Here is a 120,043-nt window from a genome sequence, read left to right as displayed (position 1 = left end):
ATGACACATATATACATTATATATGGGTTCCTCCCACAGATATATATAAACAGCAGGTTTATATATATATGTACAGCATAAAGCAAGTTACAGGTTGGGCCAGACACCATTCCTTTCAGCAGACTGCTGGTTTTGCAGAGTACAGTGACAGGCAGGACCTGTCAGGGTGAGGATGAGGAGGGCTCAGCTCCTGCCCAGCTGTGTTTGATGCTGCTGTGCAGTGCCCTTTCCCTTTCCTTGGGCTCTTTCCAGGCCCCAGGTGAGGGTCACGCTGTTGCTGCACTGATGCTGGAGGAGGGACATCCCAAACCAAGGTGTGCCCATCCCAACCACTGCCCTCCTTCCCCCACCAGGCAAGGACACTAGGAGGGTTCCGAACCTTAGCCAAGAATTCTGGAAAACTGCTGATGTGCTGAGTGAGACAAGCAGCAGGTGCTGGCTGGGTCATGGCACCTCTGCCTTGCACACAGAGACGAAGGTGAGGGTGAATTCAGAGCCCACCCCTGACTCTGGCCTCAGGGCCAGGCTACAGCTCCAGCTGAGATGCACCAGTTGTGAACTTGGGGTGTTATGAGAAGAGACAGGAGGGCAGAATGAGGCCAAACACTGGAAAATTCCTCCTGGTACCCTCAGGTAGAAAGCCATAGCACTGGCCTCTGCCTTGAACAAACCTGTGGAGGCCTCACGGCAACCACCAGAGCTTCTCCAGGGGAAATGAGCTAAACAGAAAAAAACAGCTTAGCAGAATTGTGGGGACTGTGTGCACAGGAAAGAATTCTAACACACAGGTACTACGAGCAGGGACTGCTGCAAGCAGGGACTTTCTGTGAATGAACAGGAAGGAGTGTGGGAACTCCTAAGAACTGGCACAATCACTCCACCTTATCCCCACATGATGCAGAAACTGAAAAACATGTCATAAAGGCACATGGCTTCCCAATGTGCCCCAGGGAAAATCTGGGATTATGACCTTCAAAGGAAAATCTGAGTTTTCTTGGTCTCAAGCAGGAGAACTACACCAAGCTGCTTCTCAGGGTGACTTCAGTCTGGGGCCATGGAGAGAACCCAGAGCCACGTTCTGCAGATGTCATAGGTGTCTTTATCAGCATCCAGAACATGACAGGCAGTTGGGATGATCCTGATCACCACCACTCCAGAGAGTGCTGTCATAGGAATGAACCAATGCACAGAGCTTCAAAGAGAAAATTTTATGGACGCTTTTATACACATACACAAATATTTTAATATAATGGTAACTGAAATGTTATCCATATCCTTAGTACTGTCATAATTAACTAAAAAGATATTTTTTAAAATTTTGTAAAAATGACATATTTTACACATCTTCTATTTACAATTGCAATATGCTTAAATGTTATAAAACATCCACTCTGACCTTTAAAATATATGTATACTAGGACTTAGTATTAGATATATTATAATTTATAGCAAACATAGGGTTTGCCGTGTACCTATCTATTCAATGGGAATTTTGTAATCAGCCTGGCTTAATAAAGGCTGCTCAAAACCAAAAATTGACAACAAAAAAGAATAAGAAAAAAAGAGAAGGAATGTGCAAATATTGGGGCAGGCAAAAAAAAAAAAAATTCACAAGCTGGCATTTTTAAAAATAACACCGTGAAAACTTCCAATAAATTAAAATCTTAACCCTCAAATCCTTTTCCTGGTATTGTCCATCAACTTAATTTTCAGTACTATTAATGTAAAAGGAAAAAACAGCCTCAACAACAAAGGAGAAACCCCACCCCAGGCAGCAGCTCTTCCCCAGGCTGCAGTCAGGCATCAGGGTTTGCTGGAGTGGCTGCTGCTGGCACCGAGGAGCTGCCTCTATGGACGACTCGGGAATACGTGCGCTCCATCCCTGGGTGCTTTGCTGACTCCTCCTTGTAGGCAATCTTTGCAGGAAAAAAAAAATAAAAGCAACAGTGAGAGAGATCTGAATGATTTGGTGTCTGAAGTGTTTGTTGTTTAACCAAGGGTTTCCCATTTTTTAATTGTTACACAATGATGCCAAGGATCTGACAGAGGAAAGGGACCTTTCCCTGGTAAATGGAGTCTGCAGGGATGGGGCTGGGCTGACTTCTGCCAAGCTCCAAGGGGTTCCCTGAACTGCACCACTCTCACACAAGTCCCCTAGACATTGCAAACTCCAGGACACCCACCTCAGCACCTCCTGACCGTGCACAGACAGGCCCAGCTCTGCCCACGCTGTCACTTGGGGGTACAGCAGCCCCACAGAGCTGCCCAGGCTGGGCAGCAGGGCTGGACCAAGTGCCAGGCTGAGCCTGGGGGCAGAACAGCAGTGGCAAAAGCTCTGCCCTGTCCTAAAGAATGAAGATCTTTCTCCTGAAGAAGCTCTTCTAGTCTTGGTAAAAGCTCTTTTTAAATCTGTCATCCTCCATGGGTGCTTTGTGGAAGCATTCAGAGCAGAGACGGGGGACCCCCACTGAACACACAGCACCAGCACTGAAAGAGAAGCCTTCCCCTTGCCAAAGCTCCAGGTGGAGCCCTACAGCATCACTGCCAGCTGTCCCTGGCCAGGGCTGCAGCCACCCCTCACCTGGGCAGACCTGAGCAGGGACAGCCTCAGCAGCTTGGCCAGGAGCTGCTCCCACATCATGGGCTGCAGGGAGGGCACTGGGACTTGGGCACGCTCTGGCAGCCACTTTTGCTGCTATTGGAACTTGCTTTTGCTGCCATTGGCACTTGCTTTTGCATCAGGGGGCTCTTGTCCAGCTGCCCCACTGGCCTCCCCAAAGTTCACAACCAGGATCCTAAAGAACAGGCCTCTCAAGACTGCTCAGGCACAACACATCACTCATACAGCTTAGATCTTTCTTTAAACTCCCTGGCAAGGGGGTCATTAGAGATGAAATGAAACAAACATACCCAGCAGAAAAACTGCAAGTGAGGGAAGTATATGACATTAAAAGAAAAAAAAAAATAGATGTAAGAAAAATGAACATACCACTTTTGGCTATAGTATTGAGGGAAATGTTAGACAGGGAAGAAGAGAAGCTGTATAAGCAAGGACCATGACAGAGCTGTCAGAAAAGAAAAACAAAAAAGAGAAAAACAAAAAAGAGAAAAAACATATGGTGATGAAAAAGTCACTGTCAGTAGGTGAGAAACAAAACTCTCTTGAATACAACAATGGGAAAGATGGCAAATTGTACTGGTGTAAAGCACACAGCACAGATGCAAGAGAGCCTCAAGCTTTCCAACTGTGAGATAAATATTTCAGCCACAGTTTATGGCATGTGATTTCTCTGAGGAAATGCTCTGCTCAGAAGCAGAGAGTTCATGAGTTCACGGCAAGAGGAGTAGAGTTTTCTCAAAACCCCCCACTGTCCAGAAAATGGGGCTGTCACGTTTTAGGCTTCCCCGAAGTATTGTAAGTGGGAGACTGTTTTCAGGGTGGACTTTAAAATTCAGATGATTTTGGTAAAAGAGATGACAATTTTGACTCTTGTTGGATGAACTCTTTACACTTAGCACTGATTTGTACACATAATTTTGTATTATTTAGTATGAAGAAAACTCAGAGCTCATGGATATAAATACAGGTATGAGCATTTAACAGAACTCTCCAAATGTTTTATGAATGCTGAATCTCAGGGGCTGCTCATGCCTCATTTGAGCTGACCATCCATTTTCCATTCTTGTGGGAAACAGTGGTTCACACAAGAGATATGGTGCTGCCTATGCACACTGACTGATGGCCAAAATAACTTCCACGTGAGATGTATAAATATTGATTAATAAAAAACATCCTTAACACTTACAGACTTAAAAATAACCAGTGATAAATACTGGTTAGAATCACTGGAAGGCTTGAGGTTCACAAATCTTTATACACCTGAAGAGGAGAGGGGCACAACCCCCAGACCTGCAGCCACCCCTGAGCTCGACCCCATCCAGCAGGCACCAGGCCCACAAGCAATTGGGAGCTTTACACCCAAGGAAAAACTCACTCAATGCCACACTAAGTACAACAATAGGCAAAAAATTCAGGTCAACCCTTATTCTACTCATATGTGAAGATGAATAATACAGCATGGGGTAATGAAGAGCCATGTAGGCACTGATACCAGTGGTTAAACCAAGTTACTCTGCACCAACAGGGCTTTTGGATGCTACAGGCACCTGGAAATGCAGCACAGCTGCTAGAGAGGAACTATTTATCACATGCAATCTAAGGTAGCCTGCCCATAAACATGCAGAGATATAATTAAACATGGTTTAATTAGCACTTCAGTATGCAAATTGCTCAATATTTAATTTAAACTGACAATATTAAAAAAAAAAATCTGCCTGGACACAGCAGTAGAATAGCTGAAAGTGTGCACTGGAGTCCAATTCAGAATTTTGGGATGCAATTCATATAATGTATATATGCATGCTCATCCTTCTGAAGCTGCTAAATACATGGCATCTATCCTGACAGTGTACTCAAGTATAAAGAAAAAAATTGAAAAATAACCTTCTCTGAAAGCTGACTATAAACAGACACAATAAAGATATCTCTTGTGGTTTGTAAGCTACATCTTAATAGCAATTTAGTGTTTTAATTAAATACAACACAGCTATAGGACAAAGCAAGAAAAGCATGAAGTTTAGACTAGTTTACACTATTTTTCTATGCCTCTAAATCCCAGCCAGCATTTTGCCTCACAAACATTCAGCTTTTCATTATGTAACAAGGCAGAAAACAGACCTTTGTTGATCAGATATAGAATATACTTCCATTAAAAAAAAAAGAGGGGAAGAAACAAAAGCCAAAACCACAAGAAAATAAACTGCAAGGTTTTACTTCTAGTATTTTTCTCTACAGCTTCATTTGTCACTAGAAGACACAATTAGCCCCCCTTATGGAGCCCACCCAGCACCCAAATGGATTTTCTCACCTGTTCATTCATAACTACAGAGAGCTCGCTGAGCATGTCCTTGTAGTGAGACTTCATCTCTCCCTGATACTCAAACTGGTCCTCCTTAATGAGGCGCTCGTTGACATCCAGGGCATGGCCACAGGCTTCAGCAAACTGCCTGCAAGCACCAAAACACAAAACCAGTGACACAGCTTTTGCAGGAATGAAAAAACCCACCTATACACACACAGTGCTGCATCTCCTCTCCCCCTTGCAAACTGTACCTTGTTGGGAGTGAATTTCAGAACTCATTCTCAGATCAAAAGGAATGTTTTCTGCTAGGGCAACCCAGAACTGCAGTAAATGTTTCTCAGGAGTGACTTGTCAGATAGGGTAAATGCAGATGTAAATGAGGCTGGTTCAAATCAGCCTGATTTCATGTCTTGTCTGCCTGTGCTGTGCAGAGTGTCCTATGTGTTATGCGGGGGGTGAAAACCTTAAAATTCATGTTTACCTGAAGATTTCCTTCAGAAGCTTAACTTGGTTATCAGGATATCTCTTAGCATTTGTCTCTTCAAGAAAAGCTCGAGCATAGGCCATTGGTCCAGCATTTACCTGGGTGAGAAATGCACAGCTCAGGAACAGAGAACAAGCCAATCATTGTTGTTTCTCTTGTGCTCCAGGGCTTGGAGACTGGCCTCAGGCAAGCCAGGCTGTGAGAAGAGCATCCCCTCACTCCTTCTGTCACCAGGATGGAAGCTGAGGGGTTTTATTTAGGATACAGGAGCTGCTCAACCTTGTACAGGCTGCGGACCTGTGCTGCCCTTTTCCAAGCCCCCAGCCAGCTGAGCATCCAGCCAATTACATGTTTGTTTGTACATATTACAATGAGAACACCAAGAATACACGTGCCTGTCACAATCCCAACTTTCCTAAATAGGGAATGACAAAGCAAATCCTAGCAAAACTCCCTTTAAAGAATCCACCTGCTTGTGATGGGTCATATTCTCAAGTGATACGGGACAGTTTTGTTAGAAAAGTCTTATTTGTTATCTAGAGTAGACTTGAATTGAAAGAGCAAAAAAAGTCTGGAATGATGAAAATCAGAATAAAAATTTAGGTACATGCATTGAAAAAAGAGAAAAAAGGCAGCAAATTTTCATTACCTTGACACTGACACTTCCTTGGAGCTTGAGCTGCAGTCGGATCATGTCCACTTCTTCCATTGTGCAAAGCTGATTGAGCTCTGAGACCTTTTTGGACATCTCATCAATGGCCACTTCGATGGGGTTCAGCTCTGTGCTGGTCTGGCTTATGACCTGAATCCTCTTCTTCACGTAGGGGAACAAGTGACTGGCTGCTCAAGAGAAAGAGAGAAATGAGTCAGAGAACCCGCCCAACAAGGGAGTGTTTAGGAAAGTAGAACAATTAAGTCAAAGTATTAACTTTTGACTTTATCAATCTCTTTATTAATCCATAAAAATTAAGTTTTAATCACTGAATGAGTAGAAGTGGCACAGCAGGTCCAAACTGAATTCTGATGTACCCGACACTGGAAGAGCATTTCCTTTTGAGCTCCTCAAGGGCTGCAGCCACACTGCACTTGCCCTGGGCCCAGCAGGCTCTGGAGCAGATGCAGTGCAGGTGCCACTCCAGCACAACTGACTTCACCACTCCTCCAGCCATAGCACAAGCCTTGCTTTCTTCTCAAACTGAAAGTGCTTCAGTTTACACAGGAAGCAAATGAAAACACATCACTTTATCAAACAGGAGGGGGGGGGGGAAAGAAAGAAAAAAAAGAGAAGAAAAGACCATTTCCTTTAGTGAAAAGCACTGAGGTGAGGTAGGTGCCAAAGGGAAAACCAGGGGAGAAGAGGAGTCATCAAATTCCCACCTAATGCCAAAGATGGAGCAGGACTAAGAGTGGTGGGAGCTGATGACAGCATGTAATAACCCAGAGAAAATATTCTGCCAGAAGAACAGCCCTCTGTTTTTGCCAGGCAGACCATAACAGACTTTCACTTTCAAGTCCATGAAACTACCTGCTTCAATGCAGATCTCAAAACACCTACTGCTGCTCAAGCACTTAAAAAAACCACACACAAGCTGTTCCTCCTTTCTTCTTCTTACAAGCAAAACTGTGTCATGTAACAAGACACCCTCAGACATCAGTGCCTCTGTCCCGGCTTGCCAGAACAAAACTTTTAGGTGACTATGCTTGCACTGTAAGCAGTTTTTTTCACGTTGTCCTTTGGGGGAAGGAGATGCACTGAAGTTGGCAAGGAACTGGATTTTCTGTCACTTGGGAGCCTTTGCTGTGAACATCAGCCTTTCTGCCCATGGCTGCCCATGAGAACAACGCCTCCATCTCAGACAGTTCCTCATACATCAGAATTCAGACATGTCAAGTTTCAGCAGTAGTCTCACAAAGGAGGCTTTTAAAAAGAGAGATTTTAATCATGATAAGAAGCAAAAAATTTCAGTTTAATATGACTCATTAAGAGAAGACATATCGAGTGCTCCTGACATTCCTGCCTTAAAACAGACTGAAATCTTATGTCTAGCTTAAAAAATATTCTCTATAATGTATCTTACTCCCATTTTGAATAAAATTTTCTGTCTGCAAGTTTTACTCTTAGCCGAACAGACATGCTACTAGGCTTTTTCTTTGAATTGTTTATTATTAAAAGAAAATGGTTCTGAGTGCTAAGCTGCCTTCAGCAGAACCACTCCCAAGTTACATCACTGCAAGAACAGTTAAGATGTCAATTATAGGGAAAAATAAAGCAGCTGAATGAAAATAACTATCCCTAAGCTGGTCAGCAGGTCTGTAAGGAAGACGTGGCCAAGACCCACAGTGAAAAGATGAGTCATCATCCTGCACAACACTCACCTGCAGATGAAACTACCACTAAAACATCATCCTTAAAGCAGTGAAGAGGTACTTTTAACATTCAACCCAAATACTGCCATGGGAGCTGGCAGAGAAATTATTCACCTTTAAAACCCTTTACTTCTAGTCAAGGCCTTTCATGGAACTCAAAGAGTTTGGCAAAGGCACTGTTATGATGCATTAAGTCTGATCTGAGCTAACACTTTTCTGATTGCCCTACATGCTTTGGAAGGTCTCCCAAACTCCATGCATGCCCTTCTCCTCTAAGCATCTGCTTCCAGTCAACTCAGACCTAAACAAGCTCCAGTTTACAGCGTGTCTGTCTCATTGGAGAGCAGGAAATCCAGGACATGCAGAGCTGGAAGCAGGAGTCAGGCATGGCAGAGAGCCAGTGATGGAGCCCTGGCCCTTGAGCTGCCCCTGTGGGCTGGGCAGGGCGGGGTGGAGCAGGGGAGCAGACGTACTGGTGAGGATGGTGCGCCTCTTGCACTGCTCCTCCACCCCGCCGTGCTTCTTGCCCGAGAGCGTGAAGGGCGTCTCGAACACGAAGCGGTTGATGTTGTGGTGCATCTCAAAGTCCGTCCGGCGCTCCTCGGCCTCCTTCTCCTCAAAGAAAGGGGTCACGTAGGTCACCTGGATGTAGGCGTATTTGGGGTCCAGGTCTTTGGGGTTCACCTGCAGGAAAACAATAAAATTATGCTAAGTGTGATGAGCTCCCAAGGCATCCATAACATTTTTGATGTGTTTATTTATTTATGGCCATACCGATGAAAACTGAGACTTCCAAATGTAACACTCAGATCATGGATGGATACAAGGGCATTTTACAAAGAGTTCCCTAAGAAGAGTGGCACCTTTGACAATAGCCATTGGCAAAAATGGATGACAGCTAAACGAGACAGGAAACAACCTGCTTCTGCACTGCAGCAAACATCTGCCTGCTCATCTTGCACCATGCACTCAGGTCTGTCCCTTGTGCAAAACCACATGTCTTTCATACCTTGTTGGAATCCTGGATGATCTTCACGTTATCTATTCCAAACTTGTCTGCATAAAGTTTCATCAGCCTTTGAGAGATCTCAGACAAGCCAGTTAATTTGGGCTCTTTATAGATATATTCTTTACCTTCCTCTTCTTCAAAAAAGCCCTGTTTAGAAAGGAACAAAAGGAAACAGTGAATATAACAGCCATGGCCAAACCTAAATGAGGTGCTTACATCAGGAATCAAAGTTGCCTGTATACCCACCAGAGCGTCCAGCAGGCCCCTTCCAGCACCTAAGTGAAAAGCTTACCTCTGTCCACTCCTAGCAGACATGTGCCCAGAGGTCACTGTTTATACTGGTCTGCAATCGCCAAAGTTACCCAGGAAAAGATCCTCAGACATTTTTTCACTTAAGAGACTGAGCAGCTTAAAGAGTTAAAGGCCTTTCTTGAAAATACTGATGTGTGTATGATGAAAAACCCTCATAGATTAAAAACTAGAATTATAAATTCTTTAAATCTTAATAATTTGGTTCAATTAACAGCTGTTTGCTAGACACTAAGCCAGCTGGGTTGTGTGCAGCATGTCACCTCCAGAGCATCCTCTGGGAGCCATGTGTGCAGGCACAGCTGGGCCCTGCTGCCCATGGCCTTGGCATTGGAGCACCTGGGAACCAGCCTGCATCTCCTCAGGGCAGCTGAAGAGAAACTCTGGTGGGCACCTTGAAAGGCCACATAGAACTGCAGCACTTGCAGAGACAATTAGCAAATTATTCACGTTTGAAAAGAGAAAGAAAAACAACAAATAGACGCACAGATTATGTTCCTTTGCAACAAGTCTTGTTAGGTCATTATTTAATACATTGGATGGACTTGGCAGAGCTTGAATAAAAGGGTCCACTAAGAGCTGAACATGAATCTGTCAGGCTTCAGAAGAAATGCACACCTCTGAAAGTTAACAGAGCATTGCATCACCTGCAGGTGAGACACAGCTGCCCCAAGATGAACATGTACATCAGCGCTGCAGGAGCACTCTCCCAGCTGGGCAGAAAGCAGCAGGTGCCCCTTTAACAAGGGCTGCATTTGTCCCAGTGCCATGGGCAGCACCAGCCCCTCCTGGGGTGTCATGGGCAGTTGGTGATGGGCACCACTGCAGCTACACTCACAGCCTCCTCCTTTCACCTTAGTGCACAGTGAGCCAGAGGAAAACACCTGAAGCTGCAGGGAGAGGGGGAAAGGCAGACAGCACTAGTGATGTCAGACCCAAGGCCCTTTGGACTTCACATGATGTGGCTTGGATTGCCAATTCTACAATAAGCCTAACCAAACTGCTATCTGCAGAAAAACAGAGAAGCAGAAATTAATGAAGGCAAGAGATATCTCCAAAATCTATTCAGAAGGTACTCATGCAAAATCCAGCTTTTTTATCTGGAAGCGTTTCAACTTTGCCCTCTAAAATTATTGATTAGGCAAATATTCACCAAAACCAAACAGAATTAAAATAAAATAAGCTATGAATTTCATTGCTTCTTTAGGACCCCCCAAGATTTATTTCAACGGGGATTAACAAATATGTGCATCTCTGGCTTCTCCTTCAGTGAGGACAAGGGGCAATAAAATTGTCTTTGAATTTGGCAAGTGTCAGGAGTGCTGTGTGCATTACTGGAAACCAATAACTAATAGCTGCAAGAGCAGCTCATCTGACAGCATCTTCTTCAGTCTCACAGGAACCTTCTAACATTACATGATTTTTAACAACATTACCAATTAAATTCCATAGGCATATGAAGACCTTCACAGGTAATTAGAGAAAAAAACTAAAGCTCCAAAGCTGCTATCCTACAAACATCTGTTGAGTTGGGCAGGCAATTGACTTCCTATTGATTACACTGAGAAAATATCTACAGGATCATAATCTGGTTTCTGATCTTGTTTCCATTGAATCAAAACTGCTTTATGTGGCAAAACTTCATCAGTTTGATGCAATCATACTTAAACATACTACTATGCACTGTGTCTGTCAAAAGATAACTGCTTTCTGTTACTATTCAGTGTTTTCAACAAAATCCCTCCTGTTTTCCAAAATGATCACATAACAAGCTAGAATGTAGTTTATGCTCTTAAACCCTGATTCTGTGTATGCTGGAACAGAGTGCTTACATGTAAGTGCCAAATCTCTGCTGACGCTGCATGGCACACTGAGGTGATATCTCTGTTAATTGTTTTACTTAAAAAAAAAAATACCTGAAAACAAAAAACTAACAGATTTAGTCTTATCTCTAATGCAAGAGACATCATTTAAGGACATATTCCCTACAGCTGACAAGTGACAAGCAGAAGTTAACTGTGAGCTATAAATAATCATGTCTGCCATATGCTATATGTCTGGCAAAGACTATTAAAAGTAAGATTAAATACTTTTCAGAAGCCAAATATCCTCCAATTTCAGGATTTTAAAATATTAAGCAGCCAAGGTTACATTATCGATGCATTTCCCTGGATTATTTCCATCCTGGCTGGTTTGGTCCTGCAAGGACAATGCAGCCTCACAGATGAAAATTGTGACAGGGAGCAGCTGATGGTGATGGAAGGCACATGAACCCTGAACAGCAGGTTACTGGTTTCCACTGAGCTCTGATGCTCTGAGAGACAAGTTTTGAGCCAGGCCTACCACTGTGGGAGCTCTGATAAGGCCCTTCCTCATCCTCACACCCCTCCAGACACAGCCTTGGAGCTCACAGACTTTTCTCTGCCCTTTGGTGAAAGGTGCTGAGGTAAAGCCTTCTGCTTGACCTGCCAGGAATTGGCATCTAATGGTTCTTTCCCTGTCTCACCCCACAGTAAGTGATTGTAATCACTGTGAAACTCTGCCCTCCAGCTTCTCCAGCTCCTTGTACACACAGCAGAACAAACCTCAGCTCTGCCTTTGCCTGACACTGCTCTGAAAAACAGCTCTTGAATGTCTTTGCTTATCAGCACAATATGAGTTCTCAGGTATTCAGTACATTTATCAGGATTTTTTTTGCTCTTAATTCAAGAAAAATACTGATTTCTCAAACACTCATCTGTGAGTAAACTCATATGCACTGGCTAGAGTGGTCACTTGGGGGTGCAATGAGACATTGTCACCAAAGGCCTTTAACAGAAAGTGCAGTCTAAACCAGCAGCTGCCCTGAGATCCAGCTCCCTGAGCTGGGAAATAATCTTGCTGGTGAAAACATATGACTGTGTCCCCCCTGAGGATCATATTAATTCAAACCATCCCTGCACAGGGTCCCTGCAGCAATGCAGTAACCAAATTCTGCCTTTGCATGAAGAACAGTTTTCAGGTGCAGCAGCAGATCTTCCTCCACTAAGAACCCCCAGTATTCTCCCTCCCAGTATTAATCTTTTGTTCTTTAATCTGCTTTCCCTGCAGCTTTTGTTTCAGTTAAGGAACAGCAGCCACATCTCATCTCTCCTGCAAAGGGCAAGGGGAAAGCAGTGTCTGTTGCCTTTAGAGCCCATGACTGGGGGGAACAGACAGAGGAAGACACAGCTGTGACACAGTCATACCCTTTAGAGCACTAAAGCTGTTTAAATGAAGTTGTCCTTGTGGCACTGGCACCTGGGAAGTCATTGCACTGTTACAGAGATGCTAACCCAGAAGTGCTGCAGCTAAATTACCCTGTGGGAGAGCCACTGGCTCTGGGAGAGCACTGCTGTCATTTTGAGGAAGGCCAGGCATAAGGAAAACTCTGCCCTTCCTCGGGTGCAGCTCCTTGCATTTGGCAAATTCAGCTTTGCTAATCTGTCCAGAGAGCCAAGACCTGCCATTCCCCCTGAATTTCATTTGCTTGCTCCTACAGGGACTGCCAGGACCTTGGCCATGGCCATGACCTGCCCAGAGTGCTCCAGTGGCCACTGCCATGAGCTCAGACTGACCCAGCAGGCCTGCCCTTGGGAGCTGCAGTGCAGGCCAGCAAAGCAGGCTTGCATTCAAACAGCATTAATGCTACCCCAGGAAACGCAACAGAGGAAGAGGGGCTCCAATCCCACTCCCAGTGGAACCGGGAGGAATTTCCACTGAGATGAGATGAAGCAGCATTGGGCCCCACAGTGCACACACAACATGATGACAGGTACAACTCAGTAGTTCAGGTAACTGAACAAACAAAAGTTAGTTTGCAGGATGCAACAATGAATGCAGCAATGTTATTTTATCTGCCATGAACCAAAGAATTGAGAGCACAGGAAAATTAATGTCAATTAACAGTAGAGGGAAGGATGAAGGATGTGTGAGGAGAATTAAACAAAACATGCAACAGAACTAGACTTACCACAGCCTTGAATAAGATCAAAAGGAGAAAAGAGCAAATTTCTGCATTAAAATCTAATTAGCAAACAGAATGATTCACATCAATCTGTTGTTTACACACTTTATATTTTAGAGCACAGGAAATTTTATGCTTGCCAAAACCAGGACTAAAAGGAACATGCTGGACTGCTACACTGGTTTGTGGTGGAAGAAAGCACAAAATAATGCTTCAAGGGTGCTGAAGCACAGCAGAGGGAATAATGCTACTCTACAGTACATTGCACAGAACCAGAGGTAGCCTGGAAGCAAAAGGCAGTCAGTGAAAAACACAACAAAGCATCTACTGCAAATACTGCTCTGCTTTGAGATCTGTTGGAGGAGAGTGCCATTTATCAAAGATGCCTTATCTGGTTCTACTTATATTGTAGCTTGAAAAACCTCCCTGCCCCAGTCTCAGCTTTGCTTTATGAAGTCAAGAACTAAAGCTGACACAGAAGTCTGGTCTCTAATACACCCTAAATCCACAGCAGTGGTTTGCACAGAGGCAATGGGGTGCTCTCTGCTGACTAGAATCCTGCTGGGAGTGTGACCCACGAGGCAGCTTTACCCTGGGATTCACCACCAAGTGCTTCCCTGAACTCTCTCAGGAACAGGTCTGAAATGTGACTGTGGGGACAGAAGAGCCCAGGCTCACTTACCTGCCCATAAAATGCCACCCTGTAGTATCTGCCAAAGAGGCGTTTCTCAGAGTTCACCACCTCTGCAACCTTCAGGTAGGAGCGGTGGATGTCGTAGTACAGGTCAGACAGTTTCTGCATGGACAGACAGACAGACAGAGGGAGGTGAGGGCATGCCAGCACCTTGGGAAATGCCACCACAGCTCTGCACAGCTGTGCTTGCCTTAGCTGGCTTCCCAAACCTTTGCAAAGACGGCTGGAAGTGCTAAGGGGACAGTATAACCTCGTTAGCAGTCATTAAAAATTCACTGCAACACTTCTGTCATCTTCTGGGGGTTTTGTGCCAGTGGAGCCTTTGTGTGCAGGCTCACAGAGAACCATCCCACCACCAGACAGTGCTGCTGACCTGCCAAGGGGGCAGAGAACACAAGTGCTGTTTGTGCAGGTGAGAACAAGGTGCCAACTACCCCAGTCAGCTCCCAGCCCCACACAAAGACGTGCTTTCCACAGTTACCACTGAACAGCACTTTCTTAGGATAGTGAACCAAAATTTCAGCTAACATCTGAATATCTGCTTCCTTAACATACAGCCTATTGCTACCTACCACTTTGTGTCTCTTTCAATTTAACCCCAGAAAAATCAGTAAATGCAATCATCATCTGGCTATCCATTATGTATTGAAATTGCCAAGTAAATAAGAAACTAAGAAACCCTGAAATTGTGAAGAAATCATGCAATTTGTCAGCATTTTCTGAACTTAAATACAATGCAAATGTGCTCTTGGTTTAAAACCCATGTAAAAAAATCATAGCCACTGGCTAAGAAAAGAGGTTTATTTGAAAGTTTTTTTACAGTTACTGCTGCATTGATGCTGAAAAGAGGCAGGAAAGACACCAATGTTTTTATTTTCTCACAGCACAAAACATTAACAGGAGGAATTACAGACAGGAAGAAAGAAAACATTCCTTTTAAAGAAAGCACATTTTTTCCCTAAAGGTTTTGATCTTTACTGTTGCCTTAGGATAATTGAAAAGTCCCAAACCAAACACCCACTTACTTTAAAGTCCCTCTGCTTTTCACAAACAGCAATGATGGGCTTGTTGACCTCAGCAATAAGCTCATATCTCTCAGATTTCCAGAGGTAGTCAACACACAACTCCAGCTGTTCCACAAGGATATTCTGCAATTTCACAAACGCAAATAGTTCAGTGACTTGACAGCTGGTGGCATTTAATTAATAGCAATGCAGCAAAAGCACATACACACTACTTCATTTTTATTCTGGAACTTTTATATTAAGGTTTATTGCAATTGCACAATGTTTAATCAAGTATTGGTGACATGGCTCTTCTTTAGTAAAAAAAACCTGAAATAACAGTAAAATGAAAATACTTGAATAGTTGACATCTCATGCAGAATAATGGGTTTGCTTCACGGCCTTCCCCTGCCCTGACGTTCAGCTCTTTTACTTTATGCTCTCCTTAGCTAAACATCACTGCAACAGCTGCGACGTTTCACTCAAAAGCTGTGTGCCTTTTAACACTGCCTGACTACACTCACTCTAATTTGCTGCAACATGCACAGGATTCCACCAGAAACAACATTCTGTTAATACAGAACAGGTATATAAATGTTAACATTGCTGACCTCATTATAGGGAGTATCTTGCATCCCAGAGTCTTCCTTCATAGCACCTTCTTCTTTAATGTTGGGGGTGATGCTCAGAAAAGCAGGCCATCCCATGGAAAACAAGCCTTGAAGTGCAAGTCACAAGAAAGGCTGTTAATGACTCAGTAACCAGATACTTCAAGAAGTTACTAGATGCCATTAAAACAGAGCTGATGAGTTAATTTCTTTTGCAGCCCAAGTAATGAGAAGCACAAATGGAGCTGATGGAATTTATAAGACTATTCCACATTTTCCTCATTGATATAAATTCACTTCTCCAGGCAAAGGGGAATGCCAGCATTCTCCTGATGCAGTGTTATTCCTCTTTGGCACTTTGGTTCCTGAGCTCTAAGTGCAGGCAGCCCTGGCAAAGCTGCATGTGCAACACTCCTTTGTGCACAGGAATGCCCCTGGCAGGCTGAGGTGACACAACTCACACTTGGGAACCTGCAGTGTCCCCCCTGTCAGTCCCCAGGACTGCTCAGCCCAGGAGAGGGGCTCCAGGACACTGGCAGTGGCTTTCCTGTCCTGCCTGGCTCAGCAGTCACAGCCAGGGGACTCCCCTGCAGAAAGCTATGGCTGGTGGCACCAGCTGTGGATGGAAAGGCTCATAAGGAATAAAACTGAGCTTAAATCAAGTATTTGCTAAGCCGAGGCCTTCAGTACCGTGGCTGCAGCAGAAACAACTTGCACAGGCATCACACTTTACAGATCAGCAAGGATCTGCCCTGCAAGGATTTTACCACTGCTCTGGAGTGGAGAAGGTAAAGCTGCCAGGGGAAGTGACAAACTCCTGACAAAGCCCATGCTTAATTTAACAGCAGGAAAATTCTACTATGGCTCAATTAAAAAAGCTAAGCCATAGTCACTGAGATGGGAGTCTCCATTCTCTCTCAAGTTTTGAAAACTGTTTAAGTACAGGTTGAAAATCATCCAAGTTCTTCACTCCAGCCACTATAATCTTTATTCAGAAAAATTCTTTTACCACTACTGAACTGCCCCACAACTATTGCTCTTCACAGAAAGCTTCCTTCTAACAGGATGCATTTTTTCATCTTGTCCACAGACACTTCCAAATGTACTGAAGGACTATAGTCTTTCCATGTTTTCTCTTCCCTAGATATTTGCCCTTGACCCTGGAAATTGCTCTTTGTGGAAATTACTAAAATATCTCATGCTGAGAATTACTATGAAATACAGATATTATAAACTAAATAACCATTGGCATAGAAGCATTAAAAAATATAAGCCTGCACTTTATTTTTAAATAAGCATCATAGATTTAAAAAAACCCCTTTATCTATACTAAGTTACATATGGACAACCAGATATTAATTCCACCCCCCTGCCCTCCCAGCTTTGGACAGCCAAGGAATTGGACATGGATTTGCATGCTAAACACCAATTGACCCAAGAGGGATTTTCCTGCTGCAAAAGCCCATAACCAGAGACATTCTGAGCAATCCATCAAACCAGCCAAAGAGCATCAGCAAAGGAACTCATGATGTTTCCAACATTGTTTTCTATAACAGCCTTCAACATGCACTAGAAACAAGTTTGATTTGGTTGATATTTTTCCAGATCAGTTGGAAACCAGCAGTTTGATCTCCTAATCATGTTATTTGACCCACAAACAGGCATGGTTAGAGCACTCACTTCCTCCATTGTGAGTTGTTAGTAACACATTACTATCAGAGACTTGAGCATCTTCCAGGAGCATACGTGAGGTACAAATCTTTTCCATTTTCCAGTAACCTATGATATTGTAAGATGGTATTAGTATACTGCTACTGGTATGTGTTAATACATGCATATTTAATAACAACAGACTGACAAGTGAAGCATTCTCATTAGCACTAGCTTGCTAAACATTTACTAAACCTCCTTACACAAAATACACTTTCACTGTTCCAGATTAAGACTAGGATTTATGATATATTTCAAAAATAAAACATTGGGAAGAATTCAAGCTGCTTTAAGAATACTTCATATATAAGGAAGGTAAGCAGGATAGCAAAAAATTATTTTGAGTAATAATATTTATGGATGTACAGTTGGTTTTGGATATGTTGATCTTACCTTTTCTCTTCAGGTACTCTGCAATGAGAGCAGCAATATGAATATAGCACATAGCAGCCTGTAATGAGAGACCAACATATATGGATATGTTAAAGTACCCAGAATTACAACATACATGTGATAAGGAGCATTTACTTTCAGCACTGCCAAATCATGAGGCAGAAAACGGAAGACAAAAGTAATCAAAGAAATCAAAGAAAATAAAGGATTAAATGATGAAATCCTCCTTAATTAAATTTCATAATAAATGCATGGATTTTCTCAAGAAACCATTAAGATGACTTAGTAAATAAGGTATTCCTGTGTTATGCAGTGGAATTTTGCATCACCCATTTAGTCTTTGATGAACATGACAACACCTTATAAGCAAAGCTCCTCTCCTGGGCCATCGTGGGAGAAGAAAATCCTTTCTATGGGTTACTCACTGCCCATGACCTCCTCTACACCACAGCTACCATGCCTGTTAGGGGTAGGCAGCAGAGTGACACTGCCCTCAGCTTCCCTGTCAGACAGTTTCAGGTCTTGCTCCAGCATGTATCAGGCACTCAAGGTCAGGCAAGCTGAGATAAGTAGATCACATCCCCAGGTGTTTTCGAACCTCTACTCCTCTGATTTCCAATATATGAGAGACACTGTATGATTCCTTTAACTCACTACTGCTGTCAGTGTTCCCAAGCTCTTTCTTCAGAACAGCTCAGCCTAAAGACAGATGGATTTCCTGTTAATTTATTCACATTACCTCTGACAAATCTCCATTTCTTGCATGAATCTTGGCCATGCTTTCTAGCCACGTCCTGCGTAGCTCAGGGGTGCTGGCATAGGAATTGGCCAGGCTGTACTGCAGGTCCACCAGCATCTCAGGGTCCTTCTCGTGCTCCTTCATCTGAGCTGTGGCCATCAGAACCGTCCTGATGCGCTTGGTCAGATCCTTCACCTCTGCTGGGAAATTAACGTTCTTTGGGAAAGATAAGCAATGCATCACTGAAACCATCCACAGAGCCCCATGCTGCACCCCCAAACAAGACAAAGTTCTGCTTACAGAGGGCCTCCATCCCCTCCCTAGCTGGGCAGGTTTTGGTGCAGTCACAGTCCCAGAGCAGGCACACATTGCACACAAACCCTGGGTGCTTTTTCCTGATGTCTCACAGCACTGTAAGATGGCCCAAGTCAGTCACCAGTTCCACTGCCATGTGCAATAGCCCTGCTGAAGTCAGGGAACTGGAACAGGTGCTCCTCAATTGCTTACTGGGCCCAGAACTGGATCCTTGCACACTTCCCTCTGAGCAACAGCACCGTGTGCTATAGATAGTCCTGCTTAACTACACTCCCAGCATGTTTCACCATGGGAATAAAGCACAAGTCTGGCTCCTGACCTTCTCACACTGTGCTAGATTAAAACAGAGTCCTTATATTACTCACACCAGCTGTTCTCTTAGCTCAGTGCTTCAGATTTTCTTTTTCAGACAAGCAGTGAAACACATTTGTTTTCAAACTTAATTCCATCCTTTGTTTTGTTTAAAAGCAAAACATTCAGAAAAAGTAAATGAAATTTAATACTCCCTCCTCTATGTCACACAGAGATAAGCAAGTCACTGAAGCAGTGTGACTGCAGTGCTGTGAAATCAAAGCTGGACTTCAAAAACAAATAGAATTGTAATGACCTCTTATCAGATAACACACTGAATTACTTCTGCTAACTATCTACCAATTTTCTTATGCTAACTTTATTATTAGTCTCAGTGGAAATACCCTAAAGTCACCTTCAGAGAAGAACAACACCCCCAAAGTATAAAACTGAAAATGCACATTGACATGTGTTTGGACAAGAATTGTAAAAATTAAAAACCAGAATAATTTTTCAACAATTTTTGTACAGACAATAACTATAATAGCAATGGTAACTTGTCTAAGAGCCAAGTATATCTTCAGTGAGCTAGCAAGGTCTTACAAAACCCAACTGTTGTGCTTGATTTTGCTAGACATTTACTGAACAGAGGAAAGGAAGGAATTGTAGACTAAAAGTGGTTTGTTAATACAATTTTCAAATAAAAATATTTTTGTTTAAATATAATTTTCAGTTATTCAGCTTCAGAGTCACAACAACACCTTCATGAACTTCAGATTGCCTGAGAAAGGCACACTATGAATGCATAAATCACTGGCTAATAGAGGCAACAATTTTATTTACTGAAACACTTGCTCCTGTGAAATTGTTGACCTTTTGCAAGAGGTAGTGATTGACAAAAAATGTTTCTTACTTTCATCTGCTTGTCTCCATTAGCAAAATTATTTATAATTGCGAGTGAATGCTGAAATCGAGATCCGCCAATCCCCGCATCCGCTATCAGCTGGCTCACTGCCTTGATGAGCTGCACAGGGAGCAAACACAGGATGCAATTAGCAAAGAAATCAAGAGTTTCACAAGAGTTTTTAACCCCTGTTTTAGTATGACTCGATGTACTTGTAATTTCATACAGTGTAATTTCATACCTGTCTTATGAAGGTAAAATGTGCAAAGGCAAGAACTGTGAGTATCTTTCAAAATTTTGTAGTTGCTCACATTTTGCAGGGTAAATATGTTATTACTTTACATGTCTGTTCCTGTACTGTCAGATTGTGTTTAGTTCCTTCATCAGCTGTGCTCCAACTGCTGCAAGCAACACGTGAGTCAAGAATAGCCATTAATCTGGCAATGCAGGTACACTCACAGCTGCTGTCTCTCCCTGGAGCAGAGCTGAGCAGCACAAGAACAGCAGAGAATCCAGTCCAACTTCAGACTTGGCAGGAAAATCAAGCTGCCACAGAGAATTGCCTGTCTGAGGACTGCAAAAGGATTGCCTTGCTTCAATGCATAAAAAAATAATAATGATAAATACTAATGCACATCAGTTAAATATTGATCTCACACTTCACTTACCTGTAGATGGGACCTGACTATTGATTTCTGCTTGTTAAATTCAAAGTTCTTCCTCATGAAAAAATAAAGAAGAGCAGATGCTTCTGTCTGAGTTGAACGTGACCTATGGTTGCAGCACTTCAGGATTTCATAGCAGAGGGAACCACAGAGATCTGCTTGTCCTTGAAAGAATGCTGATGGGAACTATTGAAAAAAATGTGTGAACATGTTTAGTACTACTCTCAGGTCTTGGTGAAATTATTCTGAGTTAACAATTTTTTTTTAACCTTTCAGTAACTCTGCCACAGTTATTCATACCAGGGTTTAAACCAAGCATAATTCCACACTCAAATGAAGATTAAGAGGTATACTCAGATTTTCCTACAAACACTGTATGCCATCAAACTGGCCTCTAGGAAGCCCAGAGAGCAGCTGGCACACAGCAAGCAGCAAGGAATCTGCCAGGAATGCACAACAGCTAACCAGGAAAAGCAGAGGGAGTTCTTCACAGGAATTAAAGCTGTTCAGCAGAAGGACAATACTTTGAGAGCAAGGTCAGTGAACTTCCAGAGGTCAAGGGTTTGGAGAGCAGGAGACAACAGAGAAGGGTTCTCCAAACCATACCCACTGTTGCCAGCAGGGTGAATGTAACAGAATGAGGGAGGAGAGGTGGAAATGCACACGTGGGCTACAGATCTTCATTACTGCCTGAGAGGTTCTGCTGCAGGAACCACAACAGATCCCTGCTCCCACAGAACCATGAAGGGAGAATTCAATCCCAAAAGCTACAGGATAAACGAGAAGGGCAATTCTGGATACTTATTCATTTTCCCCATTGCATAGAGTTCTTCTATTCCCAGCTGTCTGGGATGTCATTCAAAGCTGTCTGTGGATGGTTTACTTCATATTTCCCCCATGTCCTCCAGCTGCACTACTGGGAGAAGCATGATTTCCTCTTCTTTCCCCTGAGACAACAACCACAGGGAGGCCACATGCTGTAAACTCAGCTACACTCTTGTGTGTCATAGAAACACTTAGGAACCCAGGCCAGCCTTGCTTATTGTCACTTCCCCAGAGCAATTGTTATGTGACCCCTGCATTCTGGTTGGTTTCCAGAGGATCTCATCTAGCTCTGAGACTTGGAAATTGTGCAGCCTTGGCAGCTGCCACCAAGTGCCTAATTGACCATGCCAATTTACACAAATGCAAGGCAAGCAAAGAAACAGTTTGACACATATCCATACTCTTTCCTGTGTTTAAAACCAGGTATTTGTAGAACTGGATTAGTGTGGATGAACTTTTGGTGAAATGTATGGAATACTCTCCTGCTGGTTCCTCTGAGGACAGCAGTAACCATTCACTGGTGCATTCTGCAAACCAGGTATCTGCCACACAGACCACAGACCTCCAGGGTTTCAAGCTTTCTTCCATAGGTGGTAAAAGCAGGAAAGGCAATGGATAAACCACAGAGCTGGACATCACTCATCTACTTACATTAAAACTTTCACCCTCTTAACAAATTTTTCAATTTCAGAACAGAAGTGTTTTTTCAGACATTGTGAACTTCTTTTAATCAGCGATAAATCAGCCTGTCTTTGCCAGGAATAAGTATTAATAAAGTACGTTCAGAGCTCTTGCCAAGTGTCCAGTTGTCCCCAAGCTGTACTTGCTGTAACACATTGCCAGGCACGAATAAACCCAGAGTTACCTTGCCCACAAACAGCCGGAGAGCAGCAAAGACGTGTTTGAGAGCTGCTGCTGACTGGTTGATTTGCAAAAAGAGCATGTGTGTGTCAAAGACCTTCTTCATCAACACATTCTGGCAGTCAGATTGCTGGAGCTGCCTCTGAAAAGTTCACAGACAAGATAGGACATTGTGGTTATTGAAGTGAATAAACAGGAGAAGGATCTGCTGGACATTACCTGGGAGTGCCTTCTCAAGTGATGCTTTTTTCAAGGTAAAATTTCTGCAGGTGATGCTTTCCCAGCCTGCTGCAGACTCTGGCAGTTTTTCAAGAAAAGCACTTTGCTATGCCTGTGCTATTCATGTATTTGCTATGCCTGTACTAGTCACAGATTGTATACACTATATTTAAGGGTTAGGCTGACAGAGAGGGAACACTAAAATGTAAAAGGAGCTGTTTGCTGTATTGTGGCTGTCAGACCTTCATCAAGTTATCTGGGCTTGCTGAAGCAATCTGAATGATTTTTAAGGAGGCAGAGCATTCACCTGCTGACTTGCAGAGATAGAGATAATAAGGAGGTTGGAAATCTTGTTGAAAATCACTGAAATCTAGTGGGACAAGCATGGTTCAGAGAAGGTGATGTAATAGTAAATGCAAGACACTTCCAAGCAGAGCAGGGTTGTATATAGCCCTGAATATGTAGGATGTTCCTTCCACCCCTTTCTATTCAGAACAGTTTGGGTACTATGAACCAATGTCCTTCTAAAAGACCTTCACTGAGGACTGGCATGTGTTATTTCCCTATTCTGCTGTCTCAGACATTTCAGGTTTTCTGTGTGCCTGCTCCCCCAGGCCTTCCTTTCACCCCATATCCCACCAGTTCAAGCAGGAAAGAAAACCAGCAAACATACCTGGTGATTCAGAGTGTAAAGACACAACAGGTCAAGGATTATGAGGGAAACTTCTGTAGCAATGTTTGCCTCTGTGTCTACATACTGAACAATGTCTGTTTCATTGGAGGTGCCTGCAGCATAAAAAAAGGAAGATTAAAAACAATCTTCTGAGTGTCATTAAGGATGATTTAATTCTGAAATCTGGTCCTTAAGTCTCATCACAGCAGAGATGGGGTCCTAACTGCACTTTTAACCAAAGTGGTATTTTGAAGAAAACTGCTCATAGGAGATGAAAGGGGAGGAAATTTGAGTCAACTCTCACCAGCTGCACCAGTGATGTGAGTACATCCTCTCACTGTTTCTGTTCATCCTCAAAGGAGGGAAGAAACCTAATTGGGAAGTGGGATAGATGACTCCAATCCCATAATTTTAAGAGCCTCTGGTCAAGAAGAAGGTCTGTATAGAGCCTGATCTAAATCCCACACCATTCCAGAGGGAAGTAAATAATTTCTGTACTTACTTGCTGTGCTACTCTCTATCATCTGCAAGAGTTTGGGGTTAGAAAATGCATTTTTGCTCCGGATTATTGGTAATGTTTGAGATCTGTGGTGCTTGTGGCCATCATGACTTGAAGTAGAATGCATCCTGCAATTGAAAGGTATCATTAAGATCAGGAAAAAAGAATAAAACTACTGTGCCTATTCAGAATTTTCCATGTCAGTTCCATGCAATGCTTCTCAATGGCTAATAAACAAAATGAAGCAAAATTCTTCAGAGAAACAAAGATTAAGGAAGTCAGTGAGGTGGACAAAACAAACATGTGCTGTGATTTCTTGAAATCATAGGGGACAAAGCTTCCATTAAGCACTGAAAAAAAAAGCATCAGCTTTTTCATGCTGATGTTTAGAAAACTGTCTTTGGGTGAAGAAAAACTGAGGTAAGTTCTGTTAACTCAGAATATAAGAAAAATATATCCTGTTAAAGAAAGAAATAATACAGCTTCTTTGAGGTGAAAGAAATGATGATAAACTGACAATGACAGTAAAAAAGCACATGTGCATATTCATGTGTTCTTTTAATTCTCTTTGATGCTGACAAACACATCATTAATTTATAATGAGAAGTTTAGAACTAAAATACCAATGATTTTTATAAGTTTTGAAAGGATTTTTAAGGATAAAGGATATTTGTAACTAGTGTAGAATTCAGGAAGATTTAACATTCAGGTAACTTCTTGAAATACACTGCCTGTATACTTCTTTTAAAAATTTCATGAATTTACATGATTAAAATTATTCTAGGACAGGATTACTCCCTGAACATAACACTCTAACCAACAACTTGTAAGTCAAGCCAGAGAGACTCAGATTTTTTACAGGTTAAAGCTCTTGGGCCTCTGAAATTTGTTACATATTTTGTCAACCTCCTTTCAGTCAATGACAGAGTACAAGGGCTGAGGAATGAGGGCCCAGGCTGGGGGCTGACAGAGTCAGGAATTCCATGCACCATTACCATTGTGAGAGCAGCCCTGATGCCTGGCCAGAGGAGTTTGAACCTTTCAGAGTTCCATTATTCTGGGTGGCCTGGACAAACTTAAAAGCAGCTGCAATTTTCCTGTTAAGAGAAAGAGAAAATAAGTGTTTATCTGTTATCAAATGTGACATTGACTTTGCCATGTCCCTGAAGAGTGAACGCAGGCCTGACTAAACCTGATGTGGAGCAAGAACTGGCTCATCTGGTGACCTTTAATTTTGACACCGCATGACATACAGACAAATTCACAGCAGTGATATAAAATTAAAAATGAAACATCAGCTGAGACAAAGCGTGCATTCCACATTTCACAGCTGAACATGATGTCACATTTTTTCAGGGAGGCAGGAGATTTTTTTTTATTGCTGTGAAACAATTATCTATGCCCATTAAAACTAATCTTTCCATGACATGGATGGAAATACAGTGTTCAAAGTACCCTTGTTTGGCATATGCACAGAAATGTGGTCAAGAATGGTCCCAGTATTTTAGGTTATAAATGCAATAATGGTTATCACATCATGCAATTTATCTTTATAGAAGATATTTACTCAGATATGCAGAACATCACAACAATATCATTTGCATAAAAGTAAAAATGAAGCATACATTGGCTTCAGTTCCACAAAGACATTCTTGCAAGGGAAAATTGATGGATACACTGTTAATCTCATTTACATCTATTAAATGCTGCAATATTTAAACACTGCAACACAGAGTCTGTAATACAGAATTACCTGACAATATTGCGTTTTCCTAGATATCTGAAGTTTTGCAGACAAACCCTGAAAGATAAAACAACACATTTTATGCCTATTTAATGACTCTGTACTTACGAAAAAATGCCTCAGTGAGACCTGTGACATATGTATCTGCTAGTAAGCAAAAAGAACAGAATGCAGCAGCTCCCAGCCTAGGGACACACGAGCTGTGGCAGCACTTTGCACACCCCCGTTCTCTTTCTCTACAGCTGAAGATTTCTGCCTGGTGAGATGGCAAAGGCAAAAACCCAGCTGTAAAAGCATTGCTGCATCACCAGCTGAAGGTAAATAATGCACATTTCAACTACAAGATGGTGAGGAAATTCCAAAACCAGCTACCTGCTGGATTCTGCAGTCATGCATAGATTGGACTGAGCAAACCCCCCTGGGGATGTGAAAAGCAGGTCATCCTACATTACCTGACTTTCCTTATGGCTGGGTAGTTTTGAGGAGCTAAATACTTTTCTCGAAGGAAGAAGAGAATCTCAACACCAAAGGGGAAACTAATATGAAAATCTCTTTTAGGAGGAAGACCCAAAGCATTATGACCCTCATTCATGGTAATTACAACATATTGGAGGATATGTATCTTATTAATAACGTCTCATTATGACCCTTTTGCATGGAAATTAAAACATATTGGAGGATATGAATCTTATTAATAATGTCTCATTATGACTTTGGAAGACTATGGCAAAATAATTTAAGATACAAGAACTATCTCAGACCATTCCAAGAGGTGGACCAACCCAAAGAGGAATTGTTTGCAGCCAGCACTTTAGAATATTCAACACTAAAATCAAACAACCACAAAGTAAACTTACTCTAAAATGCTGAAAAAGTCTGTGATTTCTGAGAAGGGTGCTCGCAACCAGTAGGAAATCAGTGCATCTAAGGGGAGATATTAAAATATATTATGTATCCATTACAGGGAATTAAATTTAGCCCAAAGCCTGTAAAATACACTGCTAATTATTCTAATTTAATGTTCACTTGGATTCAGTATTCACAGTATTTTACAGCAGCATAAATTAAGTAGTGAGTGCACAGTTTTTACCTTCTGAAATGGTTTTCATGATGTGAAGGAAGCACATAAGAAGGCTTCTAGTTTCAGCTTGATCCAGCTTGTCAAAACGAAGAGTTGACCCAATCAAAGACAAAGGTCTCATGATCTGTTGAGGTGACAGCAAAGGGCCTCATTAAGCACAGGGATGGACTCCCACCTTGAGCAAACATTCCCAACATTTGCACATGTACCTTTTCACACGTGTCAGTTCTCTCACTGTTTTTTTCATTGGTACTTGGGTTAGATTCAAGACTTGCTAAGGAAGCTCTGGAGTCAGCATGGTTTGCTGCAGAGATAGCTATTGATGAAAAGGCTGTAAATGAAAGTCACAGCAAACATGCTAAACTAAAACATTTATGGATACAAAAACCAACAAAAAAAATGGAGAACTTAAAATGTGTCACATGCTGGATTGAGACAAGTGCTTTGAACTTCCAATAGCAAAGCTATTGATGGGTAAGTTTAGTACTGAAAACATGCAACAAGTTGAAGTACAATGATTCAGTTTGCCATTTTTCATGGCATTAAAATGGCCTGTTGCATTCTGTAAGAACTGACCTAAGGACACAAAAATCAGTGGAAAGATGCCTGAATTCATTTCCTTGAATTTTGAAATAGGGTTGGAGGTAGTGAATAAAATAAGTTGCCTTTCTACTCTTCTGTTAAACATGGATAAACTATGAATATTTGCCTCCATGAGACATCAGGAGTTTTCAGGAGAAACCTTGGAACTATTTTGAAGTCAGGCAGAGACTACAAGAATGAGCTCAGGCAAAGGGATTTCTTAGAGCCTGAATACTGGCATCATTCCAAAGCAGGGGAGTAAGTGAAGCAGTGGAAGTAGAACAGCTTCACAAGAGAAAGTCAATCCAAAGACACCCAAAGGGAAGAGAAACATTGCACACCATGTTTCCCTGGATATGGTATAACAGAAGTTAATGATATCCTCCATGAATTCTAAGCAGAAAGCACAATGGATTGAGATACAAACAAATCTGCCTATGTGCCTGTTCAAACTGCCATTTGTACCTGCAATAGAGTTCAGAACATCTTTGGAGAAGGAGGTGTCCACAGAGTTTGCATGTTTCATTGCTGTCTGGCTCTGAAACCCGCCAGTCGTGCTCAGGTCATCCCTGGATCCCTGCATGTGAAAGAAACAGAACCAGCTCCAGAACTCCATGTCATTATCCATAGCCTGGATAATGACAGCACACCCAGGAGGCTTTTCTAAGACTCTGAGTTTGAGACTACTGCCAGCTGTTTTGACATGACAGCCTTGAAGGATCAAGGCTTGCCATAATGTGCTGAGCAGTCTCCTGCAATATGAGGCTCTCTCACAGTGGAAGCTGTAAAGGACTGGTCAAGTCTAACTAGTGTTTGTTCCTGAAATATTAACACAGCACTGGGAAAGGGACATTAATTGCCATTAGCAATGCTCAAATGTAATGGAATTTCATTTGCTGGAAGGATTGAAAGACGCAACACCCCTGCAGAAATCTGCTTCTAGTTTTTGAAGTGTTATGGTTATAAAATCTATGAAACAAACATATCCCTTCAGATGTGCAATTTATACAGACATTTTCTGTGGCAGTAAAGCTGTTTTATGATGTTTCTGTATCCCTTCTATCCTTCAGTTACTTGTATGCATTCCCTCTGCCTCCTGGTACAGCTTATGGTCCCTTAGTTGTACCGCCTTTGGGTACACAAAGCAATCCTGCAAATACTCTGTGGGCAAGGGGAAGTTTTCTTTACAGTGCGTCCCAGCCTCCTGCCTGAGGACACATCCTCAGAGCCCAGCCTGTGGCAGAGGTACTGGGCACATTGTCTGGGGCTCCAAATCTCTAACCCTGAATTTCCAGCCCTGCGACAGCAGTGCTCTCTTCCAGACCCCATTCTGTTCCTTGATAGTACAGACTCCCAGGGCTCTCCAGTTGCTCTGCAAATTGAGATGTTCCAAATTTAATTTTGCAGATGCAAATATGTTAGCAATTTCAGAACTGTATTCTGCTACCTAACTGGCAACCAGCATAAAATTGGAGCTCTTCCCACTGGGTCAGACTGGCTCACTTTGATCATTTCAGTGCTCCAAGAAAACCACATGAATTACCTGATTGGAAGTATTGATATTGAAGAGGAACATATCTTTCATGTAAATCCTCGGCATATTGTCCAAAAGCATCCCATAGAGTGGCATATACAGGTTTGCTATTTGTGCTTGTTTTGCCTGAAAATAAAAGACACAGCACAATCCTCAAGAAGCCAATAAATACACAGCAGTGGCTGAGGAAGTTCCATGCATGTTTAGGTGCTGCATGAGCAAGCAGTGAGAAAGGACAGGCAGTTTCTTTACCGGCTCAGCGTATCGGTCATCGAACGAGTGCTTGGCCATCAGGTTTTTGAGCACAGCCAGGGCCAAGTGCCTGATGTCCTGGTCCTCTTGCAAGGCAAAGCCAACCTCCCTCAGCAGGACTCCAATCAGGAAATGCTTACGGCAGAATTCGTTGGTCAGCGTGTACTCTGGAATGTCTTGGGTAGAATGGACAAGAAGGTTTAAATTAATATATAGGTTACATACATCCTTCACCTCATCCTTCATTTCCACATGTTCCATTGTTAAACCTTGAGTTCCTGGCCTGACTGCCTCATTTTGCTCCTTCAATTCTCAGAATGAACTAACCTACCATAATCATCTCTTGAAATCATGCAGTTTTACTATTTAATAATAAAAGATGATTTATATACGTGAGATGATTCCCACATGAGAATCTCAACTGTTTGCTCATTAGACTATTGACTTCTTCCAGGCACAAAGTCCAAATTGTTGTTCCACATCCTACACTAGAAGAGTTCAAGAACACAGAGGTTGAGAGCAATTCCACTTCTGAAAATGAGAAATAACTTTTGCCCAAGATTTGCCAGAATGCAGTGGTCAAAGTAAAATTCTGCTCAGTCATATTGCTCATACCTGATGTTCGATATTCCTGTGCTGATTCTGAAGGCGTCACAGAGTCTTCATTTTTCATAAACATAAGAAAATGGGAAAAAAAAAGCATTTTTAAATTATTAGTAAAAAAAAATTGCTTGCTTTTAAAAAAATTGGACTCCAGTTTGAACTAAACAGCTTCTACTTTAAAAAAAAAAGCCCTGAGTGTCAAAACTGAACTCATTTTTTGCTGCTGAAAACTGAGGCAAAAAGGAGACAAGAGCCTATTTTTTGAGCTTCTCCCCCTTTGTGCTGTACCTGTTGAAATCCTCTCCTAGTCTACCACCTCCTGAGGCTATGGCAGTAGTTTAGTGATTTAGTAACTCAGTCATCACAAAAATTCCAGATAAAACTTCCAGTGAAAAGCTTCCACCTCCCACCCCCTGAGCTGCCAGAGGTTGCATTTATTTACAGGCATACTGAAATTTTATTTTTAACTGAAAATGTATTATTTTCGACTGAAATGTTGTTTTTGTCACACTGCTTAAGTACCACACCTGAAAAGCTGTTGGGGGCCTCTGATGTACAGACACAGCTCTGGGCAGAGTTATTTATTACCTGCTCTTTGAACCTCCCAACAATTCACTGTTGCACAGAAATCCTCCTGAGGGGGCCTTACCAGGAATGTTTGAAGACCTTATGGGCAGGCACAGAGGGATGAAGTGCTCATGGTGACAGACTTCTTGGAGAAAGTCAAATTTGAACTGGTGCAAAGTCTGAAAATCACAACAGGCAATGGTTCAGTTCACATTAAAACAGGGAAAATGCTGAGACAGAGCTTCACTACTTATCTCTACCTCAAACTTCACACTCACACCCAAAAATGAAACCTTAGAGCTTGCTATGCCAAGCTGCACAAACAGTAAACATGTGGTTTTCATCTCTGTTATCAAAAGAATTTGTCTCAGACAAAGAAGATTTTTTGATTTTTAAACTGATTTTTTACTGAAGATTATTAAAGCTACACTGGGTCTTTTGATGACATGTACCCTAGCATTGAATCATAGTGAAGTATCTTCTCCAGTCCACAGACATTTTTAACATCATAGCTGTTATGACTTCTTTTTTTTATAAAGTTTCAGCAACACAGGTCACACCAGAGCTTACTGACAGTAGCAAAAACTTCCTCTGTTTATGCCAATGAGTTCTACCTCCAAGGGATTTGGGTAATATATAGTTTTGGTATTATTTCTTTAATATCTCCCTTCAAAAACACCATCCAGATAATTTCTAGAGCCTTGCACCTACCTCGAGAATTCATCATTCTTTCTGTAATGATGTGACATTGAGATACAAAGATAAACAAACCATTTCCAGCAACACATTTTTATTTCCATCATCTCATCTCACTGTTCTCAGTGGCCAGGCTGTCATTCAGCATACTTTGAATGTCCTAACACTAGAAAGCACTTGTAAAAGTCTTTTAATTTGCACTAAAATTGAATTGTAGCATTTCTGCTGCCACCAACAGGCTGGGATACCCAGGAAATGCACTTTTCTGAGTCTACCAAGTAGGGGATGGTAGAGAATTTTCTCCTAAAATATTTTCTCCTAAAATATATTGTTTATTGCACTTTATCACCTCTTCAGGAATACAGCATGTTAGCTGGACTTGGCAATGGCAAATAAAGAAGGGAAGCATCTGAAATGTGTTCCCCAATAGGAACTGTGACATTTTGAGGGAGCACAGCAAATGAACTGATTTCTAATGAGGTATTTCAACTTTTGAATACATGTTTCTCAAAACAATATTTAAATGTCAAAATATGGAATACCATAAGGGCTATTTCTCTGGAACAGAAATTATGTTGCTTCATCCAGAATTACAATATATTGAAACTGCACAGCTACAGATTGATACACCCACAGAATATTCAGGCAACCATGTACACTGTTAAATTTTCTAAAAAGACAGGTGAGATTGCAGTATCTTTATCTGATAAATAAATAATCAATTAAAGAGGCAAAAACCACACAAATAGAAATCTTTCAGCTCATTGGGAAGACTGACTGTTGCTTAGGCATTTAACTGAAATGAAAATGATGCAAGGCCTCTCTCTCCTTGAAGTTAGAATCTCTGATTTTATTTTGTGACTATTGTTTCCAAGTGCCACAAAGCTGCTCCAGCTGCACATCTGTCACAGCTCCACACACAGTGAATCTGCTCCAGGGTGGCAGATGGGTCTGGAGGGATGCTGGCCATGTTCACACACTTACTGCCAAGAAGGTGCTAAGTACTGCCCTGCACACTGATTAATCTTAGGCTTTTCCACTGACCATTAATGGGCTTTTTTAATTAAACATCTGTTTCTGTGGTTGAATGTATTTAGGGAAGTTTGAAATGTGGAAACAGTTTTCAGATTGCATAATATTATTTACAGAATTATAGACTTCAGGCTATGACATTATTAACTGAGAGACTCCATTCTACAGCTGTTCCAGAGATTAAGGGAAAGACCTGAGTTCAGAATGAAGCTGATTTTGGAAAAAAGCAAAGCAGACCTGGAGTAATCTCATTCTTTAGCTACAAATGCTCATATTAGCAGTAAAGAATTATAAAAAGTTAATGGACAAAAGTTTTGTGAGCTTTCTGGGGAAAGATGAATCATTCAAAGTGTATATCTTGACTACACTGTGTTACTAAATATAAGCTCATAAACTCTGGCATGGAAGAGAAAACGTCTGTGACTCATCCTGATGGATGAAGAGCAAAGGAGTCACACTGAATAATTTGGGGACCTCCTGCTGCTTGAGATTTATTGTTCAAACTATATCAGTGACTAGTGCAGGTATTACAGAAGAAATTCAGGCTGCAGGGAATTTTACTCATAGCCAGCACAAACTAATTTGGAGCAGATTTACCTTCTTGCATCACCAATGAGGTAAGAGCATGGCACTCACACAAAGTAAAGATGTTACAGTCTCACTTGAGTTTACACAATGATAACTTTTTAATATGCTCTTACTTTATTCTCCTCAAAGAAAATTACTGCTGATGATATTCATAGACAAATGTACTTTCAAAAAATGAAAGCTTAAATTCAGTCCTTTGGATTTTTTGGTCTGAGCAGTCTGTGCAGAGTCTACTCTTGCAGACTGAGTAGCTGTTTGAACATGGCTATTTACTTCCAGAGAAGGGGGCACATGGATATTAAAACCAGGAGGTTGTAATCCATATTTACTCTAAATGTTTTCACTGACTTGAGTTCTGAGCATGGTGAAGTCATGGAATCATAAATATTTTCAATATAAAAAATATTCTACTAGTCGGTCACTCCAGAAAAACAGACACAAACAAATAAAGCAGAGCCATACCTTGCTATCTCCAGCTCCAAACATACTTATATAGTTGTTGACCATCCTGAACACAAATCCACGGTCCATAAATGTAAAACAGCGCTAGGAAATGGGAAAAAAAGAATCACTATTTTATAGAAAAAACCCCAATACATGGCCTCAGTTACCTGGCTGGTCACTTTGTGTCCCTTGTACACTGGAATCACGTGCACAGATGAAGTCAGTATTAGGCAGGTCAAGGAACATCAGGGACATGGTGAATCTCCCTTGATTTTTAGATTTGTTTTCAGTAACAATGAATTAATCAAACTTCCTTTTCACTGTGTCTGCAGCCTAAAGCAACCACCTCAGTGTACAGAGAACTGGAGAAAGCTTCTCTGGTGGCAGCCACTCCTGCATGGCAGCACTGCATCCCCACTGGAGCAGGCAGCTGAGCTGAGCATCCCCTCAGTGACAGGGCAGGGACTGGGGAGGGACCAACCCAGCCCCAATGCTCATTGTCTGAGCTGTGCCCTTCCTCTGGGACAAAGTGTGACACTACACTCCTTTATGGTGAGAACACAGCTCTTCTTGACTGCTGGGGCTGAATACTGTCAGCAGGTGTAAAGGTTTTGAGGGCCTTGGTTCTGCAGTTACTGACATGTTTTCCTTGCAGAGTCAGCCTACAGGCAGAGAATGCAATCTTGATTCCCTCCTTCTCTGCAGTTCCTGAACTCTGTAAAACTAGCAAAGCCTTCTGCTACACACATTCAAACATAGCTCCTTCATTAGGAACAGTTAATCTACCCACAGTCATTCAGAATTACAGCATTTAACAAGAGTATCAGCTCAAGTCTAACTAAAATCACATTCCCGATCAAATGTTTGACCCATTTGAATATAAGGTATTAATCTGCAAAACTTGAAAACTTTGACTCTTTTAGAGCATAGACAGAAATGAATTAAAGTTGCTTTAGAGCAGATTTACATGAAGCTTTTGGATCCTCAAAGACCAAAGGCCATAGAAACTGAACAGTCACCACTGAATTTGGAAATTCAGCCATCTCCACTCAGAATTGGTTTTACTCCCTTTGACTAGACTGGACTGGAGTTTGTATTAAATATGGGAAAGTGCATGCGCTGTAAAGCCAGAACACCTCACCTTGAGAAATCTGGCAGTGCTGTAGTTTGCATTCCTGGTTTCCTCAAGAGCATCTTTGTACTTCCAAACAACATGGTCTGCTAAAACCATCACAAGTGTGTCCAGCTCAGCTTGAAATGATTCTGGAAACCTCTGAGTTCGAGACACCTAAGCAGGAAATAGACCATCAACATAAGAGTGCGTGAGGTTGCACATCAAACATTCAGGTCAAGAATAAAGAGAATAAACCACAGGCCATTTTTCATAGAAGAAAAATATTCCTAGAGTTCCATGGATCTATTCTGAGCACAAACCCCAAACAGGAGCCTGGTCTATAGGAAAATGTGAAATACATCCTCAACTTACCATTGTACAATCAAGAACAGGTTTGAGCCTAGCAGATAAGATAATGTTTTAGTAGGTCAACCAAATATTTTACCAAGTATCACAGGATTTATTTTATTGGCCAGTAAAGTAGTAAATTCAAGTACATTCAAGTGTATTTGCCAGGATTCTGCATTTTATTTTTTCCCTGGGAGATTTTGTATATAAACTTACCTTTATTTTGTTTGTATCAACCAAGTGCTGTGCCATTGATTTTAAGATGACTGCAAAGAAGAACCAGGAATGCTGTTCAAAAGAAGGAAAAGAGTGAATGAATAATGGTTACCTGATAAACACCTTAAAATGCATCACCATTCCTTACAGATGGATTGCATGTCTTGGTAATGCACAGTGTTAAACACTATGTGACAAATGAATTTAAAAATCTAAGTGCCATGTATTTGAGGAACACTGGATCATGTCCTTACGAGAGGTGAAGCCATCTCAGGGATTTTGTCTGTGGGTTTTTGCAATAAGGAGCCTCCAAACAGCACTCCTACAAACTTCCCATTCCTACTGAGCACTGTCTTCATGGCTTGCTTGCAGGGAATGGCAGAAAGGTGTGATGCAGAGAACCTCAGAGAATAACCTGCCCTGTGAGTTCCAGCAGATATTTGGTAATTTGGCACAGAATAAGATGGTACTTGAACAGAGTGGTTCTTCAAATACCATTTGAAATGGTGACTAAGTGTGATACAGATTAATGTCTCAGGATATATGTGAAACAAATACACTCCAAAAGCTTATACATTGAAAAAGAAACCCAAACCTCCACACAATAAACCCACCCACAGGCAATTTTTTGTGGCCCAGCATTTCTGCAGGTTTTCTGCCTTCTCAGACTATTTTTTTGCTAATGGCTCAAATAAAGAAAATCAACTGGTTCATTTTAAACAGGTGAACACATTTTTGCCTCTGGGAAGTCCTGGGCTGGACTGGGCAGCCCTTGTACCATAACCCAGAGGCTCAGGGACAGACCTTACAGATGTATGAATTTCATACAGATCAGTATTTTCCTTGCATCTTCCAAGTTAAAAATTACAACAGAGTATCCTAGAAACAATTACCCACATCATACTGTGTAAGAATTAGGTCTCAGGTTCTGACTGAGCTGTAACAGACAGGAAGAGTTTTATTATGCAAACCACAGCATCCTGAGATATGTGTTATGCTGAGAACCTGCAGCAGCTCTGCTCAGTCTGACTGTGGAATCACTGCAGGACATGATTTGCACAAAGGTCATACAGGGAAAAGGAAAAGGAGAAAGAGAGAAGTGAGTTTCAGGCAGAAAACCAGTAGTAAAACTACAAATGTGCTAATTCAAGCTATCATTCACCTTTAAAACCTGTTTCACAGTTACTTGTTCATTTGACTTCAGCAGCCCAGACACATTCTTGGATAGCTCCTCATGGACAGTTCTTCCATCAAATGATTTGGTCCTGAAGACGTACTGAAGGAGAAAGAAAAAATGAAAAATTTCAAATCGTGCATTAAAACAAATACAAAAAAACCTCAGTAAGAGATGATAAATCATTTGTGTATCACTAACAGCTGGCAATCTTTGCTGCCAAAAGATCTTGACTGAACAATCCATTCGCATAACCTTTAATTCCCCTGGCAGTAATGGCACAACCTACTCCCCTACAGAACCTCAGTTTTAAACACAGCTTCCTGCTGATTTCAACCTAATGTGAATCAAGAGGAAATTCTGTTTAAAACCAGTGCTATGACTTACTATTCAATAGATTATAGGATCCTGATACCTCCAAACTGCCTTTCAAGCCATTCCACCCGGGAAGAAAAGGCAAGCAGAGGAAGTGTGGAGGGCTTTCCACCCACCTAGTCCAGGTCAGCTCTCACCTGCTCCTTCCTTCCAGTGGCAACAGCTACTCAGAGCTGGTAACAACTCCTCATCCTGAAAGGTGCAGAGCACCCACTGCAGCTGACTGATGGGCACAACTATAGCCCTTGTAGAAAAAGAGCCCTCAAGGGAGGAATTTACCTACCAAGTTGCTAGGAACTCATAAACCTACCATGACTACTCAACAATTTAAGCTAATAGTTTGGTACCACTGCACCTTCCCTAAAGCAAGAGCTCTGACAGGGAATCAGTTGGGACTAAAAATCTTTTCAATACAACCAGGTTGGCAAAAGAAACAAATATTTCTTGAAAACACATTATTAATATTCAGCTTTGTTTCCACAGCAGATGCCATAAGCTTCTCCCTGTGCAGTTTGGCACTTCTGGGTCCAATTATTTAAGTCAGTGTAATTTCATATTATTGCTGCATTGTGAGTCACAATTCTCGACTTACTTATTCCCAAAACAGCATTTGTAAGGTAGGTATTTGTTTCCTTACAGACGGAAAACAAAGAGATTACCAGTTATTGGGTTTTGACTACTGCTGGAAGTGAGAAAACAGACCAAGTGGATTTATGGTGTAACTTAATGATCACCTGTAATTTCAAACATTATTAGCTGGTCATGTAGTAGATATCTACTGCAATTTTGAGAAGTTATTGAGTAGAAGTTTTAATACCCATTTAATTAACTACATTTACATGTTACATAGTTTATTTATTTTGGAGCCTGAAGAGCTCTGCTGGACCTCAGCAGAATTCTTCTGTGTTTAAACTGGGGGTACTTGAGACTAAAATTGAACTACTGAGAGGCTGAGGTGCATGACCTGTGAACACATACATTCACACAGACTGCAAGCAGCATCAATGCCTCTCACTGGTACTTGAAGAGTTGAAGTTTCACAATCTTTCATGTTCTCTGCCCCTTGCCTTCTCTCAAATCCTGCACAGTGGGAAATTCTTGCTTTAACATCATTCCAAAGACTGACACCCTACACTCCTAAAAGCTCAGTGGTAGTACATCTGCACCAGGTTTTGGCTCTAAAATATAAATTCCAGTTATCAGCTGAAAGCACTGCAGCTTCTCCCTCCTGTGCTTGCTCAGTTTGGTGTTCTGTGGGGGAAAAAAAAGCAGCAGCAGAAACCTGAGCAGCTGCCTGTCCTCAACAGAAGAGTTTTAAAGTTTCTTAACCAGAGTCTCTCAGTGGCAGAAAGTTATGATGCAAATGCAGAAAAAGCTACAAACAAGTAGAACTAAGAGTAAACAGGAAAAAACCCACAAAACCACCAAACTCAACCCATCTCTGCACAAAAACATGAACATTTCAACACCGGCCGTACCGTCACGTAAGAATTGATGCAGTTGTCTAGCTGTTCTTCATGGCACTTGGCAACAATGTTGGTAAGGACTCTGCAAGACACAAGAAGAACAAAAATTGAGCTATTTTTTGTCATAAGGCAGAGAAAGTCTTGATACTCATATTGTACTTCTCTTGTAAGCTCATCTCAAACAGTGCATGAGGGATATGATCCAAATGATGAATAACATGTGCAAAATCTGGGAAAAGCCAGTCATTTCTTGGGCTTTCCACAGCTTGGACTGTGCTGTTATATATGCATTTGCTTAACATTGCTCCCAGTGTTAAGGATAATAACTGTACTGTCACCACAACAAGGGAAAACATTAACTAACTGAACTTTATGCAGGCCTTGGATACTTAGGGATACCAAAAATTAGAATATTTTAATGAAACAGAGAGGCAAGAGCCCCTTTCTCCAGGAATGCTACTTGCTAAGTTCTCTCAGCCCTTTGTAATTGCGCAAATCCCCTGATACTCTGCTCATGCTGGCACAGCTCCTCGAAGACAAGCCCAGGGCTGGGCTGCAGCCTGAGCAGGTCCCTCTGCAGCACTGTCTGCTCCTGTCCCTGCACTCAGACCAGCACTGTCTGCTCCTGTCCCTGCACCCAGACCAGCACTGCACCCTCAGTTCTGCTCAGCACTGTCTGCTCCTGTCCCTGCACCCAGACCAGCACTGCACCCTCAGCACAGACAAGCAAAGACACCACAGACAAGATTGGGGATCAGCCACAGAGAAGAAAATTGCTTGGATCACACCAAGATCAAAAACTGAGCTCACTCTCAAAACCTGAGCTCCAACAAGCAGCAGGAAAACTGAATTTAACTGTGTTAAAGTGAGAATGGCAGCAAAGTTTTCTCTCCAATTTGCATGTGGACCATCCTTGTTTGAGATCATCCTGTTCCAGAAAACACAAATCTAGGCAAGAAGTCTTCAACTTGACCATATCCTTTCCTTTTGATTATTGGGAGCTCATTTATTAAGGATACTTAATATAGAAAAGATCTGCAATTTTATAATCTTATTTTTATGTTAAAGAGTTCAGGGATAGGCATAGTAACAGTATGACTAAAATAGATTAAAAAATAATATGCCCGACTGTGGCCCACATACAAATGCTCCTTTTGACTAGCTGGGTGATTTGAGTGACTTCTGGCGATTCTTATTATTGGATCCAAAAGCTTTCTAAGTTCCTTAAGTATTTTTAATTTATCTCATTTCTTGCTTTTAGTAGGAGAAGCAAAATTTGTAGCAAAACACAAAAGCTATGTCAATTACTTGTGGGCATTCTGATCTTTTAACCTTCATTATGATTTGAAATTGAAATGGGTTCTGGAAAAAACGTGACAGAGAAATGATGACACTACTTGGCCCCCAGGCAAGTAAATAACCACGAGTATAAAAGGAATAATGTTTCCTCCACAACACATAAGCCAATCCATGCTCTCATTCTGTTGTTGTTGCTCTCAGAAGGTTCAACACAAGCTGCTTGAAGCTATTCAGAGCAAAACACAGTGTGTATATATAGGACACGTCAATGAATGACACACAGCAGACAGGCATATTCCCATTGGCATCAGCTCTGCCAGCACAAAAGACGACACCACACATGCAAGAAAAACACTGAGAATCCTTCTCATTTTCCTTTTTTTGGGGCCAGGTGTGCATATAGTCAAAATCTGAAGCATGGAAAAATATAATATCCTTCAATTTTTCCATCTAACCATTAAATCTGTATTTTAAACAGCTGCTCCTTCTGCAGCATCTTCCCAGCCAGTTAACTGTTGCTGAAATTCTACCCTAGGAGAAAATTCATAATTTCTCTAGACTTAACATCAGTTCATTTGCTGGCCACAAAGGTGTCCCCAACAAAGGTCTGCTGGCCTCTCCCCCTTTAACAACAGTGTGCAGTGATGAAATCCCACACACTTATGAGGAAAGGATCTTTTAACCATAGTACCTAGCTGTGGTAAAACTGGACTTTGCCCTGAAAAATGATCCTTTGATAAAGCAGATTGAAACTCTAGCTCTCCAAGGCTAAGATGGGGAACTCAATCTCCTTGTTCCTTTCAGTTTCCTAAATAACCATTCTTCAGGAATGAATTCTGAAGCACAATCTGTGGAAGGAAAGAAAGAATACTGACAGCAGATCAGTCTAACAGGGCTGCAGAGGGCAGTTGTAATTTTTTCCTAGTAGGAGTATTGTAGTCCCCATGTTTAGCTGCTGGAGGAAGGACAACAAAAACATCACTATGGACACAAGTAAATGCAACACAACTTTCTGCCCTCCTGCAGAGACCAATAATAATCTTGCCAGTATTTTTTTCCTGCTGCCCTGATTAACAGCATCAATAAAGACAATTTCATTATGTGAGGGGTGAGGGACTCAGCAAATCATTGCAGTTGTTTGCCTGCTCTCTGGAAAATGCTTCTATTGCTTTTCAGTTATTGCTGATATATTCTAATTAAAAAATACCCCTGAATGGTGTGACCTGGTCCCATCTGCACTGGATGCAGCAAGATGCTGAGCTCCACATCCTCAGAACCAAACAGAAGCCAAAGGTGAAACCCAGCTTTGTCAGGAAGCTCTTGGCTGCTCAGGAATGAGACCTTCCCCTAGGATTGCTTCAGGGCAATCACACATGCCCACCCATGGTCAATAATTTCCAGCCACATGATCCCAACACTTCCACATGCTATGTGCAGAGCCCAGTGCTGGGGGGAAGCAGCATTCTCACCTACTGAGGTCTAAATAAGAGCTATAACTGCACTAACATCTGCATTTGTGCTCCTGAGTGAATTCTGTACATCCGTCCCACAGGAGTTATCCAGATACCTGGTCACAGCTGTTGCAACTTCATCATCACTGTTTTGCACCAAAACCCAGAAGAGCTGGTTCAGGACTACAGGAAGAAAATTCATAATCACATGGATCTTCTCAATCCTCAATAAATTCTGTAAGGGAGGGAAGAAGGAAAGTGAGGGACCTTCAATGTAAGCAATGAGAGCTGTCAGGTGCCAGCAGGTAAAATGCAGAGCAGCCACTGGTAACAGCAGCAGGAAAACTAAGGGCAACTAAGCAGAGACTGGTTCCCCATGAGGCTTGTTTTAAATATGACCATCAACACTACTGTAGGTATTGTCCAAAATTCAGAATCCCAGTATTTTGTGCTATACTGACTTAAAGCCAAAAAAAAAAAAACTAAAGTAGAGAAACCAAACCAAATTTTTATATTTCACTAAGGATACTATCTAAGGGCAAGAAAAGAAGTCACTATTTCCAAAATATGCATTTTCTAGTATTTTTTATAGAAAACGTATAGTATTTTGTCTCTTTTTTTAAATGCAGAGATCTGTAAAATTCAACATGTTGTGGCTAAAATACTTTTGTTAAAAGCACAGTGGTAAAAATGAATATTAACACACTGACCTGACATTTTATCATCTTCTCTAATCAAGGAAGGTATTGAGCTTTTAATAAAAAACAAACTCATTTGAATTTCTCCTATGTTTTTATTTCAGGCATTTCCAAATGATTCCAGAACTTCTAACAAAGTACTAGCAATTTATAAATAAAGCAAAATATCCTAGGGAAGATTATTTACTATGTTTATATTGTGTAGCTAATTCCTTGCATACAGCATTGTCTCCGTTTTCCAATAAATTCACTGAAATATTTTTAGAAGGTAAACTACAAACAGCAGATGAAGTATGGTGCAATTCTGGTGGTTTACGCACCCAGCTTATTGTCTAGCAAGTTTTAAAGCTTTTATGGATTCCTAAACTTTACCCATTATGCTCAATGGCTTTCCAAAAATTAATTAAGGATTTCATTCTGTAGAGGTATAACCTCTAAATAACACTGATGCTTTGATTTGTGAACACACATCTTACACTTTTTTAAGATCAAGACAGTATTTGAAAACAAACCCACTCTTTTCAGGTCTGCAGGTAGAGCTGCACCTACCAACAAAAGTAGTGGCCATCCTTATGGATTTGTCCAGGGAACTACCATGATTTATTGGAACTATTCTTTGCTTATTAAAGAAAAAATCTCTCCCCAAGCAGCTGGTATCTGACTAAGGAACACTCCTACAGGAAAACATCACCAGTGAAGGAAGGGGGAAAAGCACCTACATGGTGCCAACATCTAAACCCCAAACACCTGCTGGATTTTACAGAGTGCTAAAAGGAAACACAAAAAATGTCATAATATGATGTTCCAGTCAGTTCAGAGACGGAACAGAGTCACATCTGCCTTCACTTTTCTTGCTCATCTGTCTTTAATGTTCCACAAGCATAGTGTACAGCAAGAACTCTGGATTTCAGCACTCATGAACAGATGAAGAATTAGGACCTTACATTTATCTACTGCTCTTCTAATTTGCTTGTCACACTCCTCCCTTCTCACAGTTTTTGATCTCTACTGAATACAGGCACATTTAATGCAGCTCTTGCTTCATCTTTGCAGATGTTCTTCTGGTTTCAGAACTTGGGAGGCAACAAGCACCCTTGATTTATCCACACCAAACACCCTGAGCAGCCCTTGGAACAGCAGCCAGGATTTCAGAGGAGGTAAGGATAGAAGTTATTTAAGGCAAGAGAGGATTATCAGCAATGCTGCAGCCCCACATCTCCCGTCCCCAGCCATTACTGGAGCGACATTCCCTGATCCCCTGATGGGATCAGAGCTTGGATCATGGCTGGATTAGCTGCTGCTGGGCAGATGCAGCCCTGCTCTAGATGAGAGGGCATGGGAGGCAGCTGGTGACCAGCAGAGCATCTGTCACATCAAGTCCATCTGACTGGAGCTGTCACAGACCCTCTGCCCCCGGTAAACCTGTGCCATGGTTGGAGCTCTGCAGTGGGGGATGAGTGGAGAGAAAGCCCTAAATGCAGCTGTACAGTACAATTTGTGGGTTGCACTATATGGGTTACGTTACCTTACAAGAATTGATAAAGTTTGAGGTAGGAGGCTGAGAGAGATCCTTTTCCCTTTCCTGGCACTGATGGAAAAAGTTATTCAGGTATGGATCCTAAAATAGGAAACATTCACATTAATATACATTATAGATTATTGAATTTGGTGCTAGAAATTGGTTACAGCAATCACCCATTACACCCATGGAAACACTTGGTCCCCACCATCTTATACAGGAGTCACAGAAAGAAAATCAATTTATTGAGTCCAACCCATTGGTCAGCACAGCTTGCTAAATGCCAGGTGCTTTGACAAATCACAAATCCTTTTTCACTGTTGCGAGTGATTAATTTTTTCCTCACAACCTATGGGATTTCAGAGGCCAGATTTTTTTTTCTTGCTTCTGCTTATAATTTATTTTCTTGCTGTTTAAACTGATATTCCACAATTTTTCTATTGGTATAACGTTAAAAAATTTTTATTTTTGCTTGAATGGTGTCACCTTAAAATATGTCTTCCATCATTGGCATCTTGTCCTTCTGTATTGAAATAAACTTTAAATGTCATAGAAACAAATTCATGCATGATTTTCAAACCCCTTTCAGCCATGCCCTGACACTTTTTGTGTGCAAGCAGGTCACAGAGCTGAGAAGAATGTTGGCTTACCTGAGTATTTACTGTTGATACAACGAAAGTAGAGACTTTGAAAAGTGGTTTCCCACTGTCTACCCATTTTATATCGCTGCCAATCTGCTGTTAAAGCAAAAACAACAAAAACATATTTTTCCACCCGTTTCGTACTTATTGAAGTTTGCATCAAATTTTCAGTGCACAGCTTTGCCCATGAGAGTGCCTGAGCTTTCACAAACACCATCACTGCAGCACAGCCCCACTTTTCAGCACAAGACCAATGCTACCATTCAAGGGACCAGATCCTGCCCCACCCTGTCCTCATGACAATGGCAAAACAAACACAAGGAGGCAGAAATAATCCAAGCTGGACTGGATCAGCAGGAAAATATGATATCACACCACAAAACTGGAGAATGAATCATGACTGTGGATCACATCAGCTGGAGAATGAATGTCATATGGCCTGAGTTTGTGAAAGAAGCTCTTTTGACCACTCTGATTCACGTTTTAAGGAGTTATAACACTGCAGAATACATAAAATACACTTTTTCCATATACACCTGTGAATCAGCAGCATAGGACACTCAGCTCAGTGCTCCATATGTTAGTTCCTATAGTCAGGGATACACAAATAAATATTCTAAACCAGAAAACCCTATTTACATTTACTATTCCCAGCAAATGGAAAGGCAGTCTGATCTCATGAAAACCACCTGGAAATGAGAGCCCAGTGCCATGTGAGTGACAAGGGGGGGAGTGAATACCTTTGTGCTTGCTGGCTCCTGCAGGCTCAGGTAGTTGGGGGGCAGGCTGCTGGCCACTGGCACCTGGTGCTCCTGGGAAGCCAGCTGGGCATCTTTCAACAGAGGGAGCCAGGCAAACCCCACTGTGCACAAGAACACATAAATGGGACTCTTTGCAAAAACAAAGCTTAAAGGAAGACAGTAACATCCAGCCAAAAACTTTGAAATCCTTATTTGAATGTATACAATGCATATTTATAATTGAAAATAATTCTACTACAGGTACCTGGTGTTTCCAGAGCCTCTTTCTTTTTGGCATTAGCTTTTGCATTTATATCACAGGTGACATGATAAAATGAAAACAGAATGTGGTGTTTCTTATGGAGTTGAGTGGGAAGTTCAATTTTCACCTGAAATGTAAAATGTTACACCTCACTTTAGTTTAAAAATCAATTAAACCAGGCATCAGAGATGGGCTAAATGAGTGACATCTCTCTACACAGAGGTCTAAGTACAGCCTGCTTTTACTGGGTTATGTTTGCCCCGTGGTAACAAATGCTCTCTTAAGGAAATTGCTTATAAGGATCATCTATCACTTTTACTTAAAACAGCTTTGTCTGGGGGAGGAATATTTTCATTAATGATGAAAGAGCATAAGATGAAAGAGGACGGAACTAAAGAGTGGTGGACTCTGCTTAGAAGTGATCACCTGCACTTTAACAGCCATAAATAAGCAGCTCCCATGCTCATATTTTCAGGAGAACCAAACTAAAACTCAAATTATGTTTCTGCTAGTGCTTCAGCATCATTTCATGGCAAAGACCAAGTAACAACGACTGACATGAAAATAAACTTGTATTTATAATTTCTGCTCAGTCTTAAGTCCTATTTCATGCTGTCCATAAAATCCTACATACTGCTTTTCAGGTACTATTAACCTATTGGAATAAAAATACAAACTAATCAGAACATGTTACCATAAGAACTAATAAAAATGACCCTTTGCTCTTGTGAGCTGTGATGAAGTTTAGCCAAGCTAATCCTGTGCTAAAGTAAGGGTTAGAAATGGTTGATAAATGCTTCTAGTGTTAAACCAGCTAATGGGTAAGAACCTAATACCATAAACACAGATATAAAATGGGCACCTAGAGATAGAGATGAAGACAACTTTCTTCTTAACATCCCACATCCTTTTAAATTCTGCATCTGCTTTACTAGGGACATTTAGGATAGGTGCACACCTCTTCCAGCCAAATTGGCTCCTCACATGTGAATTCAGCTCCTCATTCAGGTTGAAGTAATCTCCCCAGACCAAGTGGCTCACTAGCATCACATGAAGGACACTTTCAGATGTGTTAAACCCCAAAACACATATTGTAAAGGATTAGCAAGGAGTTCAAAATCTCTGAAAATCTAATGCTTTAAGTTCCACCCCAGTTCCTAAACAGGAATCTTAGAATTAATACTTCACATGTAGTTGTACATTATCTGCTGATCTTGCCTCAGCAATTTTATCAAAGTAAACTTTTACTGAAAAAGGAAATTTTAGACTAGGAGAACAGTTTGGAAAATGCTGGCTATAAACTCTATGCTGTTTGCCAGCCTCATCACTACACATAAAGCAGTAGTGGAAAATCCAGAACAGACAGTTGACGTTCACAAGCCACCAAACACACCAGTCCCTGATAGGGTGAAATTAATTTCACCTGCAGGAAGCCTGGGGAACCAACACTTGCTGAAACAAAAAGATGCACATGCGAGTAACATTTGGCAAAGGCACCACACGAACTACTCTGTGGCTGCACCCTCAGAAGCAGCAGCTGAAGGACTTGTGCAGCCACCACACGTCACTGTACATTCTGTTCAGACCCTGCATCAACAAAATGCCCCAATGCAGATCTTGGATGTCAGAGAGGGATTTGTTCTGACACTTGGCTCCACACTTCATCACAATGTTTACTGTTTCCATTAAATTCAGAGATGCAGCTGGATCCTTAATGTAATCCAGACATGCATTTCAGAGAGCTGGACTGTTCCTAATTAATTCTACAGCATCTTAACTGTACTCAGAACATCTTACAAAAGGAACAATCCACTGAGTTGATTTAAGAAGAGAAAACAAAACGTGATCTTGCATGTCAATCTACTCAGCACAGCCCTTCCAGACACACAAGCAATGGCAACAGAAGCATTCTGTACAGATATTTTTCTGTCTCACTGGCAAACTTGTGGGATTGGCAGACATTTAATGAAAGAAAAAGCAGACTGACCTCATCATAGAAATCAGGATTCTGGGAATGATGTAGCACAGCAGTATAGGCTGAGGTTGTAAATAAAGGTCCACCTGGCTTCCCATAAATGCACTGGTAAAAGTAACATGTTTTCATTACATTGGGAAATTCTGCTGAAGATACTAGTACTGGTATATCTAATATGTATGCACATTTAAAACAATTATCATGAAAGATTGATCATTACTTTATCAAATATTAAAAGAAATGTTTTAAGTGCTCAAACCTGGATTTTTTAATACACCCTTCCAGTAAAAGTCCATTGATTCTGTGATAATTACCCTATGCCAAATTAAGCAATGCAGACTCCTTAGACTTCTTCCCTGCTGTTATCAATTTCAGAGTTTTCTGCAAAAAGCTTTACAAAATCTATTTCACTTTTATGCAGTTCAATACAGAATACAGTGCTTTCACTGAGTTTCAAATGTTACAAAAGCTATCCCTGTTAAGAATCTCTTTTCTGGCAGGGTCCTGTCTGGGAGCTCTTGATGACTGAGTAATGGCAGTTTTATTTATTGCTGGGAAAACTAGACCACAAATGGACTGTGCAACAGCCCTTGGGTAATAGCAAAGTTAAGAATTAAGATTAATTCTTAACAAAGTTAAGAATAAAGTCCCAGGTCCTTCTAATTTTGTGCCTCATTATTTTCAATCAAGACTCCAGAGCTCAATGAGAAATGTAGGGTAAGTGATAAATTCTAGAAAAAGCAAGCTGCACTGTAAAAATTTGTTCTGGATCAGTATCAGCCTCATTCCTGGGTTTTATCAGCATTGTTCTCAGAAACAGCACCCTCTGAACATACTGCTCTTGCAACTCACCTTGAGTGGCTTTGCTCCCTCTTCATCAGAGCTTTTGAACTCAATGCACACTGTTATATTCCGTGCCTGGGGAGACAGGAGCATAGCAAAGCTGAGATCAGAAATGGGGTAGCCAGAAAAAGTCAGGTAAACTACAGAGCTGGAATAAGGCCTTTTCAGAATCCAAGAGAAACATGCAGATGGTGTATAAATATTTATAAATGGCTGTAAGTCTCAGTGATATCACTAGAAATAAAATTTCCAAGAAAAATGCAAAATGCAAGCCAGGCCTCAAAATGTCTGAGCAGAAGCAGACTGTTAAGTGATCAGGACTTACCTACATCTTGGCCTTAATTAGTTTTCAACCACCATGGAATCACAAGTGGTACCACGTTTCATTTAAGAACTACAAACATTATCAAGATTAATTTTATCTGCACACATTTTCTCATTAATATAAACCCCTTCTGAAAACTGTGAAGAAGGAATTACCACATTATCTCTTTGAATCACTGTTACGACTTAAAGTAAATCCATAGATTCATTAAAATTGTACCAGTGTTTCATGATTGATACAGGTGAAAAAGATAAAGAGCCAATTCAGTGACATCACCATTTTCCTCTCCTTTATAAATTCTCCTGGATTCTTAAAAGAGCTGATACAGGCCACTGCTAGCCCATGTTGGCCAGAATCATTCACATTCTGTACCTTGTTGAAGTGTTTTTGGCTGTCATACTTGAGGTGTTTTGGATAGATGTATATTTGGTTCTTGTACACCCTGTAAGGTCGAGAATATTTTGTTGATTCCTGCACAAACTCCTCAACTTCCACTGTAGGTTGATGCTCCTTTACATTATGGAATGGCTTGATTGGAATAAAGGATGAAGTAACACAGTCTTCAAAAGAAAAGAAAAGAGAGCCATCACATGTTATGTTTGTTTTCACTGTCTTACTACTGAGAATAAGTAACATTGAGATGGAATATACAAAATCCTGCCTTAACTTAGGAAAAATGATGCTGAGATGCCTTAAATTTACACATTTCCTCAGAACAGTGAACAGTGGCAATATATCATCCTTAAATGATTTCTCTCACTTGAATTAAACTGGACAGCACTGGTAGCCTCTTTTGACACACACAGTATTTGGTGACATTTGATGGTGTAACAGCCCCATTGGTATATGGACAACTTCTACAGAATGCACTGAGTGATGCTGCTTCTCATCAATTTTACAGCTCAACAGCTCATTTAAGTTTTTCTATTATCTAATAACATACTACATAAAATGAAGAAATGAGCAGTGCAGCACTAGATCAAATATATGATGCAATTGGGATAATTGAAATCAGATCAGGAAACAGAAGATGAAAATAAGCCCTTTGTCACTGAGACTGGGAGAGATTAAAACTGGACAGAGAACACTTTCTCTTCCTGTACTATTAAAGCACTGAGGCATTTAATTTCATGGGGAACACAAGCTGAGAGGAGCCACCAACTTAGAGATGTCCAGAGAAACCAGAACTATTTCTGGGAAAAGCCATTGGACAGACCTGCCTACAAATTCCTTCCTCAAATCATAGGATAATCCGCAGGAAAAGTCTACCAATATGTTGTGAGGAAGCTGAAAGAAGCTTGTGATCCCTTACATACACCATGCCAAATTTTGCTTCCTTCTAACCTAGCACAAGAGGAAATTGGCAGTTTCAGAGCAATGCAGGTGCTCTGCAGCCCAGGGAGAAGTGGCTCCAGGCCAGCTGCAGCACTGGGGTTTTCTTTTTTCTCTTTCACAGACACTGAAAACTGGGCTGGATCTGGCCAGGTACAGGATGAAACAAAGAGTGGTGCAATCAAATGACAAAAAATCAAACCCTACACAAAGGACATCCCTCTGTCAGAACTGTCTCAAGGCACAATTATGGATGGAAAGCCTGCTATTTAATTAGAATAATTAATTTTCAAGTGGGAACATACTTGGATGTTCCAAAGGAACACAATCAACTGCAATGTCCAAGCAGCCAGGTATAGTCTGTATTTTGCTAATCTTCTCTGCTCTGCAATGAGATAAATGAAAACATTTTAGAAAATTAGGACAGAGATCATAACATCACAGGAATTAACTTAAAATGAAAAACAGACCCTTATTTAAGATATTTAAGTTACATTAAACACATTTAACATATACCTATTGGGTATTAAACTCTAATCAAATATAAAAGCACAAATAAAATATGATTTGGTTTGTGGTTTATTTTTTTTCCTTAGTCTCACTCCTGCCTTCTCTTTGCAAGCAGTATTATTTTGTAGAAAAGAAAGGAAGTGATGAAGCAAAATTTATGAGAATTAACTTATCTACTTTTACTTTCTAAAACCTGAATGAAATATTCCCTAAAAGGAATTCAGTGAGCACTGGGATGAGAGGAGTTCACAGCATTGTGGCTTCTGCAAGTGCCATGCCCAAAAGGGACCAAGACACATTCCTTGTGCCTGAGCCATTTGAGCAGTGCCAAACCCACAATTCCAAATCTCTTCTGTCCAGGAGATGCTTTAGGGAAACAAACACAGCAGTGGTGACACTAATGAACAGTCAGTGGAGTGTCCTGACCAGTAACAGCAAGGTGGCACAAGAAGTTAAGGGGCTAATCCAAGCCCTGTAGCTGACATTCTATCTTTCTAGGATCTCTTTTTATATAAAGGAACAGAAGTTATTTAGATTAATTCATTTTTAGGCCCATTTAGAGTAGAAGAGACAAGGAGAAATACATGGCTCAATTCTCATGTCACTTATCCAGTATAAACACAGACCCTGCTCCAGGATTAACCTGATTTATACCTGCATGAAAACTACCCAGCCAAACCTCCTCAGAAATTTACAGGCTGTAAAACACTTGGAGAAGGTTTTTACTTTCAATGTCTATTCTTGAGTTTGCTATGGAGACTGAAAAAACAAAAGCAAGGAGTTGGGAAACGCACAAAAGAATGATTTTGTATCTCTGTCACTCTTTTTTGTTTTTTTTCCCCTGAGATAATGTTGGGTACTTCACCTGCATTTCCCCTGATAAAAGCTGATTTAAGCAATCACTATTTTTGGTTATAATAACATTTATTTTAATGTGCCAAATGACGTCTCAATTTTCCTGGAAAGTCCAACCTCAAGCACACTTTGGCAGGTAATAACCTAATGTGAAAAACACTAATGTAATACAATTTACATGGCCACTTTGGCACACTCTGGTAAATGAAGAAAAAAAATCCAGCTACAATTATTCTACACAGCTTTATAAAGCTTCAAAGCAAACTAGAAACTTTTCCTTACCTTCTGTATTCTGCTATTAGTTTAATCAAATCTTCCATGGAAATCTTATTACTTTCTTGCCTGAATAAGGGTGAGAATCGGGATTCTCTGTCAACATTTCCCTGATTATCTTTAAATACTGGCCTATAAAGAAAGAAAAATGACATATTTATAAACACTTATCCATATACATGTATGTATGTATATATTTGAGCATTCGAAATTCTCATGTAATGTTTTAACAAGGTTGTGATAGGAATTCTTACACAAATTCATGGAATCTCTGCAGATTTTCACCCAAGAGAGCCCTGTCAAGCTTTATGCTTGCAGGACAAAGGCAATTTCAGTTTGTTCCATGTGCATCCCAGTCCTGCAAAAAACTCAGACCTGGCTTAAGCAAGAGCCTCTCACCCGTCATGGACATGACTCCTCCCTTCAACAGAGAGATTGATTCCTTATTTCAAGGAATCAATTTGAAGAATTCAATGTATTAGTAGGTAGTTTCATCCACAGGTAATTTCATTCAAGAAGTTATTATCCAAGGAAAATCATTACAGTTTCAAAAAATGGAAATCATAGCTAGCTGTCAAATCTCAACCACCACCTCTTATCACAATGAAACACAAGCTTTTACAGAACCAGGTTAGAGACCTCAGTGAATGTTTCTGTACATTAAATCTGTCCTGTGCCCTCCCGGAGCACGACACCAACTCACTGTGGCTTAGCATTCCTTCACAAAACAAATTTGTGGAACACCAACTAAATTTTTGATGAACCAGCTACGAAGTGCCCAGTGAACTGGAAAAGAAGGATATCCGTCTATAACAGAACAATTAATATCAGCTGTTGTGTGCACAGGAAAACATTTCCAGACATTTCCATTCCTGCTCATTGACACTTGCAGGATTTAATTAAGACATTGCAGTGCCCTTTGTATATCCTCAAGGGTCACACATGCTGGCTGGACCGGATAATGCAACAGCCATCCAAATTAATGAACCTTGGAGTCAACTGCAGTATGAAAAAACATTGCTTAACAAAAGTAAAATGTTCTTGACACTAAGTGCTGTTCTGTGAATCATTTGGCCAATCTTGCTTCCTTAATTTACTTCTCTGTTCCACTGCCAGTGAGAAGAAGAATTGATGCCAGGACAAACTGTTGCCAGATGTAAAATAACGGAGCAAACCTTTGGAAGAGGAGCCCAAAAATAAGTTTAAATGCATCATATCTTCACTCAATTGACTGAGAGAAGCATCCCTATCTCATTTCTTTGCAACTGTCAAGAATGATCAACTCTCTTCTATCAGATTTTTACCTCCAGCTGTTGGAGGGAATAAGGTCCACACCAACACACCATGTCAAAAAGCTTACTAGGGAGAAACCAGACCTCCTTTCTGGCAGCCACCACTTACTCTACAGATCCTATTAAACTGCTGTCAGAAAAAAAGAAAAAGAAAAGAAAAAAGATTTAATAATAATTACAGTATAGGTGACATGATGATATTTCTTGGACCCAGCATTGCCTCCTCCTCCAGACTAACAGAGAGGACCAAAACACTGGGTAAGTGATTTCTGCTGTGCCATGGGCTCTGCAGTGTGATGTTGAGCAAACCCAGCTTTGCTGGAAACCATGAACTGATTTCAGAGCAGGCTCTGACACTGAGCAAACCCCTGCTCAGTGCAGCAGGGTGTAGGGGCACTCACCAAGGAGGGCTGTGGATGCAAGTGAGAAAGGAAATGAAGCTGGAAGCAGCTTACTCTGGGTCAGTGGTATTGAGCACTGCCTTCCAGGAGGCTCAGGGACACAGAATCATGATCCTCAAGGTATCTTCAAACCCAAAAGATTCCACCATTGCCCACTCCTTCCCTCTGGTTTGGAGTCACAAAGGCTTTACAAAGTCATCCTGCCTACAACCATTGCTCCAGAGCAGCAGTGCTCCCTGGCTATCACATGCTCTGCCTCTAGGACTGGCTCAGCAGCATGTCCCTGCCTAAATAATGCACACAGGACAAAATTAAAGGCATGAAACAACTAAAAAACAGGGAAGTACTTTTTAATCTCTCCAGTTTATACACAGTACTCCATTTATATAAAGTTCTTACAAACACATGAGTAGTTTAGATGTCCACTGGAAACAAGATAACCCTTCTTAAAAAGGTATGTTTTATGCACAGGTCAAATTGTAGTGGTGTCTACATTCCCCAGGTTCATTAAAGCTGAAGAATTGCCAGAGCAGCAAGTATTGAATGTGTTACAGCTGCAGTTAAATAACTGCAATCCCATGTTTTGCTGTATCCTTGCAGGTGGAACAAGACTGCTCCTTGTCACAAGGATCATACTGGAGGCACTTGAGAATGACAACTGTCACATCAAAACAAAGAAATTCTTTAAAAACTTCTACAGTCCAGGAGTCCAATATTTGTCTAACACATTAACAATGTACCTTAGTGCTAGGTACCTAACTACTGAGATATTTTAATATGAAAAATTTCACCAAACTAAACTCCTGAGGAGATTCTAAAAGTGGTAATTTATGGAAAAGCAAGTTAATAGATTAGACTGAAAAAACTGAAACATCATCTCAGTACTTAATAGTTTACATTATTCTGTTCCTCTGGCCTTGTTAGCTGTCCACAATCCTAAACACTAGTGAAGCACAGAGAACCTGCACATTGTTCATAATTTAATTTTGAAAAAGGTTACTTTTGAGGTAGTGGTTTATGATTTGAGGGACAACTGCTCACCTCCAGGGTTGGACATTCAGTGGCAATCAGTGCAGTCTCACTGCCTTCAGCTACCTCAACCTACAGCAGCTGAACCGAAGCAGCAGCTGCACAAGATGCTGAAGGATTCCAATATTAGGCTCTAAAACATGAAGTCTATGAGGGTGGAGAAGGTTTGAAGGAGTAAGAGTGTAAAAACTAATCTCTGTGAATGACGATTCCCCCCACATCTACAATATGTAGCTGAGGCAGATATTTGCAAACTTTGGCAGTTCTGGCAGGAATATGAGACTCTGACACACTGTAATTCTAACACGTACTGTAATTATACCTGCAAGAGCACACAGACACCAGATTTCCCAGCAGGAACTCAGGGAAGAACCCTGAGTCATGCTTTTGAGCAATGCTAACAAACTGGTGCCACAGGAGCTAATTAAGAGTTTCAGTCACATGTGCAATACTCAGCTGTCAAGAGTTTGGCTTGCTGAATGCATACGTAAAAATCGCGCTGTGGCCATCTGTAACTGCTCTATGGAGGGAAATTTCCACACAAACACAGGAGAGTGGTTAATGCCAGAATGAACTAACTGGAAAACACATTTCCAAATCCAGGGTTTTGCTATTTATCATAGCCAAACCATTTCTTTCCCCCTGTAGAGCGATAGCCTCATGTGGAAACTTCTATTTTCAAGCTGTGAAAACAGAAATAGATTTTATACTTTGCTTTTACCAAAGCTGGACCTGAGCAATGTTAACACACAAGCAGATGTAAATGAGTGAGGAATTTGAATTTTCTCAGTGAACCCTAGCTTGGCAGGTATTTAGGGGGAACTCTGCCTCACAGGGACAGCAGCAAAACTTGAAGGGAGAACAAATGGGAAAAGAAGCCAAATTTGGTGAAAGGGGATCAAAAGGCACAGTTGGGGCTCAGTCTTGAGGTGAGACAAGCAAAAATTATACAGGAGGAGAGAGCGAAAGAAGTCCATTACTTCCACTGCACTGACCTGCAATAAAACCCAGCTGACCAAATGAGAAAACAGAAATTCTCCATCACCTACTAACCATGAAAAATACAGGAGTACCTGAACTGCAATCCCTCCATATGACCTCCAAAGCATCTCAAGTCCTTGGACAGATTTTTCTTAAAGCTTGACAGCCATCAAAACAAGAACAGAGCCTCAAGAACCTGTGCACCTACTTTCTAGGTGGCCACTGCAACTTTATTTCAGACCACAATTATCTTTGCAGGAAATTCTTATGAGAACTGTGACTTTGAAATCTCTTTGGTCGTTTCAAGCACCCAATGAATGGTAGAGTTCATGATAAATTGATATTCTGTCAGCTACCTTTGCTGCTCCCTGGCAACTTCACTACATACCTGAAGAAAAGATTCCACCACAGCAACATTTAATGAGCAAGTAACTGACGTTGAGCTGTGAGAAAAATAGGGCAATGAAACGAAAAGCCTGCAGGATATTCTGGGGTCCTGGACCAGAGAGAAAGCTTTGCTTAGCTTCAGGCAGAAAAAATGGAAAAGAATAAAAAGATAGAAGTCCAAGGGAATAAGCTATAAGATGCTTATAAAATCATGAAAGGAATGAATACATACCTCACTGACCAAGCAAAGGGCATACGGTATCTCCCCAGCTTGCTGCAGAACTGTTTATTGGATTTTAACACTTTCTGTGCACACTGCAAAAAAGGAAACATGCATTATTTCATCAGTATCATTCCAACAACCTAAATGCTTCATAAAGTACATCCAAGCTGAAGAGGCTACAATAATTGGGCCTGATACTGTTCATAACAAAAGGGTTCTGGGTTGGACAGCAGAGAAATCACAAGGTGAATATGATGCTGCTGACAAATGAAACCCTGCTATCACTCCTTTATTCAGAACTGTATTTAAGTTGTTATTGCAGTTTTCTGTCACTACCCAATGCAGGTGCAGTGCCTGCTCTCAGAGACAGAGAGGTGCCTACCCCAGCTTTGCTCCTGTACAAAGTTCCACAGCTCATAATTTCTAAAACATTGCTGAAACAGAACATCCCTGTACTAAGGCAGAACCAGCACAGCAACGCACCATGATGTATCTGTAAGTCTCAGACAAAATAGAGATCATTCATCTGGCCAGTGGAACCTGGACATTTGCTTTCTGAAGCATGGGCCTCCCAGGAGCCTGTCCTGCTCAGGAACCTGATCTTTGTCAGCAGGATTTGCAATGCCTTCAGCAGGCTGAAGCTCACAGAGCAGGAACTGATGTTCCTGTTACATTACCTTAAAAGAATCAGGATTCTTAATGTAAGGCTCGGCACTGCTGGCAATGTTTCCCGTAAGCACCTTTTCTATTTTTGCCACCAGTACAATCTCAGAGTGAGGATTGCTTATGGAGAAAAGAGCCTGTGGATAAAAGGGAGAACAGTTCAAAAGTATACAGTGATACTGCAGAAAGGAAATACTGAGAAATACTGAGCCAGTGCTCTCTGCTGATGGAAAGAGTAACAAACCAAATCCAGAAAGGATTATTAAGGATTATTATCTCTACTTATTCAACACAGCCAGATGGAAAAGAAAATCTTTGTGCTACTGCTGAAGTCAGCTTGTGCACATGCAGCACCTTGCAAACAAGGTGATTCAAGTCTTGACTGATTCAAGTCAAAAAGCAGTGTGACCATGTTAGTATGGCCTAAGCTAACTGCTCCTCTTGGGCAGCACCTAAGAGCTGGCCTGAGTCAGTCATTCCTCAGGGCAATGAAAGGAGGAGAAAAAGTTAACACATGCTGTTTCAGCCCACAGCTTATGGCAACTTTGAGATTATTGCAGCATGTAGGTGCTGCTATGAGGTGTGATTTTGTTTGGCTGGTTGGGAAAGGTCAGCAAATGGACCCAAAGAGCACAGGGAATATGGATGCTTTCTCCAAATAAGGGACACTAACTTTATCAGTTCTGATTGTAAATGGTCTATACAGAGAAGCTCAGAAAGCAAGTGGATCCATACAGCTGACACACAAAAGAGAATTTTGTTGAAAACAAGAACATAGCATGCAAAAGTTCTCCAATGAAAAGGAATATTACCAAACTAAGTGACACAAGTCACTAAGCCATGCAAGTCACATGTGGAATACCTGTTTGGGGTATTTCAGCCACTCTTCTGGGAACCCTTTGACCTGTGGTTCTTCCATTTCACTTGAATCAATATTTTCAACTACACCATTTTCCAATGGACTTGAGGAACCTGAAATCATCTGTCTAACCAGAGTGTGGTTCAAATCCACATGAAAATCAGCAGAGATCTTCCTGCCATCCCTGACATCATACAGTGCCACGCTCACAAAGAAAGGCTCTACCTGCAGGAAACACCAGAAACATAATAGGTGATAACTGAGAGGATGGGGGTAAAGGCTATCTTTGAATGGGCTTCTGCAACTAGAAGAAAAGAAAGTAAACAAATATTATTTACAAATTATGAGATACATGAAAAACACATGTTCACACACACACACCCCAGATTAGTTTCCAACCATGCAATTTTAGGGGCTTTTAAAGAAAGCTTGTTAACAGGGTGCCAGAAGAGGAGCTGACAGCTCAGAAGCTCAAAGAATCAAAAGCAAATAGATAACTAATTATTAGAATAAATGAATAGAGCCTCGGAAAACACACTGCAGGATTTTTAAAATGCAGATTGAGAGTCATTATAAAAGAGGGAAGAGCGGTGTGGGCTTTCCAGGGATTGTCAGAAATGCAACACAAAGATGACAAATGTAAGGGGATGGAAAATGTTTACTGGTACAAACACAAAAGCGTGGGTGTATTATTCTGTGGGAAACACATGTTCCATTTTGCTGGGAAACCAAGAGCATTCAAACCACTCTGACAGTGCCCACTTATCCTATGGCAGAGTACCAGGGAATTCAGTCCTGTGACTGAAAGTAACCTCCTAAGAGCATCCATAGTTCTGACAGAATAAAGCAGCCTCAGGATAGCACCACCTGAGATGTCCAGAAACCAGAACCCTAAAACTGAGGAGACAAAGAGCAGGGCATAGCAGGTACATTGTCCTTTGCTTTTCCAGCCTCTGCAGTGGATATTGCATGCCCTTGGTGCAGTTGTCATGGCTTTATTTAAACAGTTATTCCAGTCTGCCAAAAATAGATATTGATTACATCATGCTGAACTTGCACTCACTGTAGAGGTCATCTTCAAATGAAAAACAAACAAATCAACAAACAAATCAATGCCTCATATGTAATACATGAAAGTGGAACTGCTGGGACACTGACGTCTCATAACTTTACTGCTTCAGAGGAGAACTAACTAAAAGCTATAGACTGACATCTACATCTCAATTTCCTCAGGTCTTTTGCTTTTACAGTAAGAATAAGCAAAATTTTCTGTTTTGTCCCGGTTTTAGCTGGATTTTTCCACTAGATGAAACATCTTGTCCTTTCTATTTTGCCTTCTCTCCTGTAACTTTATCTGCTTGGTTCCTTGTCTCTCCCTGAAAAACAACAAAAAACCCCAGTTCACCAGCAACTGATATTCCATTGCCTCCCTACATAGGTCTTGGCAGTTTAAACTTGTTCTTCCTATAGCAGTTGTTAAGAACCCTCAAGGTTTGAAACATTTTTAATCCTTCACTGAACTATAGCTAAAAGTCTGCAATATAAATCAGCTTCAAAATATCCATTGAAAAGTTAATCAATTTTGTTATTCAGTCCAAAGGGAGCACTACTATGCATGTGTGATACAACTTTCCTTTCACTTCTCTCTCCAAACTAACACATGTACGAAAAGAAGAAAAACCCCAACCAACAAATCAACCAAAAAAAGAAAGTAAAAAATCCCAGAGAAATAAGAAAAGCTTACATTGGTTAAGGGATCATTTTCATTTTCAGTAACACAGGCCTGGAGATTCATACTGAGGGATTTGCAGGTAACCAGGATCCTCTTTGCAGGCTTTTCTTCAAATGGCTTTATCACTGAGTTTGTCCCTGGAAACTCCCTTTTCTGAGGATTCAGTGCCTGAAATAAGTAGGGCAATTTGTTATACATAGGAAAAAGCATTAAATTCCAAAACAAAGTAAGCTTTTTAAAGGTCTTTGCAACAACCACTGAAACACCTGAAAACCTCAAAAGTCACTGCTGGTCTCTTCATATTACTATAGTAAACAAGTATTATTCCTAATTTATAGATTAGGAAGCAAACAAAAAAGGCTGCCTGAGGACATATATAATGTCAGAGGCAGAATTAGGGATTTAAATTAGTTTCTTATAATTTCAGAACTTACTTTTTTTTGTTTACTTACTGTTTTAGAACTTCAGCTTTTAATTTCCTCATATAGATTAAAACCCCTCACATTTTCAGATTATTAACAGCATATTTTAGAATGAGATTCCAGGCATTTCTCTCTTTCCCCATTACTTATATACCACATCACTATTTTAATTTGCTTAATACTTGGAATAAAGGTCTTACAGTTGATTGACATCAGACTCAAGTTTAAATACACACTGATCCCAATGTTACTTAAGCCTTCTTTTTAACTAAAATAATATTTCCATTTAAATAACATTCAGTGCAAGAAATAACTTTCTTTGAATTCTGACATTAAATGTTAAATTTTGCTTTAATGCTTGTTTTAAACTCATTCAGAGCTTAGCTCAGCTGGACTGGATGACCCCCAGAGGTCACTGCCATCCTCAGCCATGCTGCAGCCCAAATGCAGAGTCTGTGCAGAAATCTCTGTGGGCTGCAGACAGCTCCCCTTCCTCTTCCCTGCTGAAGCCTGGGCTATACCCAGCTGCTTGCTCAAGTTCAACCCACTCTGCTGGCTCAGCTAACCCAGTTAGCTCATGTCACCTGGATTTTAAAACTTCTAAGAGTTAAAAAAAAAGAAAAAAATTAAATATTGCTTACTGTTATATCAGGATCCAAAGAGAACAGGTTTAGTCGCTCTGTGTTTCGAGAGGCTTTCACTGTTTCTTCTGTTTCTGTGATGTACTGTGGTGACAGATAATAAATTAGTTTTCTGCACAAGAACAGAAATTCATAGAGCTGTTAGACTTCTAAATGAGTGATCAATGTTTCACTCAAAACAACATTTACCCCTTCTGCAGCAGTTATCCCCAAGCACCCCTTGTTTGTGAAGCAGGACTTTTCAGGCCATGACACACTTCTGAGGAATCCCAAAATAGATCAATTAAGTAATTCAAGTTTTTGTACGTTCACATATGCTATCCATTATCATTGCTGGGGCCTCCCCAGTGCAGGGAATAATGTGCTCTGACTCCTTGAATCAAAAGGCTGAACAACTCCTTTACTAAGCAAAGTTATATTACACTAATACTATACTAAATTGCATACTAAAAAGATACTATACAATACTAAAGAATAACCTGTGACTGTCTGAGACAGCCAGGACACAGCTTTGATCTAATTGGGCAAAGAATCAAACCAACTTCACCAGTGTCCAATTAACAAATCACTTTGGGTAAACAATCTCCATAACACATTCCACATGTGCCAAACAACAGGAGCAGCAAATAGAGATAAGAATTGTTTTCTCTTCTTCTCTCTGTGCTTCCCGCTGCCTTCCCCAGGAAAAATCCTGCAAGAGTTGTGCTGGCTGCTCTCTGTGAAGAGAGCTGCAGTCACAATCCATTGAGAAAGATGTCAGATCTCTGCACCACAATCAGTTTAGAGATTCGCAAGCTGAGGGAAATAAACCCCCAACAAACCAGCCCCACAGAAAAACACCTGAGCCAGGGCGGGGCAGAAAGGGAGGCAGCAAATGTCACCCAGCCTCACAGGCTGAGCAGGCACAGACTGCAGTGTCACCCAAAGGGAAGGCTGGCAGCCCTCTGCCACCCACCCTTTGCCACAGGGAGCATCAGACATACCCATTTCCTTTCTGACACTTGCTTAGCTCAATAGCAAGGTCTCTGACAAAACCAACTTCACCTCCTGAAGCCACCTGGTGCTTTCCTACCCTACCTTCTAAAATCCTTACGTCTAACTGCAAAAACCTTTTTCCTCACTAGTTAAGCTCATTTATTCAATATGTAAAGTAAGCCCTACACATTCCCCTCCCCTTAAAGATCCCTTGGGATATTTCAACTGCTCAGTTCCTTCAGTCTTTGCACTTTGATTTTCTCTAACTTAAAAAAAAATATTTAATCTCTAAAATATTAAAAGAGTGTCCATCTTTTCTGCTTGCCTAGGACTGAGTACAACCCTTAGCTGACATGGCACAGGATATTCTCTTGTTCAGTGTTCCCTATCTCCCACAACACCATGGTATTGCCAGTACACATTAAGTAACAAGCAGCAGCAGCCCAGCAGGACCAAGAGCTCTGTGCTCACTTCCTAACATGCCCTGCCCATGGCCTGACCAGAAGCAGCCCTGGATGTGGCTCTGGTAGCCTGGTTTAGACAGAGATGGGACCAGGACGTTCATCTGCATGGAGTTGGGAAAGGCCACAGAACACTGCTGCAGCCGGGCCTGTAGAGCCAGGGTGGGGGAACAGGAATTATCCATATAAAGGGCAAAAAAAGCATCAGAAAACAAGCTGACCATCTCCTATAGCCTTGCAGGCACCAGTGAGACATCTGCATCAACTAAACCATTAGAAAGAATCTACCTACAGACAAGATGATCAGACACTTCTATTGCCCTTAATACAAAAACTCAGATATATTTTATTTTGTTCTGTTTTTATTTTGTTTGGTGATTTGATTTTAATTTGCTTTTTCACATTCTAGGTGACCACTTCACATTTATGAATATGACCTACAGTAAAATTCTGTCCTCAATTGCACAGACAGCTTTCAGATCAAATCTGTGTGACATCCTCAAAGAGCATTTGGCTCTGTAGGCAGACAGCATCTACAGCAGCTCACTGGCAGGAGGCTACAAACAGATTGTACACTCATTTAAGAGAAAGCAGTGAAGCATTTCCAATCTAGCTTTTCATTAAAAAGCTTCTTAGCACCATACACAATTATCTCATCCACATGAAGCAGTTTATGAGCTCTAGAGGACAAAATGCCTCCCCTGGTTGCACATGCATCTTTCAATGAAGTTACAGGAGGCAATGAGCAGTTCAGAGCTCACTTCCCTGCCAGTCACACAGGAAATCTTGGCTCTCCAAGGGCCAGAATCTACTGAAATGCAGTTCAGATGAGCAAATATTTCACATATAACTGAGGGGATCAGATCCTCACTGATTTCACAGGTCTAAATCAAAACACATTGTGGAGCACCTACTCTTTGCATCTGGTGGTGATTTTCTCACTTAAACAAAAGGATGAGGTGCTCAGAAAGGATTATTCCTGTCACTTGTTTTATCTCTAACAATTGTAATAGACTGTGCTATATTTTTCAACCTTTCAGAACATTAATGACCAGGTATTGGCAGGCATTTTTCACCTAGGAGGTTCTTTCCACTAAACTTGTAAAGAAAAGTGTAACATCCATTACTTTTGCGAAGTCTGGGTGCAAGGTGTTCTCTGAGGAATCTGCCTCTTCTTGAGAGCAATCATAATTCACTGGAACTTCTGCAGAGTCTTGAAGAGAAGGAAAAATAAACACAAAATGGTTTTATTATTCTCACTATTACCATAGAATTTAAAAGATAAAACCCCATATTTCCATGTCATTTCTTTTTATTCCCTTCAGACTCATCACATCTCCAAATGGAAGGGATGCTCTGTAAATCTTTGTCCTCCTCAACCTCATCTTTCACTGCTGATCACTCTATCTTAGTCTATATTTAAGCTTCCAAACAACAGGCCTGACTACTCATTGAACCATCCCACACATTCACCCATGACAAATATTCACTCCCATGACAAATACACCTTTTCCTCTTAGTCCCTTCTGATGCAACACCAAGGGTTTATGTCAACCAAAAGATTTGGGATTCCCATAAAAGGAGCGTTCAGTGAGGCAGGCAGGACCTTCCCCTCTCTCTGGGAAAGGGAGGGATGCAGTCTGCACTCCATGAGCTGCAAACCTGTGGGTGCAGAGAGCAGCACTCAACACAAGCCCTGGGCTTTACCAGCTCACCAGGGAGGGCTCTGTTCTCATGTGGCAACTCAGCCCCATGTGAGAGAAGTCACTACAGTCACTTAGGGCTCTTGCCAAGAAAACCTCATGGCTTTTGACAAATTAACTCTATAGCACATTCCTGTTGCTTGTTATCAGCTTTTTTTATCGGTAGAGACTTCTGTTTTCTGTTAGCCTGTGTTTTTGACCTCTTATGCACATATTTCTTCCTGTTTTATTAATATTCTTTACGGGTCACATTTTCAAAAGTACTCCTCTGATTCTTAAGTGCAAGTCTCTTGTGCCTCCAAGTTCTAAAAACATCTTTGTCTATATGAGTATCCTGTCCTTCCAGAATTATAACTTACTATAAACATCAGGATAAAGAGTTCAATTAGCTCTGAACATCCCTAAGATTCAGATGCATATGGATGCAAAGCTTTGACTCGGCTCAGAGCACACACATTTTACATCTGTATTAAGGTTTCAAGTGTTTTCAGCCTTAGAATTTCAGCTGGAGTGCATCCAAACTGTATGTGGATTTATTATGTGGAGGAATGAGTTACTGCCACATGAAGACTGCAGTACAACAGAGCATCCAACTCTTTCTTTCACAGTGAGAGCATAATATGCAAGCTCAAAAAAGCAAGAAGCAAAAGTCAATAAGCTTTCAGAGAAAGAGCCATATACCACAGCTGTTTTTTTTCTTTTAAATTATTAGCTCCAGATTTTTAAAGAAAGCCTAATGTTGGAAAAAGAACTGATCAAACCACTCTCCAGCAGTTTTTTAAACCTTCAGAGTTCCAGGACAGTAAAACACAAAGTACCAGCAAGATCACTGAGAGAGATCAGAGTCAGAGGACTAAATTTAAAAAAGAGCTGCATATGCAAAGTGGAGCCACGTTGCTCCTGCTGACTTTGTGGGAACAGCTTTACCTCCCCTCCAGCCATTTGAAAATGATCTGAGGGGAGTTAGCTGAAATTATTCAGGGACTGCCAAGACTGGTGCTGCCTTGTCAGGAATCAATAGGTACAGAATCCATTACCAGACTCAGGCACTTAAAATGATTAAATACTCATATGAAGGTTCCACTTTTTTCACTTGTTTAAAAAACCCCCGGCAATACAAGAGATTTTTCACTCTTACCAAGTCTCAGATCAGTGAGATCTGCACTCTTCCTCTCCTGAATGGTTCCCTCTGGATTTATTTGCAGGATTTTGTTGAGAGTAGAAATCCAGTCATCCATATCCTGCTCATTTTCAGCTGCCAGCACAAAGTATGTGAGGTCATTCATTTTCAGCTCAAAGGCATGTTTCCTAAGCCTGTTATTCTGTTGGAACAAAAGGAAAATAAAAATAAACACTAGAACTAATACAAAAAGGTACTGAAAAAGGCATCCATCTTATGGACTTGTATATGGCCACTCCTTAAAAATCACATTTCAGCAAACTTCAGTGGCTTTAGAGAAAATTCAAATAGTGTGATACTAACACAAATTTCTGTCAATTTGTGCATTTAAGAGCTTCTGTGGCCAGACATATGTCCTATATTTAGCCACAGAAATCTAAGATGGACAATAGTTCAGAAGGGAATACCTCCCATGTGGAACAATAAAGAACCCCATGTCACAAAATGCAGCACTGCTACGTGAGTTGGAGTGGTCTGAAGAGAACAGCTCTAAAAAAAAGTTCTTACACTTGACCAGCCCATCAGACACCCAAAAGATAAATCAAAGTATTACTAAGTCATATAAATATTTGGGGGAGAGAGGGAATAGGACTTTCCAGAAGATTGCAACAGGACAAATTCCTGCACAGTAACTATTACAATGGGTACTTCCCACAGCTATTTTTTTTCTTAGACAGATTTTAAAAACAACTTAGGGGATTTTAACAATTTTTCACAAAAGGCAAAGGTGAGGTACAGTGCTGGTCAGTCATTGTAATGCTATCCTTTTCCAGCACAAAATAAGAACAAATGCCCAGTGTACCGGGAATAGACTGAGTCCTGAGAGCTGTTCTCTGTCACCAGATTTTACCTGCAGGAGATGATAATTCTATCCATTTCTGTCATAAGAATTAACAGGTACTTAGCTACTGAAACAGCTCAATAAAATCAAATAAACTGATGGGATCTAACATAATGTGCTTCATTTCTCAAATTTAGCCAATTAGTGAGGCACGTATCTCTTAGTCCTAAGGAAGCAGTTGCATCAATTTTCTCTCCTCTTTGCTTATATCTGAGAGAACAGTAATGCATTCCACCCCCTATTGGTACACTGAACTTTTAAAGCTGACTGATGGTGGACATCAGTGTCACCATTTGGATTTCAATATTCCAGAAGATTGCCATCACTTTATTGACAGATTTAACCTTAGAGTGATGCTGACAAATGAAAAAAAAATCATCCACCCCATAACTGGTCATTTCACTCTATTTTTTCTTCCTTAACAGTCTCAAATAACATCACAGCGGTCTCCTGTATTTCTGCATACTGGAAGTATTTTTCTGCATAGTTCTACATGTTAAGTAATTAAGAGGTTTCTAAGCCAGATGGTGAGATGATAGTGATACTTTTATTTAGGAGGAACAGAGGTAAAATCTGATACTGATTAGCAGAGGAGGATGAGAACCCAGGACACTGAGAAGCAAGTTCCATGAACATTTTTTTCCAGTAGCAGAGATGATTTAGAAGACTCCTACCCAATCTGTTGCTAATCACTTGCTCCAGTTCTTATTTTACATGTCATGACCCAGATCAGGAATCACTTAAGACTGAACTACTTCTTCTGGAGCTACTTGGGTCAATGGGGTCAGACAAATCTTGGCTTTTCAAACTGACTTGGGATTGTCTGTGTGCATATGTGTGCACGTGTGCTATTTTTCAGTTCTGCTACTGGAAATTCTCTTGATAGGAAATAATTTTCCTCTCAAGTACTTTATAGAGGTGAATAATCTTTCAGGGTTATAGATTTTAATTCATCAAGTGCAGAGTAAGAACAAGCTTGGGTTTTGTAGAAATTGGTTCTTGGGTGTTCAGTATTTATCCAGATCCTGAAATTACTCCTCTCCTCCAACCATACATTCAAATAATGTAAAACAAGGAGTAAAACTTCACTAAAACCTGTTACATATATAAAAAATCATAACATGTATATAAAATCATAGAAGGGCTTGACCAAGAGCTAGGAGTTAAACAAAACTATGCCAAGGATCTTAGGTAATGGCCATTTAAAACTTTTAAAGCCAGATTACTTGTAAAGTAAATTATGTACACCAGTTTATGCACAATCTATAAAGAAGAATACTCTGTTTCAATTTTACTTCAGATAAGACAAAAGCATTTAAAATTAATGGGTTTATTTTCTATTTTATAGCTTCCCCTTTATGACACGGCCAAGATCTTTAAATCAGGTACTGAAAGACTATCAGACATTATCTAATACAGCAATATATTTTGCATGCTGAACCTTAAAAACATCAGGCAGGGCAGGAAAACTTCAATATCCACTTTTCCATCTGCACTTCAGACTTCTGGCAAGCAGATGATATCTACAGCAAAGTCTTTGTTTCAAATCTAAGGTCAACTATTTTACCTTCCTCATCAGTTAAAAAGAAAGAAGAAAAAAAAAACAACCCAAAACCAACAATGTACCATTTCTCAGTTTGCTCCTCTATAAAACTCCTTCCATATGGCATATGGACCTTAACTTCTAATCTTAAACAATTAATTTCAAGTTCAAAAAATTTCTTCCAGAAACAAGTAATACAAGATTCAAAAAAGAGACTATGAATGAGCTATAAATGAAACATCAGGCTAAGTCTAATGCCTGCAGGGTCATTCTTCCAAACTAACGGATTGTTTTGGAAGCATTTTGTATTTTATCTGGAGATGATTTCTCTGGGATTTTTACTACAATTTTGATATTCTATCTCAAGCAAACAGGAGCTCAAAGTCATTCACAGAGACTTAAAACAATTTATAGTAGTATTAAAACTCATTAAATCACAATGTAGATATCACATTTTTTCACTAAAAATTCAGTTTTACTCAACTCTTTCTCCACATTCTTTGGCCTCCCTGTTTATGGCAGCTCTAAGCCAGGTTTTGTTTCTCAGCCCTACGATTCCAAGTCCATCACAGACCTGGCCAGCTGATGGTACTCACCCTAGTACACCCTTGGCTAAGAGTCTAACTTCTTGCTAGTGAAGCTAGTTCAAATTTGAGAGTCCCATGCTAAATGTCAATCAAATCTATCACAGAAATTTGAATTTGGGGGCAGGCAAGAGAAGAACTCATGTTCAACCAGTGTGGGACAATCTGGAGGAACAGTGTAGGTTTAGAAAGCAGCTATCAAAGGTTCAGGGGGAGGAGGATTTCAAAGGTTTCTTGAGTTTTTTTTTGTCAGAAGTTAGTCAAAAAGGGCAGAAATGTTGCAGTCAAGACATTTTTGCTATCCTGGAGAGTCATGAAAAACAGCATAGCAGAAAGGGCACCCTATGGGGCAGCATTAAATATGTGCACAACAAGACCCTACAGGGCTGAGCTCTGGCTGAGACCCAGCTTACAGAAAGCCCCTGCTGCAGGCAGGAGCCAGCAGCAATTTCTCACCACGATTTCTCTCTAACAATCTCCTCCATGGCTTCTGCTACACTTCCAGGCTACCTGTGAGGGTCTCTCAAGCCAATGCAGTGACAATGGCAAACATCACTGTCCTACAAGCCTATCTCCATCCTCTCCCACCCCTGTTTGGAAAAACAAACACCCTTCTGAACAGCACTGGGACAATGGCCACTGCCCACAGAGCTGGGGACTGCCAGCAAATATTGTTCCCAGGTGAATCACTGGGAAATGATCACTTTTCTTGCTCCAAAGGGGTTGAGAGGTAAAGGAAGGACATCACAACCAAGAAAATCTCTTGTTTATTAGGGGCCTTCTCGTGGGTTACCTGAAGGTTTCTTTCAAAGCAATCCTCAAATCAGCCTGCCCAGTACTGTTACCAATCTTTACTGGTTAAGTTGTAAAGTATGGATTAAATAAAAGGTATTTCTCCTTATTTACTGACACATTGGGCTAGATCGGGCAATAGTCACATACCATTCAAGGTAACATCTTGGTTTAGAATGAAGTAAAAGAAAAAAGAGAAATATATTATTAGAATGAGAGGAAAGGAAGAACAAGATAGGAGAGAAAAGCTAAGAACACAGCCTATGGGTAACAATAAGAAAAAAAAGATTGATTTAGACATTTCTGGATAACAAACAATAAGGTTCTGTCCTACCTGATGCCATTAAGACACACTATCATATCCAAAAGTGATGACCTTCAAGAAGGCTCAGGATACAAGACTAACTTCACACTTGCCCTACAGGCAGTGCTTTGTAACCTGAATCTCTACCCCACAACAAGCAAGCATGCTCTTAGTAAGCATGAGGTAAAATCTGACATGTCAGAAAATAATTTCAGAGAAACCCCCTCCCAAATATTTCACAGTATTTTTTTCTCATGTTTGCCATGGACAAAGTGTGTGCATGATCTGATACCATAATTCAGCTGTGCTTTTTTGTAACTTGTCAGTCTGCAGCAAATTAAACAGCAAAACCATTGGTGCTTTCATTTCCTGAAACTGCTAATGAGACCATTATTCTGCTAATGAACATGTTCTTCTCCTTGCCTTTTTAAATGCATTCTACACCCAAAACACTGCAATGAAATAAACTGGAACTTACCTGTACAACTCCTGTACAAGAATCCAAAAAAATACATCCCTTTGGCTCCTTTGATATTTTTTCATCTTTATAAAAATTCATAATATATGAGTTATCTGACAACTGGGTCAGCTGGAAGTAGCGTTTTTTGAATGACTGCAGGGGTGGGAAAGAAGAAGCATGAAAATTGTTGCACTGCAAATTATTTTCACTGGTACTCTATTCACAGGGTTTAAATAACAGGTAACTCCTGACTGCATTTCAATCACTGTTCTCCAGACAAATGAATTATTACTTTATTATCATTTAAAGCAATGTAATCAAACTTGAGATATAAACAATGTAATCAACCCTGAGATATAAACAGCAAAGTGACAATGGCAAAAAGCGTGCATCTGTGGGGAAAATAAATACAAATGGAATAAAGAAAGAATAATGTTGTTTCCTTACCCGAACAGTAATGCTGTTGTTGACAGTGCTGTTGAAATTCCCTTTATAAAGCCATCCAGACTTGTAAACTCCTGCTGCCAATCCTCCTCCTCCACCACCACCACCACCTTTAGATGATGAGTGGGATGTTGTGTCCTACAGGGGAGACAAGGTTAAACTTGCACAGACCTGTTTTCTGAATTTCAAGACAAAAACTGTAATGTGTAATTATCTGCTTGATAATAAATAATCATCCTTTCATTCCTTTTGAAATGAGACATTATTAATAGCTGTCCCATACATGGGATGACATGAGACAAAGCTGTTCCACTAATTTCAGAGCTATTTAAAGTATGAAATATTTTATAGGAGATAATGAGCCTCCATTATAACTCTTTATTTGATATTAAAGTAATAAATAACTTTTCCCAGTAGAAAAAACAACCCATGCCAAAACCAGAATACATACTTCATCCTTATCCACATCTTCATGATCGATTTCAAAGGAATGTGATGGTAGTTTCTCTGGTCTACATTCACATCTGGCAGGGGGGAAAATTTATTTGTTTATTTATTTATTAAAAACAAATAATGCGCTTGTTATTTCAGGAAGGTAAGCATACTGAGCCACCATGGCTTTGTCAGTACACCTTTTGCTGTGATCCCATTGTCTCCTTTAAATCCATGACAGTTTTAAAATACTTTTTTTCCTAAGCCACATGTTTTTCCCAAGACTCTGAAGCTGTAACAGTTCTATACAAATGACAAAATATCAGTTTTTGGTCTCTTTGCAGCTCTTCCACCACAGCAGGCAACAAACCCCAATTTCCAAAGAGAGATCCCATTCAAGGCTGGCAAAGGAAGGAGACTGAGCTCTTCAGTAGAATTCTTAACCAAGACCATTAGAACTTTCATCTTAAAACTTCTCTATCACTTCATGATTTCAAGATTTTTTTTCTATTCAATATGATGAGCACAACCTTCAGGTAATTTTTCACAATACACAGATGTCTTTTTGATGTGATGCCATTTAAGTTCCTTATACTGTATACTCAAATCCACAACTGAACATGAAAAAGCAAGGCACTTAAGCATTTGCTTAATTTTAAGCATATAAATAATTGTACTTAGGCCCAGAGTACTTCTCATATTGCAGAATTAAACAGTAACAGCCAAATACTCACAAAAAAAATTTCAAGGGTATTTTTAAATGGAAAAACATAGATTTTTCAGTGCCGTGAAAAATTCCAGTACTGTTTTCAAATTCCTAAAAATTAAAAACCTCATCTTGAAAACCTTCAGTTGTGATATGAAAACCTAAAAAAGTTTTCATGCTAAAAGTGGTTATGTTAGGACGACTGACTTCTCCAGAGTAAAAAAAATTTAAAAAAAGAAAAGATAACTTTGACCTTTTTCATTTTTATTCATTCATACATAAATTACAGATAAGGAAGATCAGAGTAATGAGCAATACCTATCTCCTTTCATTTTCTCCATTTCAAAACCAGTGTTCCCATGAAGTGCCCGTATCATCACAAGTGCACAGAGAACACAACAGTGTTTCATTCCCTCTTTGGTTTGTTCCAGTTTTGCAGTTTATTTACTGCAAAAAATGGATCAATGTTTTGAATAAAACAACATTTACAATCTACTGGCATTTTTGATATCTGTAAAGTTGTAATAATCAGGATATTTGTGATGGAAACCCATTGAGGGTTTTCCAATGCAATCAAGGGCAGCTGTTAAAAATTCTTTTACAAAAAAAGAGGTACCAGATCTGAAATACCTATCAAGTGTTCCAGGTTTCCTATAAACAGCAGCAAAAATTTTGCTAATGACTCTTTCCGTTCCCAGGCAGTCAGCACAGCACACAATAAGCAACCCCTAATCTTTTCCCACCCGTCCACTTGCTCAAAAAGCAAGAACACACCGGTGCACAGCATAAAACATGGTGTAAAAGAGGTAGTGAGAGCTCACAGAGAGGAATTTAACGGGTTAGAAAGAGCTGAGAAAAACCTCCAAGGAGGAACACACTCAGAGAAAAACCAAAGCAATTGCTAAATATTTTGATCCTGTCATGCACACGGCGCTGAGCTCTGTCCTGGCGCCACAGCAGGGCTGCAGAGGACATGCTGAGCACTCACTGCCTGCCCTCAGCATCACACAGCAGCTGCTTCCAATCAGAAAGGGGCAGCATCCAGAAAAAACAACTCTGGCAAAAATCTGCTACAGCACGCAGCCATTACTCGAGGTGTTGCACGAGTGTGTGACCCGGCCCAGCCTCAAGCACATGAAGTCCTTCAGCACTGCTGAGTCCCAATATGCTTGTTTATGCATGGAAAATCCCACAGGGAAGTTCAGCACACCTTCAGTGAAGGGAATTACTTCAGCCACAGTTATAACTGGTATTGTAAATGATATTCCTTTCCCACAATGTAAAGCTAAACACTTCACACTCATCCAGTGCTCCCCAATACAATGACTTCCTATAAGGGGGTTGATACAAGAATATGTTCAGATTTCTGAAAGTATGACAGCAGGTTTCCTCAAATCAAACAAAAACCAGTAAAAAGTGGTAAAGAGATCCAGAACTATCAACAGTGAGGTACAGTATAGTGACCAGAACATATCAAGTCTCTTTATTTTTCTTGAAAAATAGTCTGAAACACCAAACTTTGTAACATACACATGCAAATCAAGGCAGAAAAGGCTGGAAACAATATGCAATGAGGTGGATCTCAAACCAGATCTGTTAGAGGTATATTAAGCTCAAAAGTCATGGAGGTTTCCAGCAAACAAAATTCAGACAAGTCCTGCTATAACTTTGTATCTGAAATATCAACAAGTGTGGCACCCAAACCTTCCCTAAGAGATACAAGACACAAGATCTGGTGTCAGTATAATCATCAGTACAATGTATGTGCTAGCAGGGGGAAAAAGTAAGATGTAAGACACCCCTGGTACCCCTGGAGCATGAATCCATGAAAGCAAATCCCATTAAGCACCACACTAAAATATCCTTTGCAGAAGGGGATGTATGTAATCAGCTAAAATGTACTTTTGTGCATAGTAATGCACCCACATCTGCCCCATGCATATTTCATAAGAGTGAAGACATTTAAGGTTAAATGGAAAAGTGCTGTGCTACAACCATTTTTCTTGAGCACTAAATGCATTAATTTTCTAAACCAATCAGAAGGCTGGGTATTTAAGAAAGGGTGTTTTTATAATCTCTGATAAGCAAAACTGTTCTTAATGGCCTTTTGTACTACCATGTATGCTGTTCATAAAAATGCCAACCTACAAGAGCAAATGCAGGTCTAAAGGAAGGTTTGCAGTGCAAAACCTTCTGAACACAGCATCTAACTGGGCCATAAGATTCAATTTTATGAATTTTTTCAGTTCTTGCAGCAATGAAATTAGTACTGGTTTCCATCCAATCCAAGCTTGGAGCACTCATGCATTCCTGTCTTATGTGCAGGTAAAAAGCTTTTTTATACAGTTAATTTTAATGACATAAACTCCATGAAAGAAAGCAGTAAAACAGCTCATTCTGGCACTTGGTGATTTTGGTAACTACTCTCTAAAACCTTCCTCAGGGGCAGGACACAAACCTTCCAGAAACAAGAGTATGGGTAGAAACTCATGCATGTAGGAATGAGACCAGATTCTTTGTTTCTTTCCACTCAAGTCAAGGAACTTGTTCCTGGCTCCTCCCAGCACTTTTCCAGTGATTTTCATGTTCGAGTGCCTCCAAGCACAGGAGAAATGCCCCTTGCCCTGACACTGGCACACTTCCACTGCCTTGTACCATCAGTGCACCCATCTCTGCTGTACAATGCAGCCATAAAGCACTGAAATCCTACTCTCTGTTCCTCAGGGGAGCTAAAAGGAGAACGAATCCCAGTGAAAGGTGAGTGACATTTATGCATTATTAAGGAAAAGCCACTTCTCCTGTATCAACTGTGCTCTGAAAACGCAAATACACTTGTAAGGATTTGAATCAGCACTAATGGAGTTTGTTGATACCAGTGAATTCTGCAGAGTCTTGAACTTTTCTGAAGGACCTTTGCTTCCCCTTTTTAAAAATGCAAGGCACCAAAAATACAGTCAAACAAGCACAGCTTAGAAGACAAAGGAAAGCGCAAATATGGACAAAGCTTAGCAAATAACACAAGCTTAAGGAGAAAAAAATAATAAAAAAAGGGAACTTAGGTGAGCTCTTACTGTGGTAAGTGTCGAAAGTCTTCTGAATAGGATTCATATTTGTAGTTCACAACGTGCCAGTGGGAACTGTAGTATTTACAAGCCTAAACAGAAGAAACACAAACAATAACATGGAATTACTGCAAGGGTTTAGACTCAAGAAGGCAAAAAAACTGACAAAGTTCTGGGCAGCCCACATGCTAGAGAACATAGTCTTCTCTTTTAGAACTAAGCGCTCAGTTCTTAAAGGAAAGCCAGAGTCACATGTTTCCATACTTTGAAGCACAATTTCCCTTTAAAATCAAATGCACTGAATCACACAAGATGGAGTAGGGAGCTGATAGCAATTTAACATGCTTTACTGATTCTCATCTGCTTTCTAGGAAGCATCATTAAATTATATAGTTACTGCCTCAAAAGACACGATCTAGTTTAGGCCTGACTTCCTCCATGGACATTGATTACATATTTTTTGTTTGCATCCTGTTTCATTATCTAAACCTTCCACTGTAAATACGTTTGCCTCACTCTTTTATTCTCCCGTTGCAGCACAAGTGCTCTACTTGTTATTCTGTCCTTAGGATTGATCTTTAACCTCTTAATCACATTCAGGAATATATTAAAAGGATTATAATTTTTCACCAGTCTCATTTTCCCTTCCACACTGAATTTGCTCAGTCATGCCATCATGCAGTTTTTGCTGTCTAAAAATTTTCTTGCTGGTTTTGCATTCACCTTTGAAAATTGTTCTTAATACATCAATCTCCCTTAAATAAGGAAGCCAAACCTGAACTACACATAAGGGCTTGGCTGTGCTGTCAAATAGACCAGAATATCTGTGCAATTCATTTGATGCAGAACTTTTATCAATGCAGTTAAACACAACATGACATTTTGAAAGGCAACAAGATGCATGAAATATGTACAGTTATTGCTAAGGCGCACATCTACAAGAAAAATGACACTGTGTCAGAATTTCCAGTGATTCTTCATACAGAGTGTAAATTGCAAACTGATATTTGTACAGTATGCTGAAGATTTCACCACAGTATTGTATTGTTTTCTCCCCACACTCCACCTGAAGATTTGTGCCAGCCCACCTGAGATGGAAAGGAAGAAAGAGAGGGATCAAGCCCAGAACCCAACAGTAGAGGCTGCTGCCCAAAACCACAGGGAGCAGGAGGCACATCAGGAAGGAAAAGAATGGAGATTTACAGTAGAGGAAGAAGCAGCAGGACTGAAAGGAATCTGAGGTGGGAACAGTAAAGACAGTTTCACAGAAAGGCATGAGACTCCAGAAATCAAACAGAATGGAATAACAGATGGATCAAATGTGCCTAAATAACAAAAACTGTGCAGGGAAAGTAGAAGGAAAGAGACTAAAAGGACAATTATAAACTAGTATAAAAAGATTGACTGCTTCAATGGGGAGTATTCCCTCTCTTCATTCCCAGCTCCTTCTGAAGCACCCATGGGAGTCACTGCTTGCAGGGCTCTCTGCCTCAGAGGGACAGAGAGGGGATTACCAGGCTGCTGGAGCAAATCTCAGATGGGCTGTCTAGATTACTCAGCACTGGCTAAACAGATCTCTTTTCCTAAATCTTGTGCAAAATAGGCAGAGTATGTAGCCATAAATGATTTTAGGAATTAATCTTCTTTGGATTCAGAGTCTTCTGTGACAGCTCTATTTGGTTTAGAGTGTGGAAAGGTGGCCAGGAAGTGGGTGCACATTTACAGGCAATTCCCTTCCCAGCAGTTCAGCACAACCAAAGGCAGTAAACACATTCCAGGTGGATCCACTATCTACCTTCTCATCTGACACAAGACCTCATTATTTTACAGGATGCAGAATAAAGTGAGACCATTAGACAATACAATGCCATATTCTCCACGAATGAGGATAATATTCCAACATTATAACTGACTCTCCCTGCACTTGCCAGGGTCAGGTTCAAAGGTATCCCTGAAAACCACTCCAGCACTGATTGCACTTGGCCTCTAAATTTAGAGATAATCAAAAAAACCACCTCACACCCAACTTTCTGTTTTATGGTTCTTCATAAAACAACTTGGTCACTCTTGTATTTGTGTTAAATGTGTGTGACAGTCACCTAGGCTATAAGAATATCTTACAAGAGACACATATTCTCTATTCTACACAAGCCAAGGAGAAGCTCACAGAGCATTGTGAGGGTGAGCCCAGAACCTCCAATTCACACATCACTCCCCTTCTCTCTGGCAAATGTAAACCAAGGGAACCTTCTACAGAAAGGAGCACTTTTCCCCTGTGGTACTTTCATTGCTAAGTATTTTATTTAACAGATGCATTTAAAGCCCACAGAGAGCTCTCAATGTCAGCTTTTATTGCGAACATTATAGGCTGGTGTGTTCAAAAAAGCAGTTGTGAATAACATATAAAGCAGGCCACAGTTTTTTAGCTTGTAACTATAAAGGTTTATTGTGCTCCTCCAAGAAAAAGCTAATCAAAATAAAAATCAAAGGGGACAAAGCAGCACATTCAAGTATCACTCAATAAATTCACAGAAGACAAGCCAACCCAGTGCAACAGCTACCACTGTTCTGAGCTAGCTTCTGTGGGGAAACTAGAGCTAACTTAAATAGTAACTCCAAAAAAAGATTTTTCTCTTCAGAATATCCCAACTGAAAATTAAATACTTCTGCTTACTGTGCTGACTTAGAATGATTTTTTAAAATTGGAAATTACTACTGGAAATTAAGTTTTAGCAATGAGGAACAATACCTGCAAACCTGATTTGAGGAGCAAGTAAAACCTTTATAGAGGCAGAGATTTCAAGAAGAGGCTAGAGCTGGATAAAACCTGGCAAAGAACAGAGGCACCAATGCAGGGGCTGTTGAGCTCAAGTGAACTGTGGGGGAGGAAAAATATAGATGGAGAAATGGAAGTTTTGGGATGTGGGAGGCTTGGCACATGTTTGCATGAACTTTCTGCTGCTCTGTTAACCAGGCAGGCAGCACAGCCCATTCCCAGGGGCCCTATCAAACTAAGGTCTTTCCTTTGTTTTTTTAATATTTCTTTTTTTTTTTTTTTTTTTCTTTTTGTCCAGATGGCCTAATTTTTCCTTGCAGGGACAGACAATCCTGCAGACTTTTTCCACGTGTAACTTCTTATCTCTGGTTCTGGTGATGACAGCATGATGGCTACCACTGTGAAAAAGACATTTAAGATTTACCCAGCAATGGAAAGGAACCTTTTGGAAGGGAAAAAAACCCCCCAACCAGCCAATTCACAAAAAACCCCAAATAAACAAAAAGAAAAAACAAAAAAAGGGGGAAGTGAGGGAAACAAAAAGGAAACAACTTCCCTGCTTATATCCTCTCTGAGACAGCACTAGTGTGTGGCCTTCAGAAATAGAAATGGACGTACAATAAAAGTCATTAGTGTAACAAGAGGAACTGCATGCACAGGGAAACTCTGTCCCCCAGCCTGGCAGAGTGGCTGTTGCTGAGGTGGAACAGGGCAGGGCAGGCCCGTGCAGGAGCCTGGGACAGAGAGCCAGGATGTTCAGAGCTGGCTGTGGCCGTGGCGCTGCAGAGGAAGCTGCAGAGGTGGCTCTGTGCTCTGCCATGATGTGCACAGCCCTGCTCACAGAGCCTCCCCTCCATCCTCTGACCTCAGCAGCAACACCAAAGGGAGGAAATGTGTGGGGATTTGGGAGGTGGAAGGAGCTGAGATCACCCTGAGTGAAATCCAGCCCAGTGAGCATGGCAGCATCACCAGCAGCTGCTGCCAACCTGGACCTTCATCCTGAGCTCTCAAAACTGTTCCCAAAATAAGAGTTCACACAAAGTCCAGTGACACAGGCAAGTAACAAGCCAAAACATTGAAACACACTATTGTTTTAAAGTATCAAACATTTTAACAAGTATTTATCTTCTGTGCTATCAAAATACTCACTATCCTTTAATAATCTATGTCTAGCCCTGACACTACAGCTCTTTCGTGCACTAAAAAAACTTAGATTTTGAAGATGGGGAAAATTACACTGTGATGAATGGCAAAACTCTCTGAGTGTCATTGTCAACAGGAGTTCCCATTTTAGTCTGAGAAAAAGGTAAGAACAATGCAGATTGGTCTGCAAATCAAAAAGGCTCTGAAATCAACACTATGGGCACACAACCATTTTCAGGAGTTATACAGGAGGCTGTGGCTTTTTCACATTGTGATTAATAAAACCCATGTTTCATAATTACTTACAGATCCTGTAAAAACCCAGCCTGCAATACCTCAAATAAAAACTCCCTCAGATGAGTAGCGAGGGTTTTGTAAGCTTACTACAAGTGACAACTCCCTCTTGTGTATCTAGAAAACCTCAACAGGAAAGTTCAGAGACACCCACATGAACACTGTATTATCACAGACAAAATTAACTACATCATTCACTGAATAAAATTGCAATTTTCCTACACTGTTGTTTCATTTTCATTTCTTTCTCACGCAGGAAGATCCCTCCTTCTGCCCCTGCACAGCTCCTACACCTCTCCTCCTTCATGGGGACAGCCCCTCTCTGCAAACATGTTTTGTAAAACTCATCCACATAGCACCTTTTTTTGTGGCAGGATGTATTTGTGTGCCCATGCCTGCATTCTTCCTGAAAATGCTGACTTGAGGCAAATCAATATGGGATTAAATACATCACAGTTAGGTAGTTAAAGTTCCTCAAACTAAATGTAACTTTGAATAGCAAAGTGATGTATCTCCTTATATTTCCAAATGAAATGTGGGGAAAACCCCAAGCATTCCCATTTGATCTGCATATTCAGGATACAGCTTTAGGAAAGGTGATATTAGAAATGTTTTCATTATCTGTAAGGAAGAAGAATTTAATTTTGTTTCTAGTGAAGTGAATGTTTCTTTTTGCCAAAATTGTGGACTGTGAGGACAATGCTGACTGGCATTAATACAGCAGACGTGCAGCAAACTCTGTGAGGAATGAGAAAATTCAGAATTTGGAAGGAAGCAGCATGATAAAGGAAGTCAGGAATACTTAAAACAACAAACCACTGAAGACAATTTTATTATGGCTTTAAAAGTTTCTGGAAACTTATCTTTTCTTGGAACCTGATTTAGTTCCTCAGGCTGCTCCTGCCTAAGAAAAGTTAAGGTGGAAAAAAAATCCAGAAGGAAAATATACTAATACAACTACTGGTATAGGAATAATCAATTCACAAATATTAACTTTATTTTAAAGCTAATACTTAGGAGGTATAAATTAATAAAGGGACTTAGAAATTAATCAATCATAAAATGTAAAATAGTTATTCTCTTTACAGGCATATAATACTTATTAAGGGATTATTTATTTGCCTTGGTTTTATATTGTTTTAGATTTTCATTTTGCAGTTTCAGCAAAACACAGGTGGTCAGACATCTTATTTAAAGTCAATTCTTCTGCCTTACCAATTGCAATAACATTTCAATATCAACAACAGGGAAAGTTTTGAGTTCCTGAGGAATGCAAAAGCAGTGTTAAGAGAACTCAACAGAGAACCAGAGTCAGAAACCCTTCACTACAGATGAACAGCAACAAATGCCATTGATAGTGAAAGCTTTCCTCAGCAACATCGGCCTTGTCTGTCTCCATCTGTCTCGTCAGCTCTTTTGGATCCATAAACTGATACTGCCCAGGCAATTGAGTCCTCTTGGTGTGCCTCTAAGTAATGTTTATGGTTGCTTGAGGAAGGGAAATCTGATCAAATGCCCAAGCTGTCTTTGTACGGATTTTGGTAAGGTCTGGGGGGAAAAACACCTCATCCTTGAAGGGCTACAGCAATGAGAGGGCTACAGGTGGAGGAAAAGCTTTCCTACTGCCACCAGTGGGAAACACACAGCCAGGAAGGGACAGACAGGATATTAAGGCATTATCACAGACTTCTGACAACCCTTAACAAATGACCTTGTCTTGTAGACAAGGCCATTTGAACACCAACAAGCACTCAGAAGGAGGAGACCAGAGATCATGGATCTGAGGTCTTCAACAGTTTCAGCACCATGTCCTTACACTGCACCATACAAAGGAAATTGGTTTTCCCTCCAAGAGCAGACCCCTCTTTTAGAGCTCACCAACTTGCTCCAGGTCTTTGTCTCAACTTGCTGAATTACTGAGACAGTGAGCAGTCAGAGACAGCTGATACCAAAATGGCTTCAGCATGTGGAGCTGGACATTCCCTAGAGTCTCATCAGGAATTAGGCATTTGGTCCAGGTAACCAAGAGTCAGTCAAGGTAGACACCTTCACTGCTCATACTGTGCTATATTTGAAGCAAGACTCCTTCAGTGAGTGAAGAGTTGGCTTTTCCACAGTTCCCAGACAGAGATGAAGGCCACCCACTCCACTCCTGTACAACTATCCCAAAGTGCTGAACACCTGCCATGAACACAACAGGCTGCAGCTAGGGCAGGAACACCTCTGCAATTGCTGCTGGGGACAGCCATCACGGATCTTCACAGAACCCTGTGCTCAGTTTTGCCTAATTTTGGACTGGAAACCATCCCCTTCATAGAGTTTAATTTATTGTGTATATATGCATAATTTTTGTCTTTGTGGCAAATTGGAACATATGCATTACTACTTTAAACAGGGTCTCTACCCTGCTACTCTTCCATGCACAGCCTTAGTCTGTCAGTACTGCTTTTTTCCACTGCTTTGCTCCCCTGTCCCCCTCCCCTTGGCTCCCTGGCAGTGCAGAGAGAGCTAATAGCACTCAATGTGTGTTTTACCAGGTTGCATTAGCATCCCCTTGGCGTGCTCGGCTGTAACGATTCCCAGGCACCGTGCACCGTGTTCCATTTTTAGACCCTCCACTTTCTCTGCAAAGCCATGAGCACAGTGCTGGCCTTGCAACTTGTGGAACCTTGAAATAAAAAGCAGACCCCAAAGTGCTGAAAGGGCAGTGAGGCTTCTGGGAAGGCAGATAACTCCACAAGCTATGTTATCTTTTAACACTGCTGCCAGATTAACAAAGATGGCAAAGTTCAGGCAATCTGAGCAGGCAGTAAATTATTATTGCTCTTTTCAAACCTGCTGAAAAGAAATAGGGCCAGCCTGTAAAATGTCACATTGCATACAATTCAACAGCTACTTTTCTGCCTAATTTTGGATTTAAGGGTTTCTAATCCCTGTGCTTGTCTGTGGCTGACTTTTCCTCACAGTTTTCCCTTGCAATTATAGCACATATGAAATACTTCTTCAGACCAGAAGCAAGGTGTGAAAAATCCCAATCTGTGAAAAAAAGGCTGAGAACCATCACATTATGGGCTAATCCTAAGTGCTTGGAATTTAACTCTTTCTCAAAGCTGGCCAAAAATTTGGTTTCATAAACCTGTTTTGTTAATGCAAATGGTGAGCTATTTTGCACATCCATAATGAAAGATGGGAATGTTCAGGGGTTCATCTAAAGTAAATTCCTTTGAACAGTGCAACCAGCTCCTCTAAGGTCCTTCAAAATTATAAAACCAGTGACAACACGAAATATTCCTGAGGCAGCAGGATGAGAAATCTCCTACAATCTGAAATCAGGTATGGAAACAATATAACTGTAGGGGTTTTTTAAGGGTAGAGCAATTTTTCACTCCTGGTGGGCCGTTAACTGTCAAGGAAGAACTTTTTGAACTTTCTGTTATGGTAAGGCCAAACAGACTCTAAATACTGACAATAAATATAAACCCCTAAACACTCTTCACACTGCACCTACTCCTCATGTGTACACCTCCAAACGAGATACATACCTTGTAATAACACCTAAGAGTCTAAACCAGTGCCAATTGGTTATCTATTTTTGGAAAGGCATCAATATTTTCAAAGTGCAGAGCACATGCAGATCATGATCATTAGCAGTGATGTAAAAATACCAACATCAATAACAGTGGACTAGTGGTCACAGGGAATGCAGCTGGAAAACAGCACAATGACAGGCTAATTCAGTGCATTTGCATTTTTTCTAGAAACAAACATCTCATAATGGGCAACTGCAGGCATGCTGTTAACCCTCCCCCCTCCTACTGGCCTTCAAAATTCAAACCTGATTCAAATGACCTAAAGCACATTAAAAGAAAAAAGATGTTAATTATAAACATAGCAAACCTCCCCCAGACTCTTGATTGCATTTAAAATTAGATACTCACCTCTCTAACAAATAAATTTTCTGCTTTTTGTTCTGCATCTTCAGGTACAGAAGGATACAGTGTCCTGATTTCCAGTGAAATTGTGTCTATCTGACAATAAACAACAAAAACAAAGCAATTTAGTCAAAGCCAAACAGAAGAGCAGTTGTGTCTCAGGAAGAGGTTAAGAACCTTGCTATCATGGCTTGCATTTTCCAGTTTGTCGTGCAGCCAACACACATGCATACCAACAACTGCAACCCAGCTCCTGCCCACACACACCATTCAATACTATCAGCTAAGGCATTAATTATGAGCAAGAACAGTGTTCAAGTAGATTTCTGGGAATAAAACAGTTCCAAGCAAAGTTCCTTCAGTGTCTGAGGTTTCTGATAAAATAAAAGGTCAAATTTTCCTTACATCCTCTCCCAGACATTTGTGCCAAATCCAACAGTGATACTTGCTTCCTCCACTTCCCTTCTCCACCCCATGTCTTTTTGGGGAGGAATGTGGAGACAGAACTAAAAGCTTTGACTCAAGAGGAGCAGAGTGGCCCCAGGAAGCTGCAAAACGAGTGCCACAGGAGAGCTCCATGGCTGGAAAGCAAGGAGAACCAGCAGCTTCTTGGAGGGACATTCCCACCTGTGGGCACAGGCAGCAGGACACTGGCACTGCCTGCAGCCCCTTCCAGCCTCCACAAATTAAGCCCTATTTCTGAAAGCAGCTGCTGGCTGAGCTGTCTTGTCAGGCCCCAGAGCAGGAAACCACAGAGAGAAGTGGATCTCCTCAAGTTCTCCACAAGGAGCCAAGCTGCTCTTGGCTCCCTGCAAGAGGCCAGGGCCACCAGCAGTGCCTGTGTGACCCTGGGGCTGGCCAAGGCAGCCGCTTTGCACAAGGCTCACAAGAGGAAGCTTTGGGGTGTTTTCAATTAACCTACAGATCTGTCCTACTTATTTTCTCTGCCTTAAGAGAAGACAACCAAAATCAATGCCCAGCAGCCCTGATTATGCTCTTAGTTACAATGGAGTAACCCTGTCATTCAAGATGACAGACAAATCTGGTCTGCCAAACACATTTTCTCTTCCATTACAGAAAGACCCACAGTTTCCAGAGGAAGGCCTGAGGCATACAACTGGTTTAGTATGAAGAATCACCACATACTAATTCCATGAAGCAGCTTGCAGTGCATCCCTGGAGGCTCTCCTCCATAGCCTCACCCTCAGAATAAAAGGTGATGTTTTCTCTCCATAAATTGAAGCACCCAAACTCTACACAAGTGCCTGGATATTATTGACTGCATTTTTCCTTAGAGTTTATATGAACCACTCTGATTTCCCTTCATCACTTTCCACATGAGTAGTTATGAAAAAAAGGCACATATCACTCAGGCAGAAACATCATGGGATTCCCCAAACTTCTGCTTCATCTGGAGAGCTCAGAATACAATATGATTAAACCATGGCTCTCACAAAAATGATGGGGACCTCATAGACACCAGAAAGAGAAAAAAATCCCATTGTTCTGACAAACAGAGCACAGCTTCCTGAAATGTGGGTTCCTGGACTCTACCATCTGCATCACCAATGCCTGCATGAAGTGATTTTCACAATCATTGAGTCTATGAGCAAAAGAGACAGAAGCTAGAGGAGTATGACTTTTCAGACCATGCTTAGTAATAGACGTCTGAATTCTTGGTTGCTTAGGGGCTTCCCAGCAGTACTCTCAGTCTCTGAAAGGCACCTCATTCCTTTTACTTCACACATATGTGACATTTTAAGCAGTGAAGTTTTTTAAGCAGTCACGACAAGACACAATCCCTGAGCACAACTGGAAAGCCTGGGGTGCCCCTGTGGTCCCTGATATGGAGCTTGTGATGCAGATGCAATGCATCTTGTACCTCACAGTTACCCTGTCATGGTGGTAAATAAGCTTCAGAGACCTGTTCTGCTTGCCCACAGCAAAACTTGCCTGCTCCACATATTGCACAGAAAGTAGTTTCAAGTATCTTTTTTTATAGGTAAGACATAGAACACGTCAGTTTTTTTACGTAATACGACACTTCTTGACAACTGATATGAACACACTGACTGAGAGAGCTAATATTTGCCTTAGTGGGGCCATTTGCCTCCCTGTCCTTACACAGCCTGTTAAAAATACTGTAGCTGAACAAGACAGGTAACACAAGCCCACTGTTCTGCCCGTGGTACATTCCCTCACTGTCCTTCCCAACAAGGCTGCACTTGAAAGAAAGAAAAAAACCACAGCCCTACAAACCTAAGAAGTCAGGTAACACCAGGCTTGTTGCCTTTGTAGACTTTGACAAAGAATATCACAGGTTTATTTACAAAGAATTTGGACATGGAAAATGTTGCATATTGTTATATTTAAACTTGTGTTAAAACTACAAAGAACTTCCCTTCTGAGAACTGGTTATGTTTAACCACTTAGCTGCAAAAGTTTGGCCACAAAGGCTCTTCCTGTTCATAGTTGATTACTTTCAAAGTTAAATTCTCTTAAAGGCTGATCAGGCATGGTGTTATTCACCAAAACTGCTTTATTCAGAAAACTAAATTTCAACAACAGAATATGTGCTTCTGAAACAGTCATCCAAAAAATCAGAGATTTTATTTAGAGAATTTAGTATTTATAAATATGCTGTGAATTCAGCCTAATTTTCTAATGCTTAGGCAATCATGGCAATTGTTTGTTCAATCTAGAGACCAATTACCCTCTCATTTGTGCATGCAAACTGTGGTAATCAAATAATGCAGGTATCAGCCTAAAGCATTCAAGTCTATAATTCATCTGAATTATTTTAAATTTATTTTATATAAATATCCCATAACTAACCATGAATTCTGGCACTGCCAGGCTTTCTCATTTGCACAAGCTGTTGGCCTCAGGTGTTGGATGAGCTATAAGGTGCAATTTCACTCAGCACCTTCTCTTGCCACATTCACATTCTACAGTGAAGCACAGAAGTTAATACTGCTCCTTCTCAAACGCTGATTAGGAATAATGATTTCAGGCAGTGACTGCTTCCCAGTGACATGGTGAATTTAGCATTTGAAAATGGAATTCAAACTCCATTAGCCATTTCAAGCATTTTCAGTCTCAATCTACTCTGAACAGCTTTTAGTCTGAAAGCACGTTAGCAGTGGTTAAATCTTTAGAGAGATTCACCAAGAACAATGATATTTACTTCCTGCAAAGGCTGCCCTTCAGAGACACCTAACTACACACTGGCTGACATGCTCCTCCCTGGTAATGCTGAAGTTCAGGCTCTCTAATGAAAAGCTGCTCAGCCCCACTTTCATCCAAGTAAACAAATTTACTAAACATTACCAAAAAGGCAATGACATAGTCCATCAAAATAAAAAAGGCTGGGATGCAGCTATGCTTTACAAATACCATGGTGCAGAGGCTGCTGGGGTACAGGGCTCCCTGACAGGCTGCAGCCCCAGCACAGACCTCACCACCAAGGAAAGCAGGAACAGAGCACATTTAAGGATAGATTTTGCCCCATCACTCCCTGAATGACATTCAGGGTGAGCAGCTATGCTTTGCCCACAGCTTGCTTTGCTGACTGTATTAGCTGTCTCTGTTTACAGTTGGAGTGCCTCCCTAGGAGCCCAGATGGCTCTCACTGTCCTGCACTGCCAGCCCATGCAAACTTTCATGTCAAGGATACCCATTAACCCCAATAATCATGACAGTAATGGGCTCAATTTCTGCTCCTCTAGGAATGAGCAGATACTCACATGCAAAGTGGGAGCTAAATCATGTGCTATTTGAAATAACTCATGATTTCACTATTGTAAATCTTCTGATTTAGAAACAACACTCAGGTTTCCAGGGGATTTTCCAAGGGGTCTCTCCAAGGCCTGCATTCCAGCTGCCCCTATGGCACACACATTTCATGTTAAGAGACAGTGTCCTTGTCTTGCTGCCTCCCCTTACAGATGCATTTGATTCTGCTATGAACTTCTGTATCCAAATGAACAACTTTTGTCCCTGCACAGCATCTAGAAAGCAGAGGTTTCACAACCTGAAAAACAGGGAGATTTTGGCTTTTGTTCAGAGCTAAAACAAAGAAGCCTGGAAACAATTATGCCTGCAGTGATGGCAAGTACAGCAATTTCACAACTCAGCCCCTCCTCTTCTAGGGCCTCGGTGATGCTTGGAGGGAACGGGGCTCCCAGGTGGGCTTTCAGAAGCCCAAAGAGTCAGGAGCACATCAGACTGAACTTGAATATGTTTTGCATTATGCAGGCAAGTTCTGCCATCTTACACCTGTCCTAAATTTAGGCAATGAATTACTGTTTCTATTGCAAGTTGAAAACCAGGCATTCAGCCATATTTATACAAACAGTTTTAAAAGTCTGAGTTCCGCTTTTCAAACAGATTTTGGAAAGTCATACGTGAGAAGAAGGAACAAATTTCCATGACCCAGATAGTTTAACGTGCTTTTATACCATACAAATTTAAGTGACTATTAAATACTTTAATCTACCTTTCTAATACAATTAACTCATATTTAACAACATAGTATTAACATATTTAGTTACTAAACCTCCACACAAGAAAAGCTATTAGCAAAGGAGTGCTGATCCTGCCAGCACTCCTTGTCACTAAGGAAGTGCAGTAGTGATTTTAAGCAAGACTTCAGATTCTGGAGATTTGAAAAGCGACTGCTGGGTGTTTGGTAAATTTCCAAAGGATGGAATAAAAGATAAAAAAAATACCCATGAAAGGATCCAGCAAGTATTTCGTTTGGATGTATGACAGTGCTTAGGAGCAGAAGTACAGATGTATGACAACAAATCCAGGTAACACTAAGATGTCAAAAGTTAAAGGTGGGAGTGAGACCAACATGAAGGAAGGTGTAACACCTTCATGCCTTCCTTTCTGGCAAACACACTGGAGAAGTGAGAAATAGGAATCCCAGACAGCAGCAGCTCCAGTTGTCAAGGAGAGTGCGGCCAGGTTTGGGGAACAGAAGGTGAAGGAAGCACAGCAACCCAATGGTGAGGATGAAAACTACCAGGGTCATCACCAAGCTTTTTATAGGTACAACAGGAAGTCCACCAGCTCCTTCCCACTACCAACAAGAAGTACAGTGTGAGCTCTGCACTGATGTACTGCTGCAGACACTTCCACTGGCCATTATTTCACAGCAACAGAAGGGAAATTTGTTCATGGGATCCAGGAACAGGTGAAAAATGAAGCTGAGCTGATATGCTTTTTCTGAAATGAAAAATAGACCTTAGGCAGGAAAATGAGTTATAAGGAAGGAATTGCTAGGAAAACAAGAAGTGGAACCGGTGTGAATCAAAATATTTTTTATTTTTTAAGGGGTTATTAAGCACGGTTACAAAAGAAGTGAAATATCTTTCCCCCAACTGGAATAAAACCAGAAAAGGCATCTGTAATGTATATATCTTGTATTTTCTGTGGAGATACAGGGAATGGAGGAATACAGTCTGTTAGGCTCAGATTGATATAAAGAATTCTCTGCTGTTCCACAGACTTCACATAAGATGTTGGAAATTTTTGAACCTGAAATTCCAACAGGAAATGACCAACAGAAGTCATGTGAGAATAACAGCATTCTCTCTGAATGCAAGTCAAAAAGAGAAACAAATCTGAGATGAAACAGCTACAGTAATTCACCCATAAGTGACGCATGTGGTGAAGATGACAGGTCTAAAAATAGGAAATCATTATTAAAAGCAGAATTTTCTCCTATGTTCACTACTTCAGCCAACTCTTTTGGTTGGGGTTTTACTCTGAAGAGGCTTTTGCCCATAGGATGTGCTCACCCACAGGCCCAAATTGGGGCTGTATCAACACTGAGACACGAAGTCTGCAGCAAGTGTAACCATTAGGAGTCAAACAGAGCTGGCCACCATTTCCTTGGGCATTATCACATTAAATCCCACTCAGAGCCAGCCTGGGCACCTCCTAATTCAGTCAGACATGGATCTCTTTCTACTCAAATGGCTGACCCAGACTTTTGTGCTCAGGTAATATTGCAGCAGGAGCGACCAGGACTGTAAATAGATACTTTGCAACTGGAAAACCTGCCTGGGACAAAAGCCCTGCAGTCCTGTCTGGTGACAGAGGTTCTTGCCACTGACACTGACTTCAACAGGAGATAACAAACACGAGAGAGGTTCATGGCAAGGATATGGACCCTACCTACCATGGCCTTTGCTCTTCTGTGAGCACAGACACCTCTACCATGCAACTACCTCTCTCATCTGCCTTAATCTATTTTTTATTATTTCTTGAATTAAAATAGATTGTGCCAAATAGCTGCAAAGCATAATACAGAGGAAACAAAATAGAACTAGCTTCTAAAAATCCAGGCAACAACTGCTCAAAATAAAATGAAAATAAGGATATGAAAATATGCTTGCCAGAGGTCTTCAGCAGTAGGACAAGATTCTTCTTTCATTGAGATTTGCTCCATAGACTTGAGCTCAATTACGCTAAATCAAAGGGCTCAAGGGCCTAGTGACAGCACACAGTATGCCTAGTCAGCTTTGTAAAGCTAAGTTTCAATTTCATAAATTGACAAATGTGCAAAATGGATAAAGGAATTAACAATAATGAGGAAATCTATTCTGTTTAGCTTCTCTCAATCCCATGAGCACATTAACTCAGTTAATGCCACCAAGGAAATAGAGCCATTTAGCCAAACAAAGCAGTCTATTAGATTAAGCTGCCCTCCTAGGACAGCAGCAGTGCCATGAGCTGATGGGAAGGGCCCTCACAGAGCAGTTACAACTGGTCACAAATTGAAATGTCTTTGCATTAGAGAATGCCTATTCATCAAAACCTAAATGTTATACAAAAAGGGGGTGATTTGCAGAAGTGGATGTTCAATGCAGGCAATGTGCCCAATGAGCCTGGCAACACAGATCCCCAGGCACCCTTCTGAGCTCCCAGCACTGCCCCTGGAGAGCTGCCTTGGCCCTCAGGCTCCCAGTGTCATCTGCAGTTTGCCAGGACAAGCAATGGGGAAACCCAGGATGAGGTCAGGCAGCTCCGTGGCTGTGGGGTCAGGGATCCACTGCTCCACCATGAGAGTTTCCTCAGCACCAGAGACTTTATCTAGTGGCCAAATACACCAAACAGAACAGGATCAGGAGTTAAATTAGACTAAATTAGACTATAGTAGTATGGAGAGATTCTAAGACTGGCCAAACTAATACTGTGCTGAGCAAACAGACAAGTATACATTATAGATAACCTGTTTAGTGGGTTCCTGAACATCTGTATCTGGGAACAAACAGGGCTTCAAACTTTATCTAATCCTGAGCAGTAAAGTCATGCATATGTAAATGTAGAGGAAAAAAACCCCAAAAGCCAAGTGAATTTGATGGAAGTATGGCATTATGCATGAGTTAAGAAAATCTTAGAGAGGCCTTGGACAATTTCTGGTTCTCCCTCTAGCAGTGGAGATTAAATCAATGGACAGCACAAACCTAGGCAAAGGAACAACGTATATTTGCCTTGTACTTACTGAAAAGTCATCATCAGGGAATAATATCAGATCCTTGAACTGGCTGTCCCCAATATTTTTTTCGATCTCTGTGATAACAGCTTCATAATCCAAAGGCTCCAAGAGTTTGGGTTTTTCCTGCTGTGGAAAAAAAAGAAAAGATCAAGTGATCTCTTTACACGCAATTTGCTTTCCTCCCCCTTCATAAACTGAGACCTGTGGCATTTTTGCTTTTGTACACCAAAGCATGAATAACTTCTCCTTTAATTCCATTCTGCTCAGCTTGCTCATGCATGAGAGTGAAGAGAGGAAGTTGGGCCACTTGTAAGAGCCACTCTCCACCTCAAAACTCCAGAGCAATCTGTCAGCTCATTACACAGACTGAAACCACCACTTTAACTTACCTGGAAGTGTCAGGAATTCTCTCTCTCTTTCTCCATAAATACATCAGGAAAATTGATGGACACAGTTTGAACATAGATAGGAATTTGAGCTAATGTCTTTCAGAATAAGAAACCTACTTTTCTTCACTGTCTTACACAATTCCCCTTTTGAACTGCTGGCAGCTTGTGAAAGCCACCATATTGCTTTACTTGGTAATAATCCAAGGTTATTCTCCTGGGATAAACTATCTGGCATCCACCTCCACAGCTTCTCTTGTCAGAAAGCAGGACTAGTTTCATCATAGCAGAACTACTATTGCCTGAAACAGCACTAAAGTAAGAAACCACCACAGGAAAAACTAAAGTCACAGTGTCTTGAAATACAACCCAAAAATAGAAAAAGAGAAGCCTGCCTGACATGCTAGAATACATTAAACAAATGAAGAGTCATGTACTAGAGTGAGAACATTTGCTCAATTCAAAGATGTAAGCATCAGGAAGAGTGAATGAGAAAGGGCAAGAGAACTGCCAGAAGGGATGGAAATTAAAGTGATGAGAGAGAAAAAGGACATTATGGAAAGCAAATGCAGAAACATTTACTGTCTTAGTCTGATTCAAAAGAGGACATTAGATAAGTAGTATTTTATCCATTGTTCTTTCACTGGGCTATTGAAAATGATATAAAATTTTCCTCTGTCTTCCCTAAATCAAAACCAAGGTGCATTGAAAAAGAAAGCTTTGACATCTCCATAAAAACAACTTTCTCCAATGAGATTGTCTCTCATATATGATTTTACCTATCTCATCAATGTATGATCCATTACACATATAATGATTCAAATATAACAGTACCTCTCTCTTTTGACTTTGTCCTAGAAAGTTCTTGTTTATTCTGTAATCTCAAGATCTTTTATGAATATTGTTTCCCTTCTATACTGAGTCCAAGACTCCCCTTGGCATCAAGAGCATCTATGAATAGCTTAATTAAGTATCAGTAACACAGCCACACAAATTAGATTAAAACACAGGAATACACATGTTCTAAGAAAGTTGTTCAATTGCTGAACAACTGCTGCAAGTATCACAAAACAACTCAGGACCTCTGCAGGTCATCTACTCCAACTCCCCGCTTAAAGCATCAAAGCTCCACCAAAGTCTGGCAAGGCAATTAAAAAAATTTATAACTGCTCCTTCAGCAATTCAATCTATTACCTCTCTTCTTGATCTATTAACTCTCACACTGCCATTTGCACACTAAAGAGCAATAAACTTCTAAAAATCATTACAATTTAGCATTCACAGGCCACAAACACTATCTACTGATGCTGAGACATTAAAGGATTATAAAAGAGAGGCAAGATCAACACATAACAGTAACAAATCAAAGAAAACCACTTTAATGTTTGATTTCGATTCTGTGGCAGGACTGGATTCTGGGTTTGTGATGTCCAGTTAATACAAGGAGCCCTACCAGGACAGCAGACTTCATAATAACCCAGCCACATCACCTTAAGCTGTTCCAAGGCAGTAGTTAGCCCCGGCCTGCCCCAGTTGACACACAAATATCCAGCCCTGCTCAAGGAGCTCTCGGGCTCAGTGTCAGCCATACCCTTAGGGAGGTCTCTCTGCCTTCTGCTGACAGTGGCTCCCCACAGGAACTTAATGGGGTTACTTGGCCACATCACCATACACAGCTTGCTCTCATTCCCTTCCAAACTCTGTTAAGACACTGCAGTATCTTTTTGACAGGAGTTTCAGACTTTTTGTCATTAAACCTGTCATTGCATCTATTTATTAAATATTACTTTAAAAAGATACGTTTCAAGGAGTTAGAAGCATGAAGAGAAAACACCAGTGCACACTCAGTGTACCACTGATTTTGGTAATGATACCTAGGCCTGAACAAAGGTCACTCAGTTCAAGTTCAGCAGAAAGCAAACTGTTACCTTCAGTAGGAAACTGTATAGCAACCATTTACCAGAAAACTCAAAGTAAAAGAAATATATGCACTGACATTTATGAGGCACCAGTGCTTCACCCAGGCATTTTTCCTATGTAGTGGTTTCACTAAAACATGAACATTTTCTACAGAAAATTTGTGACATTGACTACACTGATAACCATCCCTTCCCAGAGCTGATACTGTCAGGCTAATGATTCTGCAACAATCTCAACTCTTAGTAAGATAGATACGCCACTGAAATTATTAAATTTCTGCTCTCCAAAACAAGACATGTGCCAACACAATCTTAATCTTGGTCAGGTGCTCTTTGGAAACATCATGAATGTCAGTTTTCAGATTTTCCTAAAAAAAACATCAAGAAAATGAATGACATAAGTAGTCACCTTCCTACTGAAGTTGTAGACTAGGGAAGAGCCAGGAAACCCCAGAAATTTTGGGACTTCTCTTGAAATATGGGGAAATCCCATAAAAATGTGTACATTTGCAGGTTTTCTACGCCTGTGGAAACCACCTCTTTTTTCTGGGGCTGGCAGAAGGAAGAGGTATTCCTTCTTCCCCATGGAAATCCCAGTAAGATTGGGGTGAATGCAGCTACATCCCCTTCAAAGTTAAAATTCTTCAGATGCTGGGGTGCAAGTGGAGGCAGGGGAAGCTAGGCCACATTGCCCTCTCTTTGCTCTTCAGAAACCAGCAATGCTCACAGAGCCATTGCTGAATTCTGCTCTAACACTCCAGGGGAAAACTTCTCCTTGGCAGCTGCAAGGTCATTTACACGAGACAAAAATACAGCTCGAGAAAACCCCAGAGCAGAGGAACACAGCAATCATATAGACATCTCTGTTCCCACAGCACTCATCCTCCTGCTCTCAGTGCTGCAAAGGGCATGATCTGATGGAAGCATTTCAACAGATGTTAACAGAGAAGTCTTTGGAGAAACATTATACATCTGAACTAAATACAAGTAGATATGACATTATCAAACCTACAGCAAAACTTTTCACTGAAGCACTTCAATGTTTATGCTGATGTTTTCCTACTGATGCAATAAAAATTGCTTCCTTCCATGTCAGTACAACAGAATCCTGTGTAAATGCAATACTGTATTATGCCAGCTCCCATAAATCATAGATGCAAGTAATAGCCCATCCTTGTCAATACACAGGCTGCAGAGATAATTTAGTCCATTCCCTGCCAGCATCAAGCATGATAGTACAATAAACATGATGCCTCTCTCCATCAATTCTGCATGTTCTCACAGACCAGAAGACTCTGCTGTGTGGACACTGACTCCATGCTTGGCAGAGCCAGTATTCTGGACTTGGCAAGGCTCAGCAATGCAGTGCTGGCACTGCAGTTGTGATGGGAAGTGGCAGCTGGGTAGTTAGCAGCTTATCTCTGCGGGTCTGGGGGGCTGCTCGGCTTCTCCCTCCCAAGCAGACAGAAGCAGTGATGCTGGGATTAGCAAATTCCTCCCTGCAAGCACTAGCAGAGATCTGTAAATGAGTGGGGCTGATTTAAAGCTAATTTAATAACCACAGCACTGCCTCTTCTCAATTTAACTTGTCTGTTCTTTTTGGAAACAGGCCAACCTGGCAATCCGTGCCAAAATCGAATTATGCTGGCTTGGGTTTCTGTAATGCTTTTTATATTCTCCATCTCAAGTGAGTAATGAATTTAGTTGTGCTGAAATGGTTGTGAATACATCTAGTAAAAAGGCACTCTCTGACTCCTCACCTGCTACAACATCTCAGCAGTGCCATTTACTTCACACCCTGACAGTGTAGTGCAGCTTTGCATGTTGTTGAGCCAGCTTTTCCACACTCTTTTGGAACACTGGAGAGATGTTAAATCAGAGCCAACACCGTAAGAGGACAATATAATTTCACAGGGGTGAAACCAGCCAGATTCCACCAGTGATATATGGCTTCATTGCCACCATCTTCTGGTCTAGGTAAGAAAGGATTATATTTCCCTGTAGTAATTATCCAAAATATCCACATAAATGATATTACAGAATCAAATATGGTACTTGACTTGCCTCCAGATGCACAGACATTGTGCACTGATGTTAGCAGCCATCTTTTCTTCATAATTATATCTCATCCTCCTAAAGCTGTATTTCTGTGAACACTGAAGGAGGAAATGATGTAACAGAGACCAATAGTCTCTGAACAGTCATTCCAAGAACTTCCCCTTCTAAAAATATGCTAGACTAACTGCTTTGATTTCTGTGCTTTAATGTCATATTATTCCAACACCAAATCATGAATATCTAGAATTTATTGAATTTAATAGAGATGTTTAAATTAATCCCTTCCCTTCCATGCAACAGGAAAAAGAAAAAAAAAAGGAAACCGATAAACAGAAAGAAATTAAGTTGATGAAATTCAGTTACCTGGACTTCAGTTACTCTAACCTTATCTTTGTGACAGGAGGATCCATGTTCAAAAAAGAATCAAAACTACTGTGATGGCCAGATTGGTAAAGATCAAGCAAGACTCAGATTTTCTATTTCATCCAAGTTATGGCTTGTCAAAAATGACAATTTATTCTAATATACATTTGAAATACTGAAATGGGCACTTAAAAGAGAAAAGCCCACTTACTAAAACAATAGCATCATCTTCCTTCATTTTTTAGACTTAATGATATTATGAACCAAACCCAATCTCACCAAAATTCACAAGAGCAAATTAAACTGCTTTCTAGGATGACACCAACATGAAGTGCTTCTCACACTCCTTTGTTCTTCTTTTCCTTTCCCCAGTTAAACACTGTGTCTCTGATATAACACACGTCTTTCTATGTTTTCATATGGTTAATATATGTAGCTAATTATATTCCACCAGGGCAGGCCAACTTCAATTGAATATTTCTTTGCCAAGTCTGTCCAAACAGAAGCCAAAGAACAGCCAGAGCTCCGTGACTTTTGGAGAAAATGCAGCATAAAGGCTGAATTTAACCCTGTCTCAGATACGCCAGAGATCCAGCATGCCCAGCAGTTCTGAGATTTGCTACCTGAGCACTCAAGGAGCTGAAACTGAGGCCATAAAACAATTTGGGTTTCAAAGAGTCGCCAAAACTTTTGCATTTCTGTAGGACCAATATATGTCCCTATTCACAGGGCAGCAGAGCAGTTTGGTGCCTGGGGTGAATTCCAAGGGAAGGATATCTCCATGGGGTGCACCTTTTCCCCACCAGAGCATGGGTGAGCAGCCCAAGAGCCCACGCACTCCTGGCAGGGAGTCCCACAGCAGCCCTTGCACCCAGGGGCACAGACAGCACAGCCACTCTGGGGTTAAGGGGTCCCCAACAGCCTCAAGCAGCTGAGCTGGGAGTGACAGCAACCACCCACTCAAAATGCTTCACCCCACAGGCCGGCCCTCCCAACACACTCTGCATCACCTAACAGATCTCCTTTAAGGAAAATAAGTTTTGCATTTCAAGCACAGGGCAGGCAATTCAAGGTCTGCAAAAGGTGTCTGGGGTATGGATGGGAAGGCACAGCCAGAACCAGCAGGCAGGTCTCTCCTTTAGATTCAGATCTTCTCTTCTTTATGACTGCTTAGCCTGTTCTGCATCTATTTACAGTCAACAAACTCTCTGGCCACATTACAAAGGCTTCCTTTGGCTCAGTATGTGATCCACAGTCAACAAATTTATTAAAATTAGTGGTACAAAGAAAATTTTCTTTGACACACTCTCCTCCCACCTTAAAATACATTCATTTGTCAGGTCCAAAGTGTTTAATTTGTCATGACTTTGCGTAAAGCTTGGAGAATTGCACTTGGAAACAATCCAGTCAGGGCTGTACAGCACCACTAATATACTCTTCAGTGTCAGCACTGAAGCCAACGTGCCAATAAATTTCATTAAAGGGATTTCCAGTTCCCACACGATTCTGCTACAGAGAAAATCACAAAGAATTATGAAGAATCCAACCCCCAATTCCTAGTGCTTCAGAAATTACTTGCCAAAACGCTATAGTACCCATCAGCTCAAGCAGAGCAAAAGAAAGGAAACCTGTTGAAGACCCTTCTGAGAAAAACAGAAGTGAAAAGTAATTTTCAATCTTTAAAGCCTCTTCATTCAAAGAGAATTCTGACTGATACCAGTAAGTGACCTGCTTCACTAAATGAGAAATGCAGCTGGGATAGGATGAACCCTAATTGCTTACACTACATTGTTTTATGGATCACAATCTCTGTAAGCCTACTTTGCATTATGTTCCAGCTTTAAAAATTATTGTCAGAGAATTCAGCATGTCCTGAAAAACAGAAACACCTCTCATGTGGATGAGCTAACTCAAAACTTTGCTGTCACCTGATGGTGCAGCTGGAGCCCTTGGAGCCTTTGGTGGCACACGGAGCTGCCCCAGCACAGCGAGCAATGAGCGGCCGGGCTGAGGCTGCTCAAACCACAGAGAGCTGTTCTCAGGCAGCTGGGTGTGACCCAGTCCTCCTAGCACCTCTTGTTTCTCAAGACAGAACTTATCCTTCCTTTCATTATGAATTTTGAAAGCTCCAGCCCTCACAAAGCTCCCTCCCTTCTGGTTCAACTGTGGAAGACACACAGGACTGGTGGTCCAGCAAAGCATCCAGCTGGGGGGTGAGAGGAGATGCTTTGTGCCGTCTGACTTAGCCACGTGCATTTCCTGAATTCTGCCCCCCAAGCATGATTGTGCGCCTGGGACTGCAGCCTTGAGACTCTGGAATGTCCGTCTTCATGGACTAGCACCTGGCCTTTTAGACAGTTGATAAAATTATCAGTACAATCTGCAAAGAACATTCAGGGTAACACAGCAACAACTTACTCATTCTTTCTCCTTATGGAATATATCTTGAAACTCTTAGGCAGGAGGTTAAAAAATTTCATTTAATCATGAAACTACTAAAATCAGCCACTGGCAAGAAAGTGCTAAGTTTTAAATTTGGATTTAACTGGTTGGCTTCTCAAAATGTCAAGAATAACAGCTTCTAAATAGTGAGGACTTCTGAAGCGTAGACTAAATATTTGTCCATAGGTCACCTCAGGGGAAAAACAAGAAAGTCTTGTAAAGCATCATAAGGTTTTTTTTTAATAATTTACATAGACCTCTAACCTAGCAACACTCGGCCACTTTCTCTCCCTTTACCTGACTTAAACCTGGAAAAAAACAAGTGCAGTTTTAGCAACAAAAGGCTTTCTTTGAATCTTCCACACAGAATCTATTCATGAAGAAAGCAAGCAAAAGCTAAAGATGCAATTCACTGCTCTTCATGCAGGCATCTGAAGGGACAGGTAGGATGTGGTGGAAGGGGACTGGGCAGAAGGGATGGGAACTGTGGGGAGCAGAGAGGAGCTGCCCACAGAGCTGGAGTGTTCTGCTCAGGCTCTTGCCTCCTTAGTGATTACTGCAGCCCAGGGAAGGAAAAGGGCACTGTCCTGCCCTGTGCACCACAAAGGGGATGCTGAAGTGAGTCTGGTTCAGCTCTTCTGGGAACAGGCTTTGCCTCATGTCTGCTTCCTCCAGTACAGTCTCAGGCAGGCAGAGCCATGGCCTCAAGCAGAAACACTAACAAAACCTGCCTACAAGCTGCACACAGTGGATTTAACCAAAATTTGTCAGCTTCCAGTATAAAGTTTATGTAAACAGCACTTGCGAGTCTGTTGGAGCATGTGCACACACACACGTATATGTATAACTTCACGTAGAGAGTCTTTGTAGGCTCAGGAAAATCTACATTTAAAGAAAAGATACTCCTAATTTTTGCCCTTAAGCAGCACTCTTAGCAGAGGCAGAAGCCCAGCTCTGACACCTATAGCATCTACACAGCAATAATAGAAGTGGATAGAGCACCAGGCAAACTGGTCCCCTCTGTTTGTGCAAACTGGATGAATTAGGGAGACAGAGGGCTCTACCCATGGTTATCAGTGTACAGGTTCAGGGAATTACAAAAAGAAGGATGTGCCAGGCATTCCTACACCAGGTTCATCCAGCACAAACCTGCTGCTAAAATGGGGTAGATTTTACATAACACCATGCACAGCATGGGACTGTCTTTTAAACAGTTTTATTTACTTTGAAACTTAAGATTTCTTTCTAGCAGACTTTGGTTTTAGAATACTTAGGAGAGTTTGCTTTTCAGGGACTGAAGGGGAAGCTCTAATGTCTGTTCATTAGATCACGCTCTGATGCTGAAGACTTTGATCACTGTTGTATGTCTGATGAAGCTGCAACGCACTGCAAAGGCAAACACCCATTGTTCATTTTCCATTGAAACCTAAAATTTAGATGTATGAAGACCTAGACTTGTTGACTAAGCAAACAACTCTTTTGAAAAGGGCTCAACCACTTCAGAAGCTCCTGAAGAAAAAACAACTAACTAAAATGTTTGCATTAGCTCTAAATAAACTTTTCAAAGATATCATTTAACTTTTAGAGTACTTGGTAATAAGTCACTGTCCCATGGGGCAAATCTCATGTATGGTGTTCTGCTTCATTTCACTCAGTGAATATACCTCTTTCTCTACTTGCACTGTGGTTACTTATTTCTTCACAAGTAATAGGTATTTCTCCTGCTATATACCTGAGTAAATTATTTTAAGTATTTCCACTGAGGCATTATCTGTAAAATGAACATCACGTGTACATGACCACTATAAACTCAGCTCTCACAATGACACAATGACGTTAAGACTTGTAACTGTTTCCTTGACATCAACTCCCCTCCCAGTCAATTATCTGGCTATCAATGCATTTACACAGGATGTAAAATGAGAGCAAAATCTGGTCAACCACACAGAACTCAATCATCACCCTACTAACAATTAAAGCTAATCAGATAATAATTAGTCTTAAAAATAAAGGAGCTTCCAGCCAATAATCCGAGTCCACCTACAGAAATCACAGGTCTAAGAGTAGTATCTGAATAAATGCACTCTTTGAGTAAGGTCCCCATAGACAAAATCCTTTACAGCTGCAGTGGGAGCTGACATCACTTTGAAATCTGTGTGGAGGTGCACAGGGCTGATGCATGAAGGAGAAATTGGCTGCTGGTTGATAGCAAAAGGTGCCTGTAGGCCAAAGATTTAACATGCTCCAATTATGAAATATTGGGCAGAAAGACACAGATTGCAAGGCACAAAAGTAAAGTCAAGTGTGCCTGCATTTCCTGAGGGCTAAACAAACTACAGAGAAATACATCTACAGAGTAATATGACACAGTGACCCATCTTAATCTATCTCATGTTTGACAAGAACAGAAATCAGCACAGATTCCCCTGCAGAGCTGAGCTGGGTAGCTGACATAAAGGAGCCATCCATGTCAGGGGAAGTGCAGCATGACCCACAAGTTTCTGATGGAACAGGCTTGTTTCCTATTTCCAATTACAGGCAACAGGCCCAGGGTTACCAGTGCTCTCTATGTTTTAGGTCAAACTACAATGCATTGTTGATATTTGTATTTAGCACCACTAAATTGAATGCTCAGTTTCTGTTATCTGAGGATGCACGCAAGAGGGAACAAATAAACTCCTCTTTATCTGCAGGCAGGCTGCTGGCTTACTGTTACCATTTGGACTTTTTTCTCAGGTCTCCTTTCCTGTAGGGCTGCAACCACTTCTGGTGAGCACTAATAAAGTACAGTCAGGATTTGTACAAAAATGACAAAAATCCCTCCTCACCAGGATTTAAGAGGATAAGTCAAGTAAGCAGTGCCTACCTCCTACCAAAGCCCTGTGAACTGCCAGGGTCAGATGCCTTCAGCAGCACCAGCAGCTGATTCCTGGGACCCTAGACCATGAAGCTCAAATATGTAACATCTTTAATAGCTCAGGGCAGCAGAAACTACACCATAGTCTTGTCAAAAACAGCCACTTCCACATAAAGTACCCATCCAAAAAGGCAGCTAGTCACAAGCAAAACCCAAACATGACTAGATGAACCACAAACCATCTTAATTGGCGACCAAGTGTTACAACTGCAAAGTTCTTTTCCTTCCTATTTAAAAAAAAAATGAGAATACTCTTCTTGGTTGTATTATCACTGATTCTGTTACACTGAACATGCTGAAAAACCTCAAAAGAGCCCTCTGCATGCAACTGCAAACAGAGTAATTGGATGAACAAAACTATGGGAGAAAACCAAACACCCCTTGCCTTGAGGAAAAGGATTCAGTGTCTCTTCTTGGAGAAGCCATTAAATGTTTTATGAGCTAAAGTAGACTTTGAAGAGAATACACTGAAAACCAGTACTTGCCTAAGACTCGCCAACAGCAGGCTCTAAGCATTTTACCCTCTTGCTGCTTGCAGTTTCAATTTCAGCCAGGAAAGCTGAGGCACAGCGCAGTTAACGTGAGCCTCCCGGTGCCCCACAGAGCAGCTTCAGGAGGCTCAGTCCTGCCCCAAAGCCATCAGTGGCAATGCTGCTGTGCAGCCCACGGGGGAGAACCTCACCCCAGCTTTCCACCAAGGGTTCTGGAGCTTTCTCCAGTGGCTCCCTGCACCGTCTTCCTCCCCTTCCTGGCCTTGAGAGGTGCCCATCACAGATCACGAACTCTGAAACAGCACAGAGGAACTTTCCACTCCAGAAGCAGCACTATGAATTTTCATGGAACTTCCAGGCACTTGCTATAGGTGCCAGAGAGATTGTGAAACACTGCTGCTCTCAGAATGTTTCTGACCAGCAATGTGAGGCTATAAAAGTCTCCCTAATGTGCCTGAGTTCTATGAACTCCTGAACTCGCTGTGCTTCAGTCTCAGTCTCCAGTGCCCAGTCCCTAACCACAGACTGAATGAGGCTTGGTGCCTCCTACATAAACAACAAGCAATAAATTGTACTCTTCCCAAAGTGTAGTACTAAGAGTGACCTGCAATTTCCTAGCCATTTCTCAGAAGAGGTGGAAGAAGGGTGCATACTCACACAGCTTAATCTTTGAATTTCTCCTTGGTTCACTCTCCTAGTTGTCCTTCTCTTCTTCCGCAGCTCACTGGCCTCCCTTCTGAATCTCCCCCGAAAGCTCATTGCATCCGTAGGAATTGAGCAGCCAACAAATATCTGTTTAAAAACTGTGCTCCTACAACCTCCTTCCTTCAGCAGCCTCAGCACAACAACTGGAAGCTGCACATGCTGTTCAAGGCAGAAGTAGGTCTAAAAGTTACATGCTGTATCCACAGTAACTGAACAGAAAGAAGAAGAAAACCAGCAATAACTCATTTCTCCCTGTGAACAACAATCTGCTATTAAGGCAAGAGCGTCTCATTAAACCATAAACGCACCCAGTCCCCACCTCTAATGCAAATCGAAATAGGAAGTTGTAGAAAAAGCCCTGCAAGTGAACATCTATCTTTGTCTCACACACCATCACATCCTTTCTCCTCACCACCCTCCCCGATTCGAAAGCCAAAACAGCTGCACTTTTACTTCATGTGTGTGTGTGTCTGCAAGATAAAAAAGGCATTCACAGCACAGCCATCTCCTAGAGAGCCCCTCAGCAGCCAACTTGGCCCACAGAGCAGGCAGTGACAGGTTTGTGCTGCCAGGGCCATTGCTGCTTTTGGACCAAGGTAGCAGTTCCCCTTTCAAAATATCATGAAACACCAATAAGAGGAAGAACTCTGCAAATTCCTAAATTTGCAGACAGTTAAAAAAGGAGAAAACAGAGAAATTCATATGCTGATGTCCAAAATACATTTTTTGCTCGTAAAAAGCAGGTTTTAGACGTGCTTGTAATCTGCCAGCTAAGAACTTTCTTGCTTCACACCCTGCTCCCACCTTAGGAGAAGTAAAGCTGCCAGACTGAGCCTGCTCCCCAAATGCCCCACACTTAGGAAATGCCAGCAGCTCCCCTTGCCCACTGCCCCATACAGGGGCAATCCTAGCAGCACCTTGGCAATGCAGAAACCCTCACTCAGTGCCTCAGACCTGCACTGGCAACAGGAGCAGAGACATGGCCAGTCAAAAAATCGTAATTAAGGTAGGAGACTCACCCAGTGCTCAGCTGTCTGAAGGCTGACAGGGCACAAAGGTCTTTTAAAACTGAACAAACTCCCTCAGTGCCCACACATGTGCAGGCACACACACAGATCCTTTTCTTCTTTGTTCCAGCTGAGGATTCATCCTGCTGCAGCAGCAATGCTGCACTCCCCTATGCACACAGCCCTCATGAGGCATGCATTAGGGTTTTTATTCTTATTGAGTATCTGTGTGCACAGCTAGGACAAAGGAATAGCTTTTCTACTTTCTCATTCCGTATTTTCTGCCAATTGGACAAAAATCATAATTCTCACAACTTGTTTGAATTAATTAATTACTCTCTTTGAGATCCGCAACTTTATACTGAGCACCATTTTTTTTCCTTTCCAACAAGTAATTCTGAGTTCTACAAAATCTAGGATCTCTTTGACACATTTCTCAAGGTTAGTAACATTTGATCCAAAGTAACAAACCTCTGCAGGAGTTCCAAGGACTGTTCCATATGCTAGGTTTCCATTCTGGGAGAGCAGAGACACTGAGCCCAGCACGTCTGACCCGAACACCACAAAACCACATCCGTCTGATCGCTTGCTTTTCTCTTCCAAAGTTAAAACATGGTGCTACCCCTGAATTAACCCCCCATCTCAGCATTATCTTTGTCATTCAGCTTTGCCTGTGAGAAGATCACCTCCTTTAAGCTGAGTGCTACCAGCCTGCTGTGTGATGCCCTAAACCAGATTTCACTGCACTCCTACTTAGTGGTGAAAGGCATCTGGCTGGCCTTAGGAATCAACAAAGACAATAGAAACCCTTTGCCAAGGTATGCAGACATTTCAAGTAGCTACCAATATAGAAGCACAGCATTAACCAAGCTGGAATCACCTTTGTTTTCTCTCAAACTACCATGCTATCTCTGCTGGAGTCCCTGGTGCCTCTCACATAACACAGGGACTGCAGCTGCCAAGACCAGAGCTCCTTCCAGAAGTTAAATTTAATGCTGGAATCATCAGCTCTGCTGCCTTCAATTTGGGCAGGTATCAGCTCCTCTGAGGCTCCTTTGCTTATCCAGTCCTTAACTCAGCTGTCACACAGAACAAGCAGAGTCCATCCTTCCTTTCCCTGGCAAGGCTCTCCTCAGCTTCCTGCCTCCCCCAGCACAGAGGAGCCTGTCCAGGGTGCCCTTCCCACTGAGATAAGGGTCACCAGCACTTCCTGAAACTTTAATGAACTTGAGTTACTCCAAAATAATACAAAAGATGAACTTAGGTTCAAGCTTCCAGCTGGTCCTCATCCAGTTTACTCCACTGAGTCTTTTGTCCAAAAGATTTTCATTCCTAATATTCTTATTAATCTTCATTTATTACCATATCTCTGGCAGATAGGTTTTCAGGAACAATACTAAAATCACTGCATTTTCTCAACACCAAGGCATTAAAAAGTTGAAGCACTGAAATAACAAATAAGCTACAGCATTCACACAGAGATATGAACCAAAATAATAGTGAACAACTGCAAATAAAGACTCCACTTTCTTAGATCTATTTTGGATGCAAATCCCTCTTGTAATGGGCAATAACAAAACCATTCAAATGTCTAATAATGCTTTGTCTTGTAGCAAAGTACAAAGCAAACATTAGCATCAGCGTGACTGTAAAAGATTTCCTAACTCTTCCTCAACACTTCTTTACCTCTTCAGTTAAAGATGCCAGATAATTTAAGATTATTATAGAATTGGTTAAGTTATGTTAATATGAACAAACCTCCTGTGCTGCTTTTAAATTCAGAACCATAATGTATAAGGTGAGAAGTACTATCCATACCGCAAGGTATTTGGCCCCAGGAAAACCACAAGCCTTGGTTCACATTTGTCAACTGCTGTACCCAAGTACTAGAGTCAAAATAAGGATGCTGAAGCCCTTTAAAAAACAATCCATTATGTAAAGTAGTCTATTAAGTGTTTAATTGCCTTCTGCTCTGCTTTGTGGGACATGTTCATGTGCTCCCAGCAGTTTTCAGAAATGTATAAATATCCAGATGGGAAGAATAATGATATTTGAAATCTCTGCTCCAGTTAAGGGAAAAAACTATGCATTCTTTTTGCTGCAGAACCATTAGTGTTTAACTTTCCAATGGGGGTCACAAGTTCTACAGTAACTTTAATTCCCTTTTTCTCCCTTTCTTCTAGAGTTTCTTATTTCCCTTTTAGGTCTATTAATTTTCATGCTTCATTTGCTTTGGTTTGAATTGTGATATACAACAACATATAAAAAATAGCATTGAACAAAACAAATTCACTGCTACAGTACATCATGTGATCATTGGAAAATGCATGTCAATAGTGCTTTGCTAGGAACCATAGCAAGATAGAAAATTTCAGTTCCTAAAGTGTGTACCTTCAACTAACATAAAAGACACCCCAAAACAGATTGAATATTTGCTGTGTAGCAAATAATTCACCATACTCTCCTTCTAAAGTAATACAGTCTAGCAACTCCAACCAAGCAGGGTCAAGGACTGATACTTTTGTTTCTCACATTTTTTCCACCCAGATTTAGAGAAGAAAAAAAAATCTCAAGCAAACATCAAATTCATTGCAAATTTCAGGGAATGAATGCTTCCCTTCAGCTCAGGACTTCTGTCTGGGAGTAATGCTGACCTGAACAGAGTGCAAGTCAAAAACACAATCTTGACTTATGCCAGTGTATAGATCAATGATTGCATAATCCTGACTCAACCCTTTTGTTTAACAGATTTGAGAAAAACTTTAATTAACAAGTCAGAAAGCTCCTTTTGCTTGAACAAGCTGCATCAACTGCATAGTATGCTTATGCTAAGGTTAAATTCTGAAATGAATCACAACCTTTTAATTAAAAAACTTGTTTCATTTATAAACCAAGACCCCTGTGATGACAGTGACACTGCCATTGAGGAATTCTGTGCAGCCCAGACCAGGACACAGGCATCTTCTGACACACTGCTGTTTCACAGCTTGGCAGAGTGGAGGTAAGACCCTCCCTACCTCCCTTGAATAGCTTGTGGCACTTCTAGCACCTCAGAGTTCCTGGAAGAACCACTACAATAAACTCACAGAAGAAAAACCAGAGGATGTCAGCCCCGCCCAACACCCAGCCCCTAGGGTAGGACCAGAAACAATCCTGCACTCTGTGACCATGTCACAGGTTGGCACATGGGGAACAGGCAGCTAATAGCTCAGGGGAGAAGAAAATCATGGCTCCTGGAGAGGGTCACAAAGAGCTCTATATATTTTTCTTTTTAAATTTTAATATTTTCATGTAATTTTATTCAAAACTTGGAGACCTAGCTGGTGTACTCATCTTCTGAGGCCAACAATGAGGAGATTTACACAGTTAATATTCCACAGCACCAGGCAGAGCAGGTATACAGGCTGATGCTGCTTTTCATGAGTTCAGTGTTAATCCCCAGCAAGTCCCCACCACAGTCTGTGACTCCCTGAACAGGGCAATGCTGCCAGAAGCCAGTTTGGGTTTGGGCAAAGCCAGCAGGATCAGATATTGCACACTGTCCTTCTGGGGTCAAAATGCTCTCTAGGACATTGATTGCACTCAGTGGCCACACACTGGATGTGTTTTTTTCAGATATGACTGTCAAAAACCTCCTAATGGGACTGTGAGACTAAAGCTGAGGTGACAGGGACTGGACACCACGTTCACCTTACCTGCATGGTCCAGGCTCTGCAGTGGTGTGTGACTGCCCTGCAAAAAGCTTCATGCTGGACAGGTAAAGCAGATCACTGCACTGGGGGCAGGGACAGACAGCTGCTTTTTACTAGCACCTAACAAAGACCACAGAAAGCACCAGTGACCTCCATCCCAACCCCTCTGTCAGAGACTGAACATTCTCTCCTCTCCTCCTCCCCCATCAAACAACTCCCAAATCAAACAAGAGGTTGTATTTTGGAATTAAATGCTCACTATTGATCCAAACACATATAAACATGTCCTTTTTTTTAAAAAAAAGGAAAAAATATGAAACCAAAACAATGTAAACAGAAAGGTAAAAACTACTGAGTTAGAAAAACTACATCTACAGCAACCTTTTGCAAAGCCATTCTGGTATTGAATCAACTGAAATTGAATCACCTTTTTTTTAAAGAAATATGACTCCACCCGTGGTTTAACAGCTTAAGCTGATACATCAAGCCTTGCATGCAAACACTCCACAAATCCTTTAGAGCAGCATTTTGCCCACACATCCATACAGCTCACTCTGACCAGGCAAAGGGCTGGGAATCCATCACAGTTAAAACAACATCAGCACACAAGGTGAGCTCTCCAAGGCAGGGTAACAGTGCCCCTGCATAAATATCCACGAAAAGCAGCCCTTCTATCTGTCAGAGCTCTGCTAACAGATCTTTCCAGAGAGCACTCCCTGATGTCAGAGCCTCTGCCTGTGTCAATCCATCTCTGTTCCTCCCAGGCAGATCAGGGTGCTGATCTCAGCAATTCCTCCCTCTGTGCCTTCCCCTTCTCTTTGTGCCCCAGCTATCATCAGTGCACTCACTCACACCACCTTGGCAGAGGCTGCTGTGTCTCTCTGCCCTGGATGCAAGGCTGAAACAGCCCCTGCAGCTCAGCTGGTGGTGGCAGGAGCCATGCACAGGTTGTCTGTGCCTTGCCAGAGAATCACCCAGGGCCAAAGGGGTCCCTGATGGGGTGAGCAGAAGGCCTTGGGAGAGCACTTTGGCAGCTCCCAGCCTGGTCATCCACACAGCAGCAGATAGTCATTTCACCATCTCAACCTCAACACGGGCAGGCTGCTAACTTCCACACCCCAGAAGCCACTTGCTACCTCCCTTTGCTGAATTTACACCTCCTAAAGAACATCCTGCTGTCCTCCTGTCAGGGAAGCAGGCTTGGCTGAGCAGAGGCAGTCCCTCTCTGTACCACAGCCTGAGAGCACTGCTCCCCCTGCACACCCCATCCTGCTCCCAACCTGCCCCACAACATTTCTGTCAGCTCACCCCATAGGAACACTGATGAGACAGCAGCATCACTCCAGCTTCCCAAGCTGGAAACCCACCTGCATCTGGCACAAATATAATGCATTCTTCTGCCACAAAGCTGAATGAAAATGAAAAGGGCCCTGGAGAACCTAATGATGGTCTCATTTACAGACACCACCACCTCAGCTCTCATGTTTGCTGCCGCTCCTCTCCTGCCCCATCAGCCCTCTGGGCACAAAGCCCAAGGGAGCACAGGGAGCAGGGCACTGGTCCTGTGCCATGGTGCTGCCAGCTGGTGCCCTGTGCCAGTGCCAGGCTCCCCAGGGCACTGCAGCCCATGAGAGCACAGCTGAGCACAGCCTGGGCACAAACTGGGCTGCACCTACTCTGCTGCTTCTTACACCAGCAAGCAGACTGCAAGAATAAACTTCCCATTACAAACGTTGCCCTGCTGATGTGTACAAAAGCAAAATGTGCAATTACTTTAATTTCTGCTTTAACTTTATCCATCGGGAACTTTCCAATAAACATTACCCCATCTACTTGGACTGGAATCAGCCCTTGATAGCAACACACATAGTGATGAAGGGACCTGAAAGGTGATTAAATAACTTAATGATCTGACTCTATATTATCTCCAGACACAAAAATGCAGCTGTGACTTTGGCTCCTTTTGCTTGCTTTTCTGAATGTAATTTTAATCCTTTTTATTCAGGTCTATGCTACGCTGCAAAAATGATTTTTTCTTTTGTTACTAAGAGAAACCTCAGATCAACACATCTGGTTTATAAACAGAATCCACATTTTCACCCAATTTTCCAGTAGGAATAACTGAAGCAAAAGGAGGTTGGGCGACTCATTTACTCAAGGTCACAACCAACATCTACAATGCTATAATATTGATATAAAATATCCTAGAATCCTCTCTTTTTCTTTTTTTTTTTTTTTTAACACTAAAACAGTCCTCCATACATGTGCAAGCTGATTCTACAATCATTATTGTGTCTGTTATAATATATTTGTAACTTACAATCAATGTCACAAATCCTGTATGCCCTATTCTAGTGCCTGTGGGTATCTTAAGCAATTGAGAAAACAACTGCATGAAATAATTCATTATCTGGATCCTATAATTGAAAGTTAATAATAGCATTTTGGAAGGGACAAAAAGCACACAAATTTCAAAAGCAAATAAGCAAGATTATTTTCTCATTTTAGAAAAAAAAGGTGTGAAGTATAAAACTCTGCAAGTCATATTTACATTAATTAAATCTGGTGTGTGGAAAAGAGAGAAATACAATTTGTGTCCTTTTGACATTGCCCTTCTCTTTTTTTTCTCCTGGAACACAGAAAATAAAACATCATCAAATTGTGCCAACATCTGATATGGTATTTCTCACTCTGACACAACTTTCTGTAAACCCAGAGAATTGTTTCACCTTTCCAGACCTTTGTGTTTAATTTCTTAATTAAAAACAGCTTATCCTAATTAAGACATAAAAAAATACACAATCTTCAGTATTACCAAAATAAGAAGGCAAAAACCATAAGAGAAATACCCAATGGCAGTGCTTTGTGCCCCTGAGTGAGCCCATGTAAAGTCATTAAAATTACATCTAACCCAACCCTGACCAAAAAAAGAGATATAATGTAATCCATCAAACTGTACTCCTTCAGTTACTCCACTCCAAATTTCAGTTTTTGTAAGCATGGTTAGGACGTAAACCACATTTCTGCACCTGTGTCTGCAGGTGCTTAGGTAGAAGTACAGAACATGGTCCCTGGGACAGAATTTCTCCTGAATACCCTTTCAATCTGCACTCATGCAGATTCCCAGCCTGCCACAGCACCAGCATATTTACCAGTTCTCAAAGACTTTTCTCTCACAAATTTTTGCAGTCATCCTTCAAGCCTACACATTTTGTGGCAAGGAAGTTCAGTTTTAATGTTAATTCTGTACATTTTTTCCCTAAAACATGTGCCCAGTAAGTTTAATTTGATGATCTCTAGTCCATCTTCTCTCACTTTTCTGAGAAAAAACTGCAAGCAAAGTTTACATGCCTCTGACCACTCTTGATTTGTATGACTTTCATCAACCCCCTGACAGTTATTTCTCAGGCCAGTCCAAGTCCACTCCTTATGTACAAATGTAGTCATGGACTAATTTTGCAGATTTTCCTCACCCTTCTCTGTAATATTCCAGTTCCTGTGAGTCTGTCTGAATTCTGTGAGGTATTAAAGGCCTCCCAAGAAGTTTCTACAGAACTCTTCTATCCAAGGATAGACCAAAGAGCAAAATTTATTTGCAATTTCTCAATGAATTGGAAAACAGTTCCAAAATGATGTCGTTTTTAAGACAGTAAAGCTGCTCTAAGCTTCCAGGTCCCAGTCCCTGCAAGGCAGAGAGCTGAATCATAGTGATTTCCCTTCCTTCACCCTTTCTGGATGATTTTCTCCAATGGAATAAACCAGTATTCCTCCCTTTGTGTTTCTCCCCCCTCCCATATCGTGCTTTTTGTATCCAACACACAGACACAATTGTTTGCACCTTCACTCTGGCCTGATATCAACCCTGAACTGGCCACTGACAACTGACTCTGTACCAACAAGTCTTTTTTTAATTTGGAAATTCTGGGGGGTTTTTAATATGGAAATTCTGGAAAGTCCAAAAAATTCCCTTTCACTGGGAAATTGCTTGAGCATCATGACTCTTGTTTCTATTAAGCGCCACTTGAGCTGGAAACAAAAGAATTGGTCAGAAAATCAGAAACTAAAAGGTTAACTTCTGATTTCCTACAAATCCACACTACAGCCAGGCATAAACAAGTGCCAGAAAAGGATGTGGATGGGAAATAAAGCAGAGTTTGCTGCAATTCCTCCTCACTCAGCTCCTTGTTCTGCCTGAAACACTGCAGACACGTCCTGACTGTAGGAACAAAACCTTTTTTGAAAATATTTCCAAGAAATACAGTTGTCTTCTGAATGCATTTTACAAAACACAATGTTTAGCCACCAATTCAGATTTTTTCTTCAGGCTCATGTAACTTAAAATTGCCTTTGAGTTCTTTGAAAAGGAAAAATTGGCAAGCACTTAGCACGTACAAAAGCTTTTGGCAGCTTAAAAATACTGTGTAAAGAAACTTCTCAGTGGGAGCTGGTACAAACTTTTATGTCAGCTCATCTCAAACATTTCATCTAGGCAGGTCTGCTTTGGTGCATTCTTCAAGAATTGGCTTTTTTAATATAGTGAAATGTTTCAGAATTACATTTTATTCACTGACACAGTTTCATTTAGATTCAGGACAGGCTAAAACATATTGGTTTAATTCCAGGCTTGGATTCACTTTAATATTTTATATAAAAACAGAATTAAGCACATGTTAGTAAACATTTCTATTATTTCCAAATAGTTCTTTAGCTCAAACTGTGTTTATGAGTATTCTGTATACTTCCATACATTCTGCTAAAACATTCCGCATTTGCAGATGAGATTGAGGAATGAGCATGCTGTCTGTCAGAGCTGCTTGGTCAGAGGGTTTCTGAACAAAAGCAGGTGACAGATGCACAAACACTCCAGTCACGAGTCTCTCCCCAGGTGACACCTTTGCTGCACTGTCACCACAAATAAAATCAGGTGCTGCAAGGGGCAAATGGTCATCAAGAAAAATCAGCTGCATCATGAACTGCTAAATACATTGTGTAACTGAAATACTGGAAAGTGCAAAGCCACAGTGAACGTTTCCTGCTGGGTGCACCAGATTCAAGGTTAGGATTGCTTTCCCTTTGCCTTTGTCACATGTGATGCTCACATTCACCTGGAGGATGTCCTAGGGAGCACATGTCCAACACCTGGGAGCAGACAGCAAATAAAGGACTTGGTTTCTTTCCTAACAGCCCAGTTAAAGATAAAAGGAGAGCCAGCTGCAAGGTTGAAAGGCCAAAGGAACTGGACATTCTTGGCAACAAACAAAATATTAGGTAACTGCTTAGATCACTGCACCTCAAGGGCTGTGCCCTTCTTTAAAACCAAAGAGCTGACAGTGGACAATAGCTGGAGGAACTGGAGCACTACAAAAGCCAACCAGAGTCACAGCTGGGATAAGCAAAGCCAGGCTCAAGCACCACCTACCAGGTGGAGAGACCAAACAGGCAGCTGGATGCATTTTCTGGGGAGCTCTAGGGAGGTGAGGAAAGCTCTCCTCAAGCTCATGGGAGAATAAAGACAAGGAAAGGGCTAAGGCACTGAAAAGAAAGATCAGCTGTGTGAGCAGTTTTTATTCTTTAACTTCAAGCCATAAAAGAGAAGGATCCAAAAATGAGAAAGAGTAGGCCCAATTCCAAGAGCAGTTTCTCTCAAGAACTTCCCTGTAATCTCATTAAGATCAGATCTCCTATAGTGATGGCTGCAACGAATGTTTGCACATAATTTACTAATGGCAGAAACATCTCAGATGATGGGGGAGCATCTGGTTCCAGGAATCCACAATTCAGTAATTAATCTCTTTACTGCTAAGGCTTATATTCCGCACAAGCTAATTTTAGCACAGAAGTCACAACCTGTGGAAAACATCAAGGTAATAACACCAAACCCTTACTTGAAACGCCAAAGAAAGTGAGGAGTGATTGGTGGCATGATGTTCAACTCCCAGCATCCCCATTTCAGAGCCAACCACTGACTGATCCAGCCAGGCCACACACATTTTCCACTCTAACTTCATGATTTCTTTTTTTGGAGAGAGGAACATGCAAGCAGCACAGAATTAAACTTCTGATCTGGTTTACTGCTGTAAGTCAAAACCTTATTCTGCTGGATTTGCACACATTTAACTGAGAACTGAATCTGGCTGACTCATCTGCATGCAAGTATCAATACTAATGAAAAGAAAATGAGCACAGCAGTTGACAGATGAGAAGTGAGGAAAAACAAACACCAAAGACTTGAAGTATTCAATTCAACTGGCTCCATACACTGTACTCATAGTGATCCCTGAGGCAGAAAGTCCAACAAACATCAAAATGGCTATTTTTCATCGAAAACCACACACAGAGAATCTATTATTTTTTAAGCTAACCACAAATTGGCAATAATTATTAACAGACAGCAATTGTAAAGTAAGATATTGCACATCGTTTCTTTCTGTTTGGACAGAAAATAACATTTTGTTCTGAAGAGGCACCACATTAACAGGACAATGAAAGTACAATTTATAGAATATATTTAATTACAGAGTTTAAAATAAGAGAAACAATTCAGCCCCAGAAAAAGGAAGTAATCAGATTCAGTCTGACTGTAAATGTGTGCACACATGTACAGCTACCACACCTTGGCACAGGAGATCATGGCCCATGGTCTGAGCCAGCTTCAGCTGGACTGGACTTGGAATAGTGCCTTGAGATGATGTCAAACCCTTGCCACCCAAAACATCCTGAAGTATTCATGTGACTTGCTTTTTGATGCTGAATCCCAACCCTTTCACTATGGTGGTATTACTCACTCCAATCACTAATTCAAGCTGGAAGCAATAATTATTCAAGGAAGTGATTTAAAGCTGAAAGACCAGGAATGGTTCCCATATTTCCTTGACAGTCCATTTTCCTTAGCTCCAAATGCTCTGAAGATAACAAACCTGCTCCTACATTCCTGAACAAAATTACTGCAGGGAACAAGAGTTCAGTTGACTACTTCAGCAGGTAATTAAATTTTTGTTTTACGCATCAAAGTAGAGCTGCCAGTACTAGCGGACATCCTCATACAGGCTGAAATGCTGTGTAAACCTAGAAATTAAATCCTATGTTTTGCCTTTACAAACCTCTCTTTGGTCAAGGGAACATCAAAACCAGTTGCCTGTGTTTGTCCAGTTCCCCTTGCACTACAGTAGATGGTGCAAGCTGGAGATGGTCTGTACTCACCCCACAATGACAGCAGGCAGCTGACAGTCATGATGCACTGCTGCCTTTCATCAAAACCTGGTATGGCTCAGGAAATGTAATCTACAAGTCAGAATCTCCTGAGAGGTTTTTTGAAATCAGGTGGGAATCCCCCTGAGATGCACAGAAGAAACCAAGAACAAAGCTACCCATACCAGGTTGTGCAGCACACAGTTGACCACACTTAATTTTATGCTGCAGGTGCATTCACAGCATCTACTCATCCATTTAGCTTTCTGACAGCTGATGGTGCAAGGGTTGAGCAGCTGCTATGAAGAGAAGTGATTCCTGTTACCACACAACCTTTCTTTGCTGCCCAGAGGTTACAGAGCAACAAAGACCCTCCATATACACCAAAACCAAATAGTTCTGATGGATGCAAGGGTATGAAGCATGGAGATAAAGGTTCAGAGATCTAGCTCTGTCTCTCAAGAGCAGTGAAACTTTGCATAATGCTTTTGTCTGAAATGTGATAAATTGGCATTCTGGTTTATTTAAACTAGGTTTAGAACAAGTGTACTAAGATTGGTGCTTTAAGGAAGAAATCTCATGGAAGTAGAAATATCAGGAACAGTTCTCTTGCACTCCATGCAGATTTCCAGTCCAGGCAGGGGAGGGGAATGGAGCATATTCATAGTGAAGTCAAAGCAGAAGATGATTTTACACTTTGGGAAGGGGGAGATGGAAGAAGAGCAAGGGAGAAGAATTTAATATCAGTAAGGAAGAGACAGACTCACTCTGAAGTAAAACCAAGGCTTTTGAAGAAAACAAGGTAGGAGGCTAAAAGCAGCATCAGAATATGATATATCAACACAGAAATGGTGGGTAGCCCTCCAAAATCAAGTATCTGACCACAGTTTAACAGCAGTGTGCCTATTTAATTCCAGATGAGAAGACATTTCCCTCTTGGCTTCTCTCTCATCACTTAACTCTTCCCCTCTCACACACTGTCTTTGCCTCGACAGCCCTCCCTGCCAGCAGCTTTTCCTTTGGCAGTACTTTTGGCTGGCCAGTGCTCTCTGAGGGCCCTGGTGTCTTTATGGCTCCCTCCTGCACTCAGCACACCTCTTACAGGGCATAACTGCTTCCAAGCTAAATCAACACCCCATATTTGTGGCCAAAGGTCTGAAATGGACTCTGGACTCAGCCATATGCATTTAAATCCAGTTCAGTGCTACACTAAGGATTCTGTATTGACAACAGCAGGAAAAAGAAAGCCCAGCCCAGCTCTCAGGGCTGCAGCCAGCAGTGAGTTAAGGCCAGGGAGAGGCAAGGGCTGAGGGCTGGCACTAATATCACTTTCTGAAAGCATGAGCTTAATATACTGTTCCTTTGTGCTTGTCTGGAAGCAGCTGCAACTGCCCTAATTCAGCCAGAGAGACCCAGGCTGCCAGAGCCTGGGCCAGGGACAGCGAGTGCACGGGCAGATGTGCGGGGTGCTGCCACCACAGGCAGATGTGAGGGGTGCTGCCACCGTCCCTGCTGCCACCACACTGCCACTGTCCCTGCTGCCACTGCCCCTGTTCCAAAAGCCCAGACTACCCAGATCACTGGGATCTTCTTAACTCCTCTACCTTCCTCTGTGTGACAGACAATCCACAGAGCAAAAGGATGAAGGGAAATACAGAAAGCTTGCATTTGCTAAAGCCCATGAGAGCTGGAGCCAAGTGAACTGCAGAGCATCATTGACAAGACGGTGACAAACCAAACTTGTGTGTGCACAGCTCTGTCATGTGCCTGTGCCTCAGCACTGTGCCTGCAGGTGGCCAAAGCCTGAAAAACCTGACTTATCTTTTTCCTGCTTTTCTTGGGCAGGTTTGTTTCTTTCTTTGTATTCTTGACTTTAATCAAGTTCCCCTGCCTTTCTATAGTCAATTTTCTTCTCTCTCAAGTAGTATTTTGAACACACATCCTAAACTGGGATTTTTGTGAAATGCATAAATCACCTTCCCAAAGCACTCCCAAGGACTGAGAATTACAGACTTTCTGTGCCTCTTTAATTTATATCCTACTCTTTCAGGTAGGCATTCCTTAAAAATAAATAGCTTGCTTCTCTCTTTTTCCCTAGAAAAAGGGAGAATAAATTCCTCATATATAGGAGAATGTTTTCATCACTTTGTTGCTTTGAGCCCACACTCTTCATAAGCTGTCATAAAAAATTTGGTTAACACATTCACAATAATTACATTTCACACACTGTCATACCATACACATTGCTGCAACACTAATAAGAAGTGAAAGCAATATAAAACATTGCTCAGAGTACCAAAGTCAGATGGAGAAGATTTGCTCAGTGGTAAAGGGCCACTTTTAACACCAGGTTTTTTTGAACCATATGCATACACTACATGGCACTGCAACACTGAAGAATGAAAACTGACCCACATTTTTTCCCCCTCTGTATATAAGAGACACTAACCAGAGCCTCAGCTGCTGTCTGAATGGGTAAACACCAAAACAAACCCAACATGCTGCTGAGGAGCAGCAAGGGACACTGTCCCTGGTGCCCAGGGAAGGAAGGGCTGGCAGTCACTGCAGTCACTCTCAGCTCTGAGGGGCACTGGGCACAGCACACAGAGAAGCTGCAAAGGTAACAACAACAGTGGCCAGAATGACTCTGAAGCAGAACTGCATTTTGTGCATCACTTAGTACTTCTCCTCTTTACACTCTAATGTTACTCATTTATTCAAACATGGGCCTGTTTCTGTTCCTGCTGAGGTCAAGTGCTGAAGTGGAAGTTAAGGTCAAATAAAGCTCCATATGCTTATTGTTGCTTAAAAGTGTATTACACATTGAAGCTACTGGCTTGAGCTAAGAAGTCATGAAAATTTTGAGTATTTTTTTTTCACTTTGCAAATCTTGCTTTGCAAAGACAATCCCTCCTCCAAGACATTGCAAGAACACCATTCTGTTCCCAGGGTTGAGCCTCCAAAAGGCACTGTAATTCCCCACCATTTGAGTATACACAGACACATTCCCACACTCAAAACCAGTAAGTTATGAGTCAGAGATCCTGCAATTCCTAGAGTTGCCAGCCATTGATAGCACTTCTATTGTACAGGCCTTCGGGAGAGAAATGCATACAAATGAGATGAGTGCACAAAATTATTTCAACTGAAAGTAGAAAATGAACACAGACTGTACAACAAAACTTAAGGAACACAGTTCTGCAGGTAAACTTCAATACTAGATGACGGAAAATTCTCAAAGCCATGTTTCTGTTCTCTCTGCTGCTTTTAGAAGAGTAAAAATTCATTTACAAACTAAGTGACCTGAGAAGCAGCTTGGGCAGCATTAATGAAGTGGATATTTCTGTGTTCAAGCTAATAAGTCAGCTCAAGTTACACTATTTTATTCAAAATGCAAAATAATTTTTACGTAGCTTATTACCAAGGGCAGGAGAGCTGGGGCTGGGGGAAAGTAGGATCATATCCTCAAATACACTTTGCTTTTATCACACAAACCTCAGTTGGCACAGTTTGTAATAATTGCATGAATAAACCCAAAGAATGACCTACTAGATAAAGCTCAACTTCAAGTCACAAGTTCCAAATGCAAACCATCATCTTGAATGTTAGTGGCCCCCTTAAAACACCAAACAGCTCTACAAAACCCATGTACTTCATTTTCTTCCTTCAGGCATCTTCCTCTTCTCCTTTTTGTTGTGGAAACAGCATGCACAGCCATTTGCATTCACTCTAGAAAGGTTTTTAGTACCTCAAACCTCATCATCTCAGTCTTATTTTGAAAGGCAATTCTTGCAGACATGCTCTTAAAGGTACAGAAAAAAAGGGTCAATTAAATCACTGTCACTGAACAAACTGATTGAACTTGTACACCATATTAGAGGTTGTTTGGACACTTATTTTCCATGTCTCTGGCACATTCCAGGATTTCATCCAAGAGAAGATGACACACCATAGTAATTGATAGAGAATTTACAGTTTTTTCTTCCCAACATCTCTCCCAGCTCTGTGGATCCCGTCAAGATCTAAAACTAATGATCTAATGATTTATCTGTCTTGCCTAAGGGTAAAATCAGATTTTTAAACTAATAAACAGAAGAAAAAAAATTCTCTGAATAAAGACATCAATCCTCACATTCTGCAAGGACCAGAATGTTAGAAATGCCTGCTGTGATGCCTAAAGGCTTCACACAGTGATTACTAGGTAGCCATAAAGCAATAGCTGGAGGCTCTGCTTGGGACTTCTTCCCTTCTTTTCTCATAGAGTGCACCCACAGAATCTCCTGTTTAGAGTGCCACTGGCAAAAACAATTCCTAGAAGAATATCCTACCAGGATCATCTTCTTCAGTGACTAACAAAGTAAAATGGGGCACATCCCTAGAGCTGTTTATTCACTTGAAGTATTTTAGGGTAGAATGCTCTTCTCTCTGATTCAGGGTTGCTTTCTGTATCAAGGCAACACCAAAATGTTACTTTTGCTACACACAGGACAGGCAAACTTGCAAGAACAGATCACAGAGCCTGGTGACTTCCAACAGCTGTTCAATCAGAAGGCATTGTTTGTCTCCTGAAATCATTACCAAAGGCTCATAGAGGCAGTGGCACACAAGCTGCAGAGGTAAGACCATTTCATCTGAAGGCAGGCAGAGACACAGTGCCAAATCTTCAGCTGGCAGGAGCCAAATGATCACACCCAGGCCCATCAGTGTACCTCTGGTATTCTGCATTTGAGATTTCCTCACCTCCCTTCTTTGGCACTCCAGTTACTCACTGCCCTCAGACTGAGCACTTGGGAATCTCATTTGGATCAGTTTAGCTCCTGGCATCTGCACAACGTGCATAATGGCACTGGGAACCAAACACTCTTCTGCTCATCTACATAGCTGCCTCCACTCTATTATCCAGACATAATCCTCAATGATCTACAACAGACCCAGGGGAAAAACTAATTTGTTGGGACCATAACGTGTTGTATTAAGGCCCAGTAGCCTCCAGCTCTCTTTATCATGCTGCTCTTTCAAGTAACATGAATTCAGATGGAAACAGGACCATCCATTCTGCCACAAAGTGCTCTGAAGCAGCACTTTTTTCTCAGTTTGCCAGGTCTCCACATCACCCCTAAGCCTAACTGCAAGGTTTAATAGCAAATTCATTTAGATATTTACATAATTAACTGCTTCAAAACAAAAGCTTGATGATAATACATATCCTGAAAAGAAAGATGTGTCTAAAGTCAACCTTTGTCCAGCAGCTTTCTTCCCAAGTGCCTGCCTGCACCTACCCCAGCCTGAGGACAGGAGCAGGTGCAGGCAGGCACTTGGGAAGAAAGCTGCTGGGCAAATGTTGACTTTTTTGAGTCCTCCTCCTCTTCTCAAAGGGAATGAGAGGGAGAAAATGGTCCCACAAAGCTCCTGGGGAAGGGCAGCCTTCTGGCAGGACAAGCACCAATGCATTAACCACTGACAGAGAAAACCTAAGCCCCTGTTAGCACAGCTGAGGAATGAGTTTGAGGGAATCCCAGAGCTCACATCCAGCACCAGGTAACACATCACCTCGACCAGAATGTCTCCCCTCCCACAGCTCCCTCCACACTGCAGGGCAAAGCCTCACCTCCCTGAGAGCCCAGAGACCTTGGCTCTTGGAGCCCTGATCTCACAGGATTTACCACACAAAGGAACACAACCCAAGCTGCTGCTGCGTATTTCTGGGTTTGGCAGGGCTGGCACAGTGTTTGCTGCCACAACACCCAAGACCACCCTTTTCTTCCACGGACTGAAGCAAGTTACACAGATGATCCATACTCGGGTGTGCTTCCAGACATTTCTCACTTCATCATGCTTGAAATTACTACCAGAAAGGACCCATTTGTTCATTTAAATGCTGTTGAGGTCATTTATTTCACCAGTAAGTGAAAAAAAAAGTTTGTTTTATAGACATAGATACTTTTAGAGCAAAGGAAGCTTTAACATCAGACTGACAATGATGAAATCAATTTCCTTCCTCTTCATGACCATGCAACTCCTCCCTGCACTGGAGAACACCCTCAGCTGATACATAAAGCACTGCTGAGATTGGGTCCTTGCTACTATCGTTGCCATGACTGCACCACACACCTCTCCGTGGGCAGCAATGCTCTGCTCAAAACAGCTGCTCAGGACAGCTATTAAATTTTCTAATGTTACCCTCTACCACTAAGTTACAGCCATGTGTGGGATCAGAGTACCATGGGAGTGCACTTTGAACTTTATCAAATCTCTACCACTTAAATGATATAAATGAGTGTCCTGAAAAAATGACAAAAATATTATTTTGAGTGTCTTGGTAGTATTTTTATCGAGTGATAGCCACAGAGTAACAAATTATTATTATTATTGCCACCTCAGATGCAAACCACTCCAGGGTTCTGGAAATGCTCACCATATGTGTATTTGGCAAGGAAGAGCAGTAACTAGGCAGTAAGTGTATTCCTCATTCTGAAACAGTGATTTATAATCAGGAACAACCCTGATTATTTCTAATAAACCTATAATGCTTATTATATTCCCATGACAAAATAAAAATTTAATTCAGGAAGAAAATGACTCTCAGAGACAGACAGCCTTTCAAGCCCTCCTTCATTAAAGAACAGAGACAACTCAGTAACCCGGGAAGCAGCGATCCAGCAAACATTGTGCTGCTGCAAACCGTCTGAAGCAAAGATATATGGGAGTTTATTTGCATATAACTTCATATGAATTCCAACTGCATCCTGGGTGCAAGTAAAGATTGTTTTTTTCTGTTTTGTTTGGCTTTTGGGTTTGTTTTTGTTTTTATGATGAACAGACTTAGCAAACATTTCCTAAGCTGTCTGCTGTTTGGAATTCCAAGTCTGAAATAAAGCATAACCATGCTACTGGCTCCAGTGCTGCTTATCTCACAAACAAAACCCACCAACAATTAAATAGAAGAACACTTACTTTACACAGAGTCTATGTGCAGCTTACAGCTTCACCTATAAAGCAGCATTATAGATACAGCAAATCCAGCAGCAAACTAACCCGAGTGACAAACTGCCTGTCAATGCTCTCTCTCTCTGCAAATATACATTCAAAGGAAAAAAATAATCACATCACATCTGCAATAACAATTCTGTCACTTCTCTCTTGGTTAAAGTGTACCATACCATTATGATGAGAGTCCTGGGTCTGCTCATTTCATCATCACTGTCCAGCGGCAGAATTTCATGTGACAACTCCTCTCGTCGCCGGCGCCTGCAGATATGTGGACAGTTCCTCTGTACCACAGAACGAAAGGCTTGGAGCAGAACAATGCTGGCAGCACAACCCATATCTGCATCCTGAAGCCGACAAAATAACTTCTATGTTTATGCTATGTTTGAAAAACAGTGGCTCCTTGTCCCTGAAAACAGCCTACAGTGCAGCTGCAGCCAGCTCACTCTCCAATCGCTTCCTTGAGCTCTGATCATCTGATCACAACCAAATAGCTTGGATGCAGACAGAGGAAAGATTTGATCCACCGAAACAGAAACACACGCAATATTACGATGCTTTCCTCTCCCTCCCTCCCTGCTCCTGAATTCGCATGAGAAAATGCACTCCCTCTCTTGTACAATCATCCGCCTGCTCCGACTCCAGTTTCATGGAACTGAAAGTATTAAAATTCCCAGTTCAAAAGAGCCAGCTGTTCATTAAACACACACTGAGGCATCCACAGCAACTGCCTGGATCAGTTTAAATACCTTCTTAAAAAAGTCATACGTAGCAAAAAAGCCAATATCTGCAAAGTTATTAACTCTCATTATCAGCACTGCTGGCTTTAAAACACTTTGCCTAAGGGGTTTTTTACCACACACACACACAAAAAGAAAAAAATCACAGATGGATTTGCCTACAATTTTTCACCACTTCTTGCAATTTTCTGAAGCACAGCAAGTTCATTTGAGTTGTAAATGTAACAAGTGGCAAAAAGGCAGAAATGTGTGTGCTTCATCCAGCTCACGCTGAAACAACCGTGGCTCAAGGCAGAGCAGCAGCTCTGAAATGCCTCTCAACAGTGGGGCTGTTCTGTGCTCCTACACACAACCTCCTGCCTTCACAGAGAAACATCTCTACACCTACACAGGGGCAGGGTCTCACTCTGAACCACACAGTGCTGACCCTCCCAGAGGGTGAGGAGAGAGGGTTTCTCTGTGTTATCAGGCTGGGGGAAGCTGCTGCTGGCAGCCAGCACTAACTTGCCTCTCTGGCTCCTTTTTCATTCAAAAGCAGGCAGGGATGCTCGGCAATCACATGGCTGACCTGGAAACACAGCAAGCACTAATGGCAGAGTGTGTAAGATAATAGCACAGGAGAGGAAGTTAGCACTAAAAATACCTACAGAAAATGGATTTCTCCTACACATTAGGAAAACTAAAAATTTCCAATAGCGTTTCCAGAGCAGCTGCTTTTAAGCTAATATGTATAACTTTATTATATGTGCACCCAAAACCGTATTTACCTTGCATCAAAAGGTTTTAGTTCCTAATGAAGGCCACGAAAAGTTTTGTCATCAATTCCCACGGGGACATAATCAACTTTATAATGTCTCTTAATGAGATATTTGTAAATAATACCTTCTTTCACAATCAGAGCCAGGAACTACACTGAAAACTTTTTATGGAAGTACCTTTTCTGGGCTTAAGTAGAGTTCAATTGCTCAGCAATCTGGCAAAAGACATCATAATTCTAATTAAAGCATTTCCCAGAAAATGTAAATCCTTTAGCTCTGTCCTTTAACAGCAACAAACTCATCACCATTATTTCTTGCCTTTATTTCTTTAGAGCAAACAGCTTTAAGTGCATGTGGAAAACAGTCAGCAGCACTGGCAGGCACTGCACAACCTGACCCCCAGCCCTGCCAATGCACCCACTTGGCTCTTCCTCCCCTTGGATGCTCCTGGGCACACCCTTCACACGCTGGTGTGATGTCCTGCCCCCCAGAAGCAAACCCTGCAGAGGGGGCTCCTACCATGCTTGTTAGTCTGACCTCCTAATGGGATTACAAGGGCACAGCGGCACAGCTGAGTAGTTCCTGCACCAAACCAGCCATCCT

General features: G+C 41.3%; 1 protein-coding gene across 5 annotated transcripts; it reads right to left on the bottom strand.

The window, feature by feature from the left end:
• Positions 1–1,193: 1,193 nt before the first annotated feature.
• Positions 1,194–118,280, bottom strand: DOCK10 (dedicator of cytokinesis 10). 5 transcript variants are annotated; one of them, XM_058030921.1, is made up of 57 exons: positions 118,116–118,280; positions 87,794–87,913; positions 80,284–80,373; positions 72,142–72,224; positions 68,384–68,456; positions 67,936–68,070; positions 67,507–67,641; positions 62,923–63,106; positions 61,209–61,294; positions 58,646–58,729; positions 57,595–57,750; positions 55,854–56,075; positions 55,006–55,128; positions 54,338–54,420; positions 50,025–50,147; positions 48,683–48,762; positions 47,418–47,605; positions 46,730–46,795; positions 45,890–45,982; positions 43,906–44,029; positions 43,641–43,762; positions 42,910–42,996; positions 42,266–42,358; positions 40,159–40,277; positions 37,305–37,374; positions 35,440–35,553; positions 34,278–34,349; positions 33,741–33,887; positions 32,618–32,701; positions 29,922–30,018; positions 29,285–29,329; positions 28,670–28,845; positions 28,427–28,543; positions 27,349–27,460; positions 26,511–26,632; positions 26,311–26,425; positions 26,078–26,144; positions 25,230–25,277; positions 24,472–24,573; positions 23,480–23,604; positions 22,978–23,090; positions 22,090–22,227; positions 20,403–20,585; positions 19,744–19,854; positions 18,225–18,440; positions 17,486–17,543; positions 17,063–17,161; positions 15,386–15,492; positions 14,796–14,918; positions 13,759–13,872; positions 8,783–8,929; positions 8,247–8,457; positions 6,056–6,246; positions 5,404–5,504; positions 4,929–5,067; positions 2,990–3,065; positions 1,194–1,916 (listed from the first exon to the last, which is right to left on the bottom strand). In XM_058030921.1, exons 1-57 carry the CDS (start codon positions 118,278–118,280, stop codon positions 1,849–1,851), a joined length of 6,642 nt encoding a protein of 2,213 aa, XP_057886904.1. In that variant the 3' UTR covers positions 1,194–1,848. The 5 variants fall into 5 exon arrangements, with proteins under 5 accessions (XP_057886904.1, XP_057886905.1, XP_057886908.1 ...); XM_058030922.1 differs by having other exon boundaries at positions 26,511–26,617; XM_058030925.1 differs by having other exon boundaries at positions 87,794–87,910; positions 118,116–118,191.
• Positions 118,281–120,043: the final 1,763 nt, after the last annotated feature.

The sequence above is a fragment of the Melospiza georgiana genome, chromosome 10 (genome assembly GCF_028018845.1).
Source record: "Melospiza georgiana isolate bMelGeo1 chromosome 10, bMelGeo1.pri, whole genome shotgun sequence".
In the NCBI taxonomy this organism is placed as follows: Eukaryota; Metazoa; Chordata; class Aves; order Passeriformes; family Passerellidae; genus Melospiza; species Melospiza georgiana.
Note: the sequence above shows the minus strand (reverse complement) of the source record. Positions and strands in the feature narration are given on the sequence as shown.

Bases quoted from the DNA above. Each gene is read 5' to 3' on its own strand.
- DOCK10 (XM_058030921.1), bottom strand. From the start codon at position 118,280: ATGGGTTGTGCTGCCAGCATTGTTCTGCTCCAAGCCTTTCGTTCTGTG. The intron at 47,606-48,682 runs GTATGTTCCCAC...TTTCTTTTGAAG, and splicing joins TGTTCCTTTGGAACATCCAA to ACTGTGTTACTTCATCCTTT. The intron at 3,066-4,928 runs GTGAGAAAATCC...CTTTTCTGACAG, and splicing joins CTGTAGTTATGAATGAACAG to CTCTGTCATGGTCCTTGCTT.